The sequence below is a fragment of the Diabrotica undecimpunctata genome, chromosome 10 (genome assembly GCF_040954645.1).
Source record: "Diabrotica undecimpunctata isolate CICGRU chromosome 10, icDiaUnde3, whole genome shotgun sequence".
NCBI classification, from domain to species: domain Eukaryota; kingdom Metazoa; phylum Arthropoda; class Insecta; order Coleoptera; family Chrysomelidae; genus Diabrotica; species Diabrotica undecimpunctata.
Window position 1 is genome coordinate 66,112,434 of NC_092812.1, and position 144,179 is coordinate 66,256,612.

The 144,179-nt window shown below is 31.6% G+C and overlaps 1 protein-coding gene across 1 annotated transcript in view; it reads left to right on the forward strand.

Moving 5' to 3' along the window:
* LOC140451754 (uncharacterized) overlaps positions 1-222 on the forward strand; it is a 5,128-nt gene extending 4,906 nt beyond the window's left edge. Inside the window, exon 4 of the mRNA XM_072545601.1 lies at positions 148-222. Within this exon, the coding sequence (XP_072401702.1) occupies positions 148-222 (75 nt within the window). The remainder of the gene's footprint in view (positions 1-147) is intronic.
* Positions 223-144,179: the final 143,957 nt, after the last annotated feature.

The window sequence follows — 144,179 nt, forward strand, 5'->3', positions numbered from 1 at the left end:
TTTCTTAATATCAACATTTTATTAAAGCAAGTTGGCTTAAATCACAGCTTACACTCAAAGCTTAATTGATATTTTTTAATAAAGAATCTATATAGAATAAAGTTAAACAGATAAATATTTGTTTATTTATATAATTTTTCTTTACAGCCTGTAATAACCACTGCTGAGGGCGTGCCACAAAATACTCATGTAAGTGAATTTAATAATTTTAACAGTAAATAGTGACAGACTTTTGTGTGTGTGCTGTTGGTTTCTTTTGGCTGTGGACTTAATTCATTAGCCGAACTAAAATAACCCTTATAATATATCTCTTATACTCATTATACAGTGTGTAAAAGCCAAATGGAATAAATTCATTATTTAGGTTACTGTACATATTTATAAAAAATCACGAAACACGTCAAATTTAAATTATAACTTGAAATTCTTTAACGTGAAAATGCAATCCCTACCTTCAACCCCCTTAGAATGACAGGTACAACCCCCCATTTTTAAAATAGGAAGTATAGGCTTGTGATATATAGTTTGAAAGGTCTTTTCATTCTCCATTCAAAAATGTTGTCGCTTTCAAGTTTATTAAGATTAATTAAGATAAAATAAATTAAAATCATTTGGTTACCGAAATTCGCTACAATACAATCAAAAACTAAAATGTAATGCAAAACGTAATAAAATGTAGAACACGAAAAAGAACTATGAATGTTAATGAAGTAGATGTTTAAAATGTTCACCGCGAACGTCTTGGCAACATCCTAATCTCAAATAAAACTGTCTTCTAACATTATTTAACATAACAGGCGTGTACGACCTAATCGCAAGCGTTATTCGTTCTTTTAAGTCATTTAAATCAGAAGATTTAGTTTTGTACACATGGCTCTTCACATATCCCCATAAAAAGAAATCTAATAATGTAAGATCAGGTGATCGCGCTGGCCATTCAATCGATCCTGGCCTCCCTATCCACCGATTGGGAAATATTGTATAGAGGTACTGCCGGACATTAAGTTGGTAATGTGGTGGTGCTCCATCCTGCTGAAACCATATCGTATTCGCTGGAACTTGAGGATTTCCAATCATCAGGATATAAATTTACCAACGTTGGAATGACATCATTTTGAAGTAGTGCCAAATAATTGTTGCCATTCAAGTTGCCCTCAATAAAAAAGGGACCAATGATATTGTTTCCTACAATCCCTGCCCAAACATTAACATTTTCAGGGTATTGAGTGTGTTCTTCTCTCATCCAGTGAGGATTTTCCGTGGCCCAGTAGCGGCAATTTGGCCAATTAGCATGACCGTTAAGTGAAAAAGTACACTCATCAGAAAACATAACGTCTTCTAATTGGATAATATTGTTATCTAACATGTCCATCATTTGCTCACAAAAAAAAGTTCTCCTATCAAAATCGTCTTCCATGAGCCCCTGAGTAGGTATCATCTTATAGGGATGCAATTTATTTTCTTTTAATATGTTTACTATCGATCTATGGCTAGCATTGAATGTAGTGGATGCCTGTCTACTCGATGTATGTGGATTTTCCTGAAACTCAAGCAACACATCTAATTTGAGTTCATCACTCAGTGCATTGGCAGCTGCTTTTTTTATCTGCCTTAGATGACCCAACTCGTGAAACTGGTTCTCTATTTTACTTATTGTTCCTTGGGGTATACGCGGTAAATTAGGAAATTTCTCATGAAATAGGCGAGTTACTTCCTGTTGTGTTCGGGTGTTATCTCCGTAACCAACCATTTGTAAAACTGTTATTTTATGCATTTCCGTTAATCTAACCATTTTTCAGAATTGAATTGAACGAACTTTTTACTTAAATTAAAATACTGACAACTTTTTTTTTTAATGGTTACCATCTAAAAACCACATTGCTATGGTTTTTGTTCACTTTCTCATTATCAAGACCTAAACGGGAAATAAGTTTTGAGTATATTTTAGCGAATTTCGGTAACCACATGATTTTAATTTATTTTATCTTAATTAATTTTAATAAACTTGAAAGCGACAACATTTTTGAATGGAGAATGAAAAGACCTTTCAAATGATATATCACAAGCCTATACTTCCTATTTTAAAAATTGGGGGTTGTACCTGTCATTCTAAGGGGGTTGAAGGTAGGGGTTGCATTTTTACGTTAGAAAATGTCAAGTTATAATTTAAATTTGACGTGTTTCGGGATTTTTTATAAATATGTACAGTAACCTAAATAATGAATTTATTCCATTTGGCTTTTACACACTGTATTATATTTATAATCTATTTGATAATAATGATTTACAAGTAATTCACACATATATTATATAGGTACCTACATATATATATTAGTGAGCGTTTTTTCTAACACAGTGCGAGGGAATAAACCCGGTTCAACACCTCGGAGGTTTAGGCCCTCTGTGTGTGTGTGTGTGGGTGTTTTTTTATTTTTTTTATTTATTTTATTATTATTTTATTATTTATTTTTTTTTTATTTTCATATTTTAACTTTCACAATAAAATTTCACATTTTTAGTTTATATTAATAATGTGTTTAATTAGGATATCATAGATACTTTTATCTTTAGTAGTAATCAAAGCTTGTAGATTAAAAGGTTTTCTTATACATTGTGTAATATAAATTTGATCTACAAAATAATCTATTTCTTGTTTTTAATTTACAATCTAATATCATGTGTTCTGCAGATCTTAATTCTCCACATTGACAACAGTTTGTATCTGACAGTCCTATTTTATGTTTATGTTGTGGAACTAAGGAGTGGTCACTAGTGGAGTTGCCTTGATAGTCACTAAACCAGCTTTTAGATGCATTTAGATGCATAGACTTTTGTGATGCATCTTTACACATAATCTAAATGTTTAAATCAATCGTTTGTTTTTTAAATGTCTTTGTAAATATTAGTTTGCGTATCATATTCACAATAATTTTTTATTTACTTATTTCGTAGTTTCAAATTGAGTTTTAGAGTACTTTTTTTTAACCAACATCTAAACTGTTTTTATTTTAGTTAGATTTCCTGATTTAAATTCTTTTTACAAACCATTAGAATGACTTCATTTTGTTACACACGTTTTCTCTCAATAATTTTTATCTTTGGCACTAATTTTAAGTTCTTGTTCGCTCTCTTTTGAGTTCTGTTTCTATTATTTCTGCTAAACCTAGGTATCCCAAACAGAACTTTTTTAAGTAAAACTGATAATGTTTATTTATTTATATACTTTTTCTTTACGGTCTGTAATACCTGTAATAAGTGAATTTAATAATTTTATTAGTAAATCGTGACAAACTTTTGTGGTGCATATTCACAATATTTCTTTTATTTACCTATTTCATATTTTCAATTTTAGTTTTACAGTACTTTTCTTAACTAATACCTTAATTGTTTTAATTTTAGTTGTAAATTCTGATTTAAATTTTTTTTTCAACCATTAGAATAGTTTTAGTTTGTTCCACATGTTTTCTCTCGATATTTTTTTTTATCTCTGGCAATAACTTTGAGTTCTTTGTCTCTTCCTTTTAAGTTCTGTTTCTATTATTTATGTTAAAGCCTAGGTATCCCAAACAGAAGTTACAGTCTTACACTTAAGGCTTTTTTTTGGTATTTTTTAATAAAGAATCTATAAGGTTAAACAGATAAATGTTTATTTATTTATATAAATTTTCTTTACAGCCTGTAATAACCACTGCTGAGGGCGTACCACAAAATAATCATGTAAGTGAATTTAATAATTTTAACAGTAAATAGTAAATTTGTAAATATTATTTTGTGTTTATGTTTACAATTTCACAATTTTTTTTTATTAAGTATAATTGGGCACTTAACGACCCTTTCACTCTACTCAGGAATGTGCATCTTCTTTTGTTGTGTTTTTCTATTGAAGCTTCCGCGTCATCTTCTCTACTTCTCTGCAAATATATATATTGACTAGAAACGATTTGATCGAGAGTAGTTAATCTACGTGAATTTTATAACGCTACTCGTGACGATGTTGTGGCACTAGTTTCGTGACGCTCACCTTAGTATTTTACTATAGGAAAAAAATGAAATACAACGTCAGTACCGAAACTTCACTTTAATAACGTTTATATACATTAAATAATCGGCTTTTATATTTTTTATTGCATGTGTTTAATTTGCATAAACATCCAATTATTTAAAACACAAATTGATAAAAACCTATCATATTTTGCGAAACCTCTCCAAACTTTTTAATATCGCTTCATTAGACCGAGTCTGACCCGGTCACTCCCTGGATTTCCTCTAATTCTTCCAAAACATCTTGATTTTACGACATACTGATTGGATTTTATGACTATTAAAAAAATTTACGAATTTTTCCAACATTTTTTGATTTTAACTTAAATATAGAATATGATACAAAACAAAATAAGGTCTTTTTCATAGAATTTATGAGAAATTCAATTTTATATTAATTTTTCTATTAAAATTTTTTCCTTGCGTTTATGATTATATAAATTTCATCAATATTAACGTTTTTATTATTTAATGAAATGTATTTACTTACTTCTTTTTAGTTTGACAAAATTACAATTGAATTAATTTTTTTTTGTAATACTTTTTTTAATAATAAACTTAATATTAGTTATTAAATATTATTTATTGAAAAATTAATTTGATAATGTAAAATCTTGTAAAAAATTTGTAAAATAATTATATATGATTTAATGTTTAATTTTTTGACAATTCGAGCTTATTCGTACATATATTCATCTGCTCGTTTAGTTACAGCTAAAGAATTTACTGACGTGGTTACAATAAGGTATACACGTATGACTCAAATGTTTAATAACAAAAATTCGAACAATGGAGTGATTAGTGTTCAAATCGAATTAAGGTGAAATTATATGACTTACGGAGCATACTGAACGCAAATTATTTTAAAATCAAGACAATATCCCAAACATAAATTTTTCTATTTTAAAAATGGACACTTTTAATACTAAATTATTATTATTTTTTAATGGAATATTCAATATTTCTGGATGTTCCATTTTATTTTTGATATAAAAAAGATAAGTATAATTTTTTTCCTAATTTTAAAATCTTGTTTTAAAGTTTCCTTATTGTTATAATAATACTTGATATTTATTTTAATTGTTTTTTAAATTGAAGTATTCTTTTTTATTAAGGGGTAACGGGTAGATACACTTTATGATCCCGGTAAAGTTAGATCTACTACAGGTTTGCGACCCTGCCCTGCCTACGTAAGCCGTGGTTCCTTATTTCTAGGTTTGGTACTTTATCTCTGATGGTAATACCTAATATTGATCTTTCCATAACGCGTTGTGTAATTCTTATTTTATTTATTGTTCTTTTTGTCTATTCTATTCCGGCACCAGTATGGAAGACTAAAGTAAGTGTGTTGGGGTATCAGACACCCCGAATAAAAAAAATAAAATAAAAATACAACATTTTTAGAAAATATATATTGTGATTTATATTTCAACATATAACGAACTTAACTCAAAAGAAACTAGTGTTTAAAAACAAATTGTAAACTGAATATTTTAATATTTCAATAAAGTCTCTTTTTACAGCATAAAAAAACCTCATACTCATTTTTTCTCGATTATACAAAAAAGATCAAAGAACTAGTAAAAATAAATGAAATTTTGAAATAAACATAATATACAGAATTCATTTTTAGACTAAATGCTCTAAACATATAGCTTTTTTACAAATCACACAATTACAAAGGTCTTTCTGTCCTGTTTTCTCGGGTAAACATTACATTTTTTGGCCACTTTCATTCTTTTACCTGGTTGCACTTTATCATTTATTGCAGTTCCTTCAGGATGTGTAAATTTTGCAAAAAGTAGACCTTAATTGGGTAGACCGAATTTGTTTGTATTCTGTTTGTAATTGTACTGTTAATAATTTCAAAAATTCCCTTCGTTTTGTCTGAAAATCGCCAGTATTTTGTTGATAAATTACTCCTATCATTTATAGCTATTACGTGAAACATCGTATGAAGCCAACAATTCATCTACTCCATATTTTGTTATAAAAAAATATTACGTTATAAAAAGAAATTATTTCTGGTTTTTTATTTCCGCTAACACTATCGTCAATATCAGGTGTGTGGTGTAAAGTTGACATTAGAAGAACTACTTTTCCTTCTTTTGAATTTGAAGAATGTACTGTACTGTTCCTAGGTGCTAGAAAATTTTTAGTTATTTGCCTTTTGTTTTTTCTTAGAGATCCAGTTAATTGATTTTTTTAAAACTTCAGCATCAACTCATAACTTGTGGACCATTTATCGAATGTTCCATTTCGTTTCACTCCAGATATTGGAATTACAAATCGGAGAACTACGTCGCTAGGTTTATTCTATAGGTCCCTCTAGCTGCAATCCCACGTATAGTTATAAACTCAAAACATAATATCTTTTGTAAAAAATCCGTATTGTGCAAGCTTTTTCAGCATATACTGGCGAAAACCAAAGCGGCCTCTAAATGTCTCCAGCTTGTCATCAATAGTAAGGAATTTACTTGGCGTATTGGCTATTTTGCACAAATTTTTCGAAAATTACAGTCATTTTATCGAATTTTTTCTTTTTTCTCGATTTTCTATAATGTCAAAACATAGACAACACTGTAAAACAATAAGTCATTATTAAGATATAGTCTCTCTAAATAAGTTTATTCCTGTTCCATCAGTAGACCAAAGATCTAAATTAAGCCCAGCAGATTTAAAGACCCCAGCCATGTGCAAGAGTCCTAACAATGCTCTTATTTCAGTTGCATTGGTTTTGCGAACTGCATACTGATGGTTTTTATCGCAGGGAGTGGACTTTTTCTTATATATATTAGTCCAAGTTACGACATCATCCATTATACTAGATCTAAAAAGTAAATTGAAATATTCCACAGGAGTTTTCGCCATTTTTGCATTTCGCTTTACACCTGGTAAATGTGTAATGATATTTACTGAGCGACGTTTCTAGAAAAGTGCGATGAAGACCATTTAGTGCCGTCCTTACCTACGTAATATTTCTTTTAACTCTCCTGTTTTTGCCCCAAAATTTCATTTTCGATTTCTGTATCAGCCACCCACTATAGCATCTTCTTTGCTGTCAAAGTTGGGCTACTGTTGTCTTCATTGTCGGACTCGTTCTCGCTTGCAGATATAATTAATACATTAGAGTCCTGAGAATAGTCCCATAACGCTTGCTCCCGTTCATATGGATAAGCTATAATAGACAAAAACATAAATAATTAGTTGATTTATGTATAAAATTTCACATTTTTATAAAAAATAAATAATTTCAATCGAAATTATATAAAAATGTGATTGCCGAACTCAAATTATATTACCAGAAATATATTAACTTACCTATGAGGTGATGATCAAAACAAAGATGCGTGCGTTAATTTCTAAAGTAAATCAACAACTGCGAGACCTGAGACCTCATGGTTCTAACGAAAGATACTAAAATGCCTGCCAGGCTAACTTGCCGATAAAAATATTGGCGCTTATTTTAAACTCAGTAATGTATGTCATATCCCACCACACCAGGTTAATAAATTTTTTGATAGTCATAAAATCGACCACTTCATCCATCAGCCAGAAAAATCGGAAAATAAGTTCAGTCAGACAATATGAAAAGTTGTTTTGGTTTCTGTTACCTAATAAAAGTATCCTGAAAAAATTATCTAGTTGTCTATGAATTTCGTCAGAGTCGTTTTTCCGACATGTTTTAGTTATGAGACTTTATAGACCAACGGATTTCAGACGAAATTTTTCCACAATTCTATCCCCTATGCCTTTGAAAGTACTCAAAGATAAAACCAAGGAAAGTAAAATATGTAAAAACTGTTTGGTTTCCTGGGAGCTTTTCGTAAAAATTGACTTTTCTTTTAAAAAAATTTTCCATTATGACATTTGACGAATCGATAGAGGAGTATTGATTCTATTTTAAAGATTTTGGTATATAGGCCACTTGTGCTTTAAAAGTGTTTTTAGAGTGTGTTTACATATGTTTTTTACTTCGTGGCACTAAATATACATATATAAACAACATGTATAAATGACTGATCTTTAATATTTTTTTTATCTTTTTACAGCTTGATTCGCTATATGGAAATTCCACTGAAGGAGACTACTGGTCGACGAATCTTTTTTCGGCTTTAAAAACAGCCATAGATTCGTTAAATATCAGTTCACCCGTTCCGGATAATGTGGTTCAATGGATGCTTAAAAACGCAACTTTGACAGATGGCGCTGTGTAGGAAGTTTGTGTTTGTGTATAAAGAATACATGTAGCGGAGGTTAGTGGATTTTTGGAACATTATTTTATTTTATTGAGTTCCGTATTTTATTCATTGTCAATTTAATGTTTAATTCTATAAATAAATAAATTAGTTTGGGAATTTAATTTTGTTTCTATAAAAACCCGTTTTACTGAAAGTCGACTATTTTACTAGAATATTTTGTATTCAAAACTATGTTTAATTTAATTTTCAAGTTATCGTTTATTAGCTGACTTTACTGTACAACTTTTATGTAAAAAATGTTAAGAAATGTGGCTTGAGCATTTGAAAATCGGTTACAACTTTCATAGACGTTGGCCGTGGACATTTTAAACATTAACTTTAGACTTATTTCCTTTATACCGCATTAATTGTTACATTCATTGCGTCTTGTAATAGTTTATATTTGTTAGGATTGTTAATTTTTCAAAAGCTCTTATGTTTGGTTTCTCCCGTTAAGGCAATCTTTGTTAAAATATTCTTGAAGCAAGTAGGCAATTTCTCGAACTTTCTCCTACTACCCAGATTTTATCTATTATTTTCTTCTACAGAATTTCATTCTTATTTTTAAAATTAAGGGAACAGACAGAAGGGAAAGTTAAACAGACCGATTAAAAAGGTAATAATATAAAAACTGTCATTTTCAAATGTTTTATCATTGCTTACTGATACAAGTAGCTTTTCACTTATTAATAATTGCCCGTCACAATCGAAAATTATAAATGTTTTATTAAAACCTTATTTTATACCGATAATAAAATAAAAATGGGCATAATTTGATAAATATCCTGTATAGTATCGTAGAACTTCATATTGTAAAAACAGGGACTAGAGAAGAATTCCGATATGAGAAAATAGACAGTGTGTCCCATTTAAAAAAATGTTTGCTTTACCCAAGCCTGGAGAATCTCATTGTATAAATTTTTTTCTTAATATCTTTTTTGGATATTCTGTACCATAATGGAATTATCTACCCCCTATATATATATATATATATATACATATATATATATATATATATATATATATATATATATATATATATATATATATATATATATATATATATATATATCCATTAAGTTGCAAATTCGTTTAGATGATTTACAAATATAGCAAATTGTATAATGATGTAAATTGTCGAGTTCCGCATGAACCCTATGTTGGATTTTTTTTTATCTAAGAAAGTACACATGTGACATCTCATTCACAATACCTCAAAATACTGATTTGAAAGATGTAGCTTAATTTGATTCTAAATTTTTAAAGATTCCTGCTTATGTTATACTGTATCCAAGGGTTACGCTTTCAAATTATCTGACGTCAAAAAGAAAGGCATTTTCGCAAGGCATATTTCAGTTGGTGCTACTAGATACTTCAGATACCGACGGTAATTACTGAGAAATGTTTTGTTATATATGTTTGGAATAAACGTAACCTTAAATTAATTATTTTATTTTTATTTTAAATTTTTTTGCATTATTGGCAATCAATTTTTCAACTTGCTAGATTACGCTTTTAATTCCAAGGAAAAAGTTGTTCAATTAATTTTGATGTATTTTCTCAGATTGCGTAAATGGTTTATAATTTTTGTTCTAATCGATAAAAATGTCGATTTGCTCATTTTTAAATGGACGTTCAGATGATTTGATCTAATACCGCGCTCGGAAATTTTACCGGATTTTTACATCTAAATTTATATATTCGATTTTCAGTGGCGAAGGTGTTAGCAACCATACTATAATTACACTCATTTTTACTATATAATATGATGCCTTTACAATAATCCTTAAATCTACTATAATTTTCTAAACCACATTTTTGGACCAAAAAAAAAAGATTTTGTAATTAATTTTCAAATTTTATGGAAAATATTAATACAGTAGAGTACATTTCAATATAGCGCTCCTAGCGTATAATACATCAACTAAGTTGACTTAAGTACTCAGTACTTAAAAAAATTAAAATATACGTCCACTAGTAAACTATGTTCCTGTAGCTGGCTGTATACCATGTATTACAAAAATTTTTATTTCAAATCCTTAGTAAAAGGTATATAATATTATATACCTTTTACTAAGGATCTGAAATAAAAAATTTTTTATACTTAACCTCGATTACCATGCTGTGATGACACAGCTGATCTTGTTGTGGGTATCAGGGGTAATTCTGTCAGGTCAGGCCATGAAGTTAAGGTATCTACATAGTAAAATGTCGTGCACCCTTCATGCTATGGCATACTGGACGAGCCATACCGTCTGTAGTCCACACCCCGAGGTATGAGCGGGAACACAAAGTGTATCAATACTCATACGCTTATGAAATGCACCTTGCAGATCATAAGGGCCTTCACGTTTTACTCTTTTTCAACTTGTCTTGAGTAAGATGTCTTTATTCTTTCCTATCAATCTCTCTTGGATACCTCTTGTTTCTTCCGACCCCGAATGGCTATTAGGTTTCCGAGGGCAGAAGGGTCACTATATTTCCCTCTACTAATCAAACGATTATTGGTATAAGTATTCTTCCACTTGTTTGTAAACAGCTGCGGATGGAAGAACCAAGAGTACAAGGGCACTTTATTACTCTCAAGCTGACCAATTGAATCCAAAGACGGAAGACCTGCATTTTTTAACCGCATTTAATTGTTGAAAGGCATGAGATGACTACCACATCAAAGATCCGTAAGAATATTAAAAATCCAAAAGAAATGGTGATCGGTCCCGGGCAGTTCTTAATTGGGAGAGGACAATAAGACTCCCACATGACCCCCGGTCAGCCAATAGATGTCCCTAAAGTAAAAAGGACCGACAAGTGGAACATTCGAAGCATGTACCAAGCAGAGAAGATAGCATATCATTTTATACAATGCATACAAGTTAAATGGCTAAATTCTGGAGTAATAATTATACATGAAGACCATACCATTTTTTCGGAAGATGACTTAACAAGAAATAGAAATGGCGCCCTTATCAGACAGATATGTGTTATGGAAAATTAACTCAAGTCCCTTCCAATATAAACATCATTCAAGTCTACGTACTGACCTCCAATGTACTGAAGAAGAAATAGAAACTTTCTATACGACTCCAGAAGATTTCTTAAAACTGAAAAAGCTAACTATTATTTTGGGCGATTTAAACGCCAAAATAGGACAAGGCAGTCGAGAATGTTGTGCAGATATATGATCTTATCACAGGAAACGAAAGGGAAGAAATAGTGATCCAATTCTGCCAAAGATGTCTTCTTGTATCATAGTTTACTAGTTGTAAATATCAACATACGACTCAAAATAATTTATAAGAAAGTGAGGCCCAAAATACACTGAAAGAAAACAACTTCCTGGAAAAAGCAAAAACAAAGATTAATAAGAATTTTGCGAAAATAGTTGAAAACACTAGTAGCAGCATGGGATAGTGAAACAAAATAAAGACATCTATTACCATACTTTCACATGAAAATCTTAAATCAAAAAAGAAAACAAGCAAGAATGGATGACAGATATTATATTGCAGAAGCTCTTTTGGCGGTCTTGGGAAGATTCTCTGTCTTAGAAAATGGACTGGTCTAACGTGAGCTGATCTATTTCGAGCTTCTATGAATAGGATAAGATGAGTTAATATAGTCGACAACATCACTACAAGACATCATCTTAAAAGAAGGAACAATTCTGTATATTTTTTTGATCGAAAGAAAGAATACTAAGAAAATCGATGTTGCGAATAAGGTAAGAATTTGTAATAATTTTCTGTTATAAGCGAGATGTTAAAAACTGATTTTTTTTACAGATCTATTCGCCTTTAGTAAACCAATACTGGGGCCATGGCTGCAAATTGTAAATTTCTACTTGAAATGAGACACGGAGGAACTAGGAGAAGCCTAATTATTTTAATTTAAAAAGGGTATCTAATAATGTAATTTATACAACTCTATAAAAATTGTCGGAATGATGATACAATGGCTCCATCTAACGGAGGTAGACGCTGCTTGGCAAGTTAAAAACCTAAGGTTAGTGGATTTGTTAAGCATATTTTGAACGTAAATAGTTGTAGGATTTTTCTGATTAATTTTTGTACAAAAACACAATTTTTAGAAGACTTGTAATTTTCGTTTATGTATCAATGGATATTTAGTCTCTTCTTCTTTTCAGACCTGTTATTTACCATTGGAGGGAGAAGAAGAATTAATTCTGTATTTTTTTTGAGCGGAAGCAGGAATACCAAGAAAAGGAATGTAAATACTATTCATAATTTTCTGTTAAAGGCTAGATCAACAACTGAATTTTTTTACAGATCGATTTGCCTTTAGAAAACCAACACTGATGCCATGGAATTGTACTGGAAATAAAACAAGGAGGAGGAACTAGGAGAAGCTTAATTACTTCTTCAAGAATGGCATTTATACAACTCTCAAGATTGTCGGAATTGTGGATCAATGTGGATCAATGGACCTTTAATAGTGAAACAAAGGAACAAGTTGCTTGTGGCCCTTTAATAACGAAATAAAGAAACAAGTTTCTTGGCACAAAAAACGGAGGTTAGTGGATTTGTTAAGCATATTTTGAATAATAAATAGTACTCAGTTTATTTCTGAATAATACTTGTAGAAAAACAAAATTTTTAGAAGGAAGTTGACATTTAATTTTTCTTTATATGTCAATGGCCATTTAGTCTCTTCCTCTTTTTCAGCCTGGTATTTTTGTATCCTATAATTATTGACCTGGTTACCTCATCATAACTTCTGCTATTTAATCCCGTATGGTTATAAGGTTTCCACTTTTACGTAGTATCATATTTTGAGGTGGATTGATGCTTTTGCTCTCTGTTTTGATTATGGTTAATTTGTTCCCGGTATGATTTCGTTATCTATCTTTATTCCTTCGTACTTTTGTGTTTATCTTTTCATTGTTTTATTGTTATATTTATGTAAATTTCAACGTCATCTCACCATCCTTTTCTATCTCTCTTGGCTTTTTATTTAGTGAATAATACAGTTTTATTGTTTTCAAATCGGTCATTTGTTTCGGTTTCATGATTATGTTTTCTGTCTACCCGAATTCTCAAGTTACTTGTTTGGGTATTCTCAAATATTATGTCTATTTTTGTTTGTCTTCTGCTAATATTACATTTGTTTTTTGTTTTATTTAGTTTCATTTTGTGCTCTTCTCTATCTTTTTAGTCATTCTGTAGCTCTTTTATATTGTTAGCTACTGTTATTATGTCATCGACGAATCCACATTTAGAGAGCGATACTTTTCGGAGCGTTACGGTTTCTATATCCTTAATGTATTTTCTTTTTTAATATTAGTTCCTTGGGTTAATATTTTTAAAAATTGAACTATCCACGTCTTCCAGTCTTTTGGGAACATTTCGTCAGTCCAGGCTTTGTTGCCATATTTGTAAAAATACTTCATTTCCTGTGTTATTTACGTGCTTGAACATTTCGTTTCTTTAGTGCACCTTTTTTATTTTAATTTTTCTTCTTTTCTTTTTCCACTGTGTTCCAAATGCTCTTATTGTTCAGAAATGTTAATTTCTTTTTATCTCTCATTCTCGTAATCTAATAGATTTTAAGACTATTCTTTGCATCATCTATTACTGCTCCTTACACTTTCATTAGGTAACCATCTTTAATGGTCATCATGTGGGTGGTTTTTGTTTTTCTGTATGATTTAACCCTATAAATTGTTTCTGATTTTCACTAACATGAATTTCTAGTTTTTTTTCTTAAAATCCTGCTATGACTTTTCGTCCTGCATTTGCAATTTTTATTTTACTAACTTTCTGTATTGTTTCTTTATCTGTTTTTTATTGATCATACTTTTTGACTGTTTTATGTATAAGATATTTTTGCCAGTAAGTACCTACTCTTATTAGGTTAAGTTGTGTGTGTATGTGTTTAGGTGTGTATATGTGTGTGTATGTGTGTTAGTATTATTGACTTCGGAGTTAATGTCCTTTCGGCGTCTTACTTTTGTGTTAGGTTAAGTTATAAACTATTAGTAATTTGTTATCGGAAGAAGGCTAGATGATTAAGTATTTTTTCTTTACAGATGGAATCGACTATAGTAAACCATACTGTGGTGATTGTAGCATATATTAAACTGCTATATGAAAATTTTTGACTTTTGTACAGAGAAGACAACATACACACAGAACGAAGGTAAATGGAACTTTTAGCAAATTTTTAACACTAAATAATATAAAATTTTGATATCCATTTACAAAAACTAAATTTTTAGAAAAGAAATGAATGAATTTAATAATATATGTTGCTTGTTTTTAGCTTGTTTTTTATGCAATTGTCAAATGTGTCAAACTGTATAATCTTATTGCTTGATGAATCGATGAAAACTCTATTCTGACTTACTTTGTGATAACATCGTTATTTTGCAAATAATTTTTCTAAATATCCAAAGCAATATATTCATCAAGTGTTGAATTTAGGATACACATTTAAGTCAAAGTCGAGATAGAATATGCAATATATCATCACATTTTCCTCTCAAATACATCTAATTTGATTAAAATCTTTTGCCTTTTTTGCTCTATAGTTGACTTTTTTTATGTTCCTTCTTACCACTCTCCCTTGAATTAAAGTTATTCATGTAGAATTTGATACAGTTCCGTTTTAGCTTTTGCCTTTACTACTTTCTCTTTCTTTTTGGCTATCGTTATATGGTGTTGAATATCTGCGTTCGACCTTTTTTCTTCCAATGTTTTTCTCCTATCCTTAATGATTTTAAACTTTGTTTTACCATCAACACGTCACTTTATTATTAAACTTTGTTTCCTTCTATGTTTCCAAGTATTTCTATTGCAGCATTTCTAATAATACTAGCCGTAATATTCCAAATGGGGTTCTTGCTATCACTTTATTTCATGTTTCGGCTTATTTTTTCTATATTTGTTTTGAACAAACCTTTCTCATTTTATTTTTATTTTCGTTTAACTTAGTTACTATTTAAATGGGAATAAGTCACAATTAAAGGTTAAAATACGTTTATTGACGTTTCAATTTCCACTTCGGAAATCGTTCTCAAAATACAAACATTAGTTTAAACAAATGTTAAAGCCATTATATTTTATGTCTTGTGGATGTATTATCAACAGTAGTTTTTAATCTAACTTTGGAAAATACAATAAACCCCATTGAAAAGATGGGTAGTGAAAAAACTGTGAACCTGAAACGAGACGAAACGAATGGAATACAAACTATATAAAGTGCACAAATGTTATTGACGTGAGAACCAGAACGTAGAGAATTATATATACAAATATGCCTGTAGGTTTTTTTACCTGGGCATAAAAAACTGAAAGAAACAACTTTAGTCAAGAAACAGAAACACGGATTCTTAGAGGCAATACGTGATTTTATATTATATTTATTGAAAGACAAATTACTGAATCTAGGCATGGACTCTTTCAGACACTGATGAAAATCAACTGAAAATATTTGAACGGAATATACTAAGAAAGTTATTTAAACCAACTTCTTGTACCGATGCGATGGTAGGTCGCGAATTAAATTAAATCGCGAGCTAAAGACATTCTTGCAAAAAGCGAAAGAATAAACTAGCTTGGTCATTTATGAAAATTGCCGAATGATCGAGCTGTAAAAGTAAGTAAGACAAAGATAAAAATCGCATGTTAAAAGAACAAAAGGAAGGTCCTGTAAAATATGGATAAAAAGGCTAGGAACATCCTGGAGTGGGAATGGAATGTAGCCGATAGGGCGGAATATTGATTATAGAACGAGAAGTACATTATATGGGATTTTTATAGCATTATTTTTAATGGTATACAGAATGAATATTTATTTGCGTTAAGATAAATTTTTTAACATAAAAAAAACACTGTTTTACATAGCTTTTATTTTATTGAGTTAATATTTGATATCACTGTACTGATTGTTGCTACCAAGGTCAAATCGTTGAGTAAGCTTTGAAAAACTGCCAACGTGAAAGAATTCAAACACTTGTGACCAAGTCGTAGAAGAATTTAGTGATTATAATATCTAAATGTAAATACTTTAATTGGAATATGAATCATAATTAGGCATAGCTATTTAGCATATTATAAATGTCCTTCTTGATCGTTTCGTTATCTCAGTTTAAAATATACCATCTGTATATATATTGATGTAAAATGCTTATTTATTATTGAGTTTTAACTCTTTTTTTAATAATTGGTAATTTTAAAAATTTTGAGTTTTGGGTATTTACAATTCATAATTGGTCCTTCTCGACCAGAAATTTTTCATAATAAATTATGCTTTTATTCTTACAATTCTGTTTCTATTATTGATTTGAAGCTCAGGTGACAACGGCAAAAGTTATTGTATTATATTGTACTATCCCCATTTACATAACTTTGTATTATGCTAATTTATTTTTTGCCCATTTTTCTGCTATTCAATTATTATATACTCTATTACTCAATCTCTCGATACTTTTCCTAGTTGATAAATATCTATTAGTAAGTCATGTATCTATCAGCTATAAAATTTCTTTGGTTCTGAAGATTTTTCCTTTTTTTTTATTTTTTAAAAACCTTAGGTATAAAATTTTTGTGTAATTTTATTTTTAAATTGGCTATTTTACTTTGCTTATCAAATTATCTAATTATTTTTTGTATACATTTTTTCACTTTTCTTGTATTTTCCTGTATTCCCTTTACTTGGATTTATTATTTTTATCTTGCACTTCTTCTTTTTAAACCGTTTTGCGTTATTATTATAATTGTCTTCAAAAACGATTGTCATTATGAGACATTGCTTCTTAATTTTTTCTCTTTGTTTTTAAGGTTCTTCGATTATCTTTTTCAAGATTTTCTTCTACCTAATTTTTTTAGAAGTTCTAGCTCATACTTTTTTTATTTTTGTTTATGGCCATCTTCTATTTAAATTTGTGATGATTTAATCCTAGTGACACTTGTGACCAAGTCGGGGATTTAAAAGTGATCTAACTTAGTAATATCCTATCCATTATTTGGTGATCTTCAAATTCCCTTATATATAAGGAAGTTCTAAAATTTTCTTTTTAATGTTATATAAATATTAATATATGTAATCAATATTTATTCATTTTTGGAAGTTATTTGATACAATCTGGATTATCCTACTGTACTGTCGATTAGTCACAATAGACCTCTTAGGTCGGGAGGAAAGATGGTTAAGTGTCCATAATCTAACTTACTGTATATTTATCTACTATATCGGTTCATATATTTTTCCTCTTTCTTCTTCGCTTTTAGTTTTAAATTCTTTAAAACTACTGCTGAGTTAAATTTGGAAGTATTTCCACTGTTGCCTTGTATAGAGTTTTTTTTCATCCTCATCTGCATTGTTAGTTGTGAGGTATTAGAAAACATTTACCATTTAACTTATGTTTCTACATTAGTCGTTTAAACAGCACTTGAAAACAGCGCCTATATTTTTTTAAAATTTACTTTTTTCAGTTCCATATATATCCAAATTGTTTGTTTTTTATCATATTGCTTTTCTTAGTTTTATTTATTAACGTAATCTTTTTAAATGTCCCTTCCTTGCCCCTTTTCTCTGAATTACTTGTATTTTTTCCACATTTCTTGTTTTTATTAATGTTTAAATGTAAGTTTTTTATACACCACTTCTTAGTTGTAGTAATTTTAAGAGATTTAAATTTTAATTTGGTTTTTGTGTTTTCCTTATATCATCAAATATACTTTATACTTTTGTGAACATATCATGTATTGTTTTTAGTAAGTCTAATCTCAGTCTCAGACTCTAATCAGTCTAATAGATCCTTGAAAGGTGACAAATTATCAGCCAACTCTTGTAACTCTGTGGCCGTCAAATATTAGCGCAACAAAATAGCGTAACCTACAACCAGATGTAAGTAATAACACTTTACTGAATCTTGAAATTGGTAAAAAAAAATCGGCATACAGGAACGATAGCGTGCCCGCCGGAGGGTTAAAAGAAAAACAAAATATATGAGTGCAAAATTTTTATTGATATGAAAAGCTGAGCTTCTCTTGAGCTTCCCCTTTTTTATTTTTTAATATCCTTATACAATTGTTGTGTAATTCTATTTTTAAATTGGCTAGTCCGATTTTGTCACTGTGCTTATTAAATTATCTGTTTACTTTTCTATACATTTTTTCTCTTTTTTTTCTGTATATTCTTCAACTGTATTTCTTTATCATCTTTATCGTGCCTTTCTTCTTTCTTTCAAAATGTTTTACACTGTTTATTAAGCAACTTTATATTCGATTATAATTCATTAGAATTATCTTCAAAAATATTGTCCTATGAGATATTGCTTTTTCAATTTTTTCTCACTTTTGGTTTTAAGTTTCTATAATTATCTCTTTCAAGTTTTATTTTACCTAGTTTCTTTTAAAAATGCTAGGCTCTTTTTCTTATTTTCTTTATGGCCATCGTCTATTTAAATTTATGTAACCCCCATTTTAATCTTGTCCCGTATTGTTTATAAAAGTGATCTCGTTAATACCCCATCCATTTGGTGATATCCAAGTTCCATTATGTATGTTTTTGTGTGTGATGAAAGTTCTAAACTTTTATTTAACGTCCGATTGCAATATGATTAATATTTTTTGATTTTTGGTAGCTAGTTTGTCCTAGCTGTATTTTTCTACTCTCGGTTAGCCACAATAGACCTCTTAAGTCGAGTGGAGGGTGGTTAAGCATCCACTCATATTAAACCTAATCTAACTTACTGTCTGTTTATATAATTTTCCATATTTCTTCTTTACTTTTAGTTTAAAACCTTTTAAAACCACTGCTGGATTAAATTTGGAATTATTTCTACCATTACGTTGTATAGAATTTGTCTTTTTCATCCTCATCTGTATTGATAGTTGTAAGGTATTAGATGTAACATTTAACTGTTTCTATTTGATCCGTTTAAACAGCACTTGATATAGTTTTAAAATGAAATAATATTTTCCGTCTTTTCGCTTTTATATTTTACTTTATTTGTTGCGTTGTTAAAATATTGCTTTTATTTGGATGTAATTATTTGCCTATATTTAAAAATTTACTTTTTTTAGTTCCATTAGAAGAGCTTTTTAAGAATCCCTTTCTTTCCCCTTTTCTTTACTTCTGAATGTATTTTTTCTAAATTTGTCGTTTTAATTAATGAACATTTTTTCTTTTTTTATACAAGGTGGTCCAGAATTATGTACATTAATTTCTAGAGCTCAGAGTACGTCCAAAAATAAGGGTACTTCTTTATGTACACCTTTTTATAAAACTGAATAATAAGGGAGATACAACCCTTTAAAGGGGTGAATTGAAATTCTTATTTTTTCAAATATCTTCCAAACGGTTTTGAATACGGAGTTCATATTTTGGGAGTGATTATAAGACATTAGGATAATTAATTTCATGTCACCACTTACCACATCCTATATTAATACAGGGTAGTTTTGGAGGGTAAGTGGGGGTTATTGCGTCACATGTTTTTTAATTTTTCATATTTTGAAAAAATATTTTAAAAATTGTTTCCTTAGACTTTTCTACCCAAAAAAGGTGCTCTTGTAATATTTCGATAGATATCACCGTTTTCGATTTATTTAAACTCGAAGGTATACATGTATTTTATTGTAATCGTTACATTTCTTAATATTCATTAAGTATGCTTTGGAATTGACACTTGTGTTAGCAACAACACTTTAATCTCAAGTAGTCTATGAATTGTCAGTGACGTTTAATAACAACTAAATTATTTTATTTACACTTTTATTGTACTCGACAGTGAAATTTGTTTAATATTTTTAAATTTGTTTGCCCGCAATATGGCACACTATTCAAATTCTGAGATGACAGACATACTTTTAGTATTAGGGGAATGTTCGGGAAATGCTGCTGTCGCTGTAAGACGCTACAGAGAAAAGTATCCGAACAGAAATATTCCCAATGCCAGGACTTTTGTAAGTACTGAACGACGACTGAGAGAAACCGGTTGTCTTCAAAGAAGGAATACAGATGCTGGTCGTCATAGAGAAGCAAGAAATGTTCGCTTTGAACAGCAAATATTGGATGCTGTAATAAATGACCCCACAATAAGTACACACAGGTTAGGATTAAGAACGAATATTTCCCATCAAATCGTTTTAAGAGTACTGCATGAAGAGCAATTACATCCTTACCACTATCGACAAGTGCAGGAATTGTTACCTGACGATATGCCAATTAGAGTTGATTTTTGTGAAGTATTGTAAAATAAAGTTCAAACTGCACCAAATTTTTTAAGCAACATTCTGTTTACAGGCGAGGCCACATTTACAAGACAAGGTATGTTCAATTCTAAAAATATGCACTTCTGGGCTAAAGAAAATCCAAGGGCTACAATGGAAACTCACTTCCAACACACGTTCAAGATAAACGTTTGGGCAGCTACTTTAGGAAATAGTTTTATAGGATACCACATCTTTCCCGAAAATTTAAATGGTAACATGTATTACAATTTTCTAGACAATATTTTACATGATATTTTGGAAGATATTCCATTACAAATACGAAGAAACATGTTTTTCATGCATGATGGTGCTACACCACATCACACAAGAATTTGTAGAAGGTGGTTACATGAACATTTTCCTGATAAGTGGATAGGCCGGGGTGCGGATGCACCGATTCATTGGCCTGCTCGTAGTTGTGATCTTAATCCAATGGACTTTACATTATGGAGTTATTTGAAATCAAAAGTGTATAACACTCCAATTAATACAGTAAATGAGTTAAGAGACAAAATTGAACAAGTATTTACCGATTTACAAAACGATCCAGTAACATTAAATGGATTAATGCGTTCGCTAAATAAAAGAATTAGATTATGTATTCAACAAAATGGAGGACATTTTGAAAAGTTGTTGTGAAATATTATTTTCGCCATTAATTAAATGTTAAGTATTAATTAAGTTTTCCATTAATTTGTAATATTATTGCTAACACAAGTGTCAATTCCAAAGCATACTTAATGAATATTAAGAAATGTAACGATTACAATAAAATACATGTATACCTTCGAGTTTAAATAAATCGAAAACGGTGATATCTATCGAAATATTACAAAAGCACCTTTTTTGCGTAGAAAAGTCTAAGGAAACAATTTTTAAAATATTTTTTTAAAATATGTAAAAATTAAAAAACATGTGACGCAATAACCCCCACTTACCCTCCAAAACTACCCTGTATTAATATAGGATGTGGTAGGTGGTGACATGAAATTAATTATCTAATGTCTTATAATCACTCCAAAAATATGAACTCCGTATTCAAAACCGTTTGTAAGATATTTGAAAAAATAAGAATTTCAATTCACCCCTTTAAAGGGTTGTATCTCCCTTATTATTCAGTTTTATAAAAAAGTGTACATAAAGAAGTACCCTTATTTTTGGACGTACTATGAGCTCTAGAAATTAATGTACATAATTCTGGACCACCTTGTATAAACTATGCCTTTTTTATATACACCATTTCTCAGATGTAGTACATTCAAGATATTTAAATTTTTGTGTTTGTTCATCGTATACTTTTGTGAACATATATCATTTATCGTTTTTGATAGGTCGTGATCATAATGATTGTGATCGTGATCGTAAAATAATTATTTACATAAAGGTATCTTTTTATTATGTTGATATGCTGCTTGAATTTTCATGAAATTTTCATTGTACATAACTATTTAGGGACTTATAGTCTCTTTATACAGCTAGAGAATTGCATATTTGGTGGATGCGCCCCATGTTATTTCTCGTATTGTTTAAATATACAACTTGCCTTTTGTATCGATCTGTTTATTTAAAAATGTCTATTTTTTCTGCCAAGTTTAAATATTTAGTTACAGCTAGTAATCATATTAAGTACACATTTTGCACAATGTTTATTTAAATTATATTATGACTTTGTATAGAATCTCCTTTGGCACATCTATACACACAGATTTTTTACACAGTACATTGATTACTAAGTGTTGTAGTTTTATTTGTTTTTTGAAATCTGTCATTTCCATCCAAAAGGACTTCCAAGTTACAACTATTTCGGTGTTCTCAAATATTATAACTTTATATTTGCCTTCTGCTAATATTAGATAGATTTATTTTTGTTGTCTGCTTCTAATATTGGATAAATTTATTTTTGTTTTATTTATTTTCGTTTTATACTTAGTATAGTAAAGAAGACCTACTTCGTGTGTTTAGATATTCTATGTAGCTCTTTTTTATTGTTAGCTACCATCAAGTACCAAATTCAGAGAGTAATACTTGTTGTGGTTTTTAAATCCTGTATGTACTCTCTTCATTTGGTTTTATAAACTGGTCCTCATCGTCCATCGTCTATTTTTTTGGAAATGTTTCTTTGGGCTTTCCATCCAGTAATTGTTACCATATTTATAAGAATACTTTCTCCCATGTGTTACACATTCATGAACATTTTATTTCTTTAGTGCATCTTTTAGCATATTTTTTATTTTAATTCTTCTTCATTTCTTTTTTTACCGTCTTCAAGTGCTCTTGATGTTCAGAACTATTTACTTCTTTTTGTCTCTTCTGCTGACTACTCAATAGATTTTAAAAATATTCTTTCCATCGTCTATTATCGTTCCTTAATATTTCAGTAGGTAACCAGTTTTAATCGTAATCATGTGAGTGGTTTTTGATTTTCTATATAATTTAAGCACCCTACAACATAGTTTCCGGTTTTCTTTAGTTTTAATTTCTAGTTTTTTTTTCGTAAAATCCTGCAATGAGTTTTGCTTTGCCATTTGCAATTTTTGTTTTAGTAATTTTCTTTATTTTGTATTATATCCACAATATTTTTTGACTCTTTTATGTTTTCGATATTTTTGCCACTTGAGCAAAAGTTCTTTTTAATTAAGGTTAAGTTATAAACTATATTAGTAATTTGTTACCTATCGGGAGAAGGCAAGAAGTTTAGTATTTTTTCTTTACAGAGCAAATCAGCTGTAATAATATTGAATTCCTATATGAAAATTCTTCAGGGTAACCTTAACTAAAAGCTTATGGGGGACTTTTGTACATAGAAGACAACATCACTAAGGTAAGTGGATTTGATAGCAAATTTTTAACAGTAAATAGTAAGAAATTTTTTTTATGAATGATTGCGTTATCAGTATTTTTTTTGTAAATTTTAGCTTCCTTTTTATTTGATTTCTTCATTTTTTTATTACATAATTACGTTATTCTTATTTTTATATTATTTACTGAATTGGTTTAATTTTGGTTAAATATTCTTCTTTTTAGCTTGTCCTTTTGCAATTTTTATTTTATAATCTTGTTGTTTAATGAACGGATTTTATTCGAAACTATATCTTGAAGATAATTCTTTGTGCTAACGTCGTTTTACTTTGCAAATAATTTTTCTATGTCCACAACAATACATTTCGACAACACAATTTAAAATGAAAGAGATCATCTTCTATGGCTCAAAAAGCCTTTGTGGATCCAGGCCTGCTCTAAGATCCGTCGAAATTTTGTTTGGTTTTTAACTCCCTAAGTCGGTCTAAACTCCATTTACCAAATGCACGGTTTTTACTTGCGACAATAATATTTTGGTACCCTCCTTCAATTTTTCGAGTAATCCTACCCACGCTATATTTTAATAATCATTTAAAATAAATATTTAGAGTACATTTTAAAATAAAGGTGTATAGAGCACAGGACGACGTTGATTTTGTTTCTCGTACTCATCATCACCACTGGCTCGACAACCCTTTTTGGGTCTTGGCCTGTTCTAGGATTCTTCTCCATTCCGATCTGTTTCGTGCTTTTTTTCTCCAGTTTTTTATTTTTAAGGTTGTTATATCATTTTCTATTTGTTCTAAGTATCTCAGTTTCGGTCTTCCTCTTGTTCTTTTTCCTACTGGCATCTGTTTGAATATTTTGTTTGGTATTTCGCCTTCTTCCATTCTTTCTACATGTCCTATCCAACGCAGCCGTCCTATTTTGATGAATGATATAATATCCGGATCCTGGTATATTTTGTATAGTTCAGAGTTGTATCGTCTTCGCCATATTCCGTTTTCTTTTGTGCCCTTATATATGTGTCGCAAGATTTTTCTTTCGAAGGTGGCTAACAACGTTTCCTCTCTTTTAGTAAGTGTCCAGGTTTCTGAGTCATATGTGAGTACCGGTCTTATTAGGGTTTTATATATTTGGCATTTTGTCTTTCTTGCGACGTTATCTGATCTTAGGTGTCTAATTAAGCCATGGTAACATTTATTTGCAATAAATATTCGCCTCTTTACTTCCTCCGTAACGTTATTATCAGACGTGACTAGGGATCCCAAGTATATAAAGTTTTTCTCGTACTATACTCGTATAAAAGGCCCGTCAGGCCTTTTATACCAGCCGTCAGGCATAGGCCCCTCATGCAGATCGTATGCTGATCTAAACGCGAATTCCGGGCTGGATCCTACTCGGATGCTCGGCTGGCGAGGAAAACAAAATTTACTTTGCCAAATCGACGGCTGAGTGTACGAGCACACACTCTTTTCGGACAGAGAGTCATCTACCCAGGCTGGTGGTTCTCTGTTCGGAACACACACTTTTTCTTTTAGGGACACCAGTCCCTATGTCAAGGTAGAGTAAATTCTATAGAGTCAGTAAAGTAAATAGGGAGAAAAGCCGATATGTGTGCTATTCCTACAGTTAGGTGGCTTAACCATAGTCAATAAAAACAGAGGACGTCCCATTACCCAGGGTACTTAAAGAAATTTTCAGATCATAAGCCTCCTCACGTAAGTCACACGCTGAGGAGGGGTGGAGGAAAAGCCTGGGGGTCAGATAGGTACTACTTCAATAACGAAGTGTGACCGGTTTGATCTTCGGACATGTGGATCCCACTTTACAATGGGTATACACATGTTCCTTAGGGGTAGGGTTGATCACATGTGTGTGTGTGTGTGTGTGTGTGTTTTGTAATAATGTTTTTTTATCAGCCAACTTTTGTAAATAAACTCAACTGCGTTTCTCGGTAAAAAAGTAAACTTTATTATTTTCTGTACACTATTAATTATTAATAAATACATAACCTGTAAAAAATAAACAACATTTAAAGCTTATATTCTTATTTTACAAATTACAGGCAAAAGTAATAATGGCCAGACAATTGACAATGGTAAAATTAATGAATTGTCACTGTCAAAACACCTCACAAGTATGTCTAACATGAAAACAAAAAGAAGAACTTAATGTTTTGACAGTGGCGTAACAAAATGAGAATATGAGAATATAAATATGTTAATTTTATATTATAAGAAATAGAAATACTATTAAAGAAAAACAAAACAATAGTTTTTCTTTATATCTCCCTCCTTCGAGAAGAAATTTTAAAAGAAAAATTGAACGTTCACTAAATATTTTTTTTTTAATTCCGGAGTAAGTTTAGGGATATGAAAAAAGTTTGATTCTGTTTTTCTATGCCCAGTATCAATTTGATAAATTGAATTGGAAATCTTCTTTAATATTTTGTATGGTCCAATCCTTAATTCGTCTAACTTCTTTCTATTTAGGCGATTACCGTTCTCCACATATACTAAATCCCCAATGTTTAAATCAATTTCTTTTCTATGTAGAACGAACTGCTTTTTATTATTGATGTAATTTTTTTGTATTTTGCAATGCACTTTAGTTGTTAGTTCATGTGGCAGGATGCTTTAATTTTCTCCTTCTATTAAATATTTTGGTGCAAATTTTGTGATGGTATGTTCAGTTTCATTATATTTCTGTACACATTTTTGAGCAATTGTTATCCATGCTGTTTTCTTCCCACCTTCATTTATTTTGCATCTTATTTTATTAACCAATGTTTGGTTTAATCTTTCATCAATACCGTTTGGAAATGGTGTATCAACAGCAGTAAATATCATTTTGATGTTATTTATCTGTAAGAAATCTTTAAATTCTTTTGAGTTGATGCCAGGATATTGATCAGTCATAACAGTTTTAATTTTATGATCTTGTGTTACCATTTTAATTATCTTTATGAAGTCATCAGAGTTTTGTGTTTTTGATGTTAAACAATAGGCATATCTTGAGAAATGGTCTACTAAGAGATGAAGATATTTTTTTGTTGAATAAGATCCTCCAAAACCACCAATGTTGTGAATGGAGACAATTTCAAATGGATATGTAGCTGGTCCTAATTGTGACATTAAACCATAGTTAGGTTTCCTTCTTGATTTATTTTTAATGCAGATATCACAGTTATCACATATTTTCTTAATGTTAGTAGTCATATTGTCGGCTGTATAAAATGGTGATATTTTATTTAACATTGGTTTGTTCCTAAGTGAGAGTAAGTATTGTATACATTTTTTATTAATGTTTTACTTAAAGCATCAGATAAAATAATTTTGTCTTTTGTATTATTTTGCAGATCAATATTTGAGAGTTGGAGAATTTTTATATCTTCCAGATTGATCAGGTTTACTACTTTTAATACTTCATCTGTATTTTCTTGAGATTCTAAAACTGGAGTTCTGCTTAAACAGTCTGCTTTCTGGTTATATTTTCCTGGATTATACTTTACTTTAAAATTATATTGAGATAAGTAAAATGTCAAGTTTCCCAATTCTTCATCTGTTCTAGCTTTTATGTTTAAATTTTCTAAAGGTTTGTGATTTGAATATACTATAAACTCTTTTCCAATGAGCAGATGTTGCCAATATTTTATAGCTTCCTTTATCGCTAGACATTCTAATTATATTGCCTTCTTTTTCTTTTGATTTTCCATTAATTTTTTTGAAAAATATGCCACTGGCTTGATACATTCGTTTTCATCAATTTGTTTTAATACAGCTCTTACTCCTTTTATACTGGCATCAACGTCTTTTCTTAATAAGTTTTGCAGAGGGTTTAATATGATTGCAATATCTTGGAGAAACCTATGATAATAATTGATTTTTCCTAAGAATTGACGTACATTCTTACTAGGTTTTGGAACAGGGAAATTTTTTACAGCAATCAAGTAGTCTTTTAAAGGTTTTATGGAACTATTTTCCATTATGTGTCCTAAGTATTTTACTGATTGTTCTGCAAGGGTACATTTAGAAAATTTTAGTCTGAAACCTTCATTTAATATTGCATCAAATAACTTGGACAAGTGTAATATATGTCCCTCAAAGGTTTTGCAAAGGTTTTTGAAAAAATTAGGATATCATCCATCATCAATTGACTATAAAGTCTGAGAGTTTATATTTTCTTATAATGCTGCTTAAAATCCGTTGAAAAATTGCTGGAGCCGTCTTCAGACCAAATGGGAGACAAGTCCACTGAAAGTGATGTTCTTGTGTCACAAATGCTGTTTTTTCTGTATCTTATACTCTCATTGTAATTAACCAGAATGCTGAATTTATGTCTAAAGTAGAAAAGTATTTACAATTGTTAGTTTTTACCATTAAGTCCTTGTTCAATGGAAAAGGTTGCGATTGAGGAACAACGATTTTATTTAGTTCCCTGAAATTTATGCACATTCTTGTCTTTCTGTCCTCTCCTTTTTTGTATGCTACTGTCACTGGAGCCGCAAATGGACTATATGACTCTTCAATTAAATTATTCTTTAAAAGTTCTGCTACCTGACTTTCTATCTCCTTTCTATCTTCAATGGTACATCTATATGGACGTTTGGAGCAGTATGTATCTACAATTAAGTACATATGAGCTTCATACTCTCTTATAGTACCTACATAATATTTGTCTTTAGCAAATGCTGATTTATATTTATTAATCAGTTGCTCAATTTCTGATTGCTGATTTAAATCTAAATGATTAATTGTTATTTCAAAATTTTCAGTATTTATACTCTCATTAAAATTTATTTCATATTTGTATATATCACTAATATTTTCTTTAGATGCATTTAAATATATGTTACCTGGAAACCTAGGAATGCTCACATTATCAATAATTGACAAATTTTCAAATTCTTTAGAGTTGTTGAATTGTGTGATCCTTAGATCTTCATTTTGAATTAATCTGAAATTCTTAATACAATCTAACCCAACTAAAAAATCCTAATTGAAATTTTTATTATCTACAATAAATACATCCATTTCTTTTTCAATGTCATAGATTTTTATCTTAAGTGTTACTATACCATTTGTTTTTTTTTACACCATTAATTGTCCTCAAGTTTACTATTTGAAGGTCACCTCTATTATGTGCTTTTATTTGTAATAATTTGCATTAATCAATGACACATTTGCTGCTGAATCATATACTCCATAGATCTCTAAAGTATCATTAAATAGTAACTTGATTTTAATTAGTGGTGTTATTAACAGTTTTTTGAATTTGTTTCATTTAATTCTAATTCTAATTTATGGTTGACAGTTCTTACCTGCTGATTTTTCAAAATATCACTTTTGCTTCTGAACCAGCAACTTGATTCCAGGTGGTAGCGTAAACCTTTTCCTTCTTTTTCACAAATTTTGCAGACTTGTTTTTTCTCAACGTACAATTTTTCTTTTTTTTCTGGAGTATTCATTTTAATTAAGTGTTCTAAACCTCTAATTTAATTGAAGAGATCTTCTGTTTCTTTCAAAGAGTCTCGATCAATTATATCAGCTATATAATTTTGAAGTCCAATAGCTATTAAATCAATCATACTTTTTTTATCTAATGATTTGTTTATTTGTAGTATGAGTCTTTCCTTTTTAAGAGCATATTCTAATAAGGAACCATTTATGTGTTTGAACTGAAAAGCATACTTCACTGGAGTCCACCCTTTGTCTGCATATGTGTTTCAAAATTTGTTTTTCCATTCATCCCAATTAGAATTTATTGAATATTTTATAAGCATTGACTTATACTAATCCACACATTATTCTTCTAAAAATAATCTTAGAAGTTACATTTTTTCCTTATTTTGATCTATTTGCAATCTTGGGCACTCATTTTCAAATGTTTCCATCCATTGTAAATCGTTTACATTTTTACCTGTAAATTTTTCTATCACAAATTGTTCGGATACTTTGTTTTTATTAAAGGATTCAATACATTGTTTTCCATTTGACTTTGTAACTTTTTCTAAGATCTGTTCTAATGCATCTAGTGGGATACCAGTTGTGGATGTTCTTTCCTTTGAATATCTTGTTGTTCTAAAAGAAAATCATTGAATTGTATATTCCCATCTTTATCCATATAAACTTTTAAAATATTTTCATCTGCAATCCAAACTTTTCTTGTAGTACCCCGTCTTGGTAGAGCCCTTTTTACTTTCTGAAAAGCTGCTGTCGTCTTGACTTTTTGATGATAAAAAATATTTTGCATATCATGAGACATTGCAAAAATTTCATTTTCCTCATTCTCAATTGTGGTTATGGTAATAATATTATTTGATTTAGCATCAGTTTGCAATGATCTAACAGTAAATTCAAATCTCAGTTTTGCCCTTTTGATAATTAAAAATTATTATATTTCTGTTAGCAAAAATGTTGTTTTGTAATAATGTTTTTTTATCAGAAAACTCTTGTAAATAAACTCAACTGAGTTTCTCTGTAAAAAAGTAAACTTTGTTATTTTATTTAAGAGTAAATTAAACATTGTAATGTTAAATTATAAGTTATATTCAAATATGCAGCTACAGAAATTATATAGTATAAATATATTATATTATATAAATATATTATATTATATAAATATATTATATATATATATATATATATATATATATATATATTAATAGCATAACAATTATTGTTTTCATCCTTTTTTAATACACATTGGAATTTTCTCCAACCACATCTTAAAACTGTTTAATTTTAATGATAAACATTGTGAACATGAGTTTGCTATACCTGTAGATTCTTCCTTATTACATTTTAGTAGACTTGTCTTTAAAATGAAATTTTTTAAATCTAGCAGATAGCGACGAGTTGTAAAGTGCGTGTAGTGACGGGTAGAGTCCTCGTTTTGGAGGCCGGTTAAGTGAAGGCTTGTAGTGAGGCCATCGCCGATAACGAATTTAAGTGCGAACGGCATGAATCTTGATAAATCCAATACAGCAGTTTAGCAAGGACCCTATTCTGGGCACACGCAGTTTCCGCAGAGAACTCTCCAACCGATGACCAGGTAGGTGAAATTATATTAAACGAATCCGAGGTCATTATTGTAGATTAGGTCTTAAATTCTAAAAGTGGTACTTTGAGCATTAATTTAAATACTGAGACATTAAAATTAAACTCATTCAGATAAAATTCATAATAATAATGCAGATAGTCCATGACTGGACGACCTAGACAAATTTAGGAACAAATCACATTCGTATTAGACAACAGTATTAGAACATTCAAACTTTCAGAAAGGGATTTCATTGATTTGACATTATTAACTGATAACTAAAAAGAAAATCCGGTAATTAAAAATTAAATAACATAATGACTCATTATAACTGGTCTTGCGGTAGTGTATACAAATATAATTTTTTGTCCTACTACGTACCCTACATACAATTACTATTTAAAATCATTTCGCTACTATTATAATAATACAATAAAGCACTAATGTACTAGAATTAATAGTCCTAATGTAATGTCCTAATTTTTGATAACTACTTCAATTAATATTAAAGGACTATCAGCAAATAAAGAAGATCTACTATCTAAAATCTGCAGAGAACACAATGTCGATGTCCTGGTTCAAGAAACCCATCGAGATACTGTAAGCCGCAGACCAAGGATTCGAGGTAGGAGACTTGTACTGGAGAGACTACACGAGTCTTCGTCAGACCAGATACCGAAATAGTTTCCACATCTTTACCATATCGAGATGACATCGAGATCCTTACAGTGGAACTAAAGTCTTGTACGATAACGTCCACATACAAACCGTCAAACGCTGACTTTGTTTTTGAGGAACCGGATAACTTTCAATCACAGCAAATAAAATTCATACTGGGTGACTTCAACTGTCACAGTATCGCGTGGGGATATAACTTAACAGACTCCAATGGCGAAAAACTAGAAAATTGGGCTAAAAACATGAACCTCAAACTTACTCATGATATAAAAATAGCCCGCGTCTTTCAACAGCGGAATATGGCGCAGAGGTTACAACCCAGACAATATATTTATCAGCGACAGGATTGGAGACCAGGTGACAAAAACTGTTGGAAGCGCCCTCCCAAAAACACAGCACAGACCAATGACTTGCTTTTTGAACGCGGCAATCAGATATGAAATTGTTCCCTTCAAGAGAAGGTTCAATTTCACTAAAGCAAAATGGGAAAAATTTCCTGATCAAGAAGTTTCCCAGCTCAAACCGTGCTCTAATTCATACGATAAATTTTTACAAATCGTAAAACAAATATCACGAAAATATATCCCTAGAGGTTGCCGAACCGAATATATAGCGGCCTTAAATGAAGAACCTAAACCTCTACTTAAAAGATACGAGCAGCTAGATGAAGATGATTTCTTTGAAGTCAAAGAATTTACATATCTTGGATCGCTAGTAAACGCAAAAAACACGACAAGCGACGAAGTAAAAAGACGCATAGCAGTAGCAAACAAAACTGTTCACGGCCTCCAGAAACATTTAAAAAATAAAAATATAAAACGTGCAGTAAAGCTTAATATATACAGGATCTTAATAAGACCGGTTTTGATATATGGGGGTGAAACGTGGATCTTAACTCAAAATGATAAAATTTTTGAGAGAAAAATTCTTAGAAAGATTTTTGGGGCCGTAAATGAAAATGGGCTATGGCGTCGAACAACTAAGGGAAATTAGTTACATTATTTAGAAACTAAATTACAGGAAAGGACAGAAAAGACGTTAAAAATCAATTGTCGACAACTTAATCAGAATCATCATCATTTCGAACTATAGCTCTCTGTGATAGATAGATAGATTTAGAGAAGTAGCCTTTTGGCTTATTCCACTGCGACTTTTTCAGATCTATTATGGTCCTCTAGTCCTAGATAACATTCTCTAGACTGACCCTTTTTATAAAGTCTAATTGCTTCGAGACTGTATCTTCCATGTAGCTATTTGCCGGTGGATTTTCTTCTCCTAATGCAAAGAACCGCACATTTGCCAGACTCTCACACTGATATAAAATGTGCTCTGCTGTTTCTTCTTCTACACAGAAGATTCTGACAGAATCTGCACAGGTCATCATCTGATCATCCCATCAGCTTCAAGTGCCTATTCAGCTTACAGTGCCCTGTTACTATGGGTTTAACTGTTTTCCTGTCTTTGCTTATTAGGTCTGCCGTAAATTTTGGCGAATGTTCTGTAATGAACTGTTTCGCTTGTCTATGTCCTGGTGAATTCCTCCACCATTCCAGAGATTTGCGAGCTACCCACTTCCTTATATGCAACGCCGCAGAAGGTTTCCGGTCCAATGAATGGCATTGATGAGCCTTGTTTGGCCATTTCATTTGCTTTTTCATTACCCTTATGACCCTCGTGTCCCGATGCCCAGGCTACCGTAACCTTGCTACGGTCTCTTAGTATATTTAGGGCACACACACAATCCCATACTAGATTAGAATTAACCTCTACTGAATTGAGTGCCGTAAACGCTGCCTTTATCTGTGAAGATGGCAACTGAACAGAACGTTCTTACCAAATGTAACCCTTGATTTGTCCCTACTATGCCGGCTCCCACACCTTTGATTTTTAAGCCATCCATGTACCAAGTAGCAGCAGCTTGTATGGGTACACCTTTATTCCAGTCTTCCGTGCCTGGTATCTTAATTGTGAACTTATTGTTAAAACTATATCTTGTAGCTGTTGCATCGATAGGTTGCCTTATCACAATATCGGCTTTTAGCTCATCGATCAGCTTTCTGATGTCAGCACCATGCATCTGGCTTATATGTCGGTAACTATGGATCATTCTGTGCATCACTGATCTGGCTTCGCCCTGTATAAAGATATGAAGTCCTGAACGATGCAATACGAGTTGTTTTTATGGTCTTCGTAATACACAGGTATGCTAGCCTTTGTGTATTACCTAGCAGCCTTACTTGCTGCGTCTTTGTCCACCACGTCACCGACCCATAGGTTATCATGTGTCTACTAAGCCTTGTGTATAACCATAGAGTGATTTTGGGGTTAAGTCCCCAATTCTTACCGCACATTCTTCTACATCTGCCCAGGAACATAGCAGCTTTATCTGTGGTTTTCAGAATGTGAGTATTCCATGTAAGCCTATGAGCAAAATATACCTCAAGATATCTTGTTTCTTTGGCACATGAAATCTCTGTTCATCCCAGTACCGGTGGTTTTAGGCTTTGTAGTGCTGTTTTCTTGGTGAAGTTGACGATTTGTGTTTTCTGAGTTTTCTGACTATCATTCTCTCTTGTTTACACCAGTCTTCAACTATATTTAGGGCTGCTTGCATTCTCTCAGACACCACCTGAGCAAACTTGTCCCTGACAATGCTTGCTATATCGTCAGCATATCCTAGATAATAAAAGCCTTCTGTGAACAGATTTCTGAGGAGATCATCTACCAAGGTTGCCCACAGTTGAGGGGACAGAACTCCTCCTTGTGGACAGCCTCCACCTACTTTTGCTTTAATGGTTGCTTTACCCAGAGTGTACATTACTGTCCTATTCTCCAGGGATGCCCTTATCCACCTGCATATTACCGCAGGTGTGCCTCGTCTACTCACAGCTTCTATCAAAGCGCTGGTAGTACCATTATTAAATGCCGCTTTTATATCTAAAAAAGCGGCCATTGCTATCTCTTTGTCTTCCATTGCTTTGACTCTGTGAGCCCTGGTCTGCCTTATAGAATATTCTTCCATCCTTCGTTGTCGAGTGTCTGTCTTCTCCATTCTCTTACTTCAATCTCCCTTAAATCGTTCTGTACATAATAAGAATACCAAAATCAAAAACGACGGTTTCAAATCCCCTCTCGGCGGTATAATAAAACGTGGTACCAATTGTGGATTTGATCAATAATTAATGGATAGGTACTGCTTATATAGATATTCAGAGAGGTTCTGTAACTATTTCATTGTGGCATTATTATATAGGATTAAACTAAAATTTCCTGTAATGAGAAATAAATGTTACATATCTTTTGATTTTCAATCCTAAAAACGTTTTTAACTATTTTTATTTAAATTCTTTCATGGATTTTAGTAAAAACATTTTTGAAATTTTAATTAACCTTTCTAAAAATTTATAATTTCTCATCGATGTTACTACAGTATACTCCCTCTATAACGAACACGGTTATTACGAGGTTTCGCTTATAACGAGAAATCCTCGTTATAAGCCTATCCCGTGAAATTTCTATTGAACTATAACCATCTATAGCGAGACAAATTTGGTTATAACGAGAGAAAATAAGATCTAAAAACGTGTTTTTTACGTTTTTGGTCGTCGTGGCTATAAATAAATACCTTTTCAAACAGCCCCTCAATAAACTTAGCTGCAGCCCGCAATAAACTTCTTTACAATGAATAAATACAACTGTTTCACATCTTTAAAAAATATATGATAGAATGATACTGGACCGTTTAAAGCAGTAAAAATGACAGAGTTCTTAAAATTGCAGAAGCAATAGTTTATGTTATCCTTGAAAATACGCTTTATACATTATGTAGTTGGAAAAAAATATAAGTACAGATTTTTTGTTTTAACGTATATCATTGATAATAAAAGTAAACAACTCTTTTATGTTTTAATATATTTCATTGACAATAAAAGTAAATAACTTTTTTTCAAAAACGCCATTCAAACAATATTTATTAGCATCTTATATTGCTCCGAATGGCTTCACTATAGGAAGTTAATGGTTTAGAAAACTACAGATCCATATGTATGCACAGTATTGTTATTGTCTGATATAACGAGATCGGCTTATAACGAGGTAATTAGTCTGTCATTTCAGTTCTCGTTATAGAGGGAGTCTACTGTAGAAGTTTCATTGATTTTCTCTATTCTCTATTCTCAATTAGATGGTTCTTGATATTTTCAAAACCACTAGAAACTTCATCACATCGTGAAACTGCTTCACGATAAAATATTTTAGCAGCATTATTGATCGGACAGTGGTAAATTTTAAAAATGTAATAAATAGTCCTAATAAATAGAAAACCTGATATATTTCTTTAAAAAAAACAAGGTTTTTTTTAACTTGGCTAAAGTACTTATCTCGCCCAAGAACCTTCCTCCTTTATCCGGGCTTAGGACAGGCAACACGAGCATTAAAGTAGTAAATCTACTCAATGATCTGGTAGGCGGAGTTAAAAAACCTTGACTTACCGAGACGTAAAACTAATAAGCTAAAATTAATATTTTCAGCAAAAAATAAATAATTACGTTTTCAGAAAATTAACTGAAAAGACAACAAAGTCTTTTTCAACTAAAAGAGACAAAGATTATACTTCTTTATCAACACGCAACTTTAGTAACATTATAAAACAAATGTTCTACGACATAATACTAAGTAAAATTAAAGGGCTCTATAAAAATGAAGGACAAAAGTTTTCAAAGTGCTAACTCCCTGATAAATTAACATCCATATATTAGATCAAATTACGCATTTAAAACACAACGAATGACACCACAAAAGATATCTCAAAGAGATAAGATAAAGTAAAACTAAGAAATTACAAAAAAAAAGAAATTCACGTACTTAGAAGACTCCACAACTGTCTGAAATTGCTAAAATGTCTAGAAGATTTAAATTTTCTCGGGCATGAAAGACGCTACACAAAGAGCCGAGATAACTGATATTCCAGAAGAAAGATTCAGTGTTATACACTAGTCTTAGGTTTCTAGTGAAACATTTAGGCTTCGGATATCACTGTAGAACGAGCACCGGCGACTGGGATATCACTGAAGGTTTTTTCTAGAATACCATTTACCAGCCGTGTGTGATTATCTATGGGGGCAAATTTTGAATGGCGTCTAAACTTTAAACTGAGGAAATACAAAAGCTAAGATAACTGATATTCCAGTTCCTACTGGAATTTTTACAAAGAAGACGTCCTTAAATTATCCTCCTGCGACTGGGAAAAACATTTTATAGCTGTAAACCACACCTATGTTGAGCTGTGTTTTAAGGAGGCCACGAATATGAAGTCATGTATATGATCGATTTCTTTTTTGTGGTCCCCTTAGAAAGTAGTTCAACAAGCAGATTTCGGAACTAGCTCTAACTATAGTAGCAGTTGTTACATTGTAAGTATCGTTTTTTAAACTATTTGCACCAGTTAGGAGCAAATAGTTTAAAACTAACCAACAATTTATTCAATCACCACAAATATTTTTTTTATCAATTATATTTAGAACTTTAAAAGTTGCTTTTATCAGTCAATCATCGGAATTTTATATCAGCATTTGGAGACATCGTTTTTAATTATAATTTTCAGGACAAAGAAGTACAAAAAATTTTCTTCTCTGACTAGGAAAGTCATTTTATGCCTCGGAACCAAACCAATTTCGAGCGGGTTTTAAGGATGCCATAAAATAAACGTATGTATATAATGAAAATGCTTGTACAGCATCCTTAGAAAGCAGTTCACAATAAGTGCATTAGAGAACAAATTTTAATTATAAAAGGTCTTACATAGTAAGGATCATATTTTGGTCTTATAGTTTGAACCATTTTGAACAATTAACACATATTTAGTAATATCCGAAATCTGTTCAATAATAATTTTTTTAATCAATTTTTTTGATGATTTTTAAAATTAAATCTTTCGACTAACCAATTACTGAAATCAGATTTCAGCATAAATATCTTTTTCGTTATAATTTTCAGAAAGAAGACGTCCTTAAATTTTTATTATGCGCCTGGGACAAACATTTTATGGCTGTAAGCAAAACCTACGTTGAGCTGTGTTTTAAGGAGGCCATGATTACGAAGTCATGTATATGATAGATTTCGTATTATGGTCGCCTTAGAAAGTAGTTCACAATAAGCAGATGGTAGAACTAACTCTAATTATAATAGCAGTTGTTACATTGTGAGTATCGTTTTTTGAACTTTTTCCACATGTTAGGAGAGAGACCTTTAAAACCGACCAAAAATCTATTCAATAACTACAAATATTACCATAAAATAAACTTATGTATATAATGGAAATACTTGTACGGCGTCCTTAGTAATCAGTTAATAATAATACCATTAGAGGACTAATTCTAATTACAACGGATCTTACATAATAGGGATCATATTTTGGTATTATATTTTGTACTATTTTGAACTTTTAATACTTATTTTATACTATCCGAAATCTGTTCAATCATAATTTTGGTTATCAATTTTATTTATGATTTTTAAAATTTAAATCTTTCAACCAACCAATCACCGAAATCAGATTTCAGCATTCGGAAATATTTAATTTTCAGAAAGAAGAAGATCTTAAATTTTCCTCATGCGACTAGGAAAAACATTTCATGGCTGGACCTAACCTATTTTGAGCTGTGTTTTAAGGAGGCCAAGAATGGGAAGTCATGTATATGATTGATTTCCATTTATGGTCTCTTTAGAAAGTAGTTCACAACAAGCAGATTATAGAATTAACTCTAATTATAGTAGCAGTTGTTACATTGTGAGTATCGTTTTTTGAACTATGTCCACCAGTTAGGAGAGAGAACTTTAAAACAATCCAAAAATCTATTCAATAACTACAAATATTTTTTTATCAATTTTAGTTAGAATTTTTAGTTACTTTTATCAGTCAATCATCGCAATAATTATATCTGCATTTGGACATATCTTTTTCTATTTTAATTTTCAGAAAAAAAAGTCTATAAATTTTTCTTCTATGACTAGGAAAGTCATTTTATGGCTAGGAAGCAAAACAATATCAAGTAGATTTTAAGGATGCCATAAAATAAACGTATCTATATAATGGAAATGCTTTTACGGCGTCCTTAGAAAGCAGTTCACAATAAGTGCAATAGAGGATAAATTTTAATTATAACAGGTCTCACATAGTAAGGATCATATTTTGGTCTTATATTTTGAACTATTTTGAACATTTAATACATATTTAGTAATATCCGAAACTTGTTCAATAATAATTTTTTTTTAGCAATTTTATTTATAATTTTAAAAACTAAACCTTCCGACCAAATAATTACCGAAATCAGATCATTTGGAAAGATCTTTTTCGTTATAATTTTCAGAAAGACGTCCTTAAATTTTCATCCTGCGACTGGTACAAACATTTTATGGCTGTAAACCAAACCTATGTTGAGCTGTATTTTAAGGAGGCCATGATTACGAAGTCATGTATATGATAGATTTCGTATTATGGTCGCCTTAGAAAGTAGTTCACAATAAGCAGATGGTAGAACTAACTCTAATTATAATAGCAGTTGTTACATTGTGAGTATCGTTTTTTAAACTTTTTCCACCAGTTAGGAAAGAGACCTTTAAAACCGACCAAAAAACCTATTCCATAACTAAAAATATTTTTTTTTCAATTTTAGTTAGAATTTTTAAAGTTTCTTTTATCAGTCAATCGTCGGAAGAATTATATCAACATTTGGAAATATCTTTTTTTATTTTAATTTTCAAGAAAAAGAAGTCCAGAAATTTTTCTTCTATTACTAGGAAAGTCATTTTAAGGCTAGGAAACAAACCAATGTCGAGCAGGATTTAAAGATGCCATAAAATACACGTATGTATATACTGGAAATGCTTGTACAGCGTCCTTAGAAAGCAGTTCACAATAAATGCATTACAGGACTAATTCTAATTATAACAGGTCTTACATGATAAGGATCATATTTTGGTCTTATATTTTAAACTATTTTGAAGTTTTCATACATATTTAATATTATCCTAAATCTGTCCAGTCATAATTTTTTTAATCAATTTTATTTATGATTTTAAAAACTAAATCTTCCGATCAAATAATTACCGAAATCAGATTTCTGCATTTGGAAAAATCTTTTTCGTTATAATTTTCAGAAACAAGAAGTCCTTTGATTTTCCTCCTGCGACTAGGAAAAACATTTCATGACTATAAACCTAACCTATGTTAAGCTGTGTTTTAAGAAAGCCATGAAAGTCATGTATATGATCGATTTCGTTTTATGGTCCCCTTAGAAAGTAGTTCACAACAAGCAGATTATAGAATTAACTCTAATTGTAGTAGCAGTAGTTACATTGGGAGTATAGTTTTTTAAAAAAAAGTTTACCAGTTAGCAGAGAGACTTTTAAAACTGACCAAAAATCTATTGAATAACAACAAATATTTTTTTTATCAATTTTAGTTAGGATTGTAAGAGTTACTATTATCAGTCAATCATCGGAATAATATAGCAGCATTGGAAAATATATTTTTTTTATTATAATTTTTAGGAAAAAGAAGTCCACCAATGTTACTTTTATGTCTAGGAAAGTCATTTTAGAGCTAGGGAGCCAACCTATGTTGAGCTGTGTTTTAAGGGGGCCATGATTACGAAGTCATGTATATGATAGATTTCGTATTATGGTCGCCTTAGAAAGTAGTTCACAATAAGCAGATGGTAGAACTAACTCTAACTATAATAGCAGTTGTTACATTGTGAGTATCGTTTTTTAAACTTTTTCCACCAGTTAGGAAAGAGACCTTTAAAACCGACCAAAAAACCTATTCCATAACTAAAAATATTTTTTTTTCAATTTTAGTTAGAATTTTTAAAGTTACTTTTATCAGTCAATTGTCGGAAGAATTATATCAACATTTGGAAATATCTTTTTTTATTTTAATTTTCAAGAAAAAGAAGTCCACAAATTTTTCTTCTATTACTAGGAAAGTCATTTTATGGCTAGGAAACAAACCAATGTCGAGCAGGATTTAAAGATGCCATAAAATAAACGTATGTATATACTGGAAATGCTTGTACAGCGTCCTTAGAAAGCAGTTCACAATAAATGCTTTAGAGGACTAATTCTAATTATAACAGGTCTTACATGATAAGGATCATATTTTGGTCTTATATTTTAAACTAAACTAAAATCTGTCCAGTCATAATTTTTTTAATCAATTTTATTTATGATTTTAAAAACTAAATCTTCCCTATCAAATAATTACCGAAATCAGATTTCTGCATTTGGAAAAATCTTTTTCGTTATAATTTTCAGAAACAAGAAGTCCTTTGATTTTCCTCCTGCGACTAGGAAAAACATTTCATGGCTATAAACCTAACCTATGTTAAGCTGTGTTTTAAGGAAGCCATGAAAGTCATGTATATGATCGATTTCGTTTTATGGTCCCCTTAGAAAGTAGTTCATAACAAGCAGATTATAGAATTAACTCTAATTGTAGTAGCAGTTGTTACATTGGGAGTATAGTTTTTTAAACAAAGTTTACCAGTTAGCAGAGAGACTTTTAAAACTGACCAAAAATCTATTGAATAACAACAAATATTTTTTTTATCAATTTTAGTTAGAATTGTAATAGTTACTATTATCAGTCAATCATCGGAATAATATAGCAGCATTGGAAAATATATTTTTTTATTATAATTTTATGGAGAAAGAAGTCCACCAATGTTACTTCTATGTCTAGGAAAGTCATTTTAGAGCTAGGGAGCCAACCGATGTCGAGCGGGTTTTAAGAATGAAATAAAACAAACTTATGTATATAATGGAAATGCTTGTACAGCTTCCTTAGAAAACAGTTCACAATAAGAACATTAGAGGTCTTATTCTAATTATAACAGGTCTTGCATGATAAGAATCATATTTTGGTATTATATTTTAAACTATTTTAAAGTTTTAATACCTATTTAATTCTATCCAAAATCTGTTCAATAATAATATTTTTTTTTATCAATTTTAGTTATTATTTTAAAAACTAAATCTTTCGACAAACCAATTACCGAAATCAGGTTTCAGCTTTTGGAAATATTTCATTTTCGTAAAGAAGAAGTTCTTAAATTTTCCTTCTGCGACTAAGAAAACATTTCATGGCCGGACCTAACTTATTTTGAGCTGGGTTTTAAGGAGGCCATGAATGTGAAGTCATGTATATGATTGATTCGCGTTTAGGGCCTCTTTAGAAAGTAGTTCACAACAAGCAGATTATAGTATTAACTCCAAATATAGTAGCAGTTGTTACATTGTAAGTATAGTTTTTTAAACAAATTTTACCACTTAGAAGAGAGACTTTTAAAATCGACCAAAAATCTATTCAATAACTACAAATATCTTTTTTATCAATTTTAAGACCATTAGAGGACTAATTCTAATTACAACAGGTCTTACATAATAGGGATCATATTTTGGTACTATATTTTGAACTATTTTGAACTTTTAATATTTAATTTAATATTTAATATATATTTAATACTATCCGAAATCTGTTCAATCATAATTTTTTTTATCAAATTCATTTATTATTTTTAAAATTTATATCTTTCAAATAACCAATCACCGAAATTAGATTTCAGCATTTGGAAATATTTAATTTTCAGAAAGAAGAAGTTCTTAAATTTTCCTTCTGTGACTAAGAAAACATTTCATGGCTGGACCTAACCTATTTTGAGCTGTGTTTTAAGGAGGCCATGAATGTGAAGTCATGTATATGATTGATTTGCTTTTAGGGCCTCTTTAGAAAGTAGTTCACAACAAGCAGATTATAGTATCAACTCTAATTATAGTAGCAGTTGTAACATTGTGAGTATAGTTTTTTAAACAAATTTTACCACTTAGAAGAGAGACTTTTAAAATCGACCAAAAATCTATTCAATAACTACAAATATATTTTTTATCAATTTTAAGACCATTAGAGGAATAATTCCAATTACGACAGGTCTTACATAATAAGGATCATATTTTGGTACTATATTTAGACCTATTTTGAACTTTTAATACATATTTAATTTTATCTGAAATCTGTTCAATCATATTTTTTTTTATCAATTTTATTTATTATTTTTAAAATTTATATCTTTCAACCAACCAATCACCGAAATTAGATTTCAGCATTCGGAAATATTTAATTTTCAGAAAGAAGAAATGCTTACATTTTCCTCCTGCGAGTAAGAAAAACATGTCATGGCTGGACCTAACCTATTTTGAGCTGTGTTTTAAGGGGGCCATGAATGTGAAGTCATGTATATGATTGATTAGCGTTTAGGGCCTCTTTAGAAAGTAGTTCACAACAAGCAGATTTAACTCTAATTATAGTAGCAATTGTTACATTGTGAGTACAGTTTTTTAAACAAATTTTACCAGTTAGGAGAGAGACTTTTAAAACCGACCAAAAATCTCTTCAATAACTTCAAATATTTTTTTTATCAATTTTAGTTAGAATTGTAAAAGTTACTATTATCAGTCAATCATCTGAATAAAATATCAGCATTTGAAAATATTTTTTTTTATTATAATTTACAGGAAAAAGAAGTCCACAAATATTACTTCTATGTCTAGGAAAGTCATTTTAAAGCTAGGGAGCCAACCAATATCGAGCGGGTTTTAAGGATGCAATAAAATAAACTTATGTATATAATGGAAATGCTTGTACGGTGTCGTTAGAAAGCAGTTCATAATAAGACCATTAGAGGACTAATTCTAATTACAACAGGTCTTACATAATGGGGATCATATTTTGGTACTATATTTTGAACTTTTAAAACATATTTAATACTATCCGAAATCTGTTCAATCATAATTTTTTTATCAACTTTATTTATTATTTTTAAAATTTATATCTTTCAACCAACCAATCACCGAAATTAGATTTCAGCATTCGGATATATTTAATTTTCAGAAAGAAGAAATGCTTAAATTTTCCTCCTGCGACTAAGACAAACATTTCATGGCTGGACCTAATATATTTTGAGCTGTGTTTTAAGGAGACCATGGATGTGAAGTCATGTATATGATTGATTTCCATTTATGGTCTTTTTAGAAAGTAGTTCACAACAAGCAGATTACAGAATTAACTCTAATTATAGTAGCAATTGTTACATTGTGAGTATAGTTTGTTCAACAAATTTTACCAGTTAGGAGAGAGACTTTAAAAGCGACCAAAAATCTATTCAATAACTTCAAATATTTTTTTTATCAATTTTAGAAGTTTTTGAAAATATGTTTTTTTTATTATAATTTTCAGGAAAAAGAAGTCCACAAATGTTACTTCTATGTCTACTAAAGTCATTTTAAAGCTAGGGAGCCAACCAATATCGAGTGGGTTTTAAAAATGCAATAAAATAAACTTATGTATATAATGGAAATGCTTGTACGGTGTCGTTAGAAAGCAGTTCATAATAAGACCATTAGAGGACTAATTCTAATTACAACAGGTCTTACATAATAGGGATCATATTTTGGTACTATATTTTGAACTATTTTGAACTTTTAATACATATTTAATACTATCCGAAATCTGTTCAATCATAATTTTTTTTAATAATTTTATTTATTATTTTTAAAATTTATATCTTTCAACCAACCAATCACCGAAATTAGATTTCAGCATTCGGAAATATTTAATTTTTGAGAAAGAAGAAATGCTTAAATTTTCCTCCTGCGACTAAGAAAAACATTTCATGGCTGGACCTAACCTATTTTGAGCTGTGTTTTACGGAGGCCATGAATGTGAAGTCATGTATATGATTGATTTCCATTTATGGTCTCTTTAGAAAGTAGTTCACAACAAGCAGATTATAGAATTAACGCTAATTATAGTAGCAATTGTTACATTGTGAGTATAGTTTGTTCAACAAATTTTACCAGTTAGGAGAGAGACTTTTAAAACCGACCAAAAATCTATTCAATAACTTAAAATATTTTTTTTATCAATTTTAGTTAGAATTGTAAAAGTTACCATTATCAGTCAATCATCGAAATAATATAGCAGCATTTGAAAATATATTTTTTTTATTATAATTTTCAGTAAAAAGAAGTCCACGTTACTTCTATGTCTAGGAAAGTCACTTTAGAGCTAGGGAGCCAACCAATGTCGAGCGGGTTTTTAGGGATGCAATAAAATAAACTTATCTGTATAATGGAAATGCTTGTACAGCTTCCTTAGAAAACAGTTCACAATATGAACATTAGAGGACTTATTCTAATTATAAAAGGTCTTGCATGAGAAGAATCATATTTTGGTATTATATTTTAAACTAATACATATTTAATTCTATCCAAAATCTGTTCAATAATAATATTTTTTTTATCAATTTTAGTTATTATTTTAAAAACTAAATCTTTCGACAAACCAATTACCGAAATCAGATTTCAGCATTTGGAAATATCTTTTTCGTTTTAATTTTCAGATTGAAGACGTCCTTAAATTTTCCTCCTTCAACTGGGACAAACATTTTATGGATGTAAACGAAACCTATGTTGAGCTGTGTTTTAAGGGGGCCACGAATATGAAGTCATGTATATGATCGATTTCTTTTTTGTGGTCCCCTTAGAAAGTAGTTCACAACAAGCAGATTGTACAAATAGCTCTAATTATAGTAGCAGTTGTTACATTGTTAGTATCGTTTTTTCACCTATTTCCACCAGTTAGGAGAGAGACCTTTAAAACCTACCACAAATTTATTCAATAGCTACAAATATTTTTTTTATCAATTTTGGTTTTTTTACCAGTCAAACACCGAAATAATATATTACCATTTTTAAATATCTTCGTTTTTACTATAATTGTCAGGAAAAAGAATTTCACAAATTTTTCTTCTCTGACTAGGAAAGTTATTTTATGCCTCGGAACCAAACCAATTTCGTGCAGGTTTTAAGGATGCCATAAAATAAACTTGTGTATATAATGGAAATTAGAGGACTAATTCTAATTACAACGGGTCATACATAATAGGGATCATATTTTGGTACTATATTTTGAACTATTTTGAACTTTTAATACATATTTATTACTATTCGAAATCTGTTCAATCATAATTTTGTCTATCAATTTTATTTATGATTTTTAAAATTTATATCTTTCAACCAACCAATCACCGAAATTAGATTTCAGCATTCGGAGATATTTAATTTTCAGAAAGAAGTTCTTAAATTTTCCATCTGCGCCTAAGAAAAACATTTCATGGCTGGACCTAACCTATTTTGAGCTGTGTTCCATGAGGCCATGAATGTGAAGTCATGGATATGATTGATTTCCGTTTAGGGTCTCTTTAGAAAGTAGTTCACAACAAGCAGATTATAGAATTAACTCTAATTATAATAGCAATTGTTACATTGTGAGTGTAGTTTTTTAAACAAATTTTATCAGTTAGGAGAGAGACTTTTAAAACCGACCAAAAATCTATTCAATAACTTCAAATATTTTTTTTATCAATTTTAGTTAGAATTGTAAAAGTTACTATTATCAGTCAATCATCGGAATAATATATCAGCATTTGAAAATATATTTTTTTTATTATAATTTTCAGGAAAAAGAAGTCCACAAATGTTACTTCTATGTCTAGGAAAGTCATTTTAAAGCTAGGGAGCCAAACAATATCGAGCGGGTTTTAAGGATGCAATAAAATAAACTTATGTATGTAATGGACCATTAGAGGACTAATTCTAATTACAACAGGTCTTACATAATGGGGATCATATTTTGGTACTATATTTTGAACTATTTTGAACTTTTAATACATATTTAATACTATCCGAAATCTGTTCAATCATAATTTTTTTTAACAATTTTATTTATTATTTTTAAAATTTATATCTTTCAACCAACCAATCACCGAAATTAGATTTCAGCATTCGGAAATATTTAATTTTTGAGAAAGAAGAAATGCTTAAATTTTCCTCCTGCGACTAAGAAAAACATTTCATGGCTGGACCTAACCTATTTTGAGCTGTGTTTTAAGGAGGCCATGAATGTGAAGTCATGTATATGATTGATTTCCATTTATGGTCTCTTTAGAAAGTAGTTCACAACAAGCAGATTATAGAATTAACTCTAATTATAGTAGCAATTGTTACATTGTGAGTATAGTTTGTTCAACAAATTTTACCAGTTAGGAGAGAGACTTTTAAAACCTACCAAAAATCTATTCAATAACTTAAAATATTTTTTTTATCAATTTTAGTTAGAATTGTAAAAGTTACCATTGTCAGTCAATCATCGGAATAATATAGCAGCATTTGAAAATATATTTTTTTTATTATAATTTTCAGTAAAAAGAAGTCCACAAATGTTACTTCTATGTCTAGGAAAGTCACTTTAGAGCTAGGGAGCCAACTAATGTCGAGCGGGTTTTAAGGATGCAATAAAATAAACTTATGTATATAATGAAAATGCTTGTACAACTTCCTTAGAAAACAGTTCACAATAAGAACATTAGAGGACTTATTCTAATTATAAAAGGTCTTGCATGAGAAGAATCATATTTTGGTATGATATTTTAAACTATTTTAAACTTTTAATACATATTTAATTCTATCCAAAATCTGTTCAATAATAATATTTTTTTTATCAATTTTAGTTATTATTTTAAAAACTAAATCTTTCGACAAACCAATTACCGAAATCAGATTTCAGCATTTGGGAATATCTTTTTCGTTTTAATTTTCAGATTGAAGACGTCCTTAAATTTTCCTCCTTCAACTGGGACAAACATTTTATGGATGTAAACGAAACCTATGTTGAGCTGTGTTTTAAGGGGGCCACGAATATGAAGTCATGTATATGATCGATTTCTTTTTTGTGGTCCCCTTAGAAAGTAGTTCACAACAAGCAGATTGTACAAATAGCTCTAATTATAGTAGCAGTTGTTACATCGTTAGTATGGTTTTTTCAACTATTTCCACCAGTTAGGAGAGAGACCTTTAAAACCTACCACAAATTTATTCAATAGCTACAAATATTTTTTTTATCAATTTTGGTTTTTTTACCAGTCAAACACCGAAATAATATATTACCATTTTTAAATATCTTTGTTTTTACTATAATTGTCAGGAAAAAGAATTCCACAAATTTTTCTTCTCTGACTAGGAAAGATATTTTATGCCTCGGAACCAAACCAATTTCGTGCAGGTTTTAAGGATGCCATAAAATAAACTTATGTATATAATGGAAATTAGAGGAATAATTCTAATTATAACGGGTCTTACATAATAGGGATCATATTTTGGTACTATATTTTGTACTATTTTGAACTTTTAATACATATTTAATACTATCCAAAATCTGTTCAATCTTAATTTTTTTTATCAATTTTATTTATTATTATTAAAATTTATATCTTTCAACCAACCAATCACCGAAATTAGATTTCAGTATTCGGAAATATTTAATTTTTAGAAAGAAGTTCTTAAATTTTCCTCCTGCGACTAAGAAAAACATTTCATGGCTGGACCTAACCTATTTTGAGCTGTGTTCCATGAGGCCATGAATGTGAAGTCATGTATATGATTGATTTCCGTTTAGGGTCTCTTTAGAAAGTAGTTCACAACAAGCAAATTATAGAATTAACTCTAATTATAGTATCAATTGTTACATTGTGAGTGTAGTTTTTTAAACAAATTTTACCAGTTAGGAGAGAGACTTTTTTAAAACCGACCAAAAAACTATTCAATAACTTCAAATATTTTTTTTATCAATTTTAGTTAGAATTGTAAAAGTTACTATTATCAGTCAATCATCGGAATAATATAGCAGCATTTGAAAATATATTTTTTTTATTATAATTTTCAGTAAAAAGAAGTCCACAAATGTTACTTCTATGTCTAGGAAAGTCACTTTAGAGCTAGGTAGCCAACCAATGTTGAGCGGGTTTTAAGGATGCAATACAATAAACTTATGTGTAATAATAATATTGTTTTTATCAATTTTAGTTATTATTTTAAAAACTTAATCTTTCGACCAACTAATTACCGAAATCAGATTTCAGCTTTTCGAAATAATATCTTTTTCGTTTTAATTTTCAGAATGAAGACGTCCTTAAATTTTCCTCCTTCGACTGGGACAAATATTTTATGGCTGTAAACCAAACCTATGTTGAGCTGTGTTTTAAAGGGGCCACGAATATGTAGTCATGTATATGATCGATTTCTTTTTTGTGGTCCCCTTAGAAAGTAGTTCACAACAAGCAGATTGTACAACCAGCTCTAATTATAGTAGCAGTTGTTACATTGTGAGTATCGTTTTATCAACTATTTCCACCAGTTAGGAGAGAGACCTTTAAAACCTACCAAAAATTTATTCAATAGCTACAAATATTTTTGTTATCAATTTTGGTTATTTTACCAGTCAAACACCGAAATAATATATTAGCATTTTTAAATATCTTTGTTTTTACTATAATTGTCAGGAAAAAGAATTCCACAAACTTTTCTTCTCTGACTAGGAAAGTCATTTTATGCCTCGGAACCAAACCAATTTCGTGCGGGTTTTAAGGATGCCATAGAATAAACTTATGTATATAATGCAAATGCTTGTACGGCGTCCTTAGAAACAGTTCACAATAAGACCATTAGAGGACTAATTCTAATTATAAAAGGTTTTAGAATTGTATGAGTTACTTTTACTATTCAATCACCGGAATAATATATCAGCGTTTGGAAATATCTTTCAACCAACTAATCACCGAAATTAGATTTCATCTTTCGGAAATATTTAATTTTCAGAAAGAAGAAGTTCTTAAATTTTCCTTCTACGACTAAGAAAACATTTCATGGCTGGACCTAACCTATTTTGAGCTGTGTTTTAAGGAGGCCATGAATGTAAAGTCATGTATATGATTGATTTGCTTTTATGGCCTCTTTAGAAAGTAGTTCACAACAAGCAGATTATAGTAATAACTCTAATTATAGTAGCAGTTCGGGTTTTAAGGATGCAATAAAATAAACTTATGTATATAATGGAAATGCTTGTACGGCGTCGTTAGAAAGCAGTTCATAATAAGACCACTAGAGGACTAATTCTAATTACAACAGGTCTTACATAATAGGGATCATATTTTGGTACTATATTTTGAACTTTTAATACATATTTAATAGTATCCGAAATCTGTTCCATCATAATTTTTTTTAACAATTTTATTTATTATTTTTAAAATTTATATCTTTCAACCAACCAATCACCGAAATTAGATTTCAGCATTCGGAAATATTTAATTTTCAGAAAGAAGAAATGCCTTAATTTTCCTCCTGCGACTAAGAAAAACATTTCATGGCTGGACCTAACCTATTTTGAGCTGTGTTTTAAGGAGGCCATGAATGTGAAGTCATGTATATGATTGATTTCCATTTATGGTTTCTTTAGAAAGTAGTTCACAACAAGCAGATTATAGAATTAACTCTAATTATAGTAGCAATTGTTACATTGTGAGTATAGTTTGTTCAACAAATTTTACCAGTTAGGAGAGAGACTTTTAAAACCGCCCAAAAATCTATTCAATGACTTAAAATATTTTTTTTATCAATTTTAGTTAGAATTGTAAAAGTTACCATTATCAGTCAATCATCGGAATAATATAGCAGCATTTGAAAATATATTTTTTTTATTATAATTTTCAGTAAAAAGAGGTCCACAAATGTTACTTCTATGTCTAGGAAAGTCACTTTAGAGCTAGGGAGCCAACCAATGTCGAGCGGGTTTTAAGGATGCAATAAAATAAACTTATGTATATAATGGAAATGCTTGTACAGCTTCCTTAGAAAACAGTTCACAATAAGAACATTAGAGGACTTATTCTAATTATAAAAGGTCTTGCATGAGAAGAATCATATTTTGGTATTATATTTTAAACTATTTTAAACTTTTAATACATATTTAATTCTATCCAAAATCTGTTTAATATTTTTTTATCAATTTTAGTTATTATTTTAAAAACTAAATCTTTCGACCAACCAATTACCGAAATCAGATTTCAGCTTTTGGAAATATCTTTTTCGTTTTAATTTTCAGAATGAAGACGTCCTTAAATTTTCCTCCTTCAACTGGGACAAACATTTTATGGATGTAAACGAAACCTATGTTGAGCTGTGTTTTAAGGGGGCCACGAATATGAAGTCATGTGTATGATTAATTTCTTTTTTGTGGTCCCCTTAGAAAGTAGTTCACAACAAGCAGATTGTACAAATAGTTCTAATTATAGTAGCAGTTGTTACATTGTTAGTATCGTTTTTTCAACTATTTCCACCAGTTAGAAGAGAGACCTTTAAAACCTACCACAAATTTATTCAATAGCTACAAATATTTTTTTTATCATTTTTGGTTTTTTTACCAGTCAAACACCGAAATAATATATTACCATTTTTAAATATCTTTGTTTTTACTATAATTGTCAGGAAAAAGAATTCCACAAATTTTTCTTCTCTGACTAGGAAAGTTATTTTATGCCTCGGAACCAAACCAATTTCGTGCAGGTTTTAAGGATGCCATAAAATAAACTTATGTATATAATGGAAATTAGAGGACTAATTCTAATTACAACGGGTCTTACATAATAAGGATCATATTTTGGTACTATATTTTGAACTATTTTGAACTTTTAATACATATTTAATACTATCCGAAATATGTTCAATCATAATTTTTTTTATCAATTTTATTTATTATTATTAAAATTTATATCTTTCAACCAACCAATCACCGAAATTAGATTTCAGCATTCGGAAATATTAAATTTTCAGAAAGAAGTTCTTAAATTTTCCTCCTGCGACTAAGAAAAACATTTCATGGCTGGACCTAACCTATTTTGAGCTGTGTTCCATGAGGCCATGAATGTGAAGTCATGTATATGATTGATTTCCGTTTAGGGTCTCTTTAGAAAGTAGTTCACAACAAGCAGAATATAGAATTAACTCTAATTATAGTATCAATTGTTACATTGTGAGTGTAGTTTTTTAAACAAATTTTACCAGTTAGGAGAGAGACTTTTAAAACCGACCAAAAATCTATTCAATAACTTCAAATATTTTTTTTATCAATTTTAGTTAGAATTGTAAAAATTACTATTATCAGTCAATCATCTTAATAATATATCAGCATTTGAAAATATATTTTTTTAATTATAATTTTCAGGAAAAAGAAGTCCACAAATGTTACTTCTATGTCTAGGAAAGTCATTTTAAAGCTAGGGAGCCAAACAATATCGAGCGGGTTTTAAGGATGCAATAAAATAAACTTATGTATGTAATGGAAATGCTTGTACGGCGTCGTTAGAAAGCAGTTCATAATAAAAACATTAGAGGACTAATTCTAGTTACAACAGGTCTTACATAATAGGGATCATATTTTGGTACTATATTTTGAACTATTTTGAACTTTTAATACATATTTAATACTATCCGAAATCTGTTCAATCATAATTTTTTTTATCAATTTTATTTATTATTATTAAAATTTATATCTTTCAACCAACCAATCACCTAAATTAGATTTCAGCATTCGGAAATATTTAATTTTCAGAAAGAAGTTCTTAAATTTTCCTCCTGCGACTAAGAAAAACATTTCATGGCTGGACCTAACCTATTTTGAGCTGTGTTCCATGAGGCCATGAATGTGAAGTCATGTATATGATTGATTTCCGTTTAGGGTCTCTTTAGAAAGTAGTTCACAACAAGCAGATTATAGAATTAACTCTAATTATAGTAGCAATTGTTACATTGTGAGTGTAGTTTTTTATACAAATTTTACCAGTTAGGAGAGAGACTTTTAAAACCGATCAAAAATCTATTCAATAACTTCAAATATTTTTTTTTATCAATTTTAGTTAGAATTGTAAAAGTTACTATTATCAGTCAATCATCGGAATAATATATCAGCATTTGAAAATATATTTTTTTATTATAATTTTCAGGAAAAAAAGTCCACAAATTTTACTTCTATGTCTACAAAAGTCATTTTACAGCTAGGGAGCAGACAAATATCGAGCGGGTTTTAAGGATGCAATAAAATAAACTTATGTATATAATGGAAATTCTTGTACAGCTTCCTTAGAAAACAGTTCACAATAAGAACATTAGAGGACTAATTCTAATTATAACAGGTCTTACATGGTAAGGATCATATTTTGAACTATTTTGATTTTTTAATACGTATTTAATACTATCCGAATACTGTTCAATAATAATTTTTTTTATCAATTGTATTTATGATTTCAAAAACTAAAGCTTTCTACCAGCCAATTACCGAAATCAGATTTCTGCATTTGGAAATTTGGATTGTTGTTTAGAGCAGTGGTTTCTAAAAATATTTACTATAGTAGCGACAATTTTGAGTGATGCACAACTTTTGACACTACATGTATTTTATGTTTTCCTGAGAAGCATTTTAAATAAGTAGATTAATTAACTCTAATTATAGCAGTTTTTCTGATAATGTGAGGAAATTTTTTGAAATATTTTCAACAATTTATAGACATATTTGATATCGTCCCAAAATCTGTTCATTAGATGTTCCTTCCTCGTCAAGGAAAATCGTGTCATGGATGGAAAGCAAACTAATGCCGAACTGTGTTTTAGGGATGCCATGGCATTATCTCGTATATGTGTTCGATTCATGTTATGGCATCCTTAAAAAGCAGTTTGTAATAAGCGTAATTAACTCTAATCATTGCAGTATTACTTAACGTGAGTATTATTTGTTCAACTATTTTCAATTGTTACTAAACATTTTTAATACTTTTCGAAATCTGTTCAATAACTGAAAAATATATTTTTTTAAATTTTAGTTACACTACAAGAAATAAATCTTTACATCAACCAATTATCGGAATGAAATTTCAGCATTTTGGAAATACTTTTTTTTCTTATCGTTTTTCAACAAAGAAAGCCCTTAGTTTTACTCTTTGGACTAGGAAAATGATTTTATGGATAGACCAAAGCCAAAGTGTGTTAAAGGATACCACGACATTAACTCGTGTATATGATCGATTGAAGTTATGGCCCATTTATAAAGTAGTTCGCAATAAGCAGATTCAATAATTACTCTACTCATTGCAGTATTACTTATTGTGAGTACCATTTTTTCAATTATTTTCAACTTTTAATACACATTTTTAATACTTTTCGAAATCTGTTAAATAACTGTAAATATTTTTTTATCAATTTTATGTACTATTCCAAGAAATATCTTTCTATCCATAAGAAATTATCTTTGTATTAATCAGTTATCGAAATAAGATTTCAGAATTTGGAAATATATTTTTTGTTTTGCTATAATTTAGGTTGCCACGAAAAATATATTTCCTTAACCGTGACCATAAGTACCTACTTATATAATTAGCTGTATGGCTACAATAAGTTATGATCATATTTGGATTTCAGGAGCCCCAATTTTAATCTTTTAAACGCCTTTACCTGACGGTCCGTTATTGACAGGTAAAACTATATTAATTTCTTGGAAAAAGTGAAGGCAAATTTTGTCCGGAGTCGTTGTTCGGAGGTGTCACATATGAAATGTTTAGTGGTCTAAAAGCTGTTTATTCAACAAAGGTTGCCGTTGTGTAGAGGTGTCCATTAACAGAATTGTTACTGTAGATATATATATTTATTTATTTGTGATGTCAGTTATGCCCGACCCCCATCAATCGTTTTAAGAAATCGAAAAATATTCAGTTCTTCATATATTTCTGTGTTTGACTATTTTACTCATACTTCATTTCATAGTTTACCACTAAATATTTTCTTTTAAACACTTTTCTTAATAATCTTTTTTGTCTGACTCTACTTGAACCTGGCTTGCTCTGATTTATTAATTAGTGTTTGTCAATGTATTATATAATCTTATTTTAGTCCGTCGGGGTATATAACAATGTATTTATTTTTCTTAGGTAGTTATAAGAATCAGGTTGCAGCATATAAATAAAAAATTAAGTTTATTTTTGTATACCCTTTGCGCCTTGTACTATTTTAACTGCTAAGATTTTAACAAAAATAGAATTCGAACCAACGCCAACGCCGAGCTGTGTTCTATACGGTTTAAGGAAAATGAACTCGTATTTTTGATCGAGTTTGTTTTGTTTGTAACCTAGTGAATACCAGACGTACTGCTGCCAATGGGCTTATTATCCATCATTGTATGTAGTTCTTCCTTAACTGCTGCATGTCCAGTAAGGAAGCCTGGTATGACTCTGAGATGATTCCTGCCTGTTTTAATGTAGTTTAATATACAATAATAATTTCCCAATGTGAGTTGTATTTTCTTCGGATCCAGGATTTTTTCCGGTCGCGGTCGATGCTTTTTGCCACTCCCATGGTCGGCACTGGACCAAGTATTTTCTAGCTGATGCTTTTGTGGCAAGTGCATCAGCTCTATAATTGTCATATATTCCCCGATAATCACGGTTATTCTCATATATACCACCTGTCATATAAACCTCGGTGCCACTAAATTGCAATGGGAGATTTTCCACAGAAAATGGAGAGTGGTTTTTGAAGAACACCTTAAAAAACAACTGGAGGGCCCTAAAAGCAAACAATGGATCACACATGAAATAAAGTCATTGATATCGAAAAGGAAGAAATAATATATTAATAGTGTCCCGTTTTATACCGCTCGCGGCTTTGGGAGTATAGCAGGGTAGTCTGCTATATCTAGGGCCTACTGTATACAAGGAAGGTAACATGGCCAGTGCTACGCTTCAACAGCCTATTATTACCCCTGGTTTTACCTAAGGTACTCATTTTATTCAGGCTGAGTCGACCTGGGGCCTATAGATATTTTTTAAAATGTCTAGTTGTTCTTGCCAGCGGTAGGATTCGAACTCCGGACCACCGGCATGCGAGGCAAGCATCCTACCGCTTGCGCTACGCAGGCCCCGAAGGAAGAAGGAAGAAATACAAGAATAAAATCTACCAACCATACAAAAACGTAAATAAAATAATCAAACAAAAAATCAAAGAAACGAAGGAATTGTGGCTATAAAAAAACCTGCAGAAATAAAAAGATTAGAAAAACAATTATGACAACTATAACATAGGACAACTTTTACTTTAACTATAGGAACACGAACAGCAGGAAGACCACGAAAACGATAGAACGACAACTAGAGGCACATTGAAAAACAGACAGTCATGTCTATATAAAAAGAAGAAGAACAAGAAGAGAAATTTTACATGAGTCTGCTATTTTTGTATTTCCTGTATATATTAAAGAACATATACAGGAAAATTAAAGAAACAGCTGGCGTATACATAAAAAAGGTATTGGAAACATATGACAAACATTGACAAAAACAACAAAATAATAGTTAAAAGTACAAAGAAAATAATAGATGGGAAGAAATAGTTTCTATAGAAGTGATATTTGAAAACGACGAAAAAATTAAGATAAAATAGAACCAAAAAGTAGAAATGGGCATACAATTACCAAAGAGGAAATTTGAAAAAGCATTGAAACGTATAAAAAATGACAAAACCATGGGACCGGATTTAGAAAGACTACTAACAAGCCGCATTGATGTAGTAGAATTATTCAATGAAATTTACTATACCCAAAAAATTTCGAAAGAATGGCTAATATATAAGAATATCCAAAAAACTCTACGCAAAACAATCAGTTTGATAAACTATGCTTTAAAAGTCTTCTTGTGAGTGATAACTGGAAACCAACTTGGAGTTAGAAAACACTTTGACACTGGAGAAATAGTATTTACTATACAAACACTCATAGAATGATGTCGAGCTGTCAACTGTGACGTATTCATATGCCTAGTTGACTTTGAGAAATCTTTCGACAAACTACAACACAAAAGGCTTATAAACATATTATAGAATACATAAGTAGATAATCAGGATGTGAGAATGATATGGGGTAACGGGTAGTACTGTTTTACAGTTCCCAGTAAAGGACAGACTACTTCAGGGCTTGGCGACCCTGCCCCTACGCCAGCTACTGTTTCTCAAAAAACAGGTTCAAACCATGTACTCCTTATAATCCACTTATGTCCTGTCCCTCACACACCTCGGCCAGAAGGTCGTTAAATATTCTTGACACGGATTGCAGCTGCGACCGGCAATACCAAGACAAGGCATATAGGAACTGATCCTGGACCGGCTTATCATTGTATTATTACAAGCGGAGCTGTATCAGCAGACTGATTTTGATACTGCGATGCAATATGACCGGGGAATCCATTGCATTATCATTCATAAGAAAGTTATGCGTGATATCTAAGAGAATACCTTGGATGTTGTCACGCAGTCCAGGTGACGACCGGCGTTACATTGCGTCCGAGTCCAAGAGTGCGAGATTAGCCACTGGCCACGCAAATGTTAGTGATCACGGATCGTGTGGAAATTCAGCTACAGGTCTACAGAAATTAAAACTCAGAAAATAAATAATGTCGCTACGTGGAACGTACAAGAGCTAAGGACAATCACAGGAAAACTGTCAATTATTAAAAGAAAAATTTGCTTATAACTGAACTATATGAACACACTACTGAAGCAGTTGAAGTGCTTGACACACTCTTTCACAAATTCCATCTAGAACAACGTATAAGATAAGGATATTATTATTTCCGTCTCCACAATTATTTAATAAATGTAACCAGCATATAATGAGAAGAGCAATTGAAGGATGAATAAAGGGCATCTCAATTCATGGCTGAAAAATAAACAACCTACAGTTTTGCACAGAACTTCTTACAAACAGTCAAGAAGAGTAAATTGATCTCATACGAGTGGTTGCAAGCAAACGTCAACAAATATTTGGTCTGCAGTTAAACAAATCAAAGATAAAGATCATGGATACGCTATATAACCACACATAACCACGATTGACCACGTTTTAAAGTTGTAAGCTCATACTTATATCTGGGATCATTGATCAAGAACTATGACTTCTAAGAAGGAACAGCAAATTGAGTGAATTAGTGTGAATAGTCAACCAATAGAAAGAGTAATGCTTGTACAGCTAAAAACATATGCCTTGGTATGAAAGTCAATGAAAATTGGGATCATTCCCTAGAAATAATATGTAGGATAGAGAAAGCAAGATCTGCATTTCAAAAAATGACTAAGCTATTCAAATGCCATGATTTATTAGTACCCATAAAAATCAGGTTACTACGATGTCATATCTTTTCTATACTGTTATCCGTAGTTGAGTCGTGGACTCTCACATAAAATACCTGCAAGAAAATTGAAGCTTTTGAAATGTGGCTTTATTTTCGAATCCTAAAGATATCCTATACCGACCAAGGAAAACGAGAACCAGGAAGGCGGAGGATTTCCTGGCTGAAACATCTACGTACGCAACAACCACAAATCTTTTCAAAGCAGCAGTTTGCAAAACACAGATTGCCATGATGGTCGCCAACATCCGAAACGGATAAGCACTCCAAGAAGAAAATCATTGATCACAAACACAGGGTCGCTGTAGGAAGAAATAAAACGTAAATATGATCTAGCAAAAGTCACCGTAGAAAAGATATCCAAAATATGGAAGGACTATCAAATTTCACGAATTCGAAAGATGAGGTTGATCAACTGCTTGATATTCCCATAATAAGAAACACGGATTTAATTCTTGGACCCTACGACAAGCTGAAATGAGATAGAAGCAACGGAAATATTTCGTTGGAAAAGAATGTAACGAATTCGGTGGACCTGGACAGGACAAATAATTCAATTTGAAATGAGCTAAAACTCATTATCTCCAACAATTAAAATACTTTGCGTATGTTATGAGAGCAGACACAGAAAACGTGAAAAAACTTATAATCGTAAACTAACTTTATTGTTATTCTCGTTATTCCTGAACCATGAATTCGACAAATATGTATGTTTATATACAACTAGAGTCACTGTGTATTTACACAACAAGTATTGGCAAACTGCATTTCATTGGCAACATGAGCTAAAAGCATTGATTATAAACCACCCATAGATACCTCACTCTAAGGTAAAAACGAATTCAGTGGTAAACTCCGCCCACTTACATCTCTTTTCCCCTCACGCCAGAGTACTACCAGACTGTATGGTGGCGACATTAATTGAAATCTTTGCCAAGATTGAAAAATAAATTTGAGTTGCCTGCTCCGGCCATTGTCTAGTGCAATAGACGACAATATAAGGATGGCATTTTCAACATTTTCACAAATAATTTTAACGTGTTTGTAATCTATATCATGGAATTCCGATTTTACTTCAGAAAAAACGCTAAAAATTGATTAATGAAAACAGTAGAGGTTTTCTAAAAATTATTTATTTATCAATACACTACAAAAAAATAACAAAATATAAAATACATAATAAAATTATCAGTGATAAATTACATCTCATTAAAATTAATTTTTGGAACTTTTCAAACAAATTAATTTGCAGAATTGATGCAAACTAAAATATTTCAAGCTAATATACAGAATTTATTTTCAGATTTAGTCCATCCACTCACGGTAAAATATTGCAAAACCTCCTAATTTTAAAGAATCGCTTGGATTGACATGAAATTTGGCTTACGCCTAGCTAAGATGTTAAAGGAAAAAAGTTAATGCTTTTGCCGTATGGTTCAGTATCACCCCTTCTCTGGAGTGAAAAAATATATGTTCAAGATAAGTTCGGAAGCGCCTAAAATCAGTAATTCTAAGCCACTTTTGTTCTATAGAGTTTTTTCACTAAGTCAATACTTTTCGAGTTATTGAAAAATAGGTTCTTATTCGTCAAATTCCATTTTTTTTTTTTGGAAACTTTGGTAAATATGTTTCACTGAAAAATGATGCTGGCAAATGACCCTCTGTTTCAGGTCACTGCTATCCATCAATATAATATCAATATTCCCGCAGTTTTTTTGCCAAATTTTTGTACGCCCTATGTCTTTCTGGGGAAACTTAAAGAAAGATATATTATTATTTGTTCCATCGTTTCTTTCAAAACATTACGCGTAAACACACTTATGCGTTACAGAGGCCATTTTATCTAAAATTTGAGTCCTTCTTTTATAAAATTCCGCTATAACTTGTCACAACACTTGTCACAGCTAATACACCTATAGGGTAAGTTCGGCCCTGACACTAGTCCTACCTCCTCGCAAGTCAGAGAGAGAATGAGAAATCTCGATACTTTTTTCGAGTGGCGCCATCTAGTTGTTTTTTTCGGTTACCACGAGGTGAGCTATCTAGTGGGTGGTTTATAATCAATGCTAAAAGTCAGCAAATAAGGAAACGTAGAAGACCGACTAATACGAGGAAGATCCCCAACAAGACGGATCGATTAAATTACAGGAATACGCACAAGACCTGTGCATGGTTTAAAAGAAATTAATTGAAAAGAGAGATGTAAGAATCATTACAAATTTATATCGATATCAAAAGGATACGAGTAGACAAAAAATTCTTAAGAGATACCTACAAGAAGAGAAGTACGACAAGGATGTGTACTATCTCCTCTGCTTTTTAATATGTACCCAGAAGATGCATTAAAGAGGACATAGACGACATTAATGAAGGCATTAAAATGAACGGAACACTAGTGAGTAATTTTAGATATCCAGTCGATACAATACTCCTTGCAGACAGCAGAGAAGGGCTGCAAATTTTGGTTGATCGCACTACTCAGTACTGCGAGAAGTATGGAATGGCTCTAAACAGAAAATTGAGTAAAAAACAAGATTGAAAATGAAACAATCTACGTTAAAGGAAACGCTTTAGAAAAAGTACCCAGATACAATTACTTGGAATGTAAGCTAAATGAACAATAGGACCGCAGCCTTGAAATAAAACGACGCATTGAGATAGCGCTTTCGATAAGATGAAAGTAGTATTATGCAACCGAAAACGAGGAATAGAAATTAGAACTAGGATATTGAGATACTACGTATTTTGTAGCCCCATATATTCAGCTGAAGTCTGGACAATTATGGACGCAACTGAAAAAAAAACTTACAGGCTTTGATATGTGGTGAAAAATGTCATTGACACAATACGTAACAAACACGTAAACATTGAATAGATAGAATAGATTAGAAAGATAGAAGAAAAAAGAGAAATAAGTACTCAATACTATGAAGGAAAGAAAAATGCGTAATTTCATACTAAAAAATAAAAGATATGAGTTGATTCGATGGGTTATACTAAGAAAACTAAAAAAAAAGAGGACCGGAGAGACGACACATATCGTGGTTGAAAAATTTAAAGCAGTGAAGTGGAACACCAACAATAAAACTTTTTAGAACTATTTCAGAGTAAATGGTAAACTAAGCCATAATGGTCGCCAATGTCCCTAAAGGATGAGGCACACAAAGAAGAAGATGATCTTAATACTTTAAATCTTTCTAGCAGCTAATTATAAGAATCAGCTTTCAGCATTTCAGAGTATTTTTGTCAATCATGTACTGTCGCCAATCTAATCGATAACTGACCGATAGCAGTATTTTTTAATATTTAAATTAAATTTATATTTTTTAATAAATATTAGCTAAGATTTTGTCGCCTAAATATTTTTGTCAGTCGGTTTTTCTGAGGTTACATTATTTGTTAGTTGCTTTATGCGTCAGTTGCAGCAAAAGAAAGTCCATTGAATTTTTCTCCTTTTGCTAAGAATTTACCTACATAAATAGAGGTCGAATCAGTTTAGACTGTGTCGTATAGAGTACGCAATTAAAACTCGTATTTTTGATCGAGTTTTATTTGTGTGCCTTGTAGAAAGCAGTTGATATGGCTCAAAATAAATGATTGGTAACATCAATATAACACATGAAAACCTAAATAAAGAGTGGAAAGAATGCAGAGACATCATAAAAGAGGCAGCTAAAGAAGTACTAGACATAAAAGGTAGAGAAAGAAAAACAAGAACGAATGACTGGTTTGACGAAGAATGTCAGATCATCACAGACAAAAAAAACAGAGCATATTTACTGATGCAACAGGGGCACAGAACCCGACAAGCAGAGGAAGAATATAAACGACTACGCAAAGAAGAAAAGAAAACTCACCGAAGAAAAAAGAGAGAATATATGAACAAAGAACTTCAAGAACTACAAGAACTAAGTAAATCAACAGAGACAAGAAAATTTTATCAGAGACTAAACAAAAGCAGAAAAGACTTCAAACCGAGAACAACGATGTGTAGAGATAAGGAAGATAATATATTGACAGAACAGCAAGAGATACTAAGTAGATGGACAGAACATTTTACGGAAAAGTTTGAAGGAGATCGGAGAGAGACGACCCCTGACATACCATTAGACCAAGCAGACAACAGAGAAAAGACTCCACCAACAATAGCCGAGATTAGAGCAGCAGTAGAAAAATTAAAGAACAATAAAGCACCGGGATCGGATCAAATAGCATCGGAGTTGCTAAAGGAAGGAGGAGACGCACTACAAAAAACAATACATGAATTGATAACAAAGATATGGTCGAATAAACAGCTACCAACGGAGTGGAATAGCGGTATTATTGTACCACTACATAAAAAAGGAAATCAGTTAGAATGTGGAAACTACCGTGGAATCACGCTGCTGAATGCAGCATACAAAATAATGTCCAATGTCATTTATAAAAGACTTAGACCACACGCTGAAAAAATAGTTGGCAAATACCAAAGTGGCTTCTGTAGAAAGAAGTCAACAATAGACCAGATATTTGTTCTGCGACAGATCCTCGAAAAAACAAGTGAATATAACATCGACACCCATCATCTCTTCATAGACTTTGAAAGCGCATATGACAATATAAACCGAGAATTCTTAATAAAAGCAATGAAAGAATTTAATATACCAACACAACTAATAGAACTGATAAAAGAATCTTTAAAAGTAGAAAGTAGAATCCGGATACAAAATGAATTAACGGAAACAGTAGATGTGAAAAAGGGACTACGCCAGGGAGACGCTCTATCATGCATCTTGTTCAACATCGTGCTCAAGAAAATACTGAGGGACACAACAGTCAATACACGAGGAACAATCATTAATAAAAGCGTGCAAATACTAGCATTTGCAGATGATGTTGACATAATCGCAAGATCAAGAAGAGAAATGATAGAGGCATACAACCAAATAGAACGAGCTGCACAAAATAGTGGTCTTAAAATCAATCAGACCAAAACAAAATATATGCAGGTAAGAAAAAACACAGAAATAAGGCAGCCACAAAATATAACAATAGGAGAATACAACATAGAGGAGGTAAAAAACTTTATATACTTGGGATCCCTAGTCACGTCTGATAATAACGTTACGGAGGAAGTGAAGAGGCGAATATTTATTGCAAATAAATGTTACCATGGCTTAATTAGACACCTAAGATCAGATAACGTCGCAAGAAAGACAAAATGCCAAATATATAAAACCCTAATAAGACCGGTACTCACATATGGCTCAGAAACCTGGACACTTACAAAAAGAGAGGAAACGTTGTTAGCCACCTTCGAAAGAAAAATCTTGCGACACGTATATAAGGGCACAAAAGAAAACGGAACATGGCGAAGTCGATACAACTCTGAACTATACAAAATATACCAGGATCCGGCTATTATAACATTCATCAAAATAGGACGGCTGCGTTGGATAGGACATGTAGAAAGAATGGAAGAAGGCGAAATACCAAACAAAATATTCAAACAGATGCCAGTAGGAAAAAGAACAAGAGGAAGACCGAAACTGAGATACTTAGAACAAATAGAAAATGATATAACAACCTTAAAAATAAAAAACTGGAGAAAAACAGCACGGAACAGATCGGAATGGAGAAGAATCCTAGAACAGGCCAGGACCCAAAAAGGGTTGTCGAGCCAGTGATGATGATGAACATCAATATATTTAATAATAGACCTATAGCCGACCCATAGTAAAGATAAAGATGAAAATGGAACCACTGTCGAGCTTTGTTCCATAATACAGGTACGAGACACTCTTATAACTGATCGAGTTTGTTTTGTCTGTCTTGTGGAAAGCAGTTCACATCAACATAAACATAAGACAAAATTAATCAAAAATAAAATTGTAATTGCACATTTTTACCAACTTCGATAAATTTTACCAGCTGCGGTTTCGTCACATGTGTTCTTTTGCCAGTCAATTCTTGGGATTAAATTACAGTATTTATTTACTGATTCGTTGGCGCAACATGAAAAAAAAGAACCATTACATTTATTGGTCTCCTTTGGAGTATTCTTAACACTATATGTTTTTTACCATTTTTACCTACCGTTTCGTCATGAGGGATCCAATTGAAACTCATATATCTGATCGAGTGTCTTGTAGAAAGCAGTTTAAATAAGGCAGAAATAATTATCAATTTTAAATTTTAGATATATTTTTTGAAACTTGGTTGAGATTTTGAAGCTTGGTTAGGATTTTTTAAACATTAATATGTTAGCTTTGATATTTATCCCTTATATCTCGTATTGTTATTATATTTACATAGTATTCCCAAGGTAGCGGGTAGATACTCATCTATGATCCCGATAGGTGACACATCTACTTCAGGGATGCACCCCTGCCTATGCGAGCCTTGGTTTATCTTCTAATACCATACAGGGGAAACCATTGTCCTAACCTCAGTCCATATCAAATCCATTTTCCTCCCAGTGTCCTGGATGGATTTACCGATAACGAGCCTAAACTGAATATGGAAGTAATTTTAATTAACAGGAATTATGGTCCTCCTAAAAACAGGGGTTGAGGCGCCGGGCCTGGGATGCGACACTCACAAAAAAATCATTACGCAAAAAACAATGCAACGCAGTCTCGAAATTTGGACAGAAACCAGCATATACCACTTAGGCAGGCAAAAGAAAAGGACTACGAGAATAGGAACGTGGAATATACAAGAAATAGCAACGAAACAAAATAAAATACTCCCATATAACGAAAGACTAGGCACAGTGTTAAGAGAACAAAAAAAAAAGATCAAGGAGAATTTGAGGAAGAAAAAAGATCAAGGGTAATTATGGGGAAATATACTTACATATATGGAGTGCGGCAAAAGGAATATCAGTATTAATAAAAAAATAAATGAATAAAATCAGAAGTAATGACATAAAACTCGAACTACTATCCTTTATATGGAGTGTTTATAACAAATGTGTTTATGTAATAAAACCAAGATTTTAAAAAACGGCGAAAAACATATGATATATATATATATATATATATATATATATATATAGAAAAGGAGTACGACCGTCAATCCAAAATAAACTAAGGTACACTCGAAGAGTGGTGGGTTTTTCGGTCAAAGTGGAGAAATAAAAGACAAAGAAGGTGGCTACTTCATCTATTTATTGAAGACGTTTCGCTTTCTGCTCAGAAAGCATCATCAGTTCATCTAAAAAGAACAATATGAAACCAAACATCCATAGAGAAGTTACAACAAAAGTGTGTTACCTTACAAAGACATGTAGCAGTCAATGATGTTAAAAATATGAAAAAACTTACGAAACTGGACATTCAGAGTTAACGTTGTATAAAATAATTAATTGAAACTAGGTATAGTTTGCAATTTAACAAAATTAGCACAGCAAAAGAACATGTGATAAAAATACATGTATTAAAAAGTTATTATAAAAACATAAGTAAAAAACATTAAGGTTTATTTTTAAAGTGTAAAGAACTAAAAAGATCATACGAATGCACTTCCATACGTATGATCTTTTTAGTTCTTTACACTTTAAAAATAAACCTTAATGTTTTTTACTTATGTTTTTATAATAACTTTTTAATACATGTATTTTTATCACATGTTCTTTTGCTGTGCTAATTTTGTTAAATTGCAAACTATACCTAGTTTCAATTAATTATTTTATACAACGTTAACTCTGAATGTCCAGTTTCGTAAGTTTTTTCATATTGTTAACATCATTGACTGCTACATGTCTTTGTAAGGTAACACACTTTTGTTGTAACTTCTTTATGGATGTTTGGTTTCATATTGTTCTTTTTAGATGAACTGATGATGCTTTCTGAGCAGAAAGCGAAACGTCTTCAATAAATAGATGAAGTAGCCACCTACTTTGTCTTTTATTTCTCCACTTTGACCAAAAAACCCACCACTCTTCGAGTACCTTAGTTTATATATATATATATATATATATATATATATATATATATAAATATATATATATATATATATATATATATATATATATATATATATATATATACGAGTGATCGGAGGCCTCAATACACTTGGGTATATACCTCACCGTTACTTTGCATACTAATACTAATTTATTTTACAGAGTTTAAAAGGTCGATAGAAGACCAACACGATCAGTTAAGAATGCAAACATACACTCTGTGAAGATGCATAATTAAGGCGCACAAGACATAGACGCAATCATCGTTTAAGATTGTTAACAGATCTGGCAGCTTTATTGCAGTAAGTCCTCTCGACTACCCTAGGACTAGCTTTTTGGACAGGCTGGTACCGACTCCGATGAGAGGAGAGCTCTTGGATCGTCGTATCAAATAATGTAAGTTCCAATTTTTGATATAATAATAAGTTGAGATAATAGATAATAAAACAGTGTCGTTTTTAATGTGTTGCAAATACGCATATTCGTCCACTGGTCGGTTGCCTAATGTACGTATATATATATATATATATATATATATATATATATATATATATATATATATATATATATATATTTATATATATGAGTCACTTCGTATTTACACAACAAGTATTGGCAAACTGCATTTAAGTAAAAATAAGCTGCAGCGACCTCAGGCGCAAGTGTGGATAGGGAACAAAATCCATGATAGTCACAAAAATGATTTCTAAAGATATTTCGAAAAGTCAATATTTCTAGAGTTATTTGTGTCTAAAAGTTCACAAAGTACGCGTCAAAAAAAGCATGTTTTTAAACAGTTTTTCGCCAATAACTCCAATAATTTAAATTTTATCAGAAAAACTGTTTGGCTGAAGCTTATGAAACAAAGGTATTGGTTTTTATCATTAGCGTACAAAGATACGGCTGTTCGAGAAAGTAGACTTTTATTCATCGAATATAAAAATCCAAACATACGATGTTGAATAACCGGAAAACTATTAGTTTTTATGAAAATACTTAAAAAAAATGGAACAGTGGGCGGTACAATAAGATCTACTTAAAATAAAAACCTGGTCCGACTCTTTTAACGTGGATAAGACTAAAGGAGCTATAAAGAGCTATAAAGGAGCTCTTCAACCCTTGCTTCTTAATAACAGCCAGATCAGTATAATTGATTCTGTAAAATTTCTTGGTATTTTTGTAGGCAGCAGCCTTAAATGGTTCCTTCATATCGTTTTGTTAAGTAAGAAACTAACCCCAACCTGCTATGCAATGAGATCTGTTTCGAAGGAAATGAATTTGGCATCTTGCAAAATAACATACTTTTCTTTGTTCGAGTCTCATCTTCGATATGGCCTTTCATTTTGGGGTTCTTGTACAGCTTCCCAATCTGATGTTATTTTTAAATTACAAAAAAGAGCAATACGGTATCTTTTTAGCCTCAGTAGATTAATACATTGCAAAAGCTACTTAACAAATCACGGGATTTTAACTCTCCCCTCTCTATATATTCTAGAAACTGTTTGCTTAATTCATAAACACCTACATGTTTTTCCAGCAGGTCCTAGTGATGACTACTCCACCAGAAATTTAAGCTTTTATGTGTATTTACCGATCCCATCCACTGAGTTAGTAAAGAAATCTATATTATATTCGGCAAAATAAATTATACAACCATCTCCCTTTGTAACTTAACTCTACAACTTCTTTCCTTAAGTTCCGGTATTTCCGGTATACCATCGATGGTATTTCCTGCGGATTAGAAATAACACTATTAATTAGTGTTGACAAGCACTCATGAGCACTCCAGAACTTCTTAAGCCAGAAGTTTTGAACTCCGTCTGGTCCAGAAGATTTCCAGTTATGAAGCTCTTTGATGATATTTGAGGTGAACTTCTTCTGTGGTGACGGGTTCATAGACAGTTGTACGGTAGTGTTGACAGCTGTGCGCCGTATCTTCTATCCATCCAGCATTGGTGTTAAGAGCAGCTGGTGTGGAAAGTTGATTTCCTCAAAACTCCTGAATTTCTTCTTGGCTTGGGTATGCTTTATTGGCACTTTGGACAGTGGAATTGAGTTTCCGATAGAACGCCTTCTCGGCATGCTCAAAAACCGCATTGTCACATTTCCGGCTATTACTCATAACAATGCACGCATATATTATAACATGTTCATAATAATACTGTTATGTATTATATGGTTTTTTTGGCATATATTTATAATAACTAAATGCCATATATTTATGGCATTTATCGGTACTGATTATAAAGAACGCGATGACTCAGTAGGAAAGATTATCCACTAAGAACTATCTGACAAACTGGGACTTCTCCAAACCGACCATCTTCCTTATTATCAATACGTCCCTGACAGAATGCTTGAAATGGCAGCTACAAGCTATACTGGGACCGCACTGTGCTTACAGACCAACCAGTGGCGCATAATAGACCGGATCTCATACTAGTTAATAAACTTGGCAAACAACACTTATTGATGAGGCGATACCCAACACCAATAATTTACGTGTTAAATACAACGAAAAGATCGCCAAGTACAGAGATCTAGAAATACAAATCAGGAGACAATGGAGAATAGAAAGTACCCAGACAGTACCTATTAATCTATATGCTACTGGTATTATTCCCAAAAACTTCCTAGAGAACATAAAACAGCTGGGTCTAAATAAACATCACTATAAGCCCATGCAGAAAGCTGTACTCCTCGCGACGTCCAGATGTGTACGAAAATTTTTGGGAGATACTCCAACATACCAAGTCACCTAGTGCTCGATAACATAGAAAGAGTCCCACCAGATCTCAATCCTTTTGATACCGTAGGTATCTGGGACTCTAACTGAGGCTATCCTTAGACGCTTGACAGCCTTTGAGATGTAGGTATACAGACGACTACTGAAAATAAGCTGGATCGATAGAGTTAGAAATGAGGAGTTCCTTAGACGGCTGAACCAAACAACACATTATCACACTTCGGTCACATTATGAGACACCCTGAAAAATATGATCTTTTACATCTGATCATTCAGGGAAAGATCCAAGGTAATCGTGGTCCTGGTAGAAGAAGAACATCATGGCTGAAAAATCTAAGGCAATGGTATGGAAAATTAACTACATCGTTGTTTAGAGCTGCTGTTAATAAAGTTACGATAGCGAATATGGTAGCCAACATGATATCCAACGATCGATAACGGTCATGGAACTAGAAGAAGAAGAAGGTATCTGGGATGAGCGAATTTTCCCCTTAGAGGAAGTGTGAGCCGTATGGCTAAATTTGAGATATAATGTCATATGTCAAAATGAAATATCAAATCTTTTTGAAATAATAATTAAATTTTAAAATTAATTGCATTTAAAGGAAGACCAATATGACAATTAGCATAAACATAAAACTTTTTTAAAGAAAGCAAATTTTTTATTAATTAAGAATGTTTATCTTATATGGTTGGCTGGCTGATGTATTTCTTTTCTTTTAAGAAAGTTTTGGGATCGGAAAACACTGCAAACAACACAGAACTGTGTCCCACTCATGCTGGAATTGATTTACCATGGAACATAAAAATGGACAATTGGACTGTGTTGGAATTGATTCGGGCTTCGGATTATCCTAGATGACAAAAAACTGCAATCTTCAAAACTCGGCCACTCACTTTCTTCTTTAAACCATGTGGACCTCTCAAATGGTTGGACACGCCGTCTTAAAAATCTCTCAGATAGGGCACAGTACAAAAAAATCGGTGATTAACTCAACAAAGGCTGCCATTTAGCATTTTGAGCACAAACTCACCTTTCAGATTAAAAAATTGGCGGTTTTGAAGACTACATCCGAAAGCTTTCTCTTCTAAATCTCGATCTCAACTCGACTGCACTTCATTATTTTTAATAATATAATAGTCTCCCGTTTTATACCGCTTCGCGGCTTTGGGAGTATAGCAGGGTAGTCTGCTATATCTAGGGCCTACGGTATACAAGGAAGGTAACATGGCCAGTGCTACGCTTCAACCGCCTATTATTACCCCTGGTTTTACCCAAGGTACTCATTTTATTCAGGCTGAGTCGACCTGGGGCCTATAGACATTTTTAAAAATGTCTAGTTGTTCTTGCCGGCGGTAGGATTCGAACTCCGGACCACCGGCATGCGAGGCATGCATCCTACCGCTTGCGCTACGCAAGCCCACTTCATTATTTTTCCATAACAAAAAACAATAACGAACATACAAAAAAACCATTAACGAATTTGAGGAAAAATCCGGACTCAAACAATAACTTACTTCTTCCTTAGTCCATCGTCGAGTAATTTCATTCTCCCCAAACCAGCAGCCTGACGCGCAAAATATCCTAAATGGAATATTTCATTTATTTATGCACCACGAAAGTTTTTGACTAGAAATATAGGAAAATGGATGGAGATTCAACCAATTTAGAGCTGTGTTCTATGAAGGACTCAATCCAAACATGTATATCTGATCGTGTTTGAGTTTGATTCCTCCATAGAAAGTAGTTCATATAATGCAAAAATAATAAAAAATGATAATTCTAACACTTATTGTTAAAATGTGAGTATTATTTGTAACCTATTACAAAGTTCTTCTGGATGTTTGTAGTATTGTCGCTAATATATTTAATAGTTGACCTAGAACAGTACTTTTAAAGTCATGTTTATTGTTCTCTTTTTACCAATGTGAGCTACCAGTCTATTAGCTACGTTCTTTTATCTATCAATCTATTCTCTAAATAAGTTTTCAGAATGTATTACTTTCTTTCTGCAAAATTAAAAGTAAAGAATAATTCGTTTTCTATAAGGTAAACGATCTAAAATCATAAATCTTTTTGCCAGAATTCTCGGGTACTAATTGGAATATTTGATTTATTTATGCACCAAGGATGAAGAAGCTGCTATATGGATCTCCTTTGACTAGAAATATGGGAAGATGGATAGAGATGTAATCAATTTAGAGCTGTGTTCTATAGATGAGTCAGTTAAAACATGTATATCTGATCGTGTTTTAGTTGATTCCTCTATAGAAAGTAGTTCACATATTGCAAAAACAGTGAATAACTATAATAATTGTAGCACTGATTGTTAAATTTTGAGTATTATTTGTATGCTACACTACTCAACAATTGAAGTGGATAATTTTAAAATTCCTAAAATTAACATATAAAACTATTTTTAAAATAATTATCTGTACTATACTCTATATGCTATCTTTATTGTCAATATTTTTTACATGTGGTTTTTTCTCCCTATTCTTATCGGCCCTTATCTCGTACAAAGAGAGACATGTTGTTCCAAACATCAATATATCATTGGTATAAAAGTGCTTGTATTGGCTTTACCAGTTGTCAATAAGTCAAGAAATCTATTTATCACAAAAACATTATGCCGCAACGTCTGTTTAGAACTAGTGCAGCTCGAGCAATTAGTTCGCTGGATCCAACAAGGCATAACTCAACAAGAGGTGGCTATGAGGCTAAATGTGTCGCAAAGTGTGATAAGTAGTGCATGGAATCGGTATGTAGCAACTGGATCTGCAACATACAGGCATGGAGGAGGAAGAGAACGATCTACAACTCGTCGGCAAGACCGTTTTATAGTTCTGACGGCAAGAGAAAACCCAACATTCACGGCTTCCAGAATTAACAGTATCTTCAGGTATGCTACTGGACGAGCGATTTCCAGTCAAACTGTCAGAAGACGGTTACATGCATCCAATTTAAGGGCTAGACGGCGCGCTACCCATCCACGACTAACTAGGGAGCAGCGTGCAAGCAGATATCGCTGGGCGATGGAACACTATCAGTGGAATTTCGAAAATTGGAGGAATTGTCTCTTTACTCTCGAGTCCAGATTTCGTTTGTATACGAATAATAGCCGAATATTGGTGTGGAGGGAAAGAGAACAGCGTTACAATGAAAATCTGAGGGTCCCAACCACTCTTTTTGGAGGTGGATCCGTTTGCTTGTGGGGAGTCATATGTTTTGACAGTCGCACGGACTTAGTCGTCTTAATTAATGGGACAATGACTGCTACACGATATCGAGACAGAGTTATAGTACCAATAGTTGTTCCATTTTTGGTGCAATAGGCGAACATTTGTTCTGATTGATGATAATGCTCGCTCTCACCGTGCGAGAATTTTCAACGAGTGTATAGAAGCTCATGGCATTACAAGAATGGAGTGGCCACCGTGTTCACCTGATATGAATTGTATTGAACATGTTTAGGCCGAAATGTCTAGGCAACAAAACAGGCTCCTTCAACCGCCAAAAACTTAGATCAGTTGGCCAATACATTACGCGCGATTTGGGAACGTATACCGCAGCAGTTCATCAATAATTTAATAAGATGTCTTACAAATAGAGTTAGAGCACTAAGGCGACACAGAGGTGGACCCACACACTATTAATTTTTCTTTTCGGGATATTAGAAATTGAGCAGGAATAGAAATTTTAGGTTGTTAATTTTACAATTTTTGTTTATTTTCTATTTTTTTTTCTTAAAGAATTTCTTTCCTTCGGTTCATCTGTATGAAAATACGAATTAAAAATAAATATTTAATTACATCACTTCATTTTTCTATTTGACCTTATGAACAAAAAATAAATACACATTTTTATAATATCCAGTTCAATTGTTGAGAAGTGTATTTAAAGGTTTTTCTAGATATTTCGCCAATATATTTAATAACCGATCCAGAAGTAAATTTAATATTTTTTTTACGATTGTAAGCTACCATTCCATTTTATTTCATAATTATAATTGTAACAATAATTGTTATACTTGTATTGTATTAATTGTTTTAATTTGTAAGCTGTTTCAAACTTTTTATAAATATTTGTAGTAGTGTCACCAATATATTTAATATCCGATCTAAAACAGTACTTTTGATGTAAATCTATTAATCTTTTTTTAACAGTTTGGGCTAGGGTAGTATTTCTATTAGTTATTTCTTTTTTTTTAATAGATTTTTTCCTTTGACTTGAAAAATTGTTTTTAGGGACAGAGATCCAATTACAATTTCGAATCGTTTTCTATAAGATAAGCAGTCTAAATTGGTATAGCTAATCAAGTAGATTTTGCATGTCTTTGCAAGTCAAGTAAGTTATGTTTGTAGGGTGTTCAGCTACAGTTGTGTCTTAATTACATATAAATATAATACAGAAGCGTACTTCTGTTTGATTGTCCTATAAACATTTAAAATACATGTTTATTTCTTAATATTTTACGGTATTTTTCATTATATATCAGTATATATATCAGTATATTTCATTTTGTTGAGACACCTAAATCTCGTTGTATGTCTTCTATGAATAGGCCAATCCCAACATGTATATCTGATCGTGTTTGGTTTGGTATCTTCAGGGTACATAAAGAAGAAGATAATGCAAAAACAATATCGCTAGTTTATAAATTTTGGATATTATGTGTAACCTATTTTAAACTTCTAGATAGATATTTGTAGATAGATATTTATAGTATTGTCGTCAATATATTAAATAGCAGATTGACCTTGTAAAAAGCACTTTATATAACGCAAATCAAGGATTATTTGTCATTGTAGCTGTAATAATTACTTTGTAATTAACATTATTGATAACATATTCTAAAACTGTCTCCTATTGTATAATATATATCTCTTATATATCCTATAATATCATATAAATTTAATATCGAATCGAACTTCTGGATAACCGTTTCTATTGTGACCTTTTAAAGTACATGTTTAATTTTATTGCCAAGCTAGTAACTAACATTACATTCATATTATACCATAAAAACTAATAAAATTATATGGTTTTACCTACTTTAGCTACTGTTGAGTTACCTAAATCTCTTGGTGAAGCAATTCTCGGGAACTAATTGGAATATTTGGTTTATTTCCGCACCACCAAAGAAAAAGCCATTGTATTGATCTCTTTTGACTAGGAATATATGAAAACGGATAGAGATAAAACCAATATAGAGCTGTGTTCTATGGAGAAGTCAATCCAAACATGTATATCTGATCGTATTTGGTTGGGCTGCTCTATAGAAAGTAGTTCACATAACGCAAAACCGATGAATAATTATAATTGTATCACTAGTTTATAAATTGTGAGTATTATTTTTGTAACCTATTTTAAAGTTTTGATAGATATGTGTAGTTTTTTGGCCACATACTTAATAGCAGCTACAAAACTTTTGAAGTAAATTTATGATTCTTTTTTTGCCAATGTGAGCTACCATTCCATTAGCTACGTTTTTCTATTAATCAATTCTCGAAATTAGTTTTTAGAATGTGTTGCTTCCTTGGTGCAAAATTTGAAGTAACGAACATTTTGCAGTATTTAAACTAAAGAAAAGTTCGTTGAAAAATGGTGTTGGGGACAAAAATGCTACTAAAATTTCGAGTCTCTTTCTATAAGCTAAGCAGTCTTATCTCGTATATATAATATAGAGCTGTGTTCTATGGAGAAGTCCATCCAAACATGTATATCTGATCGTATTTGGTTGGGCTGCTCTATAGAAAGTAGTTCACATAATGCAAAAACGATGAATGCAAAATGAATCAGCAAAATGTGTTGGTTTCTCGTGCAGTATTTAAACTAAAGAAAAGTTACTTGACTTAGAAAATGGTGTTGGGGACAAAAATCCTACTCCAATATCGAGTCTCTTTCTATAAGCTAAGCAGTCTTGTCTCGTATATCTAAGCCAGTTGCATTTGAATGCCTTGTACATATCACTTTACATATCGCAAATCAAGTATTATTTGTCATTGTAGCTTTTATAGTTACTTTGTGAACAATATATTCTGAAACTGTTTCCTATTGGTATGTGAAAGTTAAACACTATGTTTATACGGTGTTCGGTTACAATTAGATTAACCACATATAAATTTTATATCGAATCGCACTTCTGGTTAACTGTTTATATATACTTTTAACATACATGTTTATTTTAATCGCCAATCTATTAACTAACATTATATTCATATTATAAAAACTAACTAACATAATAACTAATAATATTATATGGTTTACCTATTTCAGCTACTGTTGAGTTACCTCTTTTGTCAGAAAGTTCTTGAGAACTAATTGGAAGATTTGGTTTATATCTGCACCACGAAAGAAAAAGCCGTTGTATTGATCTCTTTTGACTGGAAATATATGAAAATAGATAAAGATGAAACCAATCTAGAGCTGTGTTCTATGGAGAAGTCAATCCAAACATGTATATCTGATCGTATTTGGTTGGGCTGCTCTATAGAAAGTAGTTCACATAATGCAAAAACGATGAATAATTGTATTGATCTCTTTTGACTGGAAATATCTGAAAGTGGATAGAGATGGAACCAATGTAGAGCTGTGTTCTATGGATAAGTCAATTCAAACATGTATATCTGATCATTTTTGATTTGACTTCTCCGTAGAAAGTAGTTCACATAATGCCAACCCAATGAATTGTTAGTTTTACTTGTAACCTATTTTTAACTTCATATAGATCATTGTAGTATTGTCGCCAATATATTTAATATCAGCTCCAAAACAATCCCTTTGAAATAAATTTATGATTTTCTTTTCACCAATGTGAGCTACCATTCCACTAGCTACTTTCCTCTATCAATTAATTCTCGGAATTAGTTTTTAGAATGGTGCAAAATTTGAAGTAACGAACAGTTAAATTCTTTTTCATTGTACTGGAATATTTTGTTAGGTATCCAAAACAGCGCTTTTAAAATAAACAGTCTAAATTGTCTTGGGGACAGAAATTCTACTCCAATTTCGAATTGTTTTCTATAAGCCATTTTGAAGTAAATATATTATTCGTTTTTTAATCATTTGGGCTACTAACGTTTTTCTATTAGTGATTTTTTGAGATTAGTTTTCAAAATGTATTGGTTGCTGGTACAGTATTTAAATTAATGAAAAAATCGTTGCTTTTTTTTCGTCGACTTAAAACATTGTGTTGGGGACAGAAATCCTACTCCAATTTCGGATCCTTTTCTATATGCACGCCTAGTAGAAGTGGTGCGCCTACTTCTACTAAGAGAAGTATGTGTACCACAACACTTAATTTAGACCTTCATATATCATACAAGGATATATACTGTCTCCACAATTAGTTATATGTGACCAGCATATTCTGAGAAGAGCAATTGAAGGATGAATAAAGGGCATCTCAATACGTGGCTGAAAATAAACAACCTACAGTTTTGCACAGCAATTCTTGCAAATAGTCAAGAAGATTAAATTGATCTTATACGACTGGTAGCAAACGAAAGTCAATAAATATTTGGTCTGCAGTTAAACATATCAAAGATAAAAAACATGATAGTGATACACTATATAACAATCAATCACACATAACTACGATTGACCGGTTTGAGGTTGTGATATATGTGTGTCATATTGATGTATATCTGGGATCATTGATCATGAGCTATGATCTCTAAGAGGAAACAGCAAATTGAAAGAATTAGTGTAAACGTCAATGAAAATTTGGACCATTCCTTAGAAATAATATGTAGGATAGAGAAAACAAGATCTGTATGTCAAAAAATGGCTAAGATTTTCAAATTCCATGATTATTTATCAGTACCCATAAAAATAGGGCTACTACGATGTTATATTCTTCCCATACTGTTATACGGAGTTGAGTCGTGTACTCTCACAGATGCTACCTGCAAGAAAAAGAGGCTTTCGAAATATGGCTTTACCGTCAAAACCTGAAGATATTCTATACCTACCACCCTACTAACCGGGATAATTCAAAAAGGAAAAGAACAGTTAACCACAATAAAAACGTCCTAAATCGAACACCTCGGTCACATTATGAGGAACAGCGAAAGATATAGATTGCTACAATTAATTCTACAAGGAAAAGTAGAAGGAAAACGGGGACCAAGAAGGCGATTTCCTGGCTGAAAAATCTACGTACATGGTTTAACCCAACAGCCACAAATCTTTTCAAAGCAGCAATTTGCAAAATAAAGATTGCCATGATGGCCGCCAACATTCGAAACGTATTAGCACTATAAGAATAAAAAGATTATTGATCTCAAACACAGGGTTACTATAGGAAAAAATAAAACGTAGATGTGATCTAGCACCGTAGGAGTCGCCGTAGGAAAGATGTCCAGAATAAGGAAAAACTATCAAATTTCACAAATTCAAAAAATGAAGTTGATCAACTGCTTAATATGTCCATACTAAGAATCACTGATTTGAATCTTGGACCCTACGAGAAGTGGAAAGAAGATAGACGCCAGGGAAATATTCGGTTGGTGGACCGACCACAGGACAAATAATTCAATTTGAAATGAGTTAAAACTCATCATCTCCAACAACTAAAATACTTTGGTCATGTTATGAGTACAGACACAGAAAACGTGGAAAGACTTTAAAAAGATAATCGTAACCTAGGTTTATTGTAATTCTCGTTATTCCTGAACCATGCATTCGACAAAGTTGTATGTTTAGATACAACTATAGTCACTGTGTATTTCCACAACAAGTATTGACAAACTGCATTCCATTGGAGAAGAATAATACGAATTAGGTGGACCTACTACACAGCAAATAGGGATAGGTAGAAGACCGAATAATATGAGGAAGATTCCCAACAAGACGGTCGATCAAATTGCAGGAATATGCAAAAGACCTGTGCATGGGTTAAAAAAAATTGATTGAAGAGAGTGGGTGAGAATCATTACAAATTTATATCGGTATCAAAAGACCATAATACGAGGAGACAAAAATTGTTAAGAGATACCTATAAGAAGAGGCGTACGGCAAGGATGTGAACTATATCCTCTGCTTTTTTAATGTGTACCCATAAGATGTATTAAAGAGGCAATAAAAGAAATCAATAAAAGTGTAAAAATTAACGGAACACTAGTGAGTAATTTCAGATATCCAGCCGATACAATACTCCTTGCAGACAGCAGAGAAGGATTGCAAATTTTGGTTGATCGCACTACGCAGTAATTCGAGAGAAAAAATAAGATTGACAATGAAACCAACTACGTTAAAGGAAACGCTTTAGAGAAAGTACCCAGATACAATTACTTGGAGTGTAAGCTAAATGAACAATAGGACCGCAGCCTTGAAATGAAACGATGCTTTCGATAAGTAGAAAGTAGTATTATGCAACGAAAAACTAGGAATAGAAATTAGAATTAGGGTATTAGAAAAGGGTATTGAGATGTTACGTATTCTGTAGCCTTGTTTATTGAGCTAAAGTCTTGGAAATTATGGACGCAACTGAAAAAAGATTCACAGGCTTGTAAATCTTTGAGGTATATATCATGGTATGAAATATATCATGGACACTGTCAGCCATGATAATAACATGGATAGTGGACATCATCAGCCATAATAATAATTATGTTACGTTAACAATGCATATCTTATGTTGCTAAGAGATCTTCCGTTAATTATTATTCCTTCACTTTGAGATAGTAATACTTCTTCAAAAATGGCTTCACTATATACATTAAACAGTAATGGGGACATATTACATCCCTGCCTAACTCCTCTCCTGATTTCAATTTCTGGACTGGGTTTGTTATCTATTACGATTTTTGATCTTTGATTCCAGTAGAGGTTTGTTATTATTCGTAAGTCCCTATGGTCTATGTTTTTTGTATTTAGAATTTGGACTAATTCTTCATGTCTTACTTTGTCAAATGCTTTTTCAAAATCAACGTAACAAACATGCACATCAACATTCATATCCATGCATCTTTAAGCTAACACATTAAAACCAAATAACGCTTCTCTGGTTCCTAGTCCTTTTCTGAACCCAAACTGACTATCATCTATTCCTTCTTCCGAATAATAATTATGTTACGTTAACAATAATAATTACACCAACGGAATGTACAAAGCATTACAAAAGATGATTGTAAAGTTGATTGACACGTAAACATTAAATAGATAGAATAGATTAGAAAGATAGAAGAAAAATGAGAAAGAAGTACTCAACACTATGAAGGAAAGAAAAATGCGCGGTTAATTTCATACTAAAACATAAAATATATGAGTTGATGCGATGGGTTATACTAGGAAAACTAAAAGAAAAACGAGGACCGGAGAGACAACGCATATGTTGGTTGAAAAATTTTAAAGCAGTGGAGTTAAACAACAACAATAAAACTGTTTAGAACTGTTTCAGAGTAAATGGTAAACTAAGCCATGATGATCGCCAATGTCCTTAAAGGATGAGCCGCACAAAGAAGAAGATGATCTTAATATTTTAAATCTTTCTAACAGCTAATTATAAGAATCAGCTTTCAGCATTTAAGAGTATTTTTGTTTATCATTTACTGTCGCCAATCTAATCGATAACTGAGCGACATCAGTATTTTGTAATCTTTAAATTAAATTTATATTTTTTAATAAATATTAGCTAAGATTTTGTCACCTAAATATTTTTGTCAGTCAGTTTTAATGAGGTTGAATTATTTATTAGTTGCTTTATGTGTCAATTGGAGCAAAAGAAAATCCGTTAAATGTTTCTTCTTTTGCTATGAATCTAGCTACATAGATAGAGGTCGAATCAGTTTTAGGCTGTGTTTTATTAGGTGCCCAATTAAAACTTGTGTTTTTGATCGAGTTATTTGTGTGCCTAGTAGAAAGCAGTTGATATAGCTCCAAAAAAATGAGTGGTAACATCAATATATTTAATAATAGACCTATAGCCGACCCGTAGCAAGGATGAAGATGAAGATGGAACCACCGTCGAGCTTTGTTCCATTATACAGGTACGACAAACTCGTATATCCGATCGAGTTTGTTTTGTCTGTATTGTGGAAAGCAGTTCACATCAACATAAACATAAGACAAAATTAATCAATAATTGTAATTGTACATTTTTACCAACTTCAGCTACGGTTTCCTCACATGTGTCCTTTTGCCAGCCCATTCTTGGAATTAAATTACAGTATTTACTGATTCCTTGGGGCAACATGAAAAAAAGAATTGGTATCCTTTGGAGTATTCTTAACACTATATGTTTTTTACCATTTTTACCTACCGTTCCGTCACCCAAATATTTTTGTCGAGCTATCGTTGGTTTGTTTATGTATCACGTTAATTTTTCTAGTTTGGCGGGAAAAATAGTCTCGTGGATAGAGATTGTCCAGGAACCATTGTTGAGCAGTGTTTTATGAGGGAGGCAATTTAAACTCATATATCTGATCAAGTGTCTTGTAGAAAGTAGTTTAAATAAAGCAAAAATATTTATTAATTTTAAATTTTAGATATATGTTTTGAAACTTGATTGGGATTTTTTTTAAACATAAATATGTGAGCTGTGATATTTATCCCTTATATCTCGTATTGTTATTATATTTACATATTATTGCCAAGGTAGCGGGTAGATACTCATCTATGATCCCGATAGGTGACATATCTACTTCAGGGATGCACCCCTGCCTACGCGAGCCTTGGTTTATCTTCTAATACCAAACAGGGGAAACCATTGTCCTAACCTTAGTCCATATCAATGCCATTTTCCTCCCAGTATCCTAGATGGATTTACCGATTACGAGCCTAAACTGAATATGAAATTGATTTTGATTAACGAACAGGAATTATGGTCCTCCTAAAAACAAGGGTTGAGGCGCCGGGCCTGGGACGCGACATACAAAAAAATCATTACGCAAAAACCAATGCAAGTTAGTCTCGAAATTTGGACGGAAACCAGCATAGACTACTTAGGCAGGCAAAGGAAAAGGACTATGAGAATAATAACGTGGAATATACAAGAAATCGCAACGAAACAAAATAAAATACTCCCATATAACGAAGGAATAAGCACAGTGTTGAGAGATCAAAAAAAAAATCAAGGAAAAGTAATTATGGGGAAATATACTTACATATATGGAGTGAGGCTCACAAATATCAAAAAACAGCAAAAGGAGTATCATTATTAATAAAAAAATAAATGGATATGGAATAATTGTTATTGTATATGTATTCTATATTCCTATAAAATGTATTGGAAAAGGCAACCGTTTCATAAATAGCTAAACGACAGAAAACAAGGAACGCGGAAAGAATATATTACCTTCATATTGAAGCAAAGAATAAGACTCTAGAAGAACTAGAGAAGGTCCAGTGACACAACTAACACGATAGGGTACAACACATCAAGGTAAGTATGAAAAAAAAACATCAGAAGTAATAAATAAAGTAAAAATATACTGATAATTAATTACACCAAAGGAATATAAGTACAAAGCATTACACAAAATGATTGCAGGAGTTTATCTCATAAGACTCTGTGACGGTAATAATGGAAAAAGCGGATATATCAGAAAAAGATATAACTAAAGTTCTAATCCAAAAACAGCAAATCACCAGAGCCAGGGAACATAAAAGTCGGAACTACTGAAATATGAAGGCTCAAGAATTGTATCCTTTATAGGAAGTGTTTATAAAAAATGTGTTTATATAAGTGGTTATCTAATAAAACCAAAATTAAAAAACGGCGAAAAAACAATATATATATATATATATATATATATATATATATTTTAATATATATATATATATATACGAGTGATCTGAGGCCTCAATACACGTGGGTGTATACCTCACCGCTAATTGTGTTCCTTTACATACTAATACTAATTCATTTTACAGAGTCAAGAAGATGGATAGAGGACCTACACGTCCAGTTAAGAATGCCCACATATACACGGTGAAGATGCATAGTTAAGGCGTACAAGACTTAGACGCAAACATAGTTTCAGAAAGTTGTTTAAAGGATCTGGCAGCTTCATCGCAGTTAGTCCCCTCGCATGCCCTATTCATCTAAGATAACACCTAGTAATACTCTCCAACAAATGTCATGCGATTGGGACGGAGTATATGAATAGCTATGTAGACAGGCTGGTACCTACTCCGATGACAGGAGAGCTCTTGGATAGTCGTATCAAATCTGTAAGTTTCAATTTGTTTGATATAAATATAAGTTGAGATAATCGATACTAAAAAAGTGTTAACTGGAAGTCTTCTTTTTGGTTTTTTTACGATCATTGTAAAAGTAACTGGGAGAATACAGTGCTGTGGAGGACGAAAACGGCAAACTCATAACAGGAAAAAGCCGAAGAAGAAGAAGAAGAAGCATATTCTTACTAACAATAACATGTACTTTAGTAACATGGGGATATACCTGCAAGACCAATAGAAAGAAAGTACAAATAATCCAAAATCACATGATAAGAGAGGTTGTTAATATTGCCAAATATGTTCTACAAAGAAGTATCTATAGGGACCCCAACCAGAGAAGCTCTCTGAAACAAATAAACGACAAAGCGTAAGAGATATTTAACATCCTAAGAAGTTTTCCGAATGTAATAAGGGCCATAACAAACTAGGACAACAATATACCAGCAAAAAACAGACAGCCACAACATAAATTAAAAACTGTGACGAAAAAGAGTATGAAATAACCAAATATTAGTAATGAATATACTTCCAGCCAAGAGAGAATTGCAGCTAACTTATGAAATAATCCGTAAAAACAATAAAACAGCGAACAAAAAAGTATACACGAGTGATTTAAGGCCTCAATACACTTGGGTGTTTATACCTCACCGCTAATTTTAAGTTACTTTACATACTAATACTAATTTATTTTATAGAGTTTAGAAGATCGATAGGAGACCTACACGATCAGTTAAGAATGCATACATAGATACGGTGAAGATGGATAAGTAATTAAGGCGTACAAGACTTAGACGCAATCATAGTTTAAGATAGTTGTTTAACGGATCTGGCAGCTTTATCGCAGTAAGTCCTCTCGGATACCCAATTTTCCAAGTCATCTAAGATAACACCTAGTAAGACTGTCCAACAAGCGTCATGCGATTGAGGCGAAGTATATGGATAGCTTTGTGGATAGGCTGGTACCGATTCCGATGAGAGGAGAGCTCTTGGATCGTCTTATCAAATATGTAAGTTCCAATTTGTTTGATATAATAATAAGTTGAGATAATAGATAATAAAACAGTGTTGTTTTTAAATGTGTTGCAAATACGCATATCCGTCCACTGGTCGGTTGCCGAATGTTCGTATATATATCGACCATGCGGAAGAAGTGGGTTACAACTCAAAAAACGTAATTTTATTACGTCATTTATATATATATATATATATATATATATATATATATATATATATATATATATAGCTTTTATCTTTCACTTCAAACCTTGGACTGTATAATATTCCACAAAATAGCAGTTTTATAAAAAATAATAGTTATAAGCCTTTTGAATATAAAAATTTTATGATATAAGATATTGTAACAAAATGACTTAAGGGCTTATAAATGTACTAATATTATCTTTAACTTAATGATTTTATATTTTTTTATTAATATAAAACAGTTGTTTAACAAACATTGCTTTTACGAGCAATCCGTTCTTATTGCAGAAAATTATAGAACCTTTCTTCTGTAGAAAATGATAAACATGTTCCAACTTAAAATAATTTTATTTCTATTAAAAAATTACAAAAGTAATAAATGCTTGTGTAAATAATCATTTTTTGGCATTTTAACACTATGATTACAATTCAAATTTGATGCCACAGCTGAACATAAAGCGAATACCAAATTAATTCAAAGGTTTTTAAAAAAAATCTAAGTAATAATGCGGAACAATTTTTTATTAATTAACTCCAGTAACTCCTTTTGCTTTGCGTCTGAAATCCCTAGTTTGTTTCCAAAAGCAGATTCTAATATTACATATATTATCAAATTCAATATTTTTTCTGTGATTGATAATTTCGGTTTCCATAAAACTTTCTTAGCTATACGAGTACTTATACAAGGTAGTGGGATCAGATTTTTGCAGTTTAATAACTCGGAGAATGGAAAATTTGACGTGCTTTGGAATATTAATGTACATATTTGAAGACATTTCTTTAAATCAAATATGTCTGTGAAACACAGTTCGTTTAGTTGATATTTGTCGCCCGTGTTTTAGCCTGTCTGATTATTACAGCATATTGATCAGGAACAAAGATGGGATTGGACTTTTTTTATATTTTGTAATCTCATTCTCGATTTTGACATGTACGCTGTCTCCTTCTTTTTGGCTATGTCCCCTCAAAATTTGTGGGTGATAGACTTGATTCTTAGTTTCTTGATCATATATAGATAAATGGCAAGTAGGTATATACTTGTTTTTTTTCCAAAACCATTGTCAGAGTAAAAAATTATGTTCAAATCTGCTTCATTACTTTTATTAAAAGTATGTTCAAGATATTTAAATAGGCATGTTCCTATTTCGTTCGCACCTCGCAAACCTTCTCCCTCCTGCCACAAATAGCAGACTTCTTCTGTGGTTTTGATGTTAAATATACTAAAATTAAAAACATACAACTTTGAGACGTAATAGAATGAATTTGCATGTCCAATAGCACACGGCAAAATTTTTTGAAGGTCATAAGCTAAAACTGTCACATCATCGACAGTCTTTGTCGTTTTGTTTTTCTTCTCTGCTGAGTACCTTTTCCTTTAAATGTGTTCGTCTTCCAATTTAGTTTTCTCGGCTTCTGAACAATTGCGATACTCAAACCCAACTTGCACTGATCCTTCTTCGGTACATAAAAAAATAGGTTGTACTCCTCCTTAAGATTTTGCTGTAAAATTGGTAATTTCCGTATTCCAATTACTCCTCTTGACATAATTTTACATAATCTCTATGTAAATAGAGAGAAAATAAATAATTTTTCCAGCTTGTATAAATTCGCGTGTAGTACTATCTACAATAATGAGCCTCGACTCTCGGAATTACATCTACGTGTAACCTTATTCTGTCTTGTATTTCGGTATGTATCTTTTTATGATTTTCGTGTTTTCCTCTTCTATCTACATCAATAATCTTACCAGATTCACAAATACTTTGCTTTTTGAGTATAGTCTGAGTAGTTATATCGTCAATTGCTAAAGTTGCCATAAAATATGTTTTGCAAACCCTTATGTTTTGCCCAGAAATTATAAAGGTAAATCCATTATTCGGTTTTCTTCGATTCGCAATATTACTACATTTGTATTTGGATTGATTTGTGTCATATTTGAAGCTATATATTCTCTTTGCTTTCCAAGATCTCCAAGCCAATAAAATTTTGAAAAAATATTCTTGATATTGTACCACTTTCTTTTTTCTGAATTTGAGTAGAAATATAAGATTCTCCCTTGTTTTTGATCCATTGATTCTGTTGCCATAATTTGGGTCTTTTCTTTCTTTTTTTCCAATTTTCTGTTTGAGTTTCAGCCGACACTTTCTTTCTCTTTGATGGATTCTCATCTTGATCTACATATATTTCTGCTTCAGAATCGAAAGATTCACGTGGTTCCCGATATATGGGATCGCGCACGCTATCATCGGATTCATATGGATCATTTTGTAAGTCTTCGTCGGAGAAATCTAAAACAATAATATTTCATTAAATATATACACGAAGTGCCAAATAATTATACATTAATTTTTTCTAAGCAAAACATACGTGCCCTTAAAACTAAAATTCATGATATTTGTATATGGATTAGGGTTACATTTAAAAATGAATCTAAAATAATACAAATACATACACTGAAATCTGCAGATTATAGATACATTTAGACTTAAACCACAATTTAATTCAAATTTCTCGAGAAGACTGTTACAAGTCACAGTGTTACCATATTCTTAACAAAATCTATGACAGTTAAAAGACACATTTAAATATAAAACTTTTTACATCAACACAATCAATACTACTAAATATTCAACTTACCCCCATATTCAATAGTTTTATAACAACTTATAACATAACACTATTCCAGAAAGAGCACAGTCACTTGAAATGTTTTAAAATGAGATATAATGTTCTTTCCCACCAGCTATAATCATTTTTCTCAGAAAAGTAGACCAATTTTTCGACTGATTACTGCATAAATCTCGAAAACAGATAATTTTAAGGTGTAACACTGTATAGTCACTTCGTATTTACACAAGTAGATATCGGCAAACTGCATTTAAGTAAAAATAAGTTGCAGCGACCTACGGCGCAAGTGTAGAGTAGCGTATTTGTTATTCGCTGACGAATAACAAATATTTGGAAGAATACAGCGAAGCGGGATAACAAATAACACATAACGAATTAGACTAGAAATAACTATTTGTATCTTTATTAGGCTAGAATATAACGTTCCACTTGGCTTAACCGTAAAATTTCCACGATTCACTAAATTCTTTAATAAGTCTATCACATTTCCTTCTGTGTTAGTGAATAAGAATCTGAAAGGAATATGGAATATCATTATTCTTTTTATAAACATGGATTTATTCGAATTTATGAAAGAATTTAGAAAATAGCTCAAACAATAAAATCTACCCCACGCCAATATCTGCTTTCCTTTGAGGGTGGTTACCACCCCAACTCGGGGGTGCAAAAAATTTATCAAAAAATCCATGATAGTCACAAAAATGATCTCTAAAGATTTTTCGAAAACTTAATATTTTTATAGTTATTTGTGTCTGAAAGTTCACAAATTTCACAAAGTTGACGCTTCAAAAAAGCGTTATTTCGCCAATAACTTCAATAATTTAAATTTTATCGGGAAACCTGTTTGGCTGAAGCTTATGAAACAAAGGTATTCGTTTTGATAATTAACGTACACACATACGGCTGTTCGAGAAAGTAGACTTTTATTCATCGAATATAAAAATCCAAGCATACGGTTGAATAACCGGAAAATGATAAGTTTTTATGGAAAACATAAATATTTAAAAATAACGGAACAATGGGCGGTACAATAGACTAGCGTGGAGCTTCATGCTATCTTTTTTTTGTATTTTTAAAATTTAAATAATATATTTAACATTAAAGTAATATTATTGTTTAATAGTTTTTTTTAATAATTGTTAACGTATTAACAAAATATTAGTTGTTTACTTATGACAAACCTGTAAATTTCAGACCAAATATTAATAATAAAATATAAATAAATATTATTTGATAGTAAATTTAATTATTTTATAAACTAAATAATATGCTTAAAAATAATAATTGTATTTATATAAAATTATTTTATAACGAGAAATGTCAGAAAAATTTAAACATGATTTAATGCCTTTATTTAACGGATGACTTTTATTAAATTTTGACAACCGTTAGGAATCGAATTTTGTAGTGACAGATAGTTTTTTAATTTTTCACCTCTTATCTAGTGTCTATATTTTGTTAGTTATTTGCCATGCAGTTTTTAATTTAAAACCCCTTAGAGTAAATAAATGATGAATAGAAACGAGTTAATTTGTAGTGGATCGATGTCAAGAACTCTATGACGCCACCCGTAACGACGCTATCCTGTGGCACTAGTTTTTACTACATTTTACTGTAGAGTAAAAAAAGTAATACAACGCCAGTAAAAAACTCACTTCCGCTAAAACCACCCTGGTTGAAAATATTGGTCGTTCATTGACAATTTACTTTAGATTTGTAAACAAGCATTACATTCTGGATGTTTACCTGAATTATAAGATTTAGTTCTGAAAAAATCCGAGTTTAAAGTGGAATTTACTATTTTCGGAATTTCTCAAAAAATACCTTTTTTTAAATAACTCAACTTAAAAGATAGGGAAAAAATAATAAAGGTAAAAAAAACAGAAACATCCCAAACCCTGGACTACCAAGGGTATCCGCATATCAGCCAAGAATATGCGTTCACTACTATACATCAAGAAATTTACTACCAATGTCTTTGTCACTGAAGATATCTCCAAATACAGAGGAACCTATCTAAACCATCAATACAGCTAAAAAAATGTACCATGAGAATCGTCTAGGAAGCTCTAAAAATGTTGCAAGGAAAACATCTCAAACACAGCTCAAACATTTTCTCTTCCAAACCCTGAAAATCTAAATGAACACTTCGTTAATGTGAGTAATAATATAATATCAGCTATTTTGCCACACCAAGATCCTATTTCCTATCTTTCCAATTCAAAAAAGGTCTCGAATTCATTATTTATAAGACCAGTTGATAAATCTGAACTAATCCAAACAATCAGTAATATCAAAAGCAAATTTTCCTGTAGTACTGATGGACTATCCACAAAATTTTCTTAAATCTCCCAAATAATGTGTCTCTAAAGTCTTGGTCTCACTAATCAACGATTCCTTTGGAAAAGGTATATTTTCAGAGTGCCTAAAGACAGACATTATTATTCCTCTTCATAAGGATGGTAATAAATATATTGTCTGCAACTATAGACCTATTGTCTTACTACTAGTCCTTTCCAAAAGTATTGAGAGACTTATAAAAGCCCGAATTTCCCTTCTCGTTGAAAACAACATTTTATCACAAAGTCAGTTCGGCTTTTATCTAATAAATGTACCAGCGATGCTATGTTTTCTGTACTACATGAGGTCTATCAAGCACTAAACAATAATCTTCATACTGCCACTGTTTTTTGTGACTATGCCAAAGCGTTTGATTGTGTAAATCACATTTTGATAAAAAAACTAAATTTCTACGGAATTCAAGATATTTCTTTGAATTGGTTAAAATCTTACTTGGGGAATAGGAAACAACTAGTTAGAACAATTGATACTGACTCTAGTCACAAAAGCAGTGTATGTGGAGTACCACAAGGTTCAGTTTAAATATCGCAAATCAAGGATTTTTTGTCAATGTAGTTTTAATATTTAATTTGTGGACAACATATTCTGAAACTGTTTCCTATTGGCATGTGAAAGTTAAACACTATGTTTATACTGTGTTCGGTTACAATATTGTGGATTAATCACATATAAATTTAATATCGAACCGAACTTCTGGATAACCGTTTCTCTATTGCATTAGGTACACTAGTTTATAAATTGTGAGTATTATTTGTAACCTATTTTAAACTTCTTATAGATACTAGTAGTATCGTCGCCAATATACTTAGTAGCAGCTCCAAAACAGTACTTTTGAAGTAAATTTATGATTCTCTTTTTACCAATGTAAGCTACGATTCCATTAGCTACTTTCTTCTATCAATTATTTCTCGAGATTAATTTTTAAAATGTGTTGCTTTCTTGGTGCAAAATTTAAAGTAACCAACAATTAGTTTAATTTTTTTTCTTTGATCTGGAAAATTTAATTTTAAAGAAACATTAATTACGGTGTTCAGTTACAATTGTGGATTAATCATATATAAATTTAATATCGAACCGAACTTCATGATAAACGTTTTTATGGTGTTAAAAATTTTAAACTACATGCTCAATTTTATCGCCAATCTATTAACTATTATTATATTCGTATTATAACATAATAAATAATAATATTATATGGTGTTATCCTTAGTATGGTTACCCAAATCTCTTTGCTAGACAATCCTCGAGAACAAGTTGGAGTATTTGGTTTATTTATGCCCCACAAAAGAAAATGCTGTTGTATTGAATTCTTTTGACTAGGACTATATGAAAATGGATGGAGATGAAATCAATATAGAGCTGTGTTCTATGGGCAAGTCAAAACAGATATGTATATCTGATCATTTTTGTTTTGATTTGGCCTTAGAAAGTAGTTCACATAATGCAAAAACGATGACTAATTAAAATTGTATCACTAGTTTATAAATTGTGAGTATTACTTATATCCTATTTTAAACTTCTATGTGTAGTATTGTCGCCAATATGTTTCATGGCAGCGTCAATATATTACTTTCAAAGTAAATTTATGATTCTCTTTTTATTAATGTTAGCTACCATTTCATGAAATACGTTTTTCTCTAAATATGTTCGCGAAATTAGTTTTTAGAATGTGATGCTTCCTTGGTGCAAAATTTGAAGTAACGAACAATTACTTCATTTTTTTCTTTGAGCGTGAAAATTATGTTGTGTGAAAAAGAAGGTGGTTCCTCGTGCAGCAATTAAACTAAAGAAAAGTTGGATGCATTTTTTTCTTTGACTTAGGAAATTGCGCTTGCGACAGAAATTTTACTATAATTTCAAATTATTTTCTATAAGCTAAGCAGTCTAGGTTTTACAGTTAATTTGTGGACAACATATTCTGAAACTGTCTCCTATTGGCACGTGAAAGGTAAACACTATATTTGTATGCTGTTCGGTTACAATTGTGGATTCATCAAATATAAATTTAATATCGAAACGAACTTGTGGATAGCCGTTTTACTGTATTGTAAAGTTTTAACATTCATGTTTAATTTTATCGCCAATCTATTAACTAACATTATGTTCATATAACATAATAACTAATAATATTATATGGTATTACCTATTTCAGCTACTGTTGAGTTACCTAAATCTGTTTGCTAGACAATCCTCAAGAACAAGTTGGAATATTTGGTTTATTTATGCACCACGAAAGAAAATGCCGTTGTATTGATTTTTTTTTGACTAGAACTATATGAAAATGGATGGAGATAAAACCAATATAGAGCTGTGTTCTATGGAGAAGTCAATCCAAACATGTATATCTGATCGTATTTGGTTGGGCTGCTCTATAGAAAGTAGTTCACAAAATGCAAAAACGATGAATAATTATAATAGTATCACTAGTTTATAAATTGTGAGTATTATTTTTGTAACCTATTTTAAAGTTTTGATAGATATGTGTAGTTTTGTCGCCACATATTTAATAGCAGCTACAAAACTTTTGAAGTGAATTTATGATTCTTCTTTTGCCAATGTGAGCTACCATTCCATTAGCTACGTTTTTCTATTAATAAATTCTCGGAATTAGTTTTTAGAATGTGTTGCTTCCTTGGTGCGAGATTTGAAGTAACGAACAAATAGTTTATTTTTTTCTTCTAGCTGGAAAATTGCGTTAGAGACAATGCTTTTGAAAGAAATCTATTTTTCGTCTTTTGCAGTATTTCAACTAAGGAAAAGTTCGTTGACTTAGAAAATGGTGTTGGGCAAAAAAATCCTACTCCAATTTCGAGTCTCTTTCTATAAGCTAAGCAGTATTATCTCGTATATCTAAGCCAGTTGCATTTGAATGCCTTGTACATATCACTTTACATATCGCAAATCAAGGATTATTTGTCATTGTAGCTTTTATAGTTATTTTGTGAACAACATATTCTATAACTGTTTCCTATTGGGATGTGAAAGTTAAACACTTTGTTTATACTGTGTTCGGTTACAATTGTAGATTAATAACATAAATTTGATATTGAACCGCACTTTTTGATAACCGTTTCTATATACTTTTAACATACATGTTTAACTTAATCGCCAATCTATTAACTAACATTATATTCATATTATACTAACTAATTAATATAATAACTAATAATATTACATGTTTTACCTATTTCAGCGACTGTTGAGTTACCTCCTTGTCAGAAAATTCTCGAGCACTAATTGGAATATTTGGTTTATTTCTGCACCACAAAAGAAAAAGCCGTTGGATTGATCTCTTTTGACTGAGAATATCTAAAAATGGATGAAGATGGAACCAATGTAGAGCTGTGTTCTATGGAGAAGTCAATTCAAACATGTATATCTGATCATTTTTGATTTGACTTCCCCGTAGAAAGTAGTTCACATAATGCCAACCCAATGAATTAAGAGTATTATTTGTAACCTATTTTTAACTTCTTATAGATCATTGTAGTATTGTCGCCAATATATTTAATAGCAGCTCCAAAACAATCCCTTTGAAATAAATTTATGATTTTCTTTTTACCAATGTGAGCTACCATTCCACTAGCTACTTTCTTCTATCAATTAATTCTCGAAATTAGTTTTTAGAATGGTGCAAAATTTGAAGTAACGAACAGTTTAATTCCTTTTCATTGAGCTGGAAAATTTTGTTCTTCTTCTTCATGTGCCTTGTCCGTTCCGAACGTTGGCAATCAACATGGCTATTCTGACTTTGTTTACGGCATATCTGAATAGTTCAGCAGATGACAATCCGAACCATTGCCGCAAGTTTTGGAGCCACGAGTGTCTTCTCCTCCCTGGACCCCTTCTGCTGTCTATTTTCCCTTGAACGATCAGCTGTAGTACTCTATATTTATTATGTCTCATAACGTGACACAAATATTCCAACTTTCTTTTCTTTATACTTATTCCTACCTCTCTCTCTTTACCTATCCGGCGTAGTACCTCTTCGTTGATCACTTGCTCAGTCCAGAATATACCTAATATACGTCGGTAACCCCACACTTCGAAGGCCTCTACTATTTTCATCAATGTTGCGGTCATTGTCCACGCCTCCATTCCATATAACAAAACCGGGAATACATAACATTTCAGAAGTCGAATTTTGAGAGGAAGGGTGAGGCTTTTAGAGGTAAAAATTTGCTTCATGCTAGTGAACGATGCTCTTGTCGTTTCTACTCTTATACGTATTTCCTTCGCTTGATCCCAATTTGAGTTAACTTTTGTTCCCAAGTAGATGTACCAATCCACGTTAATTTTGTTAGGTATCCAAAACAGCGCTTTTGAAATAAACAGTCTAAATTGTCTTGGGGACAGAAATTCTACTCCAATTTCGAATTGTTTTCTATAAGCTATTTTGAAGTAAATATATTATTCGTTTTTTAATCATTTGGGCTACTGATGTTTTTCTATTAGTGATTTTTTGAGATTAGTTTTCAAAATGTATTGGTTGCTGGTACAGTATTTAAACTAATGAAAAGTTCGTTGCATTTTTTTCGTCGACTTAAAACATTGTGTTGGGGACAGAAATCCTACTCCAATTTCGGATCCTTTTCTATATGCACGCCTAGTAGAAGTGGTGCTCCTACTTCTACTAAGAGAAGTATGTGTATCACAACACTTAATTTAGACCTTCATATATCATATAAGGATATATACTGTGTCCATAATTAGTTATATGTGACAAGCATATTATGAGAAGAGCAATTGAAGGATGAATAAAGGGCATGTCAATACGTGGCTGAAAATAAACAACCTACAGTTTTGCACAGCAATTTTTGCAAATAGTCAAGAAGATGAAATTGATTTGAATCTTAAACCCTACCAGAAGTTGAAAGGAGATAGACGCCAGAGAAATATTCGGTTGGTGGACCAACCACAGGACAAATAATTCAACTTGAAATGAGCTAAAACTCATCATCTCCAACAATTTAAATACTTTGGGCATGTTATGAAAACAGACACAGAAAACTTGGAAAGACTTTAAAAAGATAATCGTAACCTAACTTAATTGTAATTCTCGTTATTCCTGAACCATGAATTCGACAAAGTTGTATGTTTATATACAACTATAGTCACTGTGTATTTACACAACAAGTATTGACAAATGGCATTCCATTGGAGAAGAATGTTACGAATTCGGTGGACCTACCACAGGACAAATAATTTAATTCTAAATAAGGTTAAAGTTAGCAAATAGGGATAGGTAGAAGACCGAATAATATGAGGAAGATTCCCAACAAGACGGTCGATCAAATTACAGGAATACGCAAGACCTATGCATGGGTTAAAAGAAATTGATTGAAGAGAGTGGGTGAGAATCATTACAAATTTATATCGGTATCAAAAGGCCATAATACGAGGAGACAAAAAGTGTTAAGAGATACTTATAAGAAGAGGCGTACTGCAAGGATATGTACTATCTCCTCTGCTTTTTAATATGTACCCAGAAGATGTATTAGGGCGTATTAGATGTAAAAAGGCAAAAAAAGAAATCAATAAAGGTGTAAAAATTAACGGAACACTAGTGAGTAATTTCAGATATCCAGCCGATACAATACTCCTTGCAGACAGCAGAGAAGGATTGCAGATTTTGGTTGATCGCACTACGCAGTAATTCGAGAGAAAAAACAAGATTGAAAATGAAACCAACTACGTTAAAGGAAACGCTTTAGAGAAAGTACCCAGATACAATTACTTGGAATGTAAGTTAATGAACAATAGGACCGCAGCCTTGAAATGAAACGATGCTTTCGATAAGTAGAAAGTAGTATTATGCAACGAAAAACTAGGAATAGAAATTAGAATTAGGGTATTGAGATGTTACGTATTCTGTAGCCTTGTTTATTGAGCTAAAGTCTTGAAAATTATGGACGCAACTGAAAAAAGACACACAGGCTTGTAAGTCTTTGAGGTGTGAAATATATCATGGACACTGTCAGCCATGATAATAACATGGATAGTGGACATTATCAGCCATAATAATAATTATGTTAAGTTAACAATGCATACCTTATGTTGTTAAGAGATCTTCCGTTAATTATTATTCACTATAAGATAGTAATACTTCTTCAAAAATGGCTTCACTATATACATTAAACAGTAATGGGGACATAATACATCCCTGCCTAACTCCTCTCCTGATTTCAATTTCTGGACTGGGTTTGTTATCTATTACGATTTTTGATCTTTGATTCCAGTAGAGGTTTGTTATTATTCGTAAGTCCCTATGCTCTATGTTTTTTGTATTTAGAATTTGGACTAATTCTTCATGTCTTACTTTGTCAAATGCTTTTTCAAAATCAACGTAACAAACATGCACATCAACACTCATATCCATGCATCTTTGAGCTAACACATTAAAAGCAAATAACGCTTCTCTGGTTCTTAGTCCTTTTCTGAACCCAAACTGGCTATCATCTAGTCCTTCTTCCGAATAATAATTATGTTACGTTAACAATAATAATTACACCAAAGGAATGTACAAAGCATTACACAAGATGATTGTAACGTTGATTGACACGTAAACATTGAATAGACAGAATAGATTAGAAAGATAGAAGAAAGAATTACTCAACACTATAAAGGAAAGAAAAATGCGCGGTTAATTTCATACTAAAAAATAAAATATTGATGCGATGGGTTATACTAGGAAAACTAAAAGGAAAAAGAGGACCGGAGATACGACGCATATCCTGGTTGAAAAATTTAAAGCAGTGGAGTGGATTACTATTTAACTGGGAATAAGCCACAATTAAAGTTTAAAATACGTTTATTGACGTTTCAATTTCCACTTCGGAAATCGTTCTCAAAATACAAACATTAAAATCAAATAAAAACAATGTTTGTATTTTGAGAACGATTTCCGAAGTGGAAATTGAAACGTCAATAAACGTATTTTAACCTTTAATTGTGGCTTATTCCCAGTTAAATAGTAATTAATTTAAAATGCCACAAGAAAATAGCTTCAGACCAACAGTGGAGTGGAATAACAACAATAAAACTTTTTAGAACTGTTTCAGAGTAAATGGTAAACTAAGCCATGATGATCGCCAATGTCCTTAAAGGATGAGGCGCACAAAGAAGAAGATGATCTTAATATTTTAAATCTTTCTAGCAGCTAATTATAAGAATCAGCTTTTAGCATTTCAGAGTATTTTTGTTTATCATTTACTGTCGCCAATCTAATCGATAACTGAGCGACATCAGTATTTTGTAATCTTTAAATTAAATTTATATTTTTTAATAAATATTAGCTAAGATTTTGTCACCTAAATATTTTGGTCAGTTAGTTTTAATGAGGTTGCATAATTTATTAGTTGCTTTATGTGTTAATTGGAGCAAAAGAAAATCCGTTAAATGTTTCTGCTTTTGCAATGAATCTAGCTACATAGATAGAGGTCGAATCAGTTTTAGGCTGTGTTTTATTAGGCGCCTAATTAAAACTCGTATTTTTGATCGAGTTTATTTATGTGCTTAGTAGAAAGCAGTTGATATAGCTCCAAAAAAATGATTGGTAACATCAAAATATTTAATAATAGACCCATAGCCGACCCGTAGCAAGGATGAAGATGAAGATGGAACCACTGTCGAGCTTTGTTCCATAATACGGGTAGGCCAAACTCGTATAACTGATCGAGTTTGTTTTGTCTGTATTGTGGAAAGCAGTTCACATCAACATAAACATAAGACAAAATTAATCAATAATTGTAATTGTACATTTTTACCAACTTCAGCTAAGGTTTCCTCACATGTGTCCTTTTGCCAGCCAATTCTTGGAATTAAATAACAGTATTTACTGATTCCTTGGGGCAACATGAAAAAAAGAATTGGTATCCTTTGGAGTATTCTTAACACTATATGTTTTTTACCATTTTTACCTACCGTTCCGTCACCCAAATATTTTTGTCGGGCTATCGTTGGTTTGTTTATGTATCACTTTAATTTTTCTAGTTTGGCGGGAAAAATAGTGTCGTGGATAGAGATTGTCCAGGAACCATTGTTTAGCAGTGTTTTATGAGGGAGGCAATTTAAACTCATATATCTGATCAAGTGTCTTGTAGAAAGTAGTTTAAATAAGGCAAAAATAATTATTAATTTTAAATTTTAGATATATATTTTGAAACTTGGTTGGGATTTTTTTTAAACATAAATATGTGAGCTTTGATATTTATCCCTTATATCTCGTATTGTTATTATATTTACATAGTATTGCCAAGGTAGCGGGTAGATACTCATCTATGATCCCGATAGGTGACATATCTACTTCAGGGATGCACCCCTGCCTACGCGAGCCTTGGTTTATCTTCTAATACCAAACAGGGGAAACCATTGTCCTAACCTTAGTCCATATCAATGCCATTTTCCTCTCAGTATCCTGGATGGATTTACCTATTACGAGCCTAAACTGAATATGGAAGTGATTTTGATTAACGAACAGGAATTATGGTCCTCCTAAAAACAAGGGTTGAGGGGCCGGGCCTGGGACGCGACATTACGATTGCGATTAAAAAATCATTACGCAAAAACCAATGCAAGGCAGTCTCGAAATTTGGACGGAAACCAGCATATACTACTTAGGCAGGCAAAGGAAAAGGACTATGAGAATAATAACGTGGAATATACAAGAAATCGCAACGAAACAAAATAAAATACTCCCATATAACGAAAGACTAAGCACAGTGTTAGGAGATCAAAAAAAAAAAGATCAAGGAAAAGTAATTATGGGGAAATATACTTACATATATGGAGTGCGGCTCGCAAACATAAAAAAGTAGCAAAAGGAGGGGTATCATTATTATTAAAAAAATAAATGGATATGGAATAATTGTTATTGTATATGCAATGAATGATAATGCGACCGTAAGCAAAAAGGAAGATTTTTTCACCGTCCTATAAAATGAATTGGAAAAGGCAACCGTTTCATAAATAGCTAAACGACAGAAACCAAGGAACACGGGAAGAATATATTACCTTCATATTGAAGCAAAGAATAAGACTCTAGAAGAACTAGAGAAGGTCCAGTGACACAACTAATACGATAGGGTACTACACATCAAGGTAAGTATGAAAAAAAAAACATCAGAAGTAATAAATGAAGTAAAAATATACTGATAATTACACCAAAGGAATGTAAGTACAAAGCATTACACAAAATGATTGCAGGAGTTTATCTCATAAGACTCTGTGACGGTAATAATGGAAAAAGCGGATATATCAGGAAAAGATATAACTAAAGTTCTAATCCAAAAACAGCAAATCACCAGAGCCAGGGAACATAAAACTCGAACTACTGAAATATGAAGGCTCAAGAATTGTATCCTTTATATGGAGTGTTTATAAAAAATGTGTTTATATAAGTGGTTATCTAATAAAACCAAAATTAAAAAACGGCGAAAAAACTATATATATATATATATATATATATATATATATATATATATATATATATATATATATACGAGTGATCTGAGGCCTCAATACACGTGGGTGTATACCTCACCGCTAATTGTGTTACTTTACATACTAATACTAATTCATTTTACAGAGTCAAGAAGATGGATAGAGGACCTACACGTTCAGTTAAGAATGCCCACATATACACGGTGAAGATGCATAGTTAAGGCGTACAAGACTTACACGCAATCATAGTTTAAGAAAGTTGTTTAAAGGATCTGGCAGCTTAATCGCAGTTAGTCCCCTCGCATGCCCTATTCATCTAAGATAACACCTAGTAAGACTCTCCAACAAATGTCATGCGATTGGGACGGAGTATATGGATAGCTATGTAGACAGGCTGGTACCGACTCCGATGACAGGAGAGCTCTTGGATTGTCGTATCAAATCTGTAAGTTTCAATTTGTTTGATATAAATATAAGTTGAGATAATCGATACTAAAAAAGTGTTAACTGGAAGTCTTCTTTTTGGTTTTTTTACAATCATTGTAAAAGTAACTGGGAGAATACAGTGCTGTGAAGGACGAAAACGGCAAACTCATAACAGGAAAAAGCCGAAGAAGAAGAAGAAGAAGCATATTCTTACTAACAATAACATGTACTTTAGTAACATGGGGATATACCTGCAAGACCAATAGAAAGAAAGTACAAATAATCCAAAATCACATGATAAGAGAGGTTGTTAATATTGCCAAATATGTTTTACAAAGAAGTATCTATAGAGACCCCAACCCGAGAAGCTCTATGAAACAAATAAACGACAAAGCGTAAGAGATATTTAACATCCTAAGAAGTTTTCCGAATGTAATAAGGGCCATAACAAACTAGGACAACAATATACCAGCAAAAAACAGACAGCCACAACATAAAGTAAAAACTGTGACGAAAAAGAGTATGAAATAACCAAATATTAGTAATGAATATACTTCCAGCCAAGAGAGAATTGCAGCTAACTTATGAAATAATCCGTAAAAACAATAAAACAGCGAACAAAAAAGTATACACGAGTGATTTAAGGCCTCAATACACTTGGGTGTTTATACCTCACCGCTAATTTTAAGTTACTTTACATACTAATACTAATTTATTTTATAGAGTTTAGAAGATCGATAGGAGACCTACACGATCAGTTAAGAATGCATACATAGATACGGTGAAGATGGATAAGTAATTAAGGCGTACAAGACTTAGACGCAATCATAGTTTAAGATAGATGTTTAACGGATCTGGCAGCTTTATCGCAGTAAGTCCTCTCGGATACCCAATTTTCCAAGTCATCTAAGATAACACCTAGTAAGACTGTCCAACAAGCGTCATGCGATTGAGGCGAAGTATATGGATAGCTTTGTGGATAGGCTGATACCGATTCCGATGAGAGGAGAGCTCTTGGATCGTCTTATCAAATATGTAAGTTCCAATTTGTTTGATATAATAATAAGTTGAGATAATAGATAATAAAACAGTGTTGTTTTTAAATGTGTTGCAAATACGCATATCCGTCCACTGGTCGGTTGCCGAATGTTCGTATATATATATCGACCATGCGGAAAAAGAGGGTTACAACTCAAAAAACGTAATTTTCCAGTAGAGCCATTTATATATATATATATATATATATATATATATATATATATATATATATATATATATATATATATATATATATATATATATATATATAGCTTTTATCTTTCACTTCAAACCTTGGACTGTATAATATTCCACAAAATAGCAGTTTTATAAAAAATAATAGTTATAAGCCTTTTGAATATAAAAATTTTATGATATAAGATATTGTAACAAAATGACTTAAGGGCTTATAAATGTACTAATATTATCTTTAACTTAATGATTTTATATTTTTTTATTAATATAAAACAGTTGTTTAACAAACATTTCTTTTACGAGCAATCCGTTCTTATTGCAGAAAATTATAGAACCTTTCTTCTGTAGAAAATGATAAACATGTTCCAACTTAAAATAATTTTATTTCTATTAAAAAATTACAAAAGTAATAAATGCTTGTGTAAATAATCATTTTTTGGCATTTTAACACTATGATTAAAATTCAAATTTGATGCCACAGCTGAACATAAAGCGAATACCAAATTAATTCAAAGGTTTTTAAAAAAAATCTAAGTAATAATGCGGAACAATTTTTTATTAATTAACTCCAGTAACTCCTTTTGCTTTGCGTCTGAAATCCCTAGTTTGTTTCCAAAAGCAGATTCTAATATTACATATATTATCAAATTCAATATTTTTTCTGTGATTGATAATTTCGGTTTCCATAAAACTTTCTTAGCTTTACGAGTACCTACTTATACAAGGTAGTGGGATCAGATTTTTGCAGTTTAATAACTCGGAGAATGGAAAATTTGACGTGCTTTGGAATATTAATGCACATATTTGAAGACATTTCTTTAAATCAAATATGTCTGTGAAACACAGTTCGTTTAGTTGATATTTGTCGCCCGTGTTTTAGCCTGTCTGATTATTACAGCATATTGATCAGGAACAAAGATGGGATTGGACTGTTTTTATATTTTGTAATCTCATTCTCGATTTTGACATGTACGCTTTCTCCTTCTTTTTGGCTATGTCCCCTCAAAATTTGTGGGTGATAGACTTGATTCTTAGTTTCTTGATCATATATAGATAAATGGCAAGTAGGTATATACTTGTTTTTTTTCCAAAACCATTGTCAGAGTAAAAAATTATGTTCAAATCTGCTTCATTACTTTTATTAAAAGTATGTTCAAGATATTTAAATAGGCATGTTCCTATTTCATTCGCACCTCGCAAACCTTCTCCCTCCTGCCACAAGTAGCAGACTTCTTCTATGGTTTTAATGTTAAATATACTAAAATTAAAAACATACAACTTTGAGACGTAATAGAATGAATTTGCATGTCCAATAGCACACGGCAAAACTTTTTGAAGGTCATAAGCTAAAACTGTCACATCATCGACAGTCTTTGTCGTTTTGTTTTTCTTCTCGGCTGAGTACCTTTTCCTTTAAATCTGTTAGTCTTCCAATTTAGTTTTCTCGGCTTCTGAACAATTGCGATACTCAAACCCAACTCGCACTGATCCTTCTTCGGTACATGAAAAAATAGGTTGTACTCCTCCTTAAGATTTTGCTGTAAAATTGGTAATTTCCGTATTCCAATTACTCCTCTTGACAGAATTTTACATAATTTCTATGTAAATAGAGAGAAAATAAATAATTTTTCCAGCTTTTATAAATTCGCGTGTAGTACTATCTACAATAATGAGCCTCGACTCTCGGAATTACATCTACGTGTAACCTTATTCTGTCTTGTATTTCGTGTTTTCCTCTTCTATCTACATCAATAATCTTACCAGATTCAAAAATACTTTGTTTTTTGAGTACAGTCTGAGTAGTTCTACTGTTAATTGCTAAAGTTGCCATAAAATATGTTTTGCAAACCCTTATGTTTTGCCCAGAAATTATAAAGGTAAATGCATTATTCGGTTTTCTTCGATTCGCAATATTACTACATTTGTATTTGAATTGATTTGTGTCATATTTGATGCTATATATTCTCTTTGCTTTCCAAGATCTCCAAGCCTATAAAATTTTGAAAAAATATTCTTGATATTGTACCACTTTCTTTTTTCTGAATTTGAGTAGAAATATAAGATTCTCCCTTGTTTTTGATCCATTGATTCTTTTACCATAATTTGGGTCTTTTCTTTCTTTTTTTCCAATTTTCTGTTTGAGTTTCAGCCGACACTTTCTTTCTCTTTGATGGATTCTCATCTTGATCTACTTATATTTCTGCTTCAGAATCGAAAGATTCACGTGGTTCCCGATATATGGGATTGCGCAAGCTATCATCGGATCCATATGGATCATTTTGTAAGTCTTCGTCGGAGAAATCTAAAAGAATAATGTTTCATTAAATATATACACGAAATGCCAAATAATTATACATTAATTTTTTCTAAGCAAAACATACGTGCCCTTAAAACTAAAATTTATTATATTTGTATATGGATTAGGGTTACATTTAAAAATGAATCTAAAATAATACAAATACATAAACTGAAATCTGCAGATTATAGATACATTTAGACTTAAACCACAATTTAATTCAAATTTCTCGAGAGAAGACTGTTACAAGTCACAGTGTTACCGTATTCTTAACAAAATCTATGACAGTTAAAAGACACATTTAAATATAAAACTTTTTACATCAACACAATCAATACTACTAAATATTGAACTTACCCCGATATTCAATAGTTTTATAACAACTTATAACATAACACTATTCCAGAAAGAGCACAGTCACATGAAATGTTTTAAATTGAGATATAATGTTATTTCTCACCAGCGGCGATAATCCCACATGGACATTCGGTAATAGACTGAATTGTACCTGTTGTTCACAGGTGTCTGTCAAAACCGCTGACGTTACCACATTGCTTGTCGCAATCTCGCATACAAATATTGAACTACAGTTATAATCATTTTTCTCAGAAAAGTAGACCAATTTTTCGGCTGATTACTGCATAAATCTCGAAAACAGATAATTTTAAGGTGTAACACTGTATAGTCACTTCGTATTTACACAAGTAGATATCGGCAAACTGCATTTAAGTAAAAATAAGTTGCAGCGACCTACGGCGCAAGTGTAGAGTAGCGTATTTGTTATTCGCTGACGAATAACAAATATTTGGAAGAATACAGCGAAGCGGGATAACAAATAACACATAACGAATTAGACTAGAAATAACTATTTGTATCTTTATTAGGCTAGAATATAACGTTCCACTTGGCTTAACCGTAAAATTTCCACGATTCACTAAATTCTTTAATAAGTCTATCACATTTCCTTCTGTGTTAGTGAATAAGAATCTGAAAGGAATATGGAATATCATTATTCTTTTTATAAACATGGATTTATTCGAATTTATGAAAGAATTTAGAAAATAGCTCAAACAATAAAATCTACCCCACGCCAATATCTGCTTTCCTTTGAGGGTGGTTACCACCCCAACTCGGGGGTGCAAAAAATTTATCAAAAAATCCATGATAGTCACAAAAATGATCTCTAAAGATTTTTCGAAAACTTAATATTTTTATAGTTATTTGTGTCTGAAAGTTCACAAATTTCACAAAGTTGACGCTTCAAAAAAGCGTTATTTCGCCAATAACTTCAATAATTTAAATTTTATCGGGAAACCTGTTTGGCTGAAGCTTATGAAACAAAGGTATTCGTTTTGATAATTAACGTACACACATACGGCTGTTTGAGAAAGTAGACTTTTATTCATCGAATATAAAAATCCAAGCATACGGTTGAATAACCGGAAAATGATAAGTTTTTATGGAAAACATAAATATTTAAAAATAACGGAACAATGGGCGGTACAATAGACTAGCGTGGAGCTTCATGCTATCTTTTTTTTGTATTTTTAAAATTTAAATAATATATTTAACATTAAATAAAGTAATATTATTGTTTAATAGTTTTTTTTAATAATTGTTAACGTATTAACAAAATATTAGTTGTTTACTTATGACAAACCTGTAGAATTCAGACCAAATATTAATAATAAAATATAAATAAATATTATTTGATAGTAAATTTAATTATTTTATAAACTAAATAATATGCTTAAAAATAATAATTGTATTTATATAAAATTATTTTATAACGAGAAATGTCAGAAAAATTTAAACATGATTTAATGCCTTTATTTAACGGATGACTTTTATTTAATTTTGACAACCCTTAAGAATCGAATTTTGTAGTGACAGATAGTTTTTTAATTTTTCACCTCTTATCTAGTGTCTATATTTTGTCAGTTATTTGTCATGCAGTTTTTAATTTAAACCCCCTTAGAGTAAATAAATGATGACTAGAAACGAGTTAATTTGTAGTGGATCGATGTCAAGAACTCTATGACGCCACCCGTAACGACGCTATCCTGTGGCACTAGTTTTTACTACATTTTACTGTAGAGTAAAAAAAGTAATACAACGCCAGTAAAAAACTCACTTCCGCTAAAACCACCCTGGTTGAAAATATTGGTCGTTCATTGACAATTTACTTTAGATTTGTAAACAAGCATTACATTCTGGATGTTTACCTGAATTATAAGATTTAGTTCTGAAAAAATCCGAGTTTAAAGTGGAATTTACTATTTTCGGAATTTCTCAAAAAATACCTTTTTTTAAATAACTCAACTTAAAAGATAGGCAAAAAATACTAAAGGTAAAAAAAACAGAAACATCCCAAACCCTGGACTACCAAGGGTATCCGCATATCAGCCAAGAATATGCGTTCACTACTATACATCAAGAAATTTACTACCAATGTCTTTGTCACTGAAGATATCTCCAAATACAGAGGAACCTATCTAAACCATCAATACAGCTAAAAAAATGTACTATGAGAATCGTCTGGGAAGCTCTAAAAATGTTGCAAGGAAAACTTAGTCCATATAATAAACGATCCTCGAAATAAAACTAACACAGCTCAAACATTTTCTCTTCCAAACCCTGAAAATCTAAATGAACACTTCGTTAATGTGAGTAATAATATAATATCAGCTATTTTGCCACACCAAGATCCTATTTCCTATCTTTCCAATTCAAAAAAGGTCTCGAATTCATTATTTATAAGACCAGTTGATAAATCTGAACTAATCCAAACAATCAGTAATATCAAAAGCAAATTTTCCTGTAGTACTGATGGACTATCCACAAAATTTTCTTAAATCTCCCAAATAATGTGTCTCTAAAGTCTTGGTCTCACTAATCAACGATTCCTTTGGAAAAGGTATATTTTCAGAGTGCCTAAAGACAGACATTATTATTCCTCTTCATAAGGATGGTAATAAATATATTGTCTGCAACTATAGACCTATTGTCTTACTACTGGTCCTTTCCAAAAGTATTGAGAGACTTATAAAAGCCCGAATTTCCCTTCTCGTTGAAAACAACATTTTATCACAAAGTCAGTTCGGCTTTTATCTAATAAATGTACCAGCGATGCTATGTTTTCTGTACTACATGAGGTCTATCAAGCACTAAACAATAATCGTCATACTGCCACTGTTTTTTGTGACTATGCCAAAGCTTTTGATTGTGTAAATCACATTTTGATAAAAAAACTAAATTTCTACGGAATTCGAGATATTTCTTTGAATTGGTTCCAATCTTACTTGGGGAATAGGAAACAACTAGTTAGAACAATTGATACTGACTCTAGTCACAAAAGCAGTGTATGTGGAGTACCACAAGGTTTAGTTTAAATATCGCAAATCAAGGATTTTTTGTCAATGTAGCTTTAATATTTAATTTGTGGACAACATATTCTGAAACTGTTTCCTATTGGCATGTGAAAGTTAAACACTATGTTTATACTGTGTTCGGTTACAATATTGTGGATTAATCACATATAAATTTAATATCGAACCGAACTTCTGGATAACCGTTTCTCTATTGCATTAGGTAGGTACACTAGTTTATAAATTGTGAGTATTATTTGTAACCTATTTTAAACTTCTTATAGATACTAGTAGTATCGTCGCCAATATACTTAGTAGCAGCTCCAAAACAGTACTTTTGAAGTAAATCTATGATTCTCTTTTTACCAATGTGAGCTAAGAGCTTTTTCCATCAGCTACTTTCTTCTATCAATTATTTCTCGGAATTAATTTTTAAAATGTGTTGCTTTCTTGGTGCAAAATTTAAAGTAACCAACAATTAGTTTAATTTTTTTTCTTTGATCTGGAAAATTTAATTTTAAAGAAACATTAAATACGGTGTTCAGTTACAATTGTGGATTAATCATATATAAATTTAATATCGAACCGAACTTCATGATAACCGTTTTTATGGTGTTAAAAAGTTTAAAACACATGCTCAATTTTATCGCCAATCTATTAACTATTATTATATTCGTATTATAACATAATAAATAATAATATTATATGGTATTATCCTTAGTATGGTTACCCAAATCTCTTTGCCAGACAATCCTCGAGAACAAGTTGGAGTATTTGGTTTATTTATGCCCCACAAAAGAAAATGCTATTGTATTGAATTCTTTTGACTAGGACTATATGAAAATGGATGGAGATGAACTCAATATAGAGCTGTGTTCTATGGGCAAGTCAAAACAGATATGTATATCTGATCATTTTTGTTTTGATTTGGCCTTAGAAAGTAGTTCACATAATGCAAAAACGATGACTAATTAAAATTGTATCACTAGTTTATAAATTGTGAGTATTACTTATATCCTATTTTAAACTTCTATGTGTAGTATTGTGGCCAATATGTTTCATGGCAGCTTCAATATATTACTTTCGAAGTAAATTTATGATTCTCTTTTTATTAATGTTAGCTACCATTTCATGAAATACGTTTTTCTCTAAATATGTTTGCGAAATTAGTTTTTACAATGTGATGCTTCCTTGGTGCAAAATTTGAAGTGACGAACAATTATTTCATTTTTTTCTGTGAGCTGGAAAATTGTGTTAGGGGTAGTAAACAGTGCTTTTGACGTAAATATATTATTTCTTTATCAATTTGAGCTACAGATGCTTTTCTATTAATTATTTCTTGAGATCAGTTTTCAGAAGGTGGTTCCTCGTGCAGCAATTAAACTAAAGAAAAGTTGGATGCATTTTTTTCTTTGACTTAGGAAATTGCGCTTGCGACAGAAATTTTACTATAATTTCAAATTATTTTCTATAAGCTAAGCAGTCTAGGTTTAACAGTTAATTTGTGGACAATATATTCTGAAACTGTTTCCTATTGGCACGTGAAAGGTAAACACTATATTTATATGCTGTTTGGTTACAATTGTGGATTCATCAAATATAAATTTAATATCGAAACGAACTTGTGGATAGCCGTTTTACTGTATTGTAAAGTTTTAACATTCATGTTTAATTTTATCGCCAATCTATTAATTAACATTATGTTCATATAACATAATAACTAATAATATTATATGGTATTACCTATTTCAGCTACTGTTGAGTGACCTAAATCTGTTTGCTAGACAATCCTCAAGAACAAGTTGGAATATTTGGTTTATTTATGCACCACGAAAGAAAATGCCGTTGTATTGATTTTTTTGACTAGAACTATATGAAAATGGATGGAGATAAAACCAATATAGAGCTGTGTTCTATGGAGAAGTCAATCCAAACATGTATATCTGATCGTATTTGGTTGGGCTGCTCTATAGAAAGTAGTTCACAAAATGCAAAAACGATGAATAATTATAATAGTATCACTAGTTTATAAATTGTGAGTATTATTTTTGTAACCTATTTTAAAGTTTTGATAGATATGTGTAGTTTTGTCGCCACATATTTAATAGCAGCTACAAAACTTTTGAAGTGAATTTATGATTCTTCTTTTGCCAATGTGAGCTACCATTCCATTAGCTGCGTTTATCTATTAATCAATTCTCGGAATTAGTTTTTAGAATGTGTTGCTTCCTTGGTGCGAAATTTGAAGTAACGAACAAATAGTTTATTTTTTTCTTCTAGCTGGAAAATTGCGTTAGAGGTCCAAACAATGCTTTTGAAAGAAATCTATTTTTTGTCTTTTGCAGTATTTCAACTAAAGAAAAGTTCGTTGACTTAGAAAATGGTGTTGGGCACAAAAATCCTACTCCAATTTCGAGGCTCTTTCTATAAGCTAAGCAGTCTTATCTCGTATATCTAAGCCAGTTGCATTTGAATGCCATGTACATATCACTTTACATATCGCAAATCAAGGATTATTTGTCATTGTAGCTTTTATAGTTATTTTGTGAACAACATATTCTATAACTGTTTCCTATTGGCATGTGAAATTTAAACACTATGTTTATGCTGTGTTCGGTTACAATTGTAGATTAATCACATAAATTTTATATCGAACCGCACTTCTGGATAACCGTTTCTATATGCTTTTAACATACATGTTTAACTTAATCGCCAATCTATTAACTAACATTATATTCATATTATAACTAATATAATAACTAATAATATTATATGGTTTACCTATTTCAGCGACTGTTGAGTTACCTCCTTGTCAGAAAATTTTCGAGAACTAATTGGAATATTTGGTTTATTTCTGCACCACGAAAGAAAAAGCCGTTGGATTGATCTCTTTTGACTGAGAATATCTAAAAATGGATGAAGATGGAACCAATGTAGAGCTGTGTTCTATGGAGAAGTCAATTCAAACATGTATATCTGATCATTTTTGATTTGACTTCCCCGTAGAAAGTAGTTCACATAATGCCAACCCAATGAATTGAGAGTATTATTTGTAACCTATTTTTAACTTCTTATAGATCATTGTAGTATTGTCGCCAATATATTTAATAGCAGCTCCAAAACAATCCCTTTGAAATAAATTTATGATTTTCTTTTTACCAATGCGAGCTACCATTCCAGTAGCTACTTTCTTCTATCAATTAATTCTCGGAATTAGTTTTTAGAATGGTGCAAAATTTGAAGTAACGAACGATTCTTTTTCAAATTTTTGCTGGAAAATTTTGTTCTTCTTCTTCATGTGCCTTGTCCGTTCCGAACGTTGGCAATCAACATGGCTATTCTGACTTTGTTTACGGCATATCTGAATAGTTCAGCAGATGACAGTCCGAACCATTGCCGCAAGTTTTGGAGCCACGAGTGTCTTCTCCTCCCTGGACCTCTTCTGCTGTCTATTTTCCCTTGAACGATCAGCTGTAGTACTCTATATTTATTATGTCTCATAACGTGACCCAAATATTCCAACTTTCTTTTCTTTATACTTATTCCTACCTCTCTCTCTTTTCCTATCCGGCGTAGTACCTCTTCGTTGGTCACGTGCTCAGTCCAGGATATACGTAATATACGTCGGTAACCCCACATTTCCAAGGCCTCTACTTTTTTCATCAATGTTGCGGTCATTGTCCACGCCTCCATTCCATACAACAAAACCGGGAATACATAACATTTCAGAAGTCGAATTTTGAGAGGTAGGATGAGGCTTTTAGAGGTAAAAATTTGCTTCATGCTAGTGAACGATGCTCTTGCCTTTTCTACTCTTATACGTATTTACTTCGCTTGATCCCAATTTGAGTTTTGAACTTTTGTTCCCAAGTAGATGTACGAATCCACGTTAATTTTGTTAGTTATCCAAAACAGCGCTTTTGAAATAAACAGTCTAAATTGTCTTGGGGAAAGAAATTCTACTCCAATTTCGAATTGTTTTCTATAAGCTATTTTGAAGTAAATATATTATTCGTTTTTTAATCATTTGGGCTACTGACGTTTTTCTATTAGTGATTTTTTGAGCTCAGTTTTCAAAATGTATTGGTTGCTGGTACAGTATTTAAACTAATGAAAAGTTCGTTGCATTTTTTTCGTCGAATTAGAACATTTTGTTGGGGACAGAAATCCTACTCCAATTTCGAATCCTTTTCTATATGCACGCCTAGTAGAACTGGTGCACCTACTTCTACTAAGAGAAGTATGTGTACAACAACACTTAATTCAGACCTTCATATATCATACAAGGATATATACTGTCTCCACAATTAGTTATATGTGACCAGCATATTCTGAGAAGAGCAATTGAAGGATGAATAAAGGGCATCTCAATACGTGGCTGAAAATAAACAACCTACAGTTTTGCACAGCAATTCTTGCAAATAGTCAAGAAGATTAAATTGATCTTATACGACTGGTAGCAAACGAAAGTCAATAAATATTTGGTCTGCAGTTAAACATATCAAAGATAAAAAACATGATAGTGATACACTATATAACAATCAATCACACATAACTACGATTGACCGGTTTGAGGTTGTGATATATGTGTGTCATATTTATGTATATCTGGGATCATTGATCATGAGCTATGATCTCTAAGAGGGAACAGCAAATTGAAAGAATTAGTGTGAACGTCAATGAAAATTTGGACCATTCCTTAGAAATAATATGTAGGATAGAGAAAACAAGATCTGTATGTCAAAAAATGGCTAAGATTTTCAAATTCCATGATTATTTATCAGTACCCATAAAAATAGGGCTACTACGATGTTATATTCTTCCCATACTGTTATACGGAGTTGAGTCGTGTACTCTCACAGATGCTACCTGCAAGAAAAAGAGGCTTTCGAAATATGGCTTTACCGTCAAAACCTGAAGATATTCTATACCTACCACCCTACTAACCGGGATAATTCAAAAAGGAAAAGAACTGTTAACCACAATAAAAACGTCCTAAATCGAACACCTCGGTCACATTATGAGGAACAGCGAAAGATATAGATTGCTACAATTAATTCTACAAGGAAAAGTAGAAGGAAAACGGGGACCAAGAAGGCGACTTCCTGGCTGAAAAATCTACGTACATGGTTTAACCCAACAGCCACAAATCTTTTCAAAGCAGCAATTTGCAAAATAAAGATTGCCATGATGGCCGCCAACATTCGAAACGTATTAGCACTATAAGAATAAAAAGATTATTGATCTCAAACACAGGGTTACTATAGGAAAAAATAAAACGTAGATGTGATCTACCACCGTAGGAGTCGCCGTAGGAAAGATGTCCAGAATATGGAAAAACTATCAAATTTCACAAATTCAAAAAATGAAGTTGATCAACTGCTTAATATGTCCATACTAAGAATCACTGATTTGAATCTTGGACCCTACGAGAAGTGGAAAGAAGATAGACGCCAGGGAAATATTCGGTTGGTGGACCGACCACAGGACAAATAATTCAATTTGAAATGAGTTAAAACTCATCATCTCCAACAACTAAAATACTTTGGTGATGTTATGAGTACAGACACAGAAAACGTGGAAAGACTTTAAAAAGATAATCGTAACCTAGGTTTATTGTAATTCTCGTTATTCCTGAACCATGCATTCGACAAAGTTGTATGTTTAGATACAACTATAGTCACTGTGTATTTCCACAACAAGTATTGACAAACTGCATTCCATTGGAGAAGAATAATACGAATTAGGTGGACCTACTACACAGCAAATAGGGATAGGTAGAAGACCGAATAATATGAGGAAGATTCCCAACAAGACGGTCGATCAAATTGCAGGAATATGCAAAAGACCTGTGCATGGGTTAAAAGAAATTGATTGAAGAGAGTGGGTGAGAATCATTACAAATTTATATCGGTATCAAAAGACCATAATACGAGGAGACAAAAATTGTTAAGAGATACCTATAAGAAGAGGCGTACGGCAAGGATGTGAACTATATCCTCTGCTTTTTTAATGTGTACCCATAAGATGTATTAAAGAGGCAATAAAAGAAATGAATAAAAGTGTAAAAATTAACGGAACACTAGTGAGTAATTTCAGATATCCAGCCGATACAATACTCCTTGCAGACAGCAGAGAAGGATTGCAAATTTTGGTTGATCGCACTACGCAGTAATTCGAGAGAAAAAACAAGATTGACAATGAAACCAACTACGTTAAAGGAAACGCTTTAGAGAAAGTACCCAGATACAATTACTTGGAGTGTAAGCTAAATGAACAATAGGACCGCAGCCTTGAAATGAAACGATGCTTTCGATAAGTAGAAAGTAGTATTATGCAACGAAAAACTAGGAATAGAAATTAGAATTAGGGTATTAGAAAAGGGTATTGAGATGTTACGTATTCTGTAGCCTTGTTTATTGAGCAAAAGTCTTGGAAATTATGGACGCAACTGAAAAAAGATTCACAGGCTTGTAAATCTTTGAGGTATATATCATGGTATGAAATATATCATGGACACTGTCAGCCATGATAATAACATGGATAGTGGACATCATCAGCCATAATAATAATTATGTTACGTTAACAATGCATATCTTATGTTGCTAAGAGATCTTCCGTTAATTATTATTCCTTCACTTTGAGATAGTAATACTTCTTCAAAAATGGCTTCACTATATACATTAAACAGTAATGGGGACATATTACATCCCTGCCTAACTCCTCTCCTGATTTCAATTTCTGGACTGGGTTTGTTATCTATTACGATTTTTGATCTTTGATTCCAGTAGAGGTTTGTTATTATTCGTAAGTCCCTATGGTCTATGTTTTTTGTATTTAGAATTTGGACTAATTCTTCATGTCTTACTTTGTCAAATGCTTTTTCAAAATCAACGTAACAAACATGCACATCAACATTCATATCCATGCATCTTTGAGCTAACACATTAAAAGCAAATAACGCTTCTCTGGTTCCTAGTCCTTTTCTGAACCCAAACTGACTATCATCTATTCCTTCTTCCGAATAATAATTATGTTACGTTAACAATAATAATTACACCAACGGAATGTACAAAGCATTACAAAAGATGATTGTAAAGTTGATTGACACGTAAACATTAAATAGATAGAATAGATTAGAAAGATAGAAGAAAAATGAGAAAGAAGTACTCAACACTATGAAGGAAAGAAAAATGCGTGGTTAATTTCATACTAAAACATAAAATATATGAGTTGATGCGATAGGTTATACTAGGAAAACTAAAAGAAAAACGAGGACCGGAGAGACAACGCATATCTTGGTTGAAAATTTTAAAGCAGTGGAGTTAAACAACAACAATAAAACTGTTTAGAACTGTTTCAGAGTAAATGGTAAACTAAGCCATGATGATCGCCAATGTCCTTAAAGGATGAGCCGCACAAAGAAGAAGATGATCTTAATATTTTTAATCTTTCTAACAGCTAATTATAAGAATCAGCTTTCAGCATTTAAGAGTATTTTTGTTTATCATTTACTGTCGCCAATCTAATCGATAACTGAGCGACATCAGTATTTTGTAATCTTTAAATTAAATTTATATTTTTTAATAAATATTAGCTAAGATTTTGTCACCTAAATATTTTTGTCAGTCAGTTTTAATGAGGTTGAATTATTTATTAGTTGCTTTATGTGTCAATTGGAGCAAAAGAAAATCCGTTAAATGTTTCTTCTTTTGCTATAAATCTAGCTACATAGATAGAGGTCGAATCAGTTTTAGGCTGTGTTTTATTAGGTGCTCAATTAAAAGTTGTGTTTTTGATCGAGTTTATTTGTGTGACTAGTAGAAAGCAGTTGATATAGCTCCAAAAAAATGAGTGGTAACATCAATATATTTAATAATAGACCTATAGCCGACCCGTAGCAAGGATGAAGATGAAGATGGAACCACCGTCGAGCTTTGTTCCATTATACAGGTACGACAAACTCGTATATCTGATCGAGTTTGTTTTGTCTGTATTGTGGAAAGCAGTTCACATCAACATAAACATAAGACAAAATTAATCAATAATTGTAATTGTACATTTTTACCAACTTCGGCTACGGTTTCCTCACATGTGTCCTTTTGCCAGCCCATTCTTGGAATTAAATTACAGTATTTACTGATTCCTTGGGGCAACATGAAAAAAAGAATTGGTATCCTTTGGAGTATTCTTAACACTATATGTTTTTTACCATTTTTACCTACCGTTCCGTCACCCAAATATTTTTGTCGAGCTATCGTTGGTTTGTTTATGTATCACGTTAATTTTTCTAGTTTGGCGGGAAAAATAGTCTTGTGGATAGAGATTGTCCAGGAACCATTGTTGAGCAGTGTTTTATGAGGGAGGCAATTTAAACTCATATATCTGATCAAGTGTCTTGTAGAAAGTAGTTTAAATAAGGCAAAAATAATTATTAATTTTAAATTTTAGATATATGTTTTGAAACTTGATTGGGATTTTTTTTAAACATAAATATGTGAGCTGTGATATTTATCCCTTATATCTCGTATTGTTATTATATTTACATATTATTGCCAAGGTAGCGGGTAGATACTCATCTATGATCCCGATAGGTGACATATCTACTTCAGGGATGCACCCCTGCCTACGCGAGCCTTGGTTTATCTTCTAATACCAAACAGGGGAAACCATTGTCCTAACCTTAGTCCATATCAATGCCATTTTCCTCCCAGTATCCTAGATGGATTTACCGATTACGAGCCTAAACTGAATATGAAATTGATTTTGATTAACGAACAGGAATTATGGTCCTCCTAAAAACAAGGGTTGAGGCGCCGGGCCTGGGACGCGACATACAAAAAAATCATTACGCAAAAACCAATGCAAGTTAGTCTCGAAATTTGGACGGAAACCAGCATAGACTACTTAGGCAGGCAAAGGAAAAGGACTGTGAGAATAATAACGTGGAATATACAAGAAATCGCAGCGAAACAAAATAAAATACTCCCATATAACGAAGGAATAAGCACAGTGTTGAGAGATCAAAAAAAAAATCAAGGAAAAGTAATTATGGGGAAATATACTTACATATATGGAGTGAGGCTCACAAATATCAAAAAACAGCAAAAGGAGTATCATTATTAATAAAAAAATAAATGGATATGGAATAATTGTTATTGTATATGTATCCTATATTCCTATAAAATGTATTGGAAAAGGCAACCGTTTCATAAATAGCTAAACGACAGAAAACAAGGAACGCGGAAAGAATATATTACCTTCATATTGAAGCAAAGAATAAGACTCTAGAAGAACTAGAGAAGGTCCAGTGACACAACTAACACGATAGGGTACAACACATCAAGGTAAGTATGAAAAAAAAACATCAGAAGTAATAAATAAAGTAAAAATATACTGATAATTAATTACACCAAAGGAATGTAAGTACAAAGCATTACACAAAATGATTGCAGGAGTTTATCTCATAAGACTCTGTGACGGTAATAATGGAAAAAGCGGATATATCAGAAAAAGATATAACTAAAGTTCTAATCCAAAAACAGCAAATCACCAGAGCCAGGGAACATAAAAATCGGAACTACTGAAATATGAAGGCTCAAGAATTGTATCCTTTATAGGAAGTGTTTATAAAAAATGTGTTTATATAAGTGGTTATCTAATAAAACCAAAATTAAAAAACGGCGAAAAAACAATATATATATATATATATATATATATATATATATATATATATATATATATATATATATATATATATATATACGAGTGATCTGAGGCCTCAATACACGTGGGTGTATACCTCACCGCTAATTGTGTTCCTTTACATACTAATACTAATTCATTTTACAGAGTCAAGAAGATGGATAGAGGACCTACACGTCCAGTTAAGAATGCCCACATATACACGGTGAAGGTGTATGGTTAAGGCGAACAAGACTTAGACGCAAACATAGTTTAAGAAAGTTGTTTAACGGATCTGGCAGCTTCATCGCAGTTAGTCCCCTCGGATGCCCTATTCATCTAAGATAACACCTAGTAATACTCTCCAACAAATGTCGTGCGATTGGGACGGAGTATATGAATAGCTATGTAGACAGGCTGGTACCTACTCCGATGACAGGAGAGCTCTTGGATAGTCGTATCAAATCTGTAAGTTTCAATTTGTTTGATATAAATATAAGTTGAGATAATCGATACTAAAAAAGTGTTAACTGGAAGTCTTCTTTTTGGTTTTTTTACAATCATTGTAAAAGTAACTGGGAGAATACAGTGCTGTGGAGGACGAAAACGGCAAACTCATAACAGGAAAAAGCCGAAGAAGAAGAAGAAGAAGCATATTCTTACTAACAATAACATGTACTTTAGTAACATGGGGATATACCTGCAAGACCAATAGAAAGAAAGTACAAATAATCCAAAATCACATGATAAGAGAGGTTGTTAATATTGCCAAATATGTTCTACAAAGAAGTATCTATAGGGACCCCAACCCGAGAAGCTCTCTGAAACAAATAAACGACAAAGCGTAAGAGATATTTAACATCCTAAGAAGTTTTCCGAATGTAATAAGGGCCATAACAAACTAGGACAACAATATACCAGCAAAAAACAGACAGCCACAACATAAATTAAAAACTGTGACGAAAAAGAGTATGAAATAACCAAATATTAGTAATGAATATACTTCCAGCCAAGAGAGAATTGCAGCTAACTTATGAAATAATCCGTAAAAACAATAAAACAGCGAACAAAAAAGTATACACGAGTGATTTAAGGCCTCAATACACTTGGGTGTTTATACCTCACCGCTAATTTTAAGTTACTTTACATACTAATACTAATTTATTTTATAGAGTTTAGAAGATCGATAGGAGACCTACACGATCAGTTAAGAATGCATACATAGATACGGTGAAGATGGATAAGTAATTAAGGCGTACAAGACTTAGACGCAATCATAGTTTAAGATAGTTGTTTAACGGATCTGGCAGCTTTATCGCAGTAAGTCCTCTCGGATACCCAATTTTCCAAGTCATCTAAGATAACACCTAGTAAGACTGTCCAACAAGCGTCATGCGATTGAGGCGAAGTATATGGATAGCTTTGTGGATAGGCTGGTACCGATTCCGATGAGAGGAGAGCTCTTGGATCGTCTTATCAAATATGTAAGTTCCAATTTGTTTGATATAATAATAAGTTGAGATAATAGATAATAAAACAGTGTTGTTTTTAAATGTGTTGCAAATACGCATATCCGTTCACTGGTCGGTTGCCGAATGTTCGTATATATATCGACCATGCGGAAGAAGAGGGTTACAACTCAAAAAACGTAATTTTCCAGTAGAGCCATTTATATATATATATATATATATATATATATATATATATATATATATATATATATATATATATATATATATATATATATATATAGCTTTTATCTTTCACTTCAAACCTTGGACTGTATAATATTCCACAAAATAGCAGTTTTATAAAAAATAATAGTTGTAACCCTTTTGAATATAAAAATTTTATGATATAAGATATTGTAACAAAATGACTTATGGGCTTATAAATGTTCTAATATTATCTTTATCTTAATGATTTCATATTTTTTTATTAATATAAAACAGTTGTTTAACAAACATTGCTTTTACGAGCAATCCGTTCTTATTGCAGAAAATTATAGAACCTTTCTTCTGTAGAAAATGATAAACATGTTCCAACTTAAAATAATTTTATTTCTATTAAAAAATTACAAAAGTAATAAATGCTTGTGTAAATAATCATTTTTTGGCATTTTAACACTATGATTAAAATTCAAATTTGATGCCACAGCTGAACATAAAGCGAATACCAAATTAATTCAAAGGTTTTTAAAAAAAATCTAAGTAATAATGCGGAACAATTTTTTATTAATTAACTCCAGTAACTCCTTTTGCTTTGCGTCTGAAATCCCTAGTTTGTTTCCAAAAGCAGATTCTAATATTACATATATTATCAAATTCAATATTTTTTCTGTGATTGATAATTTCGGTTTCCATAAAACTTTCTTAGCTATACGAGTACTTATACAAGGTAGTGGGATCAGATTTTTGCAGTTTAATAACTCGGAGAATGGAAAATTTGACGTGCTTTGGAATATTAATGTACATATTTGAAGACATTTCTTTAAATCAAATATGTCTGTGAAACACAGTTCGTTCAGTTGATATTTGTTGCCAGTGTTTTAGCCTGACTTTTTATATTTTGTAATCTCATTCTCGATTTTGACATGTACGCTGTCTCCTTCCTTTTGGCTATGTCCTTCAACGAAAAATTTGTGGGTGATAGAATTGATTCTTAGTTTCTTGATCATATATAGATAAATGGCAAGTAGGTGTATACTTGTTTTTTTTTTTAAACCATTATCAGAGTAAAAAATTATGTTCAAATCTGCTTCATTACTTTTATTAAAAGTATGTTCAAGATATTTAAATAGGCATGTTCCTATTTCCAAACCTTCTCCCTCCTGCCACAAATAGCAGACTTCTTCTGTGGTTTTGATGTTAAATATACTAAAATTAAAAACATACAACTTTGAGACGTAATAGAATGAATTTGCATGTCCAATAGCACACGGCAAAACTTTTTGAAGGTCATAAGCTAAAACTGTCACATCATCGACAGTCTTTGTCGTTTTGTTTTTCTTCTCGGCTGAGTACCTTTTCCTTTAAATCTGTTCGTCTTCCAATTTAGTTTTCTCGGCTTCTGAACAATTGCGATACTCCAACCCAACTCGCACTGATCCTTCTTCGGTACACGAAAAAATAGGTTGTACTCCTCCTTAAGATTTTGCTGTAAAATTGGTAATTTCCGTATTCCAATTACTCCTCTTGACATAATTTTACATAATCTTTATTTAAATAATAAAGAGAAAATAAATAATTTTTCCAGCTTTTATAAATTCGCGTGTAGTACTATCTACAATAATGAGCCTCGACTCTCGGAATTACATCTACGTGTAACCTTATTCTGTCTTGTATTTCGGTATGTATCTTTTTAAGATTTTCGTGTTTTCCTCTTCTATCTACATCAATAATCTTACCAGATTCACAAATACTTTGTTTTTTGAGTACAGTCTGAGTAGTTCTATCGTTAATTGCTAAAGTTGCCATCAAATGTGTTTTGAAAACCCTTATGTTTTGCCCAGAAATTATAAAGGTAAATGCATTATTCGGTTTTCTTCGATTCGCAATATTACTACATTTGTATTTGGATTGATTTGTGTCATATTTGATGCTATATATTCTCTTTGCTTTCCAAGATCTCCAAGCCTATAAAATTTTGAAAAAATATTCTTGATACTGTACCACTTTCTTTTTTCTGTATTTCAGTAGAAATATAAGATTCTCCCTTATTTTTGATCCATTGATTCTTTTGCCATAATTCGGGAAATGCCAAATAATTATACAATAATTTTTTCTAAAAACAGCAAACGGGCAAAACATACGTGCCCTTAAAACTAAAATTTATGATATTTGTATATGGATTAGGGTTACATTTAAAAATGAATCTAAAATAATACAAATACATAAACTGAAATCTGCAGATTATAGATACATTTAGACTTTAACCACAATTTAATTCAAATTTCTCGAGAAGACTGTTACAAGTCACAGTGTTACCGTATTCTGGACAAATTATATGACAGCTAAAAGACACATTTAAATATAAAACTTTTTTCACAATCAATACTACCAAATATCTCAAACAATAAAATCTACCCCACGCCAATATGTGCTTTCCTCTGAGGGTGGTTACCACCCCAACTCGTGGGTGCAAAAAATTTATCAAAAAATCCATGATAGTACAAAAATGATCTCTTAAAGATTTTTCGAAAACAATATTTTTATAGTTGTTTGTGTCTGAAAGTTCACAAATGACGCTTGAAAAAAGCGTTATTTCGCCAATAACTTCAATAATTTAAATTTTATCGGGAAAACTGTTTGGCTGAAGCTTATGAAACAAAGGTATTCGTTTTGATAATTAGCGTACACACATACGGCTGTTCAAGAAAGTAGACTTTTATTCATCGAATATAAAAATCCAAACATACGATGTTGAATAACCGGAAAACGAAAATACTTAAAAAAAACGGAACAGTTGGCGGTATAATAGACTAGCGTGGAGCTTCATGCTATCTTTTTTTGTATTTTTAAAACTTAAATAATATATTTAACATTAAATAAAGTAATATTATTGTTTAACAGTTTTTTTTTAATAATTGTTAACATATTAACAAAATTTGTTTACTTATGACAAACCTGTAGAATTCAGACCAAATATTAATAATAAAATATAAATAAATATTATTTGATAGTAAATTTAAGTAATTTATAACCTAAATAATATGATTAAAAATAATAATTGTATTTATATGAAATTATTTTATAACGAGAAATGTCAGAAAAATTTAAACATGATTTAATGCCTTTATTTAACGGATGACTTTTATTAAATTTTGACAACCGTTAAGAATCGAATTTTGTAGCGACAGATAGTTTTTTAATTTTTCACCTCTTATCTAGTGTCTATATTTTGTCAGTTATTTGTCATGCAGTTTTTAATTTAAACCCCCTTATAGTAAATAAATGATGACTTGAAACGAGTTGATTTGTAGCGAATCGATGTCAAGAACTCTATGACGCCACCCGTAACGACGCTATCCTGTGGCACTAGTCTGAGAGGCACTCGCCTCAAAAAAACTCACTTCCGCTAAAACCACCCTGGTTGAAAATATTGGTCGTTCATTGACAATTTACTTTAGATTTGTAAACAAGCATTACATTCTGGATGTTTACCTGATTTAGAAGATTTAGTTCTGAAAAAATCCGAGTTTAAAGTGGAATTTACTATTTTCGGAATTTCTCAAAAAATACCTTTTTTAAATAACTCAACTTAAAAGATAGGCAAAAAATACTAAAGGTAAAAAAAACAGAAACATCCCAAACCCTGGACTACCAAGGGTATCCGCATATCAGCCAAGAATATGCGTTCACTACTATACATTAAGAAATTTACTACCAATGTCTTTGTCACTGAATATATCTCCAAATACAGAGGAACCTATCTAAAACATCAATACAGCTAAAAAAATGTACTATGAGAATCGTCTGGGAAGCTCTAAAAATGTTGCAAGGAAAACTTGGTCCATATAATAAACGATCTTCGAAATAAAACTAACACAGCCCAAACATTTTCTCTTCCAAACCCTGAAAATCTAAACAAAGCTTTTGAAGTAAATATATTTTTCGTTTTTTATTAATTTGGGGCACCGACGTTTTTCTATTAGTTATTTTTTGAAATCAGTTTTCAAAATGTGTTGGTTTGTAGTGCAGTATTTAAACTAAAGAAAAGTTCGTTGACTTAGAAAATGGTGTTGGGGACATAAATCCTACTCCAATTTCGAGTCTCTTTCTATAAGCTAAGCAGTCTTATCTCGTATGCCATCTATCTAAGCCAGTTGCATTTGAATGCCTTGTACATATCACTTTACATATCGCAAATCAACGATTATTTGTCATTGTAGCTTTAATAGTTACTTTGTGGACAACATATTCTGAAACTGTATGCTATTGACATGTGAAAGTTAAACATATTGTTTATACGGTGTTCGGTTACAATTGTCGATTAATCACATATACATTTTATATCGAACCGCTCTTTTGGATAACCGTTTCTATATACTTTGCTATGGCCATCAAATTAAACATTACATGTTTAATTTAATGGCCAATCTAATAACTAACATTATATTCATATTATACTAACTAACTAACATAATAACTAATATTAATATATTGTTTACCTATTTCAGCGACTGTTGAGTTACCTCCTTGTCAGAAAATTCTCGAGAACTAATTGGAATATTTGGTTTATTTCTGCACCACGGAAAAAAAGCCGTTGTTTTGATCTCTTTTGACTGAGAATATCTGAAAATGGATAGAGATGGAACCAATGTAGAGCTGTGTTCTATGGCGATGTCAATTCAAACATGTATATCTGATCATGTTTGATTTGACTTCCCCGTAGAAAGTAGTTCACATAATGCCAACCCAATGAATTGGGAGTATTATTTGTAACCTATTTTTAACTTATTATAGATCATTGTAGTATTGTCGCCAATATATTTAATAGCAGCTCCAAAACAATCCCTTTGAAATAAATTTATGATTTTATTTTTACCAATGTGAGCTACCATTCCAGTAGTTACTTTCCTCTATCAATTAATTCTCGGAATTAGTTTTTAGAATGGTGCAAAATTTGAAGTAACGAACAGTTTAATTCTTTTTCATTGACCTGGAAAATTTTGATATGTATCCAAAACAGTGCTTTTGAAATAAACAGTCTAAATTGTCTTGGAGACAGAAATTCTACTCCAATTTCGAATTGTTTTCTATAAGTTATTTTGAAGTAAATATATTATTCGTTTTTTAATCATTTGAGCTACTGACGTTTTTCTATTAGTGATTTTTTGAGATCAGTTTTTTAAACTGTATTGGTTGTTGGTACAGTATTTAAACTAATGAAAAGTTCGTTGCATTTTTTTCGTCGAATTAGAACATTTTGTTGGGGACAGAAATCCTACTCCAATTTCGAATCCTTTTCTATATGCACGCCTAGTAGAAGTGGTGCACCTACTTCTACTAAGAGAAGTATGTGTACCACAAAACCTAATTCAGATATATCATACAAGGATATATACTGTCTCCACAATTAGTTATAGGTGACCAGCATAATATGAGAAGAGCAATTGAAGGATGAATAAAGGGCATCTCAATACATGGCTGAAAAATAAACAACATACAGTTTTGCACAGCAATTATTGCAAATAGTCAAGAAGTTTAAATTGATCTCATACGACTGGTTGCAAACGAAAGTCAATAAATATTTGGTCTGCAGTTAAACATATCAAAGATAAAAAACATGATAGTGATACACTATATAACAAATCAATCACACATAACTACGATTGACTGGTTGTGATATATCTGTGTCATATTTATATCTGGGATCATTAATCATGAAATATGATCTCTAAGAAGGAACAGCAAATTGAAAGAATCAGTGTGAATGGTCAACCAATAGAAAGAGTAAAAACATACACCTACCTTGGAACGAACGTCAATGAAAATTGGGACCATTCCCTAGAAATAATATGTAGGATAGAGAAAACAAGATCTTTATGTCAAAAAATGGCTAAGATTTTCAAATGCCACGATTATTTATCAGTACCCATAAAAATAAGGCTACTACGATGTTATATCCTTCCTATACTGTTGTACGGAGTTGAGTCGTGTCCTCTCACAGATGCTACCTGCAAGAAAAATGAGGCTTTCAAAATATCGCTTTATCGTCAAATCCTGAAGATATTCTATACCTACAACCCTACTAACCAGGATAATGCAAAAAGGAAAAGAGATGTTAACCACAATAAAAACATCCTAAATCGAGTACCTCCGTCACATCATGAGGAACAGCGAAAGATATGGATTGCTACAATTAATTCTACAAGAAAAAGTAGAAGGAAAACGAGGACCAGGAAGGAGATTTCCTGGCTGAAAAATCTACGTACATGGTTTAACCCAACAACCACAATTCTTTTCAAAGCAGCAATTTGCAAAATACAGATTGCCATGATGGTCGCCAACATTCGAAACGTATTAGCACTATAGGAAGAAGAAGATTATTTATCACAAATACAGGGTTACTATAGAAAGAAATAAAACGTAGATGTGATCTAGCAAAAGTCACTGTAGGAAAGATGTCCAGAATATGGAAGGACTATCAAATTTTACCAATTCGAAAAATGAGGTTGATCAACTGCTTAATATGCCCATACTAAGAATCACTGATTTGAATCTTGGACCCTACAAGAAGCGGAAAGGAGATAGACGCTAGGGAAATATTCGGTTGGTGGACCGACCACAGGACAAAAAAATTCAATTTAAAATGAGTTAAAACTCATTATCTCCAACAATTAAAATACTTTGGGCATGTAATGAGAACACACAGAAAACGTGGAAAGACTTTAAAAAGATAATCGTAACCTAACTTTATTGTAATTCTCGTTATTCCTGAACCATGAATTCGACAAAGTTGTATGTTTATATACAACTATAGTCACTGTGTATTTACACAACAAGTATTGACAAACTGCATTTCATTGGAGAATAATGTTACGAATTCGGTGGACCTACCACAGGACAAATAATTAAATCCTAAATAAGCTAAAAGTAAGCAAATAAGGATAGGTAGAAGACCGAATAATACGAGGAAGATCCCCAACAAGACGGTCGATCAAATTACAGGAATACGCAAAAGACCTGTGCATGAGTTAAAAGAAATTGACTGAAGAGAGTGGGTGAGAATCATTACAAATTTAAATCGGTATCAAAAGGCCATAATACGAGGAGACAAAAATTGTTAAGAGATACCTATAAGAAGAGGCGTACGGCAAGGATGTGTACTATCTCCTGCGCTTTTTAATATGTACCCAGAAGATGTATTAAAAAAGCAATAAAAGAAATCAATAAAGGTATGAAAATTAACGGAACACTAGTAAGTAATTTCAGATATCCAGCCGATACAATACTCCTTGCAGACAGCAGAGAAAAATTGCAAATTTTGATTGATCGCACTATGCAGTATTTCGAGAGGACGGGATGGCTCTGAACACAAAATTGAACAAAAAACAAGATTGAAAATGAAACAATCTAAGTTAAAGGAAACGATTTAGAGAAAGTACTCAGATACAATTACTTGGAATGTAAGCTAAATGAATAATAGGACCGCAGCCTTGAAATAAAACGACGCTTTCGATAAGTAGAAAGTAGTATTATGCAACGGAAAACTAGATATAGAAATTAGAGTCTTTGAGATGTGAAATATATCATGGATACAATACGTAGCCATAATAATAATTATGTTCTTCCGCCTCTCGATCGGAAGTTGGATATCATCATCATTATCTTTACTCTATCTACTGCTCCTCTGAAGAGTTCCATAGAACTGCATTTAAACCAGTCCCTTAAATTCTTTAACCATGACACTCTCCTTCTTCCTATACTCCTTCTTCCTCTTATCTTTCCCTGTATTATCAGCCTTAGCAGTTCATATCGCTGTCCCCTCATTACGTGTCGCAGATATTGTAACTTTCTTATTTTTATTGTGTTTATTATTTCGCATTCTTTGCCCATTTCTCGCAATACTTCCGTGTTAGTTTTCTTCTGTGTCCATGCTATTCTAAGCATCCTCCTGTAACACCATATTTCAAAGGACTGTAACCTATTTATGTGTTCTTGCTTTAATGTTCAGTTTTCAATTCAAGTCCATATTGCAGTATCGAAAACACGTAGCATCTTAGTGCTCTTACTATTAGTTCTAATCTAAGGTCTTTGTTGCAGATAATTGTTTTCATTTTTACAAACGCATTTCTTGCTAAATAATTGATGGATTCATCAATTATTTAAAAGAAGTCAGTACAGGACTTTTGACCATATTGTTTTCAAGATTACTTTTGAAACGTAGACTGGCGACACAAAACATCTGGTTTTTAAATATGTGTTTACAAAATAAAGTGTTCCCGAAGTATATTCAGTTAAAAACCAAGAACCACAGCCCCGCCGCACAAAAAGGGATACATCACGGCCAGACCAGATGGCTGAAAGACGACAGAAAATACCAATACAAGAAGCGAGATATCATAGCTGTTTATCTTAAGGTATGTCATTCAGAATTAAATTATAGATTAAATAATATAGAATTTGATATCCTAGATTCTAACGTGAGAATTAATATAGATAATATAATAGATAAAAAATTCAATACACAGTGTAAAAAACTAAATAATCTAATTTGCAATAGTAAAAAACCCAATATTCATTATACAAGAAGTTTTTCGAACCATAATTTTTTCAATAGATTTATAAATTTAACAGATACTAAATTTAGTAATAGCGAGATACAACTTTTAGAGAAAGGATTTAAACACAACTTGCCCCAACATAATAATCAGAAAACTTTAGAATATTTAGGTGTAGAATGTGAAGTAGCATTAAACAAAACTGCTAACAATATCGAAAAAAGTATAATTGCAAAATCTATTACAGATGTGTGTAGTGAAACCAAAAATTCCTGTTACAAAGAGAATAAAACAGCCATTTCAATTAAAAATAAATCAATAGAAAACAACATAGTGTTTACAAATCAGACAAAGGTAACACTACTATTGCTATAGATAAAATAGAATATAATAACAAAACAATAGAATTTTTAAATAATCAAAACATTAAAACGTTACACAAAGATCCAACAGAAAAGTATCAAAAACAAATTAAGCTAGCGTTAGAAAATTCAAAATCAATAGTAAATCCAATAGAACAGAAATACCTTAGTATCATGAACCCACAGCCTCCTAAATTATACTCTTTCATTAAACTACACAAACCGCATCACCCAATAAGACCTGTAGTGTCTTTTTATACAGCTCCGTCATATAAACTTTAAAAAAAACTGTTAGAGATTATTTTAGAACACACTAAATTTTCACCTAAATTTACCATAAAAAATACAATAGAACTAGTTAATAAAATACAACATTTTCAGTTACCTAACAACTCCAGATTAATTTCATTTGACGTAAAAAATCTTTTCCCTAGTATCCCTCCTACAGAAACTTTTATTCTAGTAAAAAACCTTTTAGACCAAAATAATACAAACCCAATCATTACATCTGAAATTTTACATCTTCTTGAAGTTTGCATAAACCAGGACTACTTTGAATTTAATAATGAATTATATACAAATAACAGTGCAGGACTTATAATGGGCAATCCTCTAAGCCCATTGCTATCAGATATTTTTATGGATCATCTAGAGACAAAGATTTCAAAACATCCCATATTCAAACAGTTTTTATATTGGTGGAGATACGTAGACGACGTACTGGTATGTTTCACAGGAACTAACAGGCAACTCGACCAATTTTTATCTTACATTAATTCTCTTCATAGTCATATTGAATTTACAATAGAAACAGAACAAAATCAATCCATAAATTTTTTAGATTTAAAAATTACCAGACTTAAAAACAAACATGACTTCTCCATATTTCATAAACCTACCCATACTGACACGACTATTCACAATTCATCATCCCATCCCACACAACATAAACTGGCAGCCTATCATAGTATGTTACATAGATTAACAGCAATTCCTATGTCAAAATACAATTTTGAGACAGAATTAAATATCATTAAGCAAATAGCAGTAAACAATGGATACAACGAACAAACAATTAATAAAATGCTAAATCAAAAACTACACAAGAAAGCCCTGAACTTAGTATTTCCACCACCAGAGAAAAAACCCAGTACCTTCTGCTCGATTACATATACAGGCAAAATATCAACAAAAATAGCCAAACACATAAAAAAGAAAGGAATAACACCAGCTTTCAGAACAAATAACAACCTAGGCAAATATATTAAAAACAATAAGAGCCAACATAAAAAACACTTACACAGTGGTGTGTACAAACTTAAATGTGGCGACTGCCCAAAAACTTACATTGGTCAAACAGGTAGAAATTTTAATAAACGAATAGCAGAACATAAAAGGGCTTTCAATAATAGAAAAACAGATTCTACATACGCACTTCACCTTCTAGATCATAATCATTCTTTTGATGACGAATTTAAAATTCTACACATTCAAAATAAAGGCCTTAAGCTATCTTTGTTAGAATCTATGGAAATTAACAAATTAAAAAACACAGATATAATTCTGAATGACCAGCTTGAGACAAACAGTTCTCCCCTCCTCAACTTATTTCATTAGAGACTATAAAGTGTTAACCCATGCCAAAAACAGATCACATGAGAAAGGCAATCAGCCGAAACAGCTGTAGTGATAAGAAGTTAAAATAAAAATTTGTGGAAGTTTTGAAAACAAAGTTTTCAGTGTTTTATTGTTGCATTTCTTGCTGTTTTTATCCTTGCTCTTATTTCGATTGTTTGATCATTATTGTCTGAAATCCAGATTCCTAAGTATTTGTATTTATCAACCCTTTCTATCGGTACATTTCCCAAATGTATGTTTGTTGTTGTACTTGTTTTCTTTGTTATTATCATGTATTTGGTCTTTTTTATATTTATTTTTAGTTCATTTTTTTCACAGAAACTGTTTGTTTTGTTTATCAGTAATTGGAGTTGTTCAGCAGAGCTTGCCATAATTACGGTGTCATCTGCATATCTTATGTTGTTAATAGATCTTCCGTTAATTATTATTCCTTCACTTTGAGATAGTAATGCTTCTTCAAAAATGGCTTCACTATATACCTTTAAACAGTAATGGGGACATAATACATCCCTGCCTAACTCCTCTCCTGATTTCAATTTCTGGACTGGGTTTGTTATCTATTACGATTTGTGATCTTTGATTCCAGTAGAGGTTTTTTATTATTCGTCCCTATGGTCTATTTTTTTTGTCCTTAGAATTTGGACTAATTTTTCATGTCTTTCTTTGTCAAATGCTTTTTCAAAATCAACGTAACAAACATGCACATCAACATTCATATCCATGCATCTTTGAGCTAACACATTAAAAGCAAATAACGCTTCTCTGGTTCCTTGTCCTTTTCTGAACCCAAACTGACTATCATCTATTCCTTCTTCCGAATAATAATTATGTTACGTTAACAATAATAATTACACCAACGGAATGTACAAAGCATTACATAAGATGATTGTAACGTTGATTGACACGTAAACATTGAATAGATAGAATAGATTAGAAAGATAGAAGAAAAATGAGAAAGAAGTACTTAACACTATGAAGGAAAGAAAAATGCGCGGTTAATTTCATACTAAAAAATAAAATATATGAGTTGATTCGATGGGTTATACTAGGAAAACTAAAAGGAAAAAGAGGACCGGAGAGACGACGCATATCCTGGTTGAAAAATTTAAAGCAGTGGAGTGGAACAACAACAATAAAACTTTTTAGAACTGTTTCAGAGTAAATGGTAAACTAATGACCAATGTCCTTAAAGGATGAGGCGCACAAAGAAGAAGATGATCTTAATATTTTAAATCTTTCTAGCAGCTAATTATAAGAATCAGCTTTCAGCATTTCAGAGTATTTTTGTTTATCATTTACTGTCGCCAATCTAATCGATAACTGAGCAACATCAGTATTTTTTAATCTTTAAATTAAATTTATATTTTTTAATAAATATTAGCTAAGATTTTGTCACCTAAATATTTTTGTCAGTTAGTTTTAATGAGGTTGCATTATTTATTAGTTGCTTTATGTGTCAATTGGAGCAAAAGAAAATCCGTTAAATGTTTCTTCTTTTGCTATGAATCTAGCTACATAGATAGAGGTCGAATCAGTTTTAGGCTGTGTTTTATTAGGTACCCAACTAAAACTCGTATTTTTGATTCGAGTTTATTTGTGTGCCTAGTAGAAAGCAGTTGATATAGCTCCAAATAAATGATTGGTAACATCAATATATTTAATAATAGACCCATAGCCGACCCGTAGCAAGGATGAAGATGAAGATGGAACCACTGTCGAGCTTTGTTCCATACTACGGGTAGGACAAACTCGTATAACTGATCAAGTTTGTTTTGTCCGTATTGTGGAAAGCAGTTCACATCAACATAAACATAAGACAAAATTATTAATAATTGTAACTGTACATTTTTACCAACTTCAGCTACGGTTTCCTCATATGTGTCCTTTTGCCAGCCAATTCTTGGGATTAAATTACAGTATTTACTGATTCCTTGGGGCAACATGAAAAAAAGAATTAGTCTCCTTTGGAGTATTCTTAACACTATATGTTTTTTACCATTTTTACCTACCGTTCCGTCACCCAAATATTTTTGTCGAGCTATCGTTGGTTTGTTTATGTATCACTTTAATTTTTCTAGTTTGGCGGGAAAAATAGTCTCGTGGATAGAGATTGTCCAGGAACCATTGTTGAGCAGTGTTTTATAAGGAAGGCAATTTAAACTCATATATCTGATCAAGTGTCTTGTAGAAAGTAGTTTAAATAAGGCAAAAATAATTATTAATTTTAAATTTTAGATATATTTTTTGAAACTTGGTTGGGATTTTTTTTAAACATAAATATGTAAGCTTTGATATTTATCCCTTATATCTCGTATTGTTATTATATTTACATAGTATTGCCAAGGTAGCGGGTAGATACTCATCTATGATCCCGATAGGTGACATATCTACTTCAGGGATGCACCCCTGCCTACGCGAGCCTTGGTTTATCTTCTAATACCAAACAGGGGAAACCATTGTCCTAACCTTAGTCCATATCAATGCCATTTTCCTCCCAGTATCCTGGATGGATTTACCGATTACGAGCCTAAACTGAATATGGAAGTGATTTTGATTAACGAACAGGAATTATGGTCCTCCTAAAAACAAGGGTTGAGGCGCTGGGCCTGGACGCGACATACAAAAAAATCATTACGCAAAAACCAATGCAAGGCAGTCTCGAAATTTGGACGAAAACCAGCATATACTACTTAGGCAGGCAAAGGAAAAGGACTATAAGAATAGGAACGTGGAAAAAAACTACTACCATATAGCAAAAGACTAAGCACAGTGTTAAGAGAACAAAAAAAAAAGATCAAGGAGTATCAGTAGTAATAAAAAAATAAATGGATAAAACACATACAAGATTACCAGCAAATAAATAAATGAATAATCAAAATAGGAATGAACATATTTGGACAACCGACAATAATTGTTATGCAACGAATGACAATGCGATCTTAAGGAAAAAGGAAAATTTTTTTACTGCCCTATAAAATGTATTGGAAAAGGCAACCGTTTCATAAATAGCTAAACGACAGAAACCAAGGAACATGGGAAGAAAATGTTACCTTCATATTGAAGCAAAGAATAAGACTCTAGAAAAACTAGAGAATGTCCAGTGACACAACTAATACGATAGGGTACAACACATCAAGGTAAGTATAAAAAAAACATCAGAAGTAATAAATGAAGTAAAAATATACTGATAATTACACCAAAGGAATGTAAGTACAAAGCATTACACAAAATGATTGCAGGAGTTTATCTCACTGCAATCTCACAAGACACTGTGACGGTAATAATGAAAAAAGCGGATATATCAGAAAAAGAGTTCTAATCCAAAAACAGCAAATCACCAGAGCCAGGGAACATAAAACTCGAACTACTGAAATATGAAGACTCAAGAATTGTATCCTGTATATGGAGTGTTTATAAAAAATGTGTTTATATAAGTGGTTATATAATAAAACCAAAATTAAAAAACGGCGAAAAAACAAAATATATATATATATATATATATATATATATATATATATATATATATATATATATATATATATATATATATATATATATATATATATATATATATATATATATATACGAGTGATCTGAGGCCTCAATACACGTGGGTATATACCTGACCGTTAATTACTTTAACGCTGTTACTTTACATACTAATACTAATTCATTTTACAGAGTCAAGAAGATGGATAGAGGACCTACACGTCCAGTTAAGAATGCACACATATACACGGTGAAGATGTATGGTTAAGGCGAACAAGACTTAGACGCAAACATAGTTTAAGAAAGTTGTTTAACGGATCTGGCAGCTTCATCGCAGTAAGTCCCCTAGGATGCCCTATTCATCTAAGATAACACCTAGTAAGATTCTCCAACAAATGTCATGCGATTGGGACGGAGTATATGGATAGCTATGTGGACAGGCTGGTACCGACTCCGATGATAGGAGAGCTCTTGGATAGTCGTATCAAATCTGTAAGTTCCAATTTGTTTGATATAAATTTAAGTTGAGATAATCGATACTAAAAAAGTGTTAACTGGAAGTCTTCTTTTTGGTTTTCTTACAATCACTGAATTATCTCGTGACTTTAAAGCCTGATATCCTTGATATAACATTGTCTGGCGTTTTTCTTTTTCGGTATAGTCACGACTGTCGATAGAATCCATTTTTAGGTAATATACTTGTTCTGTATATGATTTAAATAATTCGACAATAACATGCGGTGGTACGGACATGTACAAAGAATACCAGGAGACCTGTAGTCTGAAAAGAACCCACAAAGAATTGGACTAGACCCCACTGGAAAGAAGACGGAGATAAAGACGAGCAATAAGATGCAAAACGTATATAGGAAATGCTATAATACATAGATACTTCTGGGAAGGTTACTGGGAGAATACAGTGCCTTGAGGACGAAAACGGCAAACTCATAATAGGAAAAAGCCGAAGAAGAAGAAGCATATTCTTACTAACAATAACATGTACTTTAGTAACATGGGGATATACCTGCAAGAACAATAGAAAGAATGTACAAATAATCCAAAATCACATGATAAGAGAGGTTGTTAATATTGCCAAATATGTTCTACAAAGAAGTATCTATAGAGACCCTAACCCGAGAAGCTCTCTGAAACAAATAAACGACAAAGCGTAAGAGATATTTAACATCCTAAGAAGTTTTCCGAATGTAATATTAAGAGCCATAACAATCTAGGACAACAATATACCAGCAAAAAACAGACGGCCACAACATAAATTAATAAACTTTCAAGCTGTGACTGAAAAGAGTATGAAATAACCAAATAGTAGGAATGAAGATACTCCAGCCAAGAGAGAATTGCAGCTAATTTATGAAATAATCCGCAAAAACAATAAAACGGCGAACAAAAAGTATACACGAGTGATGTAAGGCCTCAATACACTTGGGTGTATACCTCACCTCTAAGTTTAAGTTACTTTACATACTAATAGTAATCTATTTTACAGAGTTTAGAAGATTGATAGAAGACCAACACGATTAGTTAAAAATGCAAACTTACATACGGTGAAGATGCATAATTAAGGCGGACAAGACTTACACGCAATCATAGTTTAAGATAGTTGTTTAACGGATCTGGCAGCTTCATCGCAGTAAGTCCTCTCGGATACCCTATTTTCCAAGTCATCTAAGATAACACCTAGTAAGACTATCCAACAAACGTCATGCGATTGAGGCGAAGTATATGGATAGGTTTGTCGACAGGCTGGTACTGACTCTGATGAGAGGAGAGCTCTTGGATCGTCTTATCAAACATGTAAGTTCCAATTTGTTTTATATAATAATAAGTTGAGATAATAGATAATGGTGTCTTTAATAAGCTAGAATATAACGTTCCACATGGCTTAACCGTAAAATTTCCATGATTCACTAAATTCTTTAATAATGCTATCACATTTCCGTTTGTGTTAATGAATGAGAATCTGAAAGAAATATGGAATATCATTATTCTTTCTATATGCATGGATTTACTTTAAATTTTGACAGTATTTAGAAAATAGCTCAAAAAATAAAATCTACCCTATGTCAATATGTGCTTTCCTCTGAGGGTGGGTACCACCCCAACTCGGAGGTGCAAAAAATTTATCAAAAAACCATGGTAGTCACAAAAATGATTTCTAAAGATTTTTCGAAAACTCAATATTTGTGTTATTTGTGTCTGAAGGTTCACAAATTACGCTTCAATAAAGCTCGTTTTTAAACAGTTTTTTCGCCAATAACTCCAATAATTTAAATTTTATCGAAAAAACTGTTTGACAGAAGCTTATGAAACAAAGATATTCGTTTTTTATCATTACCGTACAAAGATATGGCTGTTTGAAAGTAGACTTTTATTCATCGAATATAAAAATCCAAACATACGGTTGAATAACCGGAAAACGATAAGTTTTGATGGAAAACTTATAAATATTTAAAAAAAAAAACGGAACAGTGGGCGGTACAATAGACTAGCGTGGAGCTTCATGCTATCTTTTTTTTTTATTTTTAAAATTTAAATAATATGTTTAACATTAAATAAAGTAATATTATTGCTTAATAGTTTTTTTTAATAATTGTTAACGTATTAACACAATATAAGTTGTTTACTTATGACAAACCTGTCGAATTCAGACCAAATATTAATAATAAAATATAAATAAATATTATTTAATAGTAAATTTAAGTATTTTATAACCTAAATAATATGTTTGAAAATAATAATTGTATTTATATGAAATTATTTTATAACGAGAAATGTCAGAAAAATTTAAACATGATTTAATGCCTTTATTTAACGGATGACTTTTATTTAATTTTGACAACCGTTAAGAATCAAATTTTGTAGTGACAGATAGTTTTTTTATTTTTCACCTCTTATCTAGTGTCTATATTTTGTCAGTTATTTTTCATGCAGTTTTTAATTTAAACCCTCTTTGAGTAAATAAATGATGACTAGAAACGAGTTGATTTGTAGTGAATCGATGTCAAGAACTCTATGACGCTACCCGTAAAGACGTTATCCTGTGGCACTAGTCCGAGAGGCACTCGCCTCAGCATTTTACTGTAGAGTAAAAAAAGTAATACATCGCCAGTAAAAAACTCACTTCCGCTAAAACCATCCTGGTTGAAAATATTGGTCGTTCATTGACAATTTACTTTAGATTTGTAAACAAGCATTACATTCTGGATGTTTACCTGAATTAGAAGATTTAGTTCTAAAAAAATCTGAGTTTAAAGTGGAATTTACTATTTTCGGAATTTCTCAAAAATCCCTTTTTTTTAAATAACTCAACAACTTAAAAGATACTAAAAAAAAATACTAAAGTTAAAAAAAACAGACATCACATCACAAACATCACAATCACTGAACTACCAAGGGTATCCGCATATTAGCCAAGAATATGCGTTCACTACTGTACATAAAGAAATTTACTACCAATTTCTTTTGTCACTGAATTTATCTCCAAATACAGAGGAACCTATCTAAAACATCAAAACAGCTAAAAAATGTATTATGAGAATCTTCTGGGAAGCTCTAAAAATGTTGCAAGGGAAACTTGGTCCATATAATAAACGCTTTTCGAAATAAAACTAACACAGCTCAAACATTTTCTCTTCCAAACCCTAAAAATCTAAATGAACACTTCGTTAATGTAAGTAAAAATATAACATCAGCTATTTTGCCACAACAAGATCCTCTTTCCTATCTTTCCATTTCAAAATAGGTCTCGAATTCATTCTTTATAAGATTAGTTGATAAATCTGAAGTGATCCAAACAATCAGTAGTATCAAAAGCAAATTTTCCTGTAGTACTGATGGACTATCCACAAAATTTTCCTAAATCTCCCAAATAATATGTTGGAAGTCTTGGTCTCACTAATCAACGATTCGTTTGGAAAAGGTATATTTTCAGAGTGCCTAAAGACAGACATTATTATTCCTCTTCATAAGGATGGTAATAAATATATTGTCTGCAACTATAGACCTATTGTCTTACTACTGGTCCTTTCCAAAATTATTGAGAGACTTTCCCGTCTCTTCGAAAAAGCCCGAATTTCCTTTCTCGTTGAAAACAACATTTTATCACAAAGTCAGTTCGGCTTTTATCTAATAAATGTACCAGCGATGCTATGTTTTCTGTACTACATGGGGTCTATCAAGCACTAAACAATAATCTTATATATAATCATAGCAATAATAATCATCAATCATCAATAATCATAGCAGCTCCAAAACACTACCATTCCATTAGCTACTTTTTTCTATCAATTATTTCTCGAAATGCGTGTGTTGTGTGTCTCTAATTTTTAGAATTCGTTGCTTCCTTGGTGCAAAATTTAAAGTAACCAACAATTAGTTTATTTTTTTTTCTTTGATCTGGAAAATTTAATTTTAAAGAAACATTAAATACGGTGTTCAGTTACAATTGTGGATTAATCATATATAAATTTAATATCGAACCGAACTTCTTGATAACCGTTTCTATGGTGTTATAAACTTTTAACATACATGCTCAATTTTATCGCCAATCTATTAACTATTATTATATTCGTGTTATAACATAATAAATAATAATATTATATGGTATTATCCTTAGTATGGTTACCCAAATCTCTTTGCCAGACAATCCTCGAGAAAAAGTTGGAGTATTTGGTTTATTTATGCCCCACGAAAGAAATGCTGTTGTATTGAATTCTTTTGACTAGAACTATATGAAAATGGATGGAGATGAAATCAATATAGAGCTGTATTCTATCGGGAAATCAAGACAGACATGTATATCTGATCATTTCTGTTTTGATTTTGCCTTAGAAAGTAGTTCACATAATGCAAAAACGATGACTAATTAAAATTGTATCACTAGTTTATAAATTGTCAGTATTAATTATTATATCCTATTTTAAACTTCTTATAGATATGTGTAGTATTGTCGCCAATATATTTCATGGCAGCTTCAATATATTACTTTCGAAGTAAATTTATGATTCTTTTTTTATTAATGTTAGCTACCATTTCATGAGCTACGTTTTTCTATAAATCTGTTCGCGAAATTAGTTTTTAGAATGTGATGCTTCCTTGGTGCAACATTTGAAGTAACGAACAATGTTTAATTTTTTCTTTGAGCTGGAAAATTGTGTTAGGGGTAGTAAACAGTGCTTTTGATGTAAATATATTATTTTTTTATCAATTTGAGCTACAGATGCTTTTCTGTTAATTATTTCTTGGGATCAATTTTCAGGAGGTGGTTCCTCGTGCAGCAATTAAACTAAAGAAAAGTTGGATGCATTTTTTTCTTTGACTTAGGAAATTGTGCTTGCGACAGAAATTCTACTATAATTTCAAATTATTTTCTATAAGCTAAGCAGTCTAATCTCGTATATCTAAGCTAGCTGCTTTTGCATGCTTTGTAAAAATCACTTTATATAACATGGAGTGGAACAACAACAATAAAACTTTTTAGAACTGTTTCAGAGTAAATGGTAAACTAAGCCATGATGATCGCCAATGTCCTTAAAGGATGAGGCGCATAAAGCAGAAGATGATCTTAATATTTTAAATCTTTCTAGCAGCTAATTATAAGAATCAGCTTTCAGCATTTCAGAGTATTTTTGTTTATCATTTACTGTCGCCAATCTAATCGATAACTTAGCGACATCAGTATTTTTAATCTTTAAATTAAATTAATATTTTTTAATAAATATTAGCTAAGATTTTGTCACCTAAATATTTTTGTCAGTTAGTTTTAATGAGGTTGCATTATTTATTAGTTGCTTTATGTGGCAATTGGAGCAAAAGAAAATCCGTTAAATGTTTCTTCTTTTGCTATGAATCTAGCTACATAGATAGAGGTCGAATCAGTTTAAGGCTGTGTTTCATTACGTGCCCAATTAAAACTCGTATTTTTGATCGAGTTTATTTGTGTGCCTAGTAGAAAGCAGTTGATATAGCTCCAAAAAAATTATTGGTAACATCAATATATTTAATAATAGACCCATAGCCGACCCGTAGCAAGGATGAAGATGAAGAGGGAACCACTGTCGAGCTTTGTTACATAATACGGGTAGGCCAAACTCGTATAACTGATCGAGTTTGTTTTGTCTGTATTGTGGAAAGCAGTTCACATCAACATAAACATAAGACAAAATTATCAATAATTGTAATTGTACATTTTTACCAACTTCAGCTACGGTTTCCTCATATGTGTCCTTTTGTCAACCAATTCTTGGGATTAAATTACAGTATTTACTGATTCCTTAGGGCAACATGAAAAAAAGAATTGGTCTCCTTTGGACTATTCTTAACACTATATGTTTTTTACCATTTTTACCTACCGTTCCATCACCCAAATGTTTTGTCGAGGCTATCGTTGGTTTGTTTATGTATCACTTTCATTTTTCTAGTTTGGCGGGAAAAATAGTGTCGTGGACAAAGATTGTCCAGGAACCATTGTTGAGCAGTGTTTTATGTGGGAGCCAATTTAAACTCATATATCTTATCAAGTGTCTTGTAGAAAGTAGTTTAAATAAGGCAGAAATAATTATTAATTTTAAATTTTAGATATATTTTTTAAAACTTGGTTGGGATTTTTTTTAAACATAAATATGTAAGCTTTGATATTTATCCCTTATATCTCGTATTGTTATTATATTTACATAGTATTGCCAAGGTAGCGGGTAGATACTCATCTATGATCCCGATAGGTGACATATCTACTTCAGGGATGCACCCCTGCCTACGCGAGCCTTGGTTTATCTTCTAATACCAAACAGGGGAAACCATTGTCCTAACCTTAGTCCATATCAATGCCATTTTCCTCCCAGTATCCTGAATGGATTTACCGATTACGAGCCTAAACTGAATATGGAAGTGATTTTGATTAACGAACAGGAATTATGGTCCTCCTAAAAACAAGGGTTGAGGCGCTGGGCCTGGACGCGACATACAAAAAAATCATTACGCAAAAACCAATGCAAGGCAGTCTCGAAATTTGGACGAAAACCAGCATATACTACTTAGGCAGGCAAAGGAAAAGGACTATAAGAATAGGAACGTGGAAAAAAACTACTCCCATATAGCGAAAGACTAAGCACAGTGTTAAGAGAACAAAAAAAAGATCAAGGAGTATCAGTATTAATAAAAAAATAAATGGATAAAACACATACAAGATTACCAGCAAATAAATAAATGAATAATCAAAATAAGAATGAACATATTTGGACAACCGACAATAATTGTTAGAGTATATGCAACGAATGACAATGCGATCTTAAGGAAAAAGGAAGATTTTTTTACTGTCCTATAAAATGTATTGGAAAAGGCAACCGTTTCATAAATAGCTAAACGACAGAAACCAAGGAACATGGGAAGAAAATGTTACCTTCATATTGAAGCAAAGAATAAGACTCTAGAAAAACTAGAGAATGTCCAGTGACACAACTAATACGATAGGGTACAACACATCAAGGTAAGTATGAAAAAAAAAACATCAGAAGTAATAAATGAAGTAAAAATATACTGATAATTACACCAAAGGAATGTAAGTACAAAGCATTACACAAAATAATTGCAGGAGTTTATCTCACTGCAATCTTACAAGACACTGTGACGGTAATAATGAAAAAAGCGGATATATCAGAAAAAGATATAACTAAAGTTCTAATCCAAAAACAGCAAATCACCAGAGCCAGGGAACATAAAACTCGAACTACTGAAATATGAAGGCTCAAGAATTGTATCCTGTATATGGAGTGTTTATAAAAAATGTGTTTATATAAGTGGTTATATAATAAAACCAAAATTAAAAAACGGCGAAAAAACAAAATATACATATATATATATATACATATATATATATATATATATATATATATATATATATATATATATATATATATATATATATATATCTATATCTGACCGCTAATTACTTTACCGCTGTTACTTTACATACTAATACTAATTCGTTTTACAGAGTCAAGAAGATGGATAGAGGACCTACACGTCCAGTTAAGAATGCACACATATACACGGTGAAGATGTATGGTTAAGGCGAACAAGACTTAGACGCAAACATAGTTTAAGAAAGTTGTTTAACGGATCTGGCAGCTTCAACGCAGTAAGTCCCCTCGGATGCCCTATTCATCTAAGATAACACCTAGTAAGATTCTCCAACAAATGTCATGCGATTGGGACGGAGTATATGGATAGCTATGTGGACAGGCTGGTACCGACTCCGATGATAGGAGAACTCTTGGATAGTCGTATCAAATCTGTAAGTTCCAATTTGTTTGATATCAATATAAGTTGAGATAATCGATACTAAAAAAGTGTTAACTGGAAGTCTTCTATTTGGTTTTTTTACAATCATTGAACTATTTCGTGACTTTAAAGCCTGATATCCTTGATATAACATTGTCTGGCGTTTTTCTTTTTCGGTATAGTCACGACTGTCGATAGAATTCATTTTTAGGTAATATACCTGTTCTGTATATGATTTAAATAATTCGACAATACCATGCGGTGGTACGGAGATGTACAAAGAATACCAGGAGACCTGTAGTCTGAAAAGAACCCACAAAGAATTTGGCTAGAACCCACTGGAAAGAAGACGGAGATACAGACGAGCAGTAAGATGCAAAACGTATATAGGAAATGCTATAATACATAGATACTTCTGGGAAGGTAACTGGGAGAATACAGTGCTGTGGAGGAAGAAAACGACAAACTCATAATAGGAAAAAGCCGAAGAAGAAGAAGCATATTCTTACTAACAATAACATGTACTTTAGTAACATGGGGATATACCTGCAAGACCAATTGAAAGAATGTACAAATAATCCAAAATCACATGATAAGAGAGGTTGTTAATATTGCCAAATATGTTCTACAAAGAAGTATCTATAGAGACCCTAACCCGAGAAGCTCTCTGAAACAAATAAACGACAAAGCGTAAGAGATATTTAACATCCTAAGAAGTTTTCCGAATGTAATAATAGGAGCCATAACAAACTAGGACAACAATATACCAGCAAAAAACAGACGGCCACAACATAAATTAATGAACTTTCTAGCTGTGACTAAAAAGAGTATGAAATAACCAAATAGTAGTAATGAAGATACTTCCAGCGAAGAGAGAATTGCAGCTAATTTATGAAATAATCCGCAACAACAATAAAACGGCGAAAAAAAAAGTATACACGAGTGATGTAAGACCTCAATACACTTGGGTGTATACCTCACCTCTAAGTTTAAGTTACTTTACATACTAATACTAATCTATTTTACAGAGTTTAGAAAATCGATAGAAGACCAATACGATTAGTTAAGAATGCAAACTTACATACGGTGAAGATGCATAATTAAGGCGGACAAGACTTACACGCAATCATAGTTTAAGATAGTTGTTTAACGGATCTGGCAGCTTCATCGCAGTAAGTCCTCTCGGATACCCTATTTTCCAAGTCATCTAAGATAACACCTAGTAAGACTATCCAACAAACGTCATGCGATTGAGGCGAAGTATATGGATAGGTTTGTCGACAGGCTGGTACTGACTCCGATTAGAGGAGAGCTCTTGGATCGTCTTATCAAACATGTAAGTTCCAATTTGTTTGATATAATAATAAGTTGAGATAATAGATAATGGTATCTTTAATAAGCTAGAATATAACGTTCCACATAGCTTAACCGTAAAATTTCCATGATTCACTAAATTCTTTAATAATGCTATCACATTTCCGTTTGTGTTAATGAATGAGAATCTGAAATAAATATGGAATATCATTATTCTTTTTATATGCATGGATTTACTTTAAATTTTGACAGTATTTAGAAAATAGCTCAAAAAATAAAATCTACCCTATGTCAATATGTGCTTTCCTCTGAGGGTGGGTACCACCCCAACTCGGAGGTGCAAAAAATTTATCAAAAAACCATGGTAGTCACAAAAATGATTTCTAAAGATTTTTCGAAAACTCAATATTTGTGTTATTTGTGTCTGAAAGTTCACAAATTACGCTTCAATAAAGCTCGTTTTTAAACAGTTTTTTCGCCAATAACTCCAATAATTTAAATTTTATCGGGAAAACTGTTTGACAGAAGCTTATGAAACAAAGATATTCGTTTTTTATCATTAGCGTACAAAGATATGGCTGTTTGAAAGTAGACTTTTATTCATCGAATATAAAAATCCAAACATACGGTTGAATAACCGGAAAACGATAAGTTTTTATGGAAAACTTATAAATATTTAAAAAAAAAACGGAACAGTGGGCGGTACAATAGACTAGCGTGGAGCTTCATGCTATCTTTTTTTTTATTTTTAAAATTTAAATAATATGTTTAACATTAAATAAAGTAATATTATTGCTTAATAGTTTTTTTTAATAATTGTTAACGTATTAACAAAATTTAAGTTGTTTACTTATGACAAACCTGTCGAATTCAGACCAAATATTAATTATAAAATATAAATAAATATTATTTAATAGTAAATTTAAGTATTTTATAACCTGAATAATATGCTTAAAAATAATAATTATATTTATATGAAATTATTTTATAACGAGAAATGTCAGAAAAATTTAAACATGATTTAATGCCTTTATTTACCGGATGACTTTTATTTAATTTTGACAACCGTTAAGAATCAAATTTTGTAGTGACAGATAGTTTTTTTATTTTTCACCTCGTATCTAATGTCTATATTTTGTCAGTTATTTTTCATGCAGTTTTTAATTTAAACCCTCTTTGAGTAAATAAATGATGACTAGAAACGAGTTGATTTGTAGTGAATCGATGTCAAGAACTCTATGACGCTACCCGTAACGACGTTATCCTGTGGCACTAGTCCGAGAGGCACTCGCCTCGGCATTTTACTGTAGAGTAAAAAAAGTAATACATCGCCAGTAAAAAACTCACTTCCGCTAAAACCATCCTGGTTGAAAATATTGGTCGTTCATTGACAATTTACTTTAGATTTGTAAACAAGCATTACATTCTGGATGTTTACCTGAATTAGAAGATTTAGTTCTAAAAAAATCTGAGTTTAAAGTGGAATTTACTATTTTCGGAATTTCTCAAAAAATCCCTTTTTTTTAAATAACTCAACAACTTAAAAGATACTAAAAAAAAATACTAAAGTTAAAAAAAACAGACATCACATCACAAACATCACAATCACTGAACTACCAAGGGTATCCGCATATTAGCCAAGAATATGCGTTCACTACTGTACATAAAGAAATTTACTACCAATTTCTTTTGTCACTGAATTTATCTCCAAATACAGAGGAACCTATCTAAAACATCAAAACAGCTAAAAAATGTATTATGAGAATCTTCTGGGAAGCTCTAAAAATGTTGCAAGGGAAACTTGGTCCATATAATAAACGCTTTTCGAAATAAAACTAACACAGCTCAAACATTTTCTCTTCCAAACCCTAAAAATCTAAATGAACACTTCGTTAATGTAAGTAAAAATATAACATCAGCTATTTTGCCACAACAAGATCCTATTTCCTATCTTTCCATTTCAAAAAAGGCCTCGAATTCATTCTTTATAAGATTAGTTGATAAATCTGAAGTGATCCAAACAATCAGTAGTATCAAAAGCAAATTTTCCTGTAGTACTGATGGACTATCCACAAAATTTTCCTAAATCTCCCAAATAATATGTTGGAAGTCTTGGTCTCACTAATCAACGATTCGTTTGGAAAAGGTATATTTTCAGAGTGCCTAAAGACAGACATTATTATTCCTCTTCATAAGGATGGTAATAAATATATTGTCTGCAACTATAGACCTATTGTCTTACTACTGGTCCTTTCCAAAATTATTGAGAGACTTTCCCGTCTCTTCGAAAAAGCCCGAATTTCCTTTCTCGTTGAAAACAACATTTTATCACAAAGTCAGTTCGGCTTTTATCTAATAAATGTACCAGCGATGCTATGTTTTCGGTACTACATGAGGTCTATCAAGCACTAAACAATAATCTTATATATAATCATAGCAATAATAATCATCAATCATCAATAATCATAGCAGCTCCAAAACACTACCATTCCATTAGCTACTTTTTTTTATCAATTATTTCTCGAAATGCGTGTGTTGTGTGTCTCTAATTTTTAGAATTCGTTGCTTCCTTGGTGCAAAATTTAAAGTAACCAACAATTAGTTTATTTTTTTTTCTTTGATCTGGAAAATTTAATTTTAAAGAAACATTAAATACGGTGTTCAGTTACAATTGTGGATTAATCATATATAAATTTAATATCGAACCGAACTTCTTGATAACCGTTTCTATGGTGTTATAAACTTTTATCATACATGCTCAATTTTATCGCCAATCTATTAACTATTATTATATTCGTGTTATAACATAATAAATAATAATATTATATGGTATTATCCTTAGTATGGTTACCCAAATCTCTTTGCCAGACAATCCTCGAGAAAAAGTTGGAGTATTTGGTTTATTTATGCCCCACGAAAGAAATGCTGTTGTATTGAATTCTTTTGACTAGGACTATATGAAAATGGATTTAGATGAAATCAATATAGAGCTGTATTCTATCGGGAAATCAAGACAGACATGTATATCTGATCATTTCTGTTTTGATTTTGCCTTAGAAAGTAGATCACATAATGCAAAAACGATGACTAATTAAAATTGTATCACTAGTTTATAAATTGTGAGTATTACTTATATCCTATTTTAAACTTCTTATAGATATGTGTAGTATTGTCGCCAATATATTTCATGGCAGCTTCAATATATTACTTTCGAAGTAAATTTATGATTCTTTTTTTATTAATGTTAGCTACCATTTCATGAGCTACGTTTTTCTATAAATCTGTTCGCGAAATTAGTTTTTAGAATGTGATGCTTCCTTGGTGCAACATTTGAAGTAACGAACAATGTTTAATTTTTTCTTTGAGCTGGAAAATTGTGTTAGGGGTAGTAAACAGTGCTTTTGATGTAAATATATTATTTTTTTATCAATTTGAGCTACAGATGCTTTTCTGTTAATTATTTCTTGGGATCAATTTTCAGGAGGTGGTTCCTCGTGCAGCAATTAAACTAAAGAAAAGTTGGATGCATTTTTTTCTTTGACTTAGGAAATTGTGCTTGCGACAGAAATTCTACTATAATTTCAAATTATTTTCTATAAGCTAAGCAGTCTAATCTCGTATATCTAAGCTAGCTGCTTTTGCATGCTTTGTAAAAATCACTTTATATAACATGGAGTGGAACAACAACAATAAAACTTTTTAGAACTGTTTCAGAGTAAATGGTAAACTAAGCCATGATGATCGCCAATGTCCTTAAAGGATGAGGCGCATAAAGCAGAAGATGATCTTAATATTTTAAATCTTTCTAGCAGCTAATTATAAGAATCAGCTTTCAGCATTTCAGAGTATTTTTGTTTATCATTTACTGTCGCCAATCTAATCGATAACTTAGCGACATCAGTATTTTTAATCTTTAAATTAAATTAATATTTTTTAATAAATATTAGCTAAGATTTTGTCACCTAAATATTTTTGTCAGTTAGTTTTAATGAGGTTGCATTATTTATTAGTTGCTATATTTGGCAATTGAAGCAAAAGAAAATCCGTTAAATGTTTCTTCTTTTGCTATGAATCTAGCTACATAGATAGAGGTCGAATCAGTTTAAGGCTGTGTTTTATTACGTGCCCAATTAAAACTCGTATTTTTGATCGAGTTTATTTGTGTGCCTAGTAGAAAGCAGTTGATATAGCTCCAAAAAAATTATTGGTAACATCAATATATTTAATAATAGACCCATAGCCGACCCGTAGCAAGGATGAAGATGAAGAGGGAACCACTGTCGAGCTTTGTTCCATAATACGGGTAGGCCAAACTCGTATAACTGATCGAGTTTGTTTTGTCTGTATTGTGGAAAGCAGTTCACATCAACATAAACATAAGACAAAATTATCAATAATTGTAATTGTACATTTTTACCAACTTCAGCTACCGTGTCCTCATATGTGTCCTTTTGTCAGCCAATTCTTGGGATTAAATTACAGTATTTACTGATTCCTTAGGGCAACATGAAAAAAAGAATTGGTCTCCTTTGGAGTATTCTTAACAATATATGTTTTTTACCATTTTTACCTACCGTTCCATCACCCAAATATTTTGTCGAGGCTATCGTTGGTTTGTTTATGTATCACTTTCATTTTTCTAGTTTGGCGGGAAAAATAGTGTCGTGGATAAAGATTGTCCAGGAACCATTGTTGAGCAGTGTTTTATGTGGGAGCCAATTTAAACTCATATATCTGATCAAGTGTCTTGTAGAAAGTAGTTTAAATAAGGCAAAAATAATAATTAATTTTAAATTTTAGATATATTTTTTGAAACTTGGTTTGGATTTTTTTTAAACATAAATATGTAAGCTTTGATATTTATCCCTTATATCTCGTATTGTTATTATATTTACATAGTATTGCCAAGGTAGCGGGTAGATACTCATCTATGATCCCGATAGGTGACATATCTACTTCAGGGATGCACCCCTGCCTACGCGAGCCTTGGTTTATCTTCTAATACCAAACAGGGGAAACCATTGTCCTAACCTTAGTCCATATCAATGCCATTTTCCTCCCAGTATCCTGAATGGATTTACCGATTACGAGCCTAAACTGAATATGGAAGTGATTTTGATTAACGA